The sequence below is a fragment of the Rhinoderma darwinii genome, chromosome 4 (assembly GCF_050947455.1).
Source record: "Rhinoderma darwinii isolate aRhiDar2 chromosome 4, aRhiDar2.hap1, whole genome shotgun sequence".
In the NCBI taxonomy this organism is placed as follows: domain Eukaryota; kingdom Metazoa; phylum Chordata; class Amphibia; order Anura; family Rhinodermatidae; genus Rhinoderma; species Rhinoderma darwinii.
The window spans coordinates 14,823,827-14,968,005 of record NC_134690.1 but is presented as its reverse complement, the minus strand read 5'-3'; the positions used below and the strand labels follow the sequence as shown (position 1 = coordinate 14,968,005).

Sequence of the window (144,179 nt, the reverse complement as noted above, 5' to 3'; positions counted from 1 at the left end):
GGCTACGCGTTTCAACGCCGGACCGGCGTCTTCATCAGGCCAGGAGGTGTGTCTCAACTTCCTGTCTATACAGGTCTATGGAGTGGGGAGGGTGAGCAGGAAGAAGGAGCAGAGAGACAGACACGCTGCATACAAGTCTATGGAGAGGGGAGGGGGAGCAGGAGAAGGGAACAGAGAGACAGTGAGTTAGCAACAAACATGCTGCATACAAGTCTATGTAGAAGGGAGGGGCAGCAGGAGGAGGGAGCAGAAACAGAGAGAAGGACACATACATGCTGCTGGTAAGATTTCTATGTCACCCCTAGTTCCGGATTCTCAGCTACACTGTTTATTATGGATGTATAATTTCCTCCATGCACATGCAGCTTCTATACACACAAATGTATAAATAGAAAACACAAAGGAGAGCAGCACTGAGGCTGGGTTCACACGACCTATTTTCAGGCGTAAACGAGGCGTATTATGCCTCGTTTTACGCCTGAAAATAGGGCTACAATACGTCGGCAAACATCTGCCCATTCAATTGAATGGGTTTGCCGACGTACTGTGCAGACGACCTGTAATTTACGCGTCGTCGTTTGACAGCTGTCAAACGACGACGCGTAAATTGACTGCCTCGGCAAAGAAGTGCAGGGCACTTCTTTGCAACGTAATTTGAGCCGTTCTTCATTGAACTCAATGAAGAGCAGCTCAAGATTTACGAGCGTCACAGACGCCTCGTATATTACGAGGAGCATTTACGTGTGAAACGAGGCAGCTGTTTTCTCTTGAAAACAGTCTGTCTTTTCACACGTAAATGCCTGCTATCGTGTGCACATACCCTAACAGGCTCATAGCCTGAATAATACTTCCTAGGGTGCAAGCCTTAGGACCACGATCTCCGGTCCCACATATGTGGAAAGCATGCTTGAGAAAGGCCCATGCTGGGGCTGAAACGTTGCACTGATAATGGGTGAATAAAATGCTATTTTTCACTTGAAACCTCTTGCTGCGGAGTGCTGCCTTCCTTTGCTTTCTATACATATATATACATACATGATAGAAGTGCAGTGTATAGAGGACAATAGCTCAGAGAAAATTGAGTATTAGGCCTGATTCACACGAACGTGTTAAACGTCCGTGGGACGGCCGTTAAAACAACGGTCGTCCCACGGACCTATGTAATTCAATGGGGCCGTTCACACAGCCGTTGTTTCAACGGACTGTGTGAAGGGTCCGCGCGAAAATAGGACATGTCCGTTCTTTTCACGCATCACGCATCCCTCCATAGACTCTCAACTATGGGGGATGCGTGACATCGCGTCCCGCAGCGCTGAGCACGGATGCACCTCGCACGTGAAAAACTGCAGTTTTTCACGTCCGAGATGCACAGCGTTCGTGTGAATCAGGCCTTAAAGATAGAGCCTGCACAGGGTAAAACTGCTAAATAATGCTACATACAACTCATAATGGCTAATGAGTTATTCCTCTTGTACACGCCTATGACAACTTATTCTGAAAAGTCACTTGAAAAGTTAGATATGCTTTAAGAAATTTGACGATAGTGCTAATATCTGACTCGAACACTCTCTGGTATTTAGAGGGAGATAAACCCCCTCATTTTCTCACATTCAACTTAGGTGCCTAGGATATATAACCTTGGTAATAATTATGAAGTCCTTAAACAAGAATTATTTTCATGAGGCGTATTCAAGCTTCCGATATTATTTGCGCCATCACCAGTCATTAGAGCGCCATCACAAGAACTCACAGTTATAGTTGGGACTATCAGGTCCCCACACAATTACTGTCATATGCTTTCATAAGATATATTCAGACTGCCGCTCCAGCATGAAGATTATTGGTGCAACTTCTCAAGTGTTTATGGTTTTCGAGTCGCTAGGGAGTTACAGGTATATACTTTCGTAAGATACATTAAAACTTCCGTACCACCTAGAAGATCACCATTGGGTCCTCTCATGTTATTGAAATGCCATCATCTATGGTCACCGATGTAATTGTGGCGTTCAAGTCACTGAACAATTACATATATATACTTTCATGGAGTATATTAACCCCTTAGTGACCGGCCTATTTTAGGGAAGGATTTCTACAAGATTTCGGAGTGTATTTGTGGGAATTTTTATCCCATTCATCCAGAAAAACATTTGTAAGGTCAGGTGAGTGGCCACTTAGATGCTGCAGTTGCTATTGAAGGGGTTAAATGGCCAGAATCAGAGTTAGCTCCGATCTCTGCGTTACAGCAGAGTGTCAGCTGTAGTATACAGCTGACACCCGCTTGTGTTGGCACGAGCTGAGCTACCGATCATGCACCATCACCGCGCCGTAGAAACCTGATTTAAACAATAGGTCGTTTTCTTCGTGACACATTCTCTTTAAAGGAATTATCCGGTGATATGAAATTGATGGCCTGACCTAACGATAGATAGATTTGATCGGCCGATCAGCTGTTTAAAGGGACACTGCCCAAGCACTGATTCCCTTTTATTGTTTACATAGTTCCACGCTGAACAACGCCACATTCGTAGCGTCTGTGCATAAAAAATAACACAAGATACGCAACAGTAATTGCGCAGCAACTTTCGCGGCAGATATTTATACCGTGTATGTGTTGATGATTTTGTTTCCACCCATAGAAATATATGGTGTAATATTCCGCAGCAGATTTTTCCAGAAAATTACGCCACATGTGACTGCCAACTTTTTCTAATTCATGATCACAAATCCTTAATTTAATGCGTTAACTGATACTGATTCTTTTGGAACGCATGGGAAAAGATCATTTATGGCGACCGTGGGTGAAAATGTTGATTATGATCAACAAAAAATGATTAGACATTTCTCTCTAGTGATAAAGATTATCGCTATGAGTGTAACGGGTATCGCTAGTGAAGCGGTCAGCGGATTTTACGCTGAGGATCTGGTACAGACAGGATAGGGACAGAGTAAAATGTAGAAATATATTCCAGAAAAGAACAAATACCGCGGCACTCACCGGCCTTGTAGAAAATAGATCTTCTTTATTAAACGATCAAAGTCCACAGGACGAAGAAAGAAATTTGCTTGCGACCGTTTTGCATAATCCCGCGCTTTGTCAAGGCCTTGTGTCAATCCCCCCCTTATATGGAAAACATTTGAACTTTATTGACACAACAATTACTTTGTAGCATACTTTGTAAAATGTATCAAAAATTAAAGGGGTAAAGTGATTACAGTAATAGCGGTGAGGGGCGAATATATATCGGACCATAAGGCACTTTGTGTATCATCTACTTTAAAAATGCAGTTAGATCAATGCGATCATTCAGACCAAGTGGTCCTAGACTCTTTTTGGAGTAACACCTTAAGCCTATCAGGAGTCGGTTGTTTTACTTGAAGATTACCTGCAAATCGCATGCAACGAGGATTATTATCATGCTTTTCATGCATTTTCGTATCAATTTTGAGCAACCATCACCCGTTGCGCACATGTTCTCCGAAACATTTATACGTTGGTCAAATGGTTTTCCCAATGTAAAAACTACCACAGACATAAACCACGAATTGTGTCCTGGAACATGCACAGCCCCCTAAATTAAGGTACCTAGTCTGGTTCAGAGAATCACACAAAATGCACCGACCCCAACAAAAGTTGCCTCTCGGAAAGTATACCTGCAACCAATGTGTTAATAAAAGTTCATGTTATCCCTCCCTGGGGTTATCAGAAGTCATACAGGGACAGCAGGATCACAGATCCTCCTGCTCTCTTTGCATGCGGCCAACACATCCCCCCGCTGGCCGTGACTTTACTTTTCACACAGACTGAAGTGGGAGCTGCAAATATATGCAGCTCCCGCTTCAACCTGCTGTAGCTCGTCACGATTTTTTACATTTAAAACAAGACCAAGATCGCAGCTCTGGCCGTGATCTAGCCAGAACCTTTAGTAGCAAGGTCGTATCAGATACATGCTTAGCTATCGATTGTGGGTCGTATGAGATACGTCATTGGCAGATAAAAGGTTAAAAGACGTTATAGCACAGAGCTAAAAAATTGGGAGTGAATTGACATTTCTATAATTGATCATTTCAGGTCTGATAAACCTGCATAACTCTCATATACCGGGCAAATAGTTATATTTATATTGATCAGTAAAGAAGTGTGAATTCCAGAATGACCTTTTGTAAAGAATGGCGCAAATAAATAACAAACATTTAAAGACTAAAATTCTGAGAAGGTCATTTTGACTGGGCTTATAATGTAATGGAACTAAACCTTTTATTTCACGTTTCTGTAGTGAACTTTGTTTTTATTTTGTGAGGTTTACTGGGTGAAATCAAATTTCGTTTTTGGCCGTATATATAAAAAAAAAATACTGTTATCATCCATTTATATTGATAAGCGAGATGGGAAACGCTACAACTAGAGAAGGCTGAACGTAATCATGTGAAATGTATTATTTCTACTCCATTTTCTTTAGCAATGACCTTCACGTGGAAGAGGAATAAAGATTAGAACTTCGAGAAGTTGGGTGAGGATATTAAATGAACAAAATCGTACTACTTCCTTTTGGTGTAAAATAAAAAATCTATAAAATTAGGGGTTGTGTTATTAAAGGTTCAAGCAGGAAACATTAAGTTATCTAAAAAATTAGACGAAAACCTCCAATACCAATTATAATAACAAAATATTCATTTTTGAATGTTGATCCAGTCTGATCGCCACTTGGGATCAGAAAGGAAATTTTTAGACTTCCCATCTAGAACTGGGAGAAACAAAGTTACAACATTTAGCCCTCCACCTTCCCCTCATCCTCACCCTCTACCGTTCCCTGGTTGAACTTTTTTTTTTTTTTCGGTACTATGTAAATATAAGGTAAATATTGGTCGCAACACCGGTTGCACATCCAAAGATCACTGTGTCATGCCATGTATATTGCAGTAATGTAAGTGAATGAATTCGCTTTGCGACCCGCAAGTTACCGCCACCGCACCACCACAGTCACAAGAACTCCAACGGTCTCGGCAATTTGCAGGTCGCAAAGTGACCAGATTGATTTTTATTACCTGCGATCCAGTCAAGGCAACACAGAAATCTTTGGCTGCACAACCTGTGTCTCGACCAAAGTCGCCGTGAAGCCCCAGCCTAAAACGATAAATATTTGATTTCACCATCCTTTTTTATCTTACATCCGTCTGCAACTCTTCCATCCTTCCAATTTGTTTCAGAAATTTATGCGGAACTTGCAGAAATTCTTGCACCTGCAGAAATAACCCCATTCAGATGAATGGAACAGATTTGCATTCACAGAAATTTCTGCAACAAATATGTTACAGGGCTAAGGGACTGGTCCCTGTGCCTGCAGCCCCTTATCTTACGTGCTTTCTTTAATGGCACTTGCGCGTTCCTGCACACAGTGCCATCGGCAGGATAAGGATGTCAGACTGAAATAATCAGTTTGCTGTCACCACAAAAATATCTCTAAATACAGCTCTCGTGCTTAACGCTGTGTTCCGCATGCAGAAGCCGCTGCTTCTTCATTCGGGTTGTTACTAGGGAACCCCATGACATCAGTGATGATGTCATAGGGATTCCCTGAGCAAAGGGGGTTTGGAGGGATGCATAAAAGATGCAGCCGTCGTCTTCTCTGCTTGTCTGAGTACACAGATCACTAGAAAGTGATCTAATGGGCTGTTACCATTAAAAGACTGTTATCAGTGATCTGTATACGGGGACAGCAGGGAGCACACAGATAATCTGTACCCCTATATAAAAATAAAATGAAATCATGAATACATTAATATAGTAAAATGTAAAAAAAATTATGAAAAACAAATAAGAAATAAAACAACCCCCCCCCCCCCCTCAAAAAAAGTGCACACTTCTCCAAACCCAACATTCATTAATTTTAGACATTCTGCGTGACACAAATGCGTTCTACATAGGCGTCAGATGGTCAGACATTAATACCTTTCTGTCAGGTAGAATGTGCGTTACGCCAAACAAAATAATTACCCCCGGCCGACAATTTTAGTCTTTTCTACCTCGGCCCTATTTTATTTTACACCTTTACTAAAAAATGTCTGTACTTGGATGATTATCCCAATGTCCAGAGGCTGCGTCTAAAGCCAAGGGAGGGAGATACTGTACATTGAAAGAGCATCTGTCACCACTTTTTTTTACTTTCCTCACGGTAGTGATAGAGATGCTTTTAAAGGGGGTCCATCACCAGAAAGTCCATATTAAACTAGTAACAGGGTATTGTAGAGGAGACTAACCTGTTTCTAGCGTTTATTTTCATTTTCTGCTTACTGTCTCCTTTGTAGAGAAATCCATTTTATTAAGTTTATGCTAATTTAGGTGCAATGAGGACGTCACCATTGCCCCTAAATGATCCTACGCTGCTCCCCAGTACATCACCCCTCCCTCCCTTCTTACATTGATTGACAGGGGCCAGGCAGCGTAATCGGCTAATTCATGCCTTGCCCCGTACTGTCTGTAACGCGCGCCCGTCCCCGCTCTTTACTCGGCGCACTGAGTGCTGAAGTACGTGGTGTGTAAAAATCTCCTATTCTTTGTTTTATCACTCACGACAGAGATCCACACCGCCGCAGGTAGTGACATCAGCACCAGAATTGTGTATTCGAAGCTTCATTAAAAGGATTTCCATGGTTGCTGCAGGCAAGCCTAAGATCACCATGCACAATGCCAAGCGGCTGCAGAAGTGGTGTAAAGCACGTCGTCACAGGACACTGGAGCATTATGTTCTCTGGAGTAATGAATCGCAGCTCACTATCTGGCAATCTGATGGGGAAATCTGGGTTTGCTGGATGCCAGGAGAACGCTACCTACCGGAATACATAGTGACTACTGTAACATTTGGTGGCGAAGTGGTAATGGTATGGGGCTGTTTTTTAGTGATTGGCCCCTTATTTCCAGAGAAGAGTAATGTTAATGCTACAGCATACAGAGACATTACACAATTGTAGCTTCCAACTTCGTTGTACCAGTTTGGGGTTCGACTCTTTCCAGTTCCGACATGACTTCGCCCCAGTGCACACAGCGAGATCCATAAAGAAGTAATTTTTTTAATTATATCCTTATGTAAAGGATTTGCCAGACACAGCTTCTGTGTCGACGCCCGTGGGCAATCAGTCTGCACCTGCTCCTATGTCTGTGAGACTGACTCCATCTTCCACCACTCAGGATGGCAGGCTTAGGAGTGGGAGAGCCTATCACAGCCTGGCCAGACGGAGCTAGCTCCCGCCCACTGTCTATTTATACCTGCCTTTCCTGTTCCTCCTTTGCCTGTGATTCTTCTATGCTTGTTTCCTGGCTTGCTGCTGCTGCTTGTACTACTCATCCTCTGCTTGTTATTGACCCTGGCTTTCTGACCACTCTCCTGCTCTGTGTTTTGTACTTCGTTCTCTCCCGGTTTGACTCGGCTCGTTCACTACTCTTGTTGCTCACGGTGTCTCCGTGGGCAGCTGCCCCGTTTCCCTAGCTTCTGTGTACCCTTGTCTGTTTTGCACTTACTGAGCATAGGGACCGTCGCCCAGTTGTACCCCGTCGCTTAGGACGGGTCGTTGCAAGTAGGCAGGGACTGAGTGGCTGGTAGATTAGGGTTCACCTATCTGTCTCCCTACCCTGTCATTACACCTTATTTTCTTTTTACTTTTTTTGGTTCCACTATGTAACTTTCACTGAAGACTAACATTTACCGAAATATTCCCAGAATAAACAGTCATTACCTATCCACAGCTAGGATGAGGGTCCCGAACCCCCTTACTGCAAGAACGCAGTGAGAAGTTTTAGGGAAGCGGCGGACGAGCATGTGTGGTCACTCACCGTCACAGCTTCTATCACTTATTACATTTACCATGTGGGGAAGGGGTTTATCGGGAGACCTTCATACAGATTCTTTCTGCTCAGTCTACTTTTTGTTTGTGAAATTCTGCATTTTACTGTAGTTCCATTTCTCTGTATCTCGGTGAGTTTTTTATGTTTTTTCTTTTAATATATGTCCTTTCTTATGCTTTGATTAGGTGTATAATTGTATGTACTATACTGATCCTCCTTGAATAGCTGAGTTCCAGCACAAACCCCATAATAAATTCCCTTTCTTCCGCCCTTTTTTTTGTGTTTTATGTCACTGTTTTGTATATAATATAATTTTTTTATTACATACATTGTATTACTATTTATTATTTTGACTTATTTGTATTTATCATGATTACATTATAGACTTTCCATTATATTTATTGATTTGCCACATGATTATTTGTACATTGTCACTTATGGTTTTTCATGTGTGATTATAGTTTTATTTGTATTATTATTTTTTTCAACTGGTTGTTTTTTTTGCACATTGCTTCTATTAATTTTGTGCATTTCTCTACATTTATAAATAATTTTATTCGATTTATTTATTTATAGCATGCACATGTCACTTTAAATTTGGAATGCACTAGATTTATTAAAATGAATAGATGGATTATTATACTGTTATTAGGTATTGAGTCGCGCGGCATACTAAAATATGTGTCCGTGGATGTTTAAGGTATATTGCACTGTTGATGCATAATTTTTTTCAATAGCTATTAGGTGTAATTGCATTATTGTAAAATCACCATCTTTGTTTTAGACTTCAATAAGTTGTAAGGGTTGTTGTATTAGGCATATTTGGGGAGGTAAGTGTTAAGTGTTTTTACCTGATGCATCGCTTGATGTGCCCATCTGTTGCGGTGCCGGGATGGGGGGGTATTTCTACTTCCGCTCTCCATGATGGCACACTGCGCATGTCCAAGACTCCCATGACACGTCGGAAGCTCTGACGTGCGTAACGGGTCTAAGGCTTTCCCCACGTCCTCTATGCGCTGCATGCACCGGAAATGAAGCGGCGTCATTTCAAATAAATGATAGCACACCGCTTAAGAAGGAGGACGGATATCGTGTGCCAACTTGAGTCCAAATCGTAAGTCAATGTGGTTTTAATGTAACCGTCTATATTGTAATTGTAATCCATAAAGATGAATGCTCTCTTTTTTTTTTTTTTTTACTGCGATAGTGTGTCACTCCATTTTTTTCTTTGGTATGGATATTGCAATTTGTTAACCCCTTAATAATGCACTATGGTGCTGTCACGTTGGGTACGTGGACCCACTGGGCCGTACCGCCTTGACGGTATGGCAGCTGGCCAACAGGATGCAGGTCACAGTCTATAGTTCGTATAGTGTACCTGCGGCAGCTTGGACATTAGCAATGACAGGCTCGGCTGGGACTAGACAGCAGGCAGACGTCAGGCGTAGCAGGACAGACGTGGTATATAGCACAGCACGACTTCAGCTCAGCACGGCACTTAACCAGGATAGCACGGGTTGCAGGATACAGGTACAGGAACGGGGAACACTGGGAACTGGGAAACACTAGGGGACCATTTGCTTAGACAAACTTTGGGTACGACAACAATGTTCAGGCATGTGAGGAAGGGGCTGAGCCCTTCTTATAGTCCAGGGTACTCTTGGGCTAATTTTTACATTAACTTCAGGTGCGCGCGCTGGCCCTTTAAGAGGGGGGAACGAGCGTACGTGCGCAGCCGAGGTAAGCGGAGATGATCGCTGGCATCTCCTGAGGAGGAGACTGGGGCCAGCGCTCGCAGACCCATGGCTTTGGCCGTTAGGAGGTGAGTGAGCCTGACAGCCCGCGGCCATGGGCATGACAGGTGCTGTCTCCATCTATGAAAATTTTTTGGGTTGCTTGTAATGATCAGCGGTAAAACACTCATCAAAAAGGAGGACGTTGTAAAATCGGACAGAATAAGGCCTCATTCAGGCGGCAGTAATGCAGCCACATTCTAGGATGTATTACAGCCAGAAGTTCCAAATTGACCGTGGGTCTAATGACTAAAACTTACAGTATAGAAGTATAGATTTCTAGGATGCTGTTAGTTCAGGTCTTTGGACCTGGGGTCAGGTCGGAACTTGCGACTGTAATACAGATGCCAATTAGTAATGGAGAAGACAGCCGGACACCAAATGGTAGACCAGATGTCACAGGTCAAGCACCCGTGGTTTCAAGTTGGCAAACTGGAGAAGGGTCAAAGACCCTGTTACTCACGCTACCAGGGAGGAACAAGGCAAAGACTAATAACAAGACAAGAGTGGTAATCAAGGGATGCCAAGGGACACAGAAGAGCAATTTTGAATTGGCTGCTAAAAAAATCTTTTAATTGCTCGAAACTAAAGAAAATAAAGCAAATCTCTAGTCATTCTCATGTGCAGGACCTTTGTGAAGCTTTCTTTTCAAAACTCAGCTGCTGGTCCTGCACATCTTTCCTTCCTAATTCAGTAACAGGAAGCTGTTATCTGCCATCTAACATCCATAGTGGAGCTGCAGTCCGGTCACGGTCACTTCATCTACAAGTTTGCCAGCTCATATTACACTTCCCCTCTCACACTGCGGAGGCGAAACTCTGTGCTTGAATTCGTGCCTTTGCTGCTGGGATCACAGGACTTTATGAGATAGAATTTTGTTGTCTCTAGACAGAAAATTGAAAGAAATCTTAAAGTCCTTCAGATTGTAAGTTTGTTTGGGCAGAGCTTTTGCTATTCTATATCTCCTCTATGCCGATATTAAGGCTGTTATCACTCAATAAAGAAACACTTTGCGAGTCAATAAGAATAACTCCCTGCGAAAACAAGCCCCCGGAGGCACGGTATACCGAATGTCACCGGATACTCAAATGTATGTGACGTTTCTCCATTCCAAAATACAATGTGCATTCTGCAGGTTGATCTTGTATCTTGGTTTAAATTTGTAATTATCTGTGAACAATCTTTACATAAAATAATGTGATTTTGTGAAGTTCTTCTGCGTTACTCTGTGTTTACCGCTATGTTGTCTATCGTTATAGTGACTGTTCAGTTCACCCCGTCATTGTTCCTCAGGAGTATCCGGTCTACTTATTGTACAGTGTTGTGAAGTGTGTCTTATCATCATCCTAGACAATGGTAAATGTAATCTTCTATAAAAGACATAAAATGAAGACAAATACGCAGAAAATAACACCAGGAAATCAATGATTAACGAAGTGCAGTCAATTCATATTCTCCGTCCTCGACTGAGTCATTGAACATATTTTTCTCATTCTGTATCTTAACAAAGGGAAATGATAGGTGCTGTCTCTTTTGGTAGATGTTTTCTTCTGTCTTGAGACCTAAATTGCGGATCAATACTCAATACTATCATCCTGCTCTAAAGCTTCTGTTTTTCTGGAAATATGAGAGAATGAAATTCTAATTCTTATGTACTGCAATGTTTTTGAGAAGCTTTAACACCATGAACCGTAGTTATTAAGGAGTAATCGCTCCGTCTTATCAAACGGCAACTGAAGCAGCTTGTATCCAACGTGACATTTTCCATTTTAGTGTTAAGACATAGGTTATTATATTCTTATACTCCAGCATGCATAAACCTCTCATAGTCTATATAACGATCTTTCCAGTAACTTCTGTAGAGATATGACTTCCGGCCCCGTCACTAATGTAACTTCTGTAGAGATATGACTTCCGGCCCCGTCACTAATGTAACTTCTGTAGAGATATGACTTCCGGCCCCGTCACTAATGTAACTTCTGTAGAGATATGACTTCCGGCCCCGTCACTAATGTAACTTCTGTAGAGATATGACTTCCGGCCTCGTCACTAATGTAACTTCTGTAGAGATATGACTTCCGGCCCCGTCACTAATGTAACTTCTGTAGAGATATGACTTCCGGCCCCGTCACTAATGTAACTTCTGTAGAGATATGACTTCCGGCCCCGTCACTAGTGTAACTTCTGTAGAGATATGACTTCCGGCCCCGTCACTAATGTAACTTCTATAGAGATATGACTTCCGGCCCCGTCACTAATGTAACTTCTGTAGAGATATGACTTCCGGCCCCGTCAATAATGTAACTTCTGTAGAGGTATGACTTCTGGCCCCGTCAATAATGTAACTTCTGTAGAGATATGACTTCCGGCCCCGTCAATAATGTTACTTCTGTAGAGATATGACTTCCGGCCCCGTTACTAATGTAACTTCTGTAGAGATATGACTTCCGGCCCCGTCACTAATGTAACTTCTGTAGAGGTATGACTTCCGGCCCCGTCACTAATGTAACTTCTGTAGAGGTATGACTTCCGGCCCCGTCACTAATGTAACTTCTGTAGAGATATGACTTCCGGCCCCGTCACTAATGTAACTTCTGTAGAGATATGACTTCCGGCCCTGTCACTAATGTAACTTCTGTAGAGATATGACTTCCGGCCCCGTCACTAATGTAACTTCTGTAGAGATATGACTTCCGGCCCCGTCACTAATGTAACTTCTGTAGAGATATAACTTCCGGCCCCGTCACTAATGTAACTTCTGTAGAGATATGACTTCCGGCCCCGTCACTAATGTAACTTCTGTAGAGATATAACTTCCGGCCCCGTCACTAATGTAACTTCTGTAGAGATATGACTTCCGGCCCCGTCACTAATGTAACTTCTGTAGAGATATGACTTCCGGCCCCGTCACTAATGTAACTTCTGTAGAGATATAACTTCCGGCCCCGTTACTAATGTAACTTCTATAGAGATATGACTTCCGGCCCTGTCACTAATGTAACTTCTGTAGAGATATGACTTCCGGCCCCGTCACTAATGTAACTTCTGTAGAGATATGACTTCCGGCCCCGTCACTAATGTAACTTCTGTAGAGATATAACTTCCGGCCCCGTCACTAATGTAACTTCTGTAGAGATATGACTTCCGGCCCCGTCACTAATGTAACTTCTGTAGAGATATGACTTCCAGCCCCGTCACTAATGTAACTTCTGTAGAGATATGACTTCCAGCCCCGTCAATAATGTAACTTCTGTAGAGATATGACTTCCGGCCCCGTCAATAATGTAACTTCTGTAGAGATATGACTTCTGGCCCCGTCACTAATGTAACTTCTGTAGAGATATGACTTCCGGCCCCGTCACTAATGTAACTTCTGTAGAGATATGACTTCCGGCCCCGTCACTAATATAACTTCTGTAGAGATATGACTTCCGGAGAGGTCGCCGTGAAGTGGCGGGTGGGCTTATACAGTTTGATCAAAATGTTTACAAAGAACCTCATGTTCATGTTTCTAAATTATGCCTAGCGGCTCAGATCAACGTATATACTGTGGATTGTGCGGTCCATGTCTAGTTTCTCACAATGCTAACTTCTGTAGAGATATAACTTCCGGCCCTGTCACTAATGTAACTTCTGTAGCGATATGACTTCCGGCCCCAACACTAATTTAACTTCTGTAGAGATATGACTTCCGGCCCCGTCACTAATGTAACTTCTGTAGAGATATGACTTCCAGCTGACGTCATTCAGCATCAGGATGTAACTTCTGCAGAGATATGACTTCCGGCCACGTCACTAGTGTAACTTCTGTAGAGATATGACTTCCGGCCTCGTCACTAATGTAACTTCTATAGAGATATGACTTCCGGCCCCATCACTAGTGTAACTTCTATAGAGATATGACTTCCGGCCCCGTCACTAGTGTAACTTCTGTAGAGATATGACTTCCGGCCCCGTCACTAATGTAACTTCTGTAGAGATATGACTTCCAGCCCCTTCACTACTGTAACTTCTGTAGAGCTATGACTTCCGGCTCCGTCACTAATGTAACTTCTGTAGAGATATGACTTCCGGCCCCGTCACTAATGTAACTTCTGTAGAAATATGACTTCCGGCCCCGTCACTAATGTAACTTCTGTAGAGATATAACTTCCGGCCCGTCACTAATGTAACTTCTGTAGCGATATGACTTCCGGCCCCGTCACTAATGTAACTTCTGTAGAGATATGACTTCCGGCCCCATCAGTAATGTAACTTCTGTAGAGATATGACTTCCGGCCCCGTCACTAATGTAACTTCTGTAGAAATATAACATCCGGCCCCGTCACTAATGTAACTTCTGTAGCGATATGACTTCCGGCCCCATCAGTAATGTAACTTCTGTAGCGATATGACTTCCGGCCTCGTCACTAGTGTAACTTCTGTAGAGATATGACTTCCGGCTGTTAAGGATCTGCCAGGCACAGCTTCTGTATCTACTCCCATAGGTAATAAGTCTGCACCTGCTTCTATGTCTGTGAGACTGACTCCATCTTCCACCACTCAGGATGGCAGGCTTAGGAGTGGGAAAGCCTATCACAGCCTGGCCAGATGGAGCTAGCTTCCGCCCTCTGTCTATTTATACCTGCCTTTCCCGTTCCTCCTTGCTTATGATTCTTCTCGTTTGGTTTCCTGGCCCTGCTGCAGCTTCTTGAACTATTTGACCCTGCTTCATATTGACCCTGGCTTACTGACTACTCTCCTGCTCTGCGTTTGGTACCTCGTACACTCCTGGTTTGACTCGGCTTGTTCACTACTCTCCTGCTCTGCGTTTGGTACCTTGTACAATCCTGGTTTGACTCGGCTCGTTCACCACTCTTGTTGCTCACGGTGTTGCCGTGGGCAACTGCCCCTTTTCCCTTGCTTCTGTGTACCCTTGTCTGTTTGTCTGTCGTGCACTTATTGAGCGTAGGGACCATCGCCCAGTTGTACCCCGTCGCCTAGGGCGGGTCGTTGCAAGTAGGCAGGGACTGAGTGGCGGGTAGATTAGGGCTCACTTGTCTGTTTCCTTACCCCCATCACTACATAATCACAAGCCATATACCTAGTCTACCCTGGCCCCTCACACTACTATGGACCCCCTTGAGACCCTGGCTCAGCAAATGCAGGGTCTCTCCTTACAGGTCCAGGCCCTGGCTCAGAGGGTCAACCAGCCTGATGCTACCATGGTAGTGCCCCTCACCTCACCTCTTGAACCCCACCTCAAGTTGCCTGACCGGTTCTCAGGGGACCGGAAGACTTTTCTCTCCTTTCGGGAGAGTTGTAGGCTCTATTTTCGCTTAAAGCCCCACTCCTCAGGTTCTGAGAGCCAGCGGGTGGGTATAATTATGTCCCGGCTCCAGGAAGGGCCCCAAGAATGGGCATTCTCCTTGGCTCCTGACGCCCCTGAACTTTCCTCCGTTGATCTTTTCTTTTATGCTCTCGGACTCATTTATGACGAGACTGACAGGACTGCCTTTGCCGAGAGTCAGCTGGTGACCTTACGTCAGGGTAAGAGACCTGTTGAGGAGTATTGCTCTGACTTTAGGAAGTGGTGCGTAGCTTCTCGGTGGAATGACCCTGCCTTAAGGTGCCAGTTTAGGTTGGGTCTGTCGAACGCCCTGAAAGACCTGCTAGATAGCTATCCCTCTTCTGACTCCCTAGACCAGGTTATGGCTTTAGCGGTAGGACTTGACCGACGTCTCAGGGAACGACAACGTGAACTTTTTTGTGTTTTCTCCTCTGACTCCCCCATGATGCATCCCGAGGTTCCGTTGCTTCGTTCTTCCACGGAAGACTCGGAGGTACCTATGCAACTCGGGGCCTCTGTGTCCCCCCAACAACGTAGAGAGTTCCGCAGGAAGAATGGTCTCTGCTTCTATTGTGGGGATGACAAGCATCAAGTGAACACCTGTCCCAGGCGTAAGAATAAGCAGCCGGAAAACTTCCGCGCCTAAGTGATCATCGGGGAGGTCACTTGGGCGCACAGGTATTTCCCGTAAATATGAAACGTCATAAAATCTTGCTTCCCTTTCAGGTCTCTTTTGGTGGTAGGTCTGCTACCGGCAGTGCCTTCGTGGATTCAGGGTCGTCTGCTAATATCATGTCTGTGGAATTTGCTATGTCTCTAGCTATGCCTTTGATTGATTTGCCTAAACCTGTCCCGGTAGTGGGTATCGACTCCACTCCTCTTGCTAATGGTTATTTTACACAGCATACCCCTGTTTTTGAACTCCTTCTTGGCTCCATGCATTTGGAGCAGTGCTCTGTACTGTTGATGCAGGGATTATCGTCTGATTTGGTTTTAGGCCTTCCCTGGTTGCAGTTGCATAATCCCACGTTTGACTGGAATACTGGGGATCTTACCAAATGGGGTAATGAATGCTTGACGTCATGTTTTTCTGTTAATTCTATTTCTCCCCCTGAGGAGGTGAACACGCTACCTGAGTTTGTTCAGGACTTCGCTGATGTTTTCTCTAAGGAGGCCTCCGAAGTGTTACCTCCTCATAGAGAATATGATTACGCTATCGATTTGGTACCAGGAGCTAAGCTCCCTAAGGGTAGGATATTTAATCTCTCTTGTCCCGAACATGAAGCCATGAGAGAGTATATCCAGGAATGCCTGGCCAAGGGTTACATTCGCCCCTCTACTTCTCCGGTAGGTGCTGGCTTCTTCTTCGTAGGGAAGAAGGATGGTGGTCTTAGGCCATGCATTGACTACCGTAACTTGAATAAGGTCACTGTAAGGAACCAGTATCCCCTTCCTTTGATTCCTGATCTCTTTAATCAGGTTCAGGGGGCCCAATGGTTCTCTAAGTTTGATCTACGGGGGGCGTATAACCTTATCCGCATCAAAGAGGGGGATGAGTGGAAGACTGCGTTTAACAGGCCCGAAGGTCATTTCGAATACCTCGTCATGCCCTTTGGGTTGTGTAATGCTCCCGCGGTCTTCCAGAATTTCATAAATGAGATTTTAAGAGATTACCTGGGGGTATTTCTTGTAGTGTACCTTGATGACATTCTTGTGTTTTCCAAGTACTGGTCCTCCCATATTGAGCATGTCAGGAAGGTGCTCCAGGTCCTTCGGGAAAACAAACTGTTTGCGAAGACCGAAAAATGTGTGTTTGGGGTGAAGGAGATACCATTTTTGGGTCAAATCCTCACTCCTCATGAATTCCGCATGGACCCCGCCAAGGTCCAGGCTGTGGCGGAATGGGTCCAACCTGCCTCCCTGAAGGCGTTACAGTGCTTCTTGGGGTTCGCTAATTATTACAGGAGATTTATTGCTAACTTCTCGGTCATCGCTAAGCCTCTTACGGATCTCACTCGCAAGGGTGCTGATCTCCTCCGCTGGCCTCCTGAGGCTGTCCACCCCCAGGTAATCTCTTAAAATCTCATTTATGAAATTCTGGAAGACAGCGGGAGCATTACACAATCCAAAGGGCATGACGAGGTATTCGAAATGACCTTCGGGCGTGTTAAACGCAGACTTCCACTCATCCCCCTCTTTGATGCGGATAAGGTTATACGCCCCCCGTAGATCAAACTTAGAGAACCATTGGGCCCCCTGAACCTGATTAAAGAGATCAGGAATCAAAGGAAGGGGATACTGGTTCCTTACAGTGACCTTATTCAAGTTACGGTAGTCAATGCTTGGCCTAAGACCACCATCCTTCTTCCCTACGAAGAAGAAGCCAGCACCTACCAGAGAAGTATAGGGGCGAATGTAACCCTTGGCCAGGCATTCCTGGATATACTCTCTCATGGCTTCACGTTCGGGACAAGAGAGATTAAATATCCTACCCTTAGGGAGCTTAGCTCCTGGTACCAAATCGATAGCGCAATCGTATTCTCTATGAGGAGGTAACACTTCGGAGGCCTCCTTAGAGAAAACATCAGCGAAGTCCTGAACAAACTCAGGTAGTGTGTTCACCTCCCCAGGGGGAGAAATAGAATTAACAGAAAAACATGACGTCAAGCATTCATTACCCCATTTGGTAAGATCCCCAGTATTCCAGTCAAACGTGGGATTATGCAACTGCAACCAGGGAAGGCCTAAAACCAAATCGGACGATAATCCCTGCATCAACAGTACAGAGCACTGCTCCAAATGCATGGAGCCAACAAAGAGTTCAAAAACAGGGGTATGCTGAGTAAAATAACCATTAGCAAGAAGAGTGGAGTCGATACCCACTACCGGGACAGGTTTAGGCAAATCAATCAAAGGCATAGCTAGAGAAATAGCAAATTCCACAGACATGATATTAGCAGACGACCCTGAATGCACGAAGGCACTGCCGGTAGCAGACCTACCACCAAAAGAGACCTGAAAGGGAAGCAAGATTTTATTATGTTTCATATTTACGGGAAATACCTGTGCGCCCAAGTGACCTCCCCGATGATCACTTAGGCGCGGAAGTTTTCCGGCTGCTTATTCTTACGCCTAGGACAGGTGTTCACTTGATGCTTGTCATCCCCACAATAGAAGCAGAGACCATTCTTCCTGCGGAACTCTCTACGTTGTTGGGGGGACACGGAGGCCCCGAGTTGCATAGGTACCTCCGAGTCTTCCGTGGAAGAACGAAGCAACGGAACCTCAGGATGCATCATGGGGGAGTCAGAGGAGAAAACACAAAAACGTTCACGTTGTCGTTCCCTGAGACGTCGGTCAAGTCGTACAGATAAAGCCATAACCTGGTCTAGGGTGTCATTAGAGGGATAGCTAACTAGCAGGTCTTTCAGGGCGTTCGACAGACCCAACCTAAACTGGCACCTTAAGGCAGGTTCATTCCACCGAGAAGCTACGCACCACTTCCTAAAGTCAGAGCAATACTCCTCAACTGGTCTCTTACCCTGACGTAAGGTCACCAGCTGACTCTCGGCAAAGGCAGTCCTGTCAGTCTCGTCATAGATGAGTCCGAGAGCAGAAAAGAAAAGATCAATGGAGGAAAGTTCAGGGGCGTCAGGAGCCAAGGAGAAGGCCCATTCTTGGGGCCCTTCCTGGAGCCGGGACATAATTATACCCACCCGCTGACTCTCAGAACCTGAGGAGTGGGGCTTTAAGCGAAAATAGAGCTTACAACTCTCCCGAAAGGAGAGAAAAGTCTTCCGGTCCCCTGAGAACCGGTCAGGCAACTTGAGATGGGGTTCAAGAGGTGAGGTGAGGGGCACTACCATGGTAGCGTCAGACTGGTTGACCCTCTGAGCCAGGGCCTGGACCTGTAAGGAGAGACCCTGCATTTGCTGAGCCAGGGTCTCAAGGGGGTTCATAGTAGTGTGAGGGACCAGGGTAAACTAGGTATAAGGGCTTGTGATTATGTAGTGATGGGGGTAAGGAAACAGACAAGTGAGCCCTAATCTACCCGCCACTCAGTCCCTGCCTACTTGCAACGACCCGCCCTAGGCGACGGGGTACAACTTGGCGACGGTCCCTACGCTCAATAAGTGCACGACAGACAAACAGACAAGGGTACACAGAAGCAAGGGAAAAGGGGCAGTTGCCCACGGCAACACCGTGAGCAACAAGAGTGGTGAACGAGCCGGGACAAACCAGGAGTGTACGAAGTACCAAACGCAGAGCAGGAGAGTAGTGAACAAGCCGAGTCAAACCAGGAGTGTACGAGGTACCAAATGCAAAGCAGGAGAGTAGTCAGTAAGCCAGGCTCAATATGTAGGGCGGGTCGTTGCAAGTAGGCAGGGACTGAGTGGAGGGTAGATTAGGGCTCACTTGTCCGTTTCCTTACCCCCATCATTACACCGGCCCTGTCACTGATGTAACTTCTGTAGAGATATGACTTCCGGCCCCCGTCACTAATGTAACTTCTGTAGAGATATGACTTCCGGCCCCGTCACTAATGTAACTTCTGTAGAGATATGACTTCCGGCCCTGTCACTAATGTAACTTCTGTAGAGATATGACTTCCGGCCCCATCAATAATGTAACTTCTGTAGAGATATGACTTCCGGCCCGTCACTAATGTAACTTCTGTAGAGATATGACTTCCGGCCCCGTTACTAGTGTAACTTCTGTAGAGATAGGACTTCCGGTCCCGTCACTAATGTAACTTCTGTAGAGATATGACTTCCGGCCCCATCAATAATGTAAATTCTGTAGAGATATGACTTCCAGCCCCGTCACTGATGTAACTTCTGTAGAGATATGACATCCGGCCCCGTCAATAATGTAACTTCTGTAGAGATATGACTTCCGGCCCCGTCACTAATGTAACTTCTGTAGAGATATGACTTCCGGCCCCGTCACTAATGTAAATTCTGTAGAGATATGACTTCCGGCCCCGTCACTAATGTAACTTCTGTAGAGAAATTACTTCCCTTCCCGGCACTGATGTAATTTCTGTAGAGATATGACTTCCGGCCTTAGGGGTTTATCACCTGTGCAGTCGCAATGGGCACATCAGCTGTTATTACGGAAGGGTGGAGAGACAAAGAAAAAAATATATGAACGGCATAAAACTTTACCATTCACTGTCATCCGTTATAGAATAAACCAGGAAATTATCCTCGCCAGCTGCCCCCAATTAGTCCACCAGTCCCAGTGCTACACAGCCCATACTGATCTCCAATAGAACAGGGAGACCATTTGCTTGGGGCCAGCAAGTTTTAGGGAAAACCAGCCACTAGGTTGCCCGGCAAGGCACAAGTTCAGAACTTGTAGAGTGACCCCACGCTGTCCCTTTGATTTTTTAATTTTATGAAATGATATGCTTAGATACAGTGCTCGAGCAGTCAGTACCACACATGATAGGATTAGATCCATGGCTCAGCAGACAGTATCACACATGATAGGCTTAGATACAGCACCCCAGGAGACCGTATCACACATGATAGGCTTAGATACAGGGCCCCAGCAGACAGTATCTGCCATATTATACACACCAAGTCACCGCTCCTGAGTCGAGTCCTCTTCACCTCCGGGTGCAGCACTGGTCATGACGTCATTCAGCATCAGGACGATAACTGCACCGTGCATACAATGCCCTGATGCTGACCCAGACCCGCTCCCGGAGGTGAAGAGTACCCAACACAGAAGTGGGGATTAAATATATGGAGTGGTGGCGGTGGCAAGTGCGTAGCCTGGGACATGCGGGGCCTGGGGCATGGGCCCTGCTTGCCCCTCCAAAAGGATGGCCCTGAAACAGGGTACTCCAGCCGTAGATGGTGATGGGGAGACAGTTTTCTGCCTTTTGGAGGAGAGCTAATATATATATTTGTGCAACACTTTTCCCCAAAAATTAAATAATAATTATAAATAATAATTTCCTGTCTTATGGTCGCATTCACATACCAAAAATATGAGCATGTTACACATCATCGCTGTGGACACAAAATTGCGGTTGCCCCAAGGGGAGAATTGATCACATCCTTATGGCCAGCAGGGCTGAATACTATGGAAATCCTTTGGTTTATCAAGTAAACTTTTGGTTGGCCAGTCTACGCTTTGAAGATTTTTATCGCCATCATCCGTTTTTGAGATGGAAAAGGAACACTAAATGTAGAATATACACAAAAGGAAAACTCTTTTAGGCCCTGTACACACGGAGTAATTCTCAGGCAGAAAAATTCTGCCTCAAAATACCTTCAGGAATTTTGAGGCAGATTTTGAACTGCCTGCACTTTCTTGCCGCGTTTTTCGGCCACGGCCATTGAGCGAAAAACTCTGTCTCTGCCTCCCATTGATTTCAATGAGAGGTCAGAGACTGAACCGCAGCAAGAAAGAGCACGTCACCTCCGCCTCCGATTGAACTTAATGGGAGGCGGTTTCAGGGCGTTTTTTGGCACTGATGCGGTTTCTGTGTCAAAATCGGAGCCAAAAAACTCAGTGCGGACAGGGCCTTAAACTCCTCCTTTGCTTTGAATATATCCTGCGGCATATTGCAATAACAACTGTGAAAAATATATAAAGAACACTAAATGTGGTCCAGAAGATCAGCCATTTCCCCTTGCACCTCCTAAACCTTAGATCAGACCTGTCTGTAAGGCAACTAGCTGCCGCAGGAGCTCTCCCCCACTCCACTTTCTGTAATTGGAAACTAGGCACACTAAGCCCCACCCCTTGGTAAAGTCCTGCACTTTCAGCTGTCTGTATGCTGAAAACGAAAGGGATCAGGGGAAAATTTGCGTTTTCTATGAGGCGGTTTGTTTCTGGAACTGCGAAAATCCTAGACACTGAAAAACACGACAAGTTTTTCTTCTGGTATTAATTTCTAGACATAGTGTTCCTTCAACTTTATAAGCTTTCTCAAGGCAGACCTACAGATGGCTAAATGCACTCGGCTTGTAGGTTGATGGTGCCAAGAGATGATGATGTCAGTGCAGGGGGTTAATATAAACCGCCCCCCCCCCATGTTGTTAATCCCATTCATTCAGTATCTCCGCAAGCATGAGTTTATAAAGATGTGATACTGTCACTGGTTTGTGAGTATTTCATGTTCGTATGTTATGACTGATGTCAAGTACTTGTTTTTTCCTTTTCAATTTTTGGCTTCATCAGACCTGAAATGCAAATGATAAACTTGCAGCTGGTATCACGTCAGTGTAAGCAACGGTGATCAGTGTACGTCACCAAACACCCATCATTACCCCGCACCACAGGCAAACACCAGATATAGCGACAAAATCATATCACCGAACAAATAAGTATAAACATGTGTATTACCGAGGAATGAGTGTCATCAGCAGGGCGGCTGTAGAAGTATACACCTATTAGCCATTACTAGGTGATCCTATATAGAACTGATATTCGTAATAGTCCTGATGGCGTCTCTTTTGCGATACCAATATTTGTGAAAAATACTGAGAGAACCCTATGAAGACCTTGACGGGAAAGTCCTCATCATTTTACAGGTTAAATCTTCATATGTGGAGTAATTGTGCAGACACTTTGCTTACATCACATCCTATACTTTATTTAATTTCAAAGCTGACTTCGAAATTCTGTTGACTGGGACTTGGAATCTGTCAACACTATGCTGACAGACACACCCCTGACATGTTTTTCTGACAACCTATAATGCACTGTGGTGCCGAACACTAAGGCTACACAGCTGTCACCTGCAGCCTCTTTGGCAGTACCACGAAGGTGTACACCACAAAAACCCACAGGGTGGGGTCTCGAAGTGCGCGGTGTGTGAAAATCGCCTATCATCTGTTGTATCCCTCCTTACAGAGTTCCAAACTGCCTCTGGAAGGGACGTCAGCACCAGAACTGTGCGTCTGTAGGGTGGCTACCTGTATTGATGGCATGGCTGACAACCAAGGTACAGCCATAATCATCTTCATGTTGTGCGAACACCCCCTGAAATTGCGCAATTAATTGTTTTCAATGTTCTCTATCTCTGGTGTTCAGTTCCAAATTGTTCACCTCCAGCTGCGCCCCAGAGCAAACACAGAGTTCGTTTTTGGTTGTGTCTCATCCAATGTATGTTTGTCCATCACAGATGCCGATAGGCTACATATATATATATATCGGAAGGTTGGATTAGGTGCACTTCCGCCAGTATGGTGCCTGCTGCCACACTCAAAGGATGCCCCCCGGTGTTCATCAACCTCACGGTGACTATGCCACTGAGGGCACAGTCCATAATACATTCCTCTCCACCCTTTAGGCCATGAGTGGGTTCAAACATAATGGTAGTCGGTTATGTGTCCCTACTCTAATTGGTAGGTTAACCTTCCGGTGTGGAAAATAAAGGTGCCCCAAACCACCGCCCCTGTTGTGCCCATAAAAGTCTGGCGCGGCCTGGGAGCCTCTCTCCTGCTGACATCTCTGTTGCGACTGTCGTAAGGGTTGGGTGAAGAGGGGATCTGTTATGACCCGGGCCGAATAACTGGTCCCCAGCTCCCTAATAAATATCATGTCCATTTCTCGTGGATTGTTCATCTACGAGAAATTACGTGTTCTCCTATTTTTTTTTTTCAAACCTCTTTTTATTAATGTTTAAACCTACAGGTAATGAGGCTGACATTACATGAAAGTCATAAAATACAAAAAATAGAAGGCAGATGTTAACACCAGCTCACATTTGCAGCAAAAAAAGAACTTAGTTCAGCAGTTCCCAAAATTACTACAATCTCCTGTCATGACATCTCATGACCAAAGATCTGTATCTTCATCCACGTCCTGTACCCCACTGGAATGGGTTAATTGTTGGCGGCAGGGGGGCAAATACAAGGTGCCTCCAGCTGCCCTCTCACTTTGAGTTTGGTGTCAAACAGTCCAGTTGACATGGTGATCACCTATGACCCCGTGTCCACAAGACAGTCTATGGCATGGGTCTCAAACTCGGCCGGGTAAGTGGGCCGCATATAGAAAAAATGTGAACTGGTCGGGCCGCATTACATTCAAATTTGATACAATACAAAATTATTGTTAATCAATTAGTTATTTGAACTACTATAACACTATATTACTATAATAATACCGCTAGATTTCTCCACGTGCTTATTTCAAAAATCCAGCTTTCCAGTTTAAGTGTCGCTAAATGCAGTCCGGGGGCTCAGTTAGCACACATGTCGAGATTGGGCAGCCCCTTTTTAGATAGTGCCACAGTGCCCTCGGTGGATGCTGCCACAGCAGTGCCCTCGGTGGATGCTGCCACAGCAGTGCCCCGTGTAGATGCTGCCACAGAAGTGCCCCGTGTAGATGCCGCCAAAGCAGTGCCCCGTGTAGATGCCGCCACAGCAGTGCCCCCTGTAGATGCCGCCACAGCAGTGCCCCCTGTAGATGCCGCCACAGTAGTGCCCCCTGTAGATGCTGCCACAGCAGTGCCCCCTGTAGATGCCGTCACAGCAGTGCCCCCTGTAGATGCCCGGGACTCCGCTCTGGGGAAGACCCTGACACACTGTCCATATATGGGCAGCAATGTCAGGGAATTCCACAGAGTCCCGGAGCAGAGCCTGTACTGGCGCTCTGCCCTGGACTCCGCTCTGGGGAAGAGTATAACATTTTCTTCTCTGACTTCTATGGCTTGGGCACCATCCCAAATGAGTGCCTAAAGGTATTGAAAAATATAATCGGTGCACATTCGCTGTAACACGCCTATACCTTTTTGGGTTTCCCTCTCCACAGTATTTAGTGCCAAGTCAGCCTGGTGCACTTCCAGTACTTGACACAGTCGGGCCACAGTGCTAATCTTTTCTGATCGAGTAACTGAGGGGCATCATTTTCCCATCGAACTGGGGTACACTTGCTAAGCAGCCCCCATTGGAATAATTGTGGGCCACTTTTTGTCCCATATTCCAAACACTGCTGTTTAGGACGTCTTCGTCAACCTGTGACATGTTATCTGAATCCTGCCGACTACGCCAATTATGTAGCGCCAATACGAAGACTATGGTTGTATGGTTTCACAACAATTTTATTTCTTAACATTGAGGTGCCAACTTAACATGGTCCGTAACCAAGGACCTCGAACACTGCGGAAGTCTCCCCGAGAACAAGGTGTGCCAATGAGTGTGCATAGAGATGGTCACATCATTGGCTTCCACTTTGCTGCTGTGGGTCACTGAGGAGCTACGCTCTACCTTACGGCCTACCCCGGGGACCAAATGGCTGGACCAGGCTGCACCACCCATCTAAAAGGGGCCGTCCCATTTTCACTAACTGCCCCTTTGTGGGTTCTCACGTGGCAGCTATTCTGTATGTCTTTTAGACCACAGCCAAAAGACAGTACAGAGAGTAGGAATGTTTCAAAGCCACAATGAACCTTGCCCTTTGTTTTAGCAACCACAATTGTTAGATATATTAGTGTACCTTCTCTTTAAGGACCGTACAGTAGCAATTGAAAGGTAAATATATTTTAACTTTACAACTTGTCAGAGAGTATATAGTAAAAATCAATAAAATGATATTCCAACTTAATTTCTCTGGGGTGATAAGAGTAAAGGAGGATCTCAATATGATTAACCATATGTCACTGTAAATTAGGGACATGGGTGGTCTCAGTTCCATCAAGAGGTCACATACATTTGAACATAATTTCTGGTAATTTACCTTTGTCCTGAATGGTGTTATATCACTGTAATATAGAAACTATATCACACACTAACATCCCGGACCAAACAAATCCATTGGTCAGGTCACCAATGCTGAAACGGGCACGATCCCGCTCAACTTCAGTCTCTTCTCATTGCTCCACCGCCAAGAGGCTGATGGCCAAGCGATGGGCGAAGCTAAATGAGATATCATTCTGTAGCCTGAGTTTTGCAATTACTGTAACTACCACGGGGAGCTCTGTACTGACTACTGGGTGGGAGCAAAACCCCAGGTGGCATGTAGGACCAGGCTTGGACATCCTTGGTTGCAGTGATGACCTGGCCCTACAGCGTGTTCCTAACTTTCGCAGCTGGCTACGAGACCTGGCAAAAGATTTGTCTAGGCCTGTAAAGACTGTCGATAAAAGCTATTAAGATTTCTATATATTATGCGCGGTGTGAGAATATACGGTACTTACATGAACCGAGCGTGTAACGAGCGGCTTTATCTCCGTCCCATTTGTGGCTAGGGCATTAAACATGAGTCATGCCTGGTCACTGCCACACGCTATGAGTGCCATAATAAATGTATGTCCAGGAAGTCATTAACAAGGAGAAGGAAATTGGTTTAAGCAAATACGGGACACGTTGCTGTTTATGGCAGTCGCAGGTTCCATGAGATCAAGTCTCGGCGCTGCACTTAATTAAACCTGGAAAAACACATTAAAATGAATTCCATATGGTCTTATGTCAACAATGATAGAAAAGTAGTGCCGAAAATAAACGAAAATGCGAGGAAATGAACAAAAGCTAGTAAAAGAAAGATGGAGGCATGACGTTTTATATCACATACAGGTCTGTATAACATCAGTATAACAGGACTTCATGTTCCATGGTTTAACCAAAGGAAAACGGAGAGAAGGTGGAGGGGAACATTTTATCAATTTGTTTCCCCCTATTGATCCAGAGGAAGAGACATGAGTCAATCTGTCATAAAGGAACTTTCCCTCCTGATCCCAAGTGGCGATCACACCGGATCAACATTTAACCCCCTAATGGCCGGGCCTGAAAAGGCCTTAATGATCAGCTACATTTTTTAGTTTTTACCATAACTTTTTTATTTTTTCATTGACGTGGCGGTATGAGGTCTTTTTTTATGTGGGAGAAATTGTCTTATTTTTTTTCATAGTTTGGAGGAAGAAAAAAAAATATTTGTACGGCGTGAAAATTCTCGGCATTGTTTTTCTTGTTAATTTTTTATCCTGTTCATGTTTCACGCTAAATAACCCATTAGATTAATTCTTCAGGTTATTACGGTCGTTTAGATACTTAATATGTGTAGGTTTTTGTTTTTTATTTAGTGTACGGACAATAAAATATATTTTATGCAAAATAATGATTTTTTTTTTTTTTTTTTTAAATCCCATTAAGGGATAACTTTAGTTATAACTTTATTTTTTACTCCAGTATGCTAATACATTACACTGTGTCACTATGACGTCACATAGTGGTCCTTTGTAGGTCCCCAGGGCTGACTGCAGAGGGATTCAGGGTCTTTGCTCACGTCACCGGGTTTCCGATGAAGAGATCAAAGCGTGGAGTTCCCTTTGATCATGCCCCGGTCTTGGATCGTGGCGATCAAAGGGTTAAACAGCTGGGGTCGGAATGTTTTCCGACCCCAGCTGTATTCAGCAGGCTGCTCTAAGATCAGGAGCTGTTAATTACAGCTCCTGCTTAGAGGATGAGCGCTGATCAGCCTCTTCTACAGCGATGCCAAAAGACGTCGCTGTAGACTAAGGACATGCACCGCCTGCCGTCATAAGAGTTAAACAATAATTTTATAGATTTACATTTATCTTTTTTGTTCTAAGAAATCTCTCAAGCCTTTCTTGAAGCCATCACTATAACACCTCATGCAGACTTCCGTCAGCCGGTGTATGGCCGCTAATGACGGATCCGTGAAACACGGATCACGCACGGATGGCTTTCGTGTGCTGTCCGTTGTTTCACGGACCAAATCAATGAAAAGACCAAGACTGTTCCGTCAAAAATGGGCAGGAGTAGGACCGGTCCTATTTTTGACGGAACGGCCACACTGTTCCGTTAAAACAACAGAAGCGTGATTGAACCCAATGAAAATGAGTGTCAGGGTGCTAGCAGTTCAAAAAACGGAAAATCCGTAGCATAATACAGTAGCAGGACAAATGTCATCCGCACGCTGCGTAAATACGGAGCGGAAAAAATGCTCAGAAATTGACCTGCGGTGCGGTATTCATTTCGCAGCATGTCAATTGTATTTGTGTAATCGCTGTTTATTTGTTGCGGATTTTCCCCATGGAATTCAATACGGAGGTAAAAGCCGCAACAAACAGCAGATCAATATACGCACTCCAAAACGCATTGGTACTAAGGGCTAGGTCAAGATCAAGGGCCGACCTCCCATATATAATCAGATAGGCAACTCTATTTGAATATTGAAACCACAGAGAAAAAAGAGCTTATAGCCAAAAAATTATGTTTAAACATTGAAATTTTATTATTTAACATATACATAAATACATTTATATAAAAAAGGACAAGACTCTAGAAAAAAGTTTCAGGGAGCAAACATCGAGGGTATCAATATGCAAAAAATTGGTTTGGCTATATTATCCATTAACACAGAATCTTTCAAAAGTAGAAAAATACCTCTTGTGGGGCAAGATCACATTACAAATAGCCCATATAAACAGAGTTATTGTATAGGAATCTAGATACCGAGTATTGCATCAGGATCAACTACCAAAAATGTGTTACTGAAAGAGGTGTTGGATAAGGCTTACCCATATAAAGTAGCAGTAATGGTACGATGTGTGCTCCAGCACAAAAGCACCAACGCGCGTTTCGCTATGGTATTGCTTCCTCAGGGGGAGATGTGTAACTGTGTCCTGTGTCAAGGGGCCCTTTTATATTGTGTAGCGCAACAAGAAATCGAAAGAGGTGTTGGATAAGGCTTACCCATATAAAGTAGCAGTAATGGTACGATGTGTGCTCCAGCACAAAAGCCCCAACGCGCGTTTCGCTACGGTATTGCTTCCTCAGGGGGAGATGTGTAACTGTGTCCTGTGTCAAGGGGCCCTTTTATATTGTGTAGCGCAACAAGAAATCGAAAGAGGTGTTGGATAAGGCTTACCCATATAAAGTAGCAGTAATGGTACGATGTGTGCTCCAGCACAAAAAACCCCAACGCGCGTTTCGCTATGGTATTTCTTCCTCAGGGGGAGATGTGTAACTGTGTCCTGTGTCAAGGGGCCCTTTTATATTGTGTAGCGCAACAAGAAATCGCCGATGATTATCGGCGCATGTCCAGGACCACAGCCGGAAGCGAGGGCTGCCCCACTTCCGCCTCCACATGCTGGAGCGCACATTCGGATACCCGACGCGTCGCGGGATTTCCGAGCATGCGCAGTGCATCTAGAGAGATGGAGCGGGGACAGCATCGCGAATCAGGCTGGATCCGGGCATGCGCACTCATCGCAATAACAGGATCAGTGTAAGTGGAGTGATGTAAAATGTATTGTATCATATGTGTTTGTCAATAGCCCTTCCCTATCCTTTATTACAGACAGTAAAGACATGTCGTCATGTGTTACATTATGAGTTAAAACTTCAACGAGGAAAATATAAAATGGTGATTAAGTGACAGTATAAAACACAGGGATAGTGTATTATTAGCAAGCATAGTGAGATGACAGGTATATGAATAACTATACTCAGAATATTAAGTGCTGCATTAACGGGCTGATCACTAAAGTTAATGATAATTTATAACATATCGAAAACCGAAAGCAAATATAAAAACAAGTGCATGAAAAATAATAATAAATTAAGACAATAGCACGTACTATTGATAAAAAAGTGATCGTATTATATAATGAATTAATATAGTCTATGGCAGAACAAAATAAGTCCAGCGTAAGTCAGTGCATCGGTCCAACAATCAGTGTTGAGTATTGACAAGTATACATGTATTACACCGAATCCATAAAAAATATATATATAAAAAAAAATAAAAAAAAAATATATATAACAGATGATATATATGACAATGACAGTTCAAGTTAATGTCACACAGAGTTATAATTGACAGGAGACCATTATACAGGGTTTGAGATGTATACCAGCCGCACAAAGTAGATTTAAAACTAAATAGAGGCAGGGACTATAGAAATGGGGCGAAGCTCAGGTTTTCATTAAGGCCATGGGGTTTCATGGATCCGATCATTACGAACCATTTACATTCCCTTTGTGACAGAATTTTCTTCACGTTGCCCCCTCTGATGCCACAGTGTATTTTGTCAATGCCGCGTATCGACAGAGTTTTGGGGTTGCAATCATGGTACTTTTTAAATGTGCCTAGGTAAAGTTTTTAGACTCAACAGATCATCGATTTCAGCTGCTTTCGCAATATCCCGTACATGCTCTCTAGTCCGGGTTCTTAGTTCCCTGGATGTGAGTCCAATGTAGATTTTCTGACAGCCGCATGTGGCGTAATACACCACATGTGTACTGCTGCACGAGATATATTCCCTGATCTCAAATTGTTTGTGTCCATCAGCTGACACAAATGTTACTGCAAGCCCTGCAGTCGCCGCAGGGATAGCAACCCTTTTTAGGTCCACGGGAACCAAATAGGCAAATCTGACGCGGAATATAGTGACTTGTGACCAAGAAGTCCCTCAAATTCCTAGCCCTCTTTGCCGTCATCATTGGCCTTTCTGGTAAGGTCCGGGCTAGTGCTGGCTCGGATCTTAAGATTGGCCAGTGTTTATCCAGTATTGCCCTCATCTAACTCCATTGTCTGTTGTATGTGGAGATAAATCTAATTTGGGGATCACTGGGTTGGTAACATTTGGATCTCAAGAGCTCATTTCGTGGTGTTTTCCTTGCTCTCCCGTATCCTGTTTTAATCACTCTATTGCTGTACCCTCTTTCCCTAAATCTAATTTTTAGATCATTAGATTGGTTTTCAAACAGGGTATTGGATGAGCAAATCCGCCTAATCCTAAGAAATTGTCCAACCGGGATGGCCCTAATGGTGGATGGAGTGTGGGCCAACGGTTAAATATGAAAAAGAGGTATTTCGACAATTGCGCGACAGACAGATCTATTTGAAATTATCTTCAAGCCCTTCAAGCCCAACAAACAGCAGATGTTGCTACTTTTGCGGCGGAAAAGCTGCGATTTCACGGCAAAAATCACAACTTAGGAAAAAAAATCTTATACTTACCCAGAATTCTGTGCATTGTCATCCAGGCCGGCCTCCTGGGATGACGTTTCATCCCATGTGACCGTTGCAGCCAATCACAGGCTGCAGCGGTCACATGGGATGAAATGTCATCCCAGGATGCTGGGCTGGAGGATGGGATAGGAAAGCGTTGCCATGACTACGTAAGTATGAATCTTTTTTTTTTTTAGTGCAGGATTCCTGCCTCGGACATACCAGCCGAAAAACTGTACCACAATTTGGTGCATTTTTTTCGTCCGGAATCCCCTGTGGCGACCAGGCTGGATACGCTGTGTGCTTTTACGCAGCGTATCCGCCCTGTGTGTACATACCCTTACTGCTGTGACCGGCTCCTGAGGTCGGCTATTCCATAGATTCACTGCCCTTACAGTAAGAAGACTTGTCGCCTCTGGAGATAGAATCTTTTTTGTTCTCTAGACAGATGGAGCGCCCCCTGGTCTTTTGAGGGGATTTTACAAATAAAAAAATAAAAAAGATTTTAAAAATAAAAAAGTTATGGCTTTTGTGTGGTGGAAAAGACTACAATGGAAAAATGACTGTGGCGGGAAGGGGTTAAAGGGGTTTTCTGGTTTCATATAAATACATTTTAATCCTTTTCCAACTTTCTAATTGATCTTTTAACGTGCTTTGCCTCCGTTTTCAGGATCTCTGCTTGGGGTCAGTGAATGAAACTAATTCATTGTTTCCATTCAGGACCTGAAAACTTTTCCCAGTCATGTCCCGCTCACACAGGCACAAAGCCTGAAACAGAGTTGAGAGCCCCAAGGTACAAAACAACGGATAGGGGCCAATATGGGGCGGAGTCATAAATAAAGGGCGATCGGCTGTCCAATCAGATTCCAGCTCTCGTTTGGAAAAAAAAACAAAGCACATACCTGATAGGGCAACTTCTTCACCGGCCTTTGTGGCCGCAGATAAATGATCAATGTTCGGGATTTTTGCTCCGCAGATTTTCTCTGATGTAAAGGATCGATGAAGATTCAGATCTATTTCTCTCAGTGTCTATCAACCGGCACGTTAAATATGGATCGTCGTTCTTATATCCGGGGAGAAGATGATGGGAGTCATAAATCCACATTTATCGAGTGCTCTCTTATGTATTTATCAGACAGACCCTTTAACCCCTTAAGGACTCATTTTATTTTTTCTTCCTTTTTTTTTTTATCACCGCGAGTCGTAACTTTTACATTTTTCCGTTAGTGTAGTCGTCCGAGGGTTCGTTATTTGTAGGACTGGTTTTACTTTTAATAGCGCTATTGCGGGGTACATATAACATATTGAATGCTTTTTTAGATTTGGTTTTATGACGTTCTCCGTGCGGTATAAATAACTTTAGGTTTGTTATAATGACGGCAAAACCAAATTTATATAGTTTTTATATGTTTTACTATTTTAGACAATAAAAACATTTAAAAAACAACAAATATTTGTTTTTGTGTCGCCACATTCCAAGACCCATAACTTTTTTCTTGCAGCTTAGAACTTATAGAGTCTCTGTCACCAGTTTGTAACTTTCCTGTCTCCTACCGAATCTAAAAAAAAAAAAGTTTATTATTGACCAAGTTATGAAGATTTTTCAATTTATATTGTTTTCTAAATGCCCGGCTGAACGTACATGGCCTCCAGTCGCTGCAGATTCGGATAAACTTCTCGGCACGGCTGGAGGCCATGTATGTTCAGTCTTCCGTCGCTCTGGTGAAGGACTTGCGGGATGAAAATTACGCTATATTGTAATAGCTCTGACATTTACGGAGGCGGCGACACCACTTTTGTTAACTTTCAATTTTGTTTATATTGCTTTTGGGGAAAATATGAATGGGGGGGGGTTTGAACCTATAATATTTTTTAGTTTTTTTTTTATATATGAAAAAAACTTTAACTGTTTTTACTAGTATTGGATGGCTTACACTATATACTAATTTATTGCAGAATATCGTGATTCTGACAGGCTCCAAGGTGTACAAAAATGGCAGAACTGAGGACCTTCATTAGGCCCCCCAGGCTGCCATGACAACCATTGGCACACCACGATCGGGGGGCTTACGGCATGTCGGAGGGGGCCGCCCCCTCATTCTAATGGCTTAGATGCCGTGGCCGCTATTAACATCTAAGGGGTTAAACGAGCGGGATCCCTCTCGTTGCACTGAAGTTTTAGCTGTAAGATACAGCCAACACACTCGTTCTATGGAGTGGGCTTAGCTTGTGAGCCCACTCCATACTCCCCCACCTGACCAAGTCGGGAAGGGGTTAAAGGAGTATTAACATCTCGGATATTTATGGCATACCCACAGGATATTCCATAAATGTCTGATAGGTGCTCCTGGCACTGCTGGACATCTTCCGATTTTGAAGGGAAGTAAACATGATGTGCCTTTGATCTGCTGAACTTAGTTTCGTTGGCCGACCACTGCGTCTGTGGTCCTCAACGTTGCCCCTTTCTTTGTGCTTCTTCAATAGAGCTTGAATAGCACATCTTGAACCCCAGTCTGCTTTAAAAATCTTTGCCTGGCAGAGACCTTGCTGATGCAGTATAACTACCTTGTGTCTTGTTGCTGGGCTCAGTCTTGCCATGGTGGATATGTGACATGAAACGTTCTTCCACAACCTCACCTTTGTAGCAGAGTTTGGCTGTTCCTCACCTAGTTTTGAGCCTCCTACACAGCTGTTTCTGTCACAGTTAATGATGGGGTTTCATACAACATATGAAAATGATGATCATTATCACCTGTATGGTATAATTGGTTAAAGGAGTTTTCCCCGTTCTGACAACTGATGACCAATCCACCAGATAGGTATTTCCGGCTCCAACTACTGCATACCGTTCCAAACATCCGATGCACGGAGGCAGCCGGAGTGGCGGATCGGTGCGTGGTCCGGGTGTCGGACACGCACCGATCATATACTGATGTCCTATCCTGTGGATAGGTCATCAGTTGTTGGAAAGTGGAAAACCCCTTTAATCATACACCTAACTATAAACCTACAAAATCCATGACTTTGTGCAAGTGTATCTAGAAGAATTGATGCTGTTTTGAAGACAAACGGTCTTCTATTGACTTAATTTACATTTCTCTTCTATACATTCATTTTGAATTTTGTTATTTGATAAAAACTATTAACACTTCGATTTTTGAACGTATTCTTACTCTGCAGCGTTTTTCCACAACTGCCTAACTTTTCACAGTACTGTATATTCTAGACGAGAACGATCATAAAGATGTGAACATGTGCAAATAAGCAAGAATTATAATGTAAAAGGTGAAAATACATTCACAGGAATATTGAATATGATATAAAATAAAGAATAAGAGTAATAATAAAGACGTTATTCTCCATATGATTATGACGGTAACTATACAACAACTAATCCTGATAAACCCAGGACCAACACCAAGTAAATTACCAATATCCAGAACATAAAAAAATAATAGAATAATAATAGTCACAACGTTCAATCCAATAATAAAGATTGTATATTAGACACCCACAGCGATAAGAGTCAATATCTCCATTACGGTCGGGAGTCTTTAATACGGCATCACATCCAGTTATCCTCCCGACCAACGATTCGTCCCAGGGATGCAACGAACACATGACTTAATGTATGTTTGATGCCTTTGCTATCTATGACCTCCCACCACCAGTAAACAATAAGAGACCACAACTTGAAATTGGTGTAAAGGCCACAGCAGCCATTTATTAAATACACAACTTTTATGCTATAAAATAGCATAACCATAAAACATCATAAACACTCCATAATAAACATCCTGCTCTATTTCCAACATTCTCCAGATAAAGGATCCTTGAAGGCACTTCAGGCATTATATTTAACTCCATCCTTTCCTTGTCAGGTCTGGAACTTATTGCCCTACAGCCGTGCTGCACCTGACCCGAGGGCACCAACCATCTCCAAGACCTCCCTTCCTGGGGACCCTGCCCATCAGGAATGTATGAAAAACCAGCTGGGTAACCATTCCCCAGCCCCTACAATACTACCCAGGGTTAAATGCCCTGAGTTCTTTACCAACAATCTTCTATGTTGTTCTCCTTCTTCCCATTACGTGCCTTCAAAGACCCCTCCTCCTACCGCCACGACATTCATGTGTGACCCCTTACACATGAACGTCCCTCCACAACCGCAGGGCTTTCTCCAAGCCGTCTTTAATGCCCAGGGTTCACATGTCCAACCCTACTTCATTCAATTGGACCCCGTCCGCTCGAAGAAAGCCGACCTCAGCCCCTTCAAACTCTCTATGACGCACCACCACACCACCATTGTGAGCCACAAGTTTTCCCACAACTTTATTAACCTTAGCCCTGGCCCGATTCAAACTCTGCACCGAACGCGCCTGCCGCCAAACCATGCGAGCAACGATATCCGACCAAATGATGATCAAGCCCGGAAATGATGACCATAAACGCAAAAGATCCAATTTGACATCCCGCATCAGATCCCTAGACGACCTTATTCCCAAATCATTTCCTCCAAGGTGCACGACCAAAATATCAGGAGCCCTATCTAACCCTGCATAAAACTGGAGTTCAGGCAACAAACTGCACCAAAGCATGCCCCTCAAACCCAACCATGAACCTCGGACTGGTCCAAGCCCAATCGTCGTCCAGCCGGACGAACATCAGCCCGGACACCTCCAAAGTGCACGTATGAGTGCCCCATTATCCAGACCAAGCAGGGGCCCGCACCTACAACAAAACAGAATAGTAAGGTAAGCAAATCAATCCCCCACTAACAACATAACTCACCCCCACCGCCCTAAAGCAAATGAGACCAAACATAAATCCTATATCTGTCTCACTCCCACCTACCTATCTTCTTGACCATAGCCGGGGATAAACCCCACCTAGCAGCTTCAGTAGCCGCGCCAATTCTAAACGAGTGAGAGCTATACCCCGATCCTGCCCGGCCAAACAGGATACATTTTTTTGAAAACCTGCACGAACTGATATTTCGACAAAGACATACCATCTGCATGAACCAACAAGGATGCCGGCCCCTCAGGCCTCACCGCAACAAACTCATGAAAACAGCGAACCGGGCATACCCTCGACCGTGGTAACGCATACAAGCGCACCAAAAAACCTTTCCCCACTTGATCTGTCTTTGATCTACGAAGCAAGCATGACAAGCAGGAACCATCTCATTCAACGTCCGCGTACAATAAGCCCCCAGCCACACGCTTACTTGCCGCCACCAACTCCGATATCCTGAAAGCCCCAAAGAAAGCTAAAGAGAAGGCCAGCGAAAATAAATGTACTTTAAAGCCTGACACACAAACAGTCTTTAAATGCTCACAAATAGCTTCCAAAAGACCAAAAATACCGAACCCCTCCTGAAACCCTTCATTGCTTACCTAACCAAAAAAGACTTAGCCACGTCCTCCTCCCCTCTGAGTTTAAAACAAAACGCTAGCGAAGACAAACGCCGAGCGACTCCTGATGCAGTCTCCGCCCCCGTCGCCAGCGGACGAAACCTGTCCCACTGTTGACGAGAAAGGGAATCAGCCATTGAATTAAGCACCCCTGGAACATGAACTGCCACAAAATGCGAATTCAAAACCAATCCCCTCAAAACCAAATGTCTCAATAATCGCACGACTGGCGGGGAATTTGCCAACTGCGCATTAACGGACTGAACCACTCCCAAGTTGTCACATACAAAACACACTCTCCGGTCCATCATACAATCCCCCCAAAGCTCCTCAGCGACCACAATCGGGAACAATTCCAGCAGGGCCAAATTACGGACGAAACCACATTCACGTCATGCACTTGGCCAAACCCCCGCACACCACTGCCCCTGGAAATATGCCCCAAATCCACAAGCACCTGATGCATCTGTAAAGAGCTCTAAATCCACACTAGACACCATCTGATACATGAGAACAGACCGCCCATTGTAGCTTTGTAAATACTCCTCCCATACCAACAAATCCGCTTTTCATTTACCAGGCAACCTAATGAAATGATGGGGAAAATGAACCCCTGCGGTAGCACTTGCCAATCGCCTGCAAAACACCCGACCGATGGGCATAATACTAAATGCGAAATTCAAACGTCCCAACAACTATTTCAAGTCCCGCAACTGAATCTTCTTTCTGCGCAACACACTCGCCACCAACTCTCGCAATTCCAGCAATTTATCCCCAGGTAAACGACATTCCATTTTGTCCGAATCAATAATTATCCCCAGAAATTTGATGACCGTCGTAGGTCCCTCAGTTTTCTCGGGCGCCAACGGTACCCCAAAGTCAATCGCAACCCTTTCCATAGTATGCAGCAACCCTGCACACACATACGTAGCCGGCGGACCGATAAACAAGAAATCGTCTAAATAATGCAGCGCCGATGGCACTTGCACCTCACGCCGAACCCCCCACTCCAAAAACGTGCTAAACATTTCAAAATAAGCGCAGGAAATGGAGCAGCCGATCGGCAGGCAACAATCTACGAAATACACATCCTGCCAACAACAACCTAACAAACAAAAACTGTCCGGGTGCATCGGCAATAAATGAAACGCGGCCTAAATGTCAGTTTTCGCTAACAGTGAGCCCTTCCCATACTTGCGAACCCAAACGACCGCCGTATCAAAGAAAGTGTAACTAACTGCGCAAAGGTTAGGATCTATGCCATCGTTCACCGACTCCCCTTCCGGATAAGATAAGTGATGAATAAGGCAGAATTTGTTAACCTCCTTTTTTGGAACCAAACCCAAAGGGGAAACCCGCAACCCAGGAACGGGGGGCGAGGAAAATGGGCCAGCCATGCGGTCCAAAGCCACCTCTTTCATTAATTTATCGGTAACCAATTCAGGCCGCGCCAAGGCAGACGACAAATTTCGGACAACCCCATCCCGTACCGCAGACGTACAAGAAATCCTAAAACCCTCAAAAAAAAACAGAAACAATAATTCTGCCACTTTTCTATTTGGATACTCCCTTAAAAACTGAAGCATCCTTTCCACTTTCACCGGCGTCGCCCCTCTTCTGCTCAGCATCTCCCTGCCTGCCCTTATGCTTCCTGAAGCATCTGGACAAACCATGGGCGCCTCCGCAACCGGAGCACTCGTGCTTGTACCTACAATCTGATCCGAATTTACAATGCCCCTCGTTAAACTGCCAGTAACATCCTATTCCCGCGGAGGCTGAGCGACCCGTTGCTGACCCCTGCCCGCCGGCTGCATCTCGAAAGGGCTGATGCCCCTGTTTTGGAGCAGACATCAATCGCATCCACAGACTAATGTCCTTGTGATCCCATCTCAAGGAAGGGTGCACCGACTTCCGCAGACGAAATTGTTAGTCATACCCCCCACGGAATCCATGTAGAAAAACGAGCAATTCTCCGGCGCCTTTTCGCCCACCACACTAGCCAAAATAGCGAAGGCCTGCAGCCAATTGGCAAACGTCCGAGGAATCAAGCGATAATGACGCCGCTCCTCTTGCTCCTTTTTACTCTCATCCGGTTTCCACCGGTCCAGGATGGCTGACATCCTGGCCAATGCAGTTCTAGGCCCAGTCGACACCGGCCTGCCCAACATACTGCTACCCGCTTCTGGCGTGGCATAAAGGGAAATACAGCCCTGGCTCCTATGCACCTCTGCAGGGCTGTCCTCCGATTCGTCCTCCTCCCGTTCAGACGGGCAAGATGGCTGCCGCCCCCACCTTTCAGGAAGGGGCGCGATGTCCCCGCCACACGCCTCCCTGCTGCAGCAGGAGACGAACAGATCCTCCTTGACGAGCCCGCCCGCCGCTTCCTGTGGGCCGGGCATGAAGTCCCCGTCTCTGTCTGATGAGCTCCTCCGGCGCCCGGAACATCGGCGCCTGAGAGGGTCGTCACATCCGGTCCCGCCGTCACTTCCGGCCTTGTCGTTGATGACGGGAGGGAAGATGGCCGCGGCCCCCCCCCCTCCTGCCACCTCCAATCCCGCCCGCCTGCCGGGATTCCTCCCAGACCTCCTAGGTCCTGAGCATGGCGCCGGCTCAGGACCCGGAGGAGGGTCCCTGGTGGGGCTCCCACGGCGCCGATGTGACTGAGGCGTTACCTTCCAAGAGCCATAACTTTTTTTATTTTTCCGTCAATGGAGCAGTGTGAATGCTTATTTTTGGCTCAAGGAGTTGTACGTAGTTTCTATTCGCATCATTTTAAGTACCATATTATGTACTGGGAAACCGAAAAACAATATTTGTGGGGTGGAATTGGAAAAAAGCTGCAATTCCTGCATTTATTTTAGAATTTTGTTTTTACCGTGGGGTAAAAACGACAACTTAACTTTATTCTGTTGGTCAAAATGATTACGGAAACCAAATTTATATAGTTTTTTTTATGTAATTACTACTTTTAGGCTCCATGCACACGACCGTGCCCGTAATTACGACCCATAATTACGGGCACTGACGGCCACCCGTATTTACGGGCCGTGCTCTCATTATAAAGTATGAGAGCACGGTCAGTAAAATAAAAAAATAGGAAATTTTTTTCTGAAAGTTTCTACGGCACAGGCACCTTCCCGTAAATATACGGGAAGGTGTCCATCGGCCATAGAAACGTATGGGCCTGTAATTACGGGCGATTTTACGGTCGTGTGCATGGGGCCTTACAGAGAAAAAACTATTTGTTTAAAAAAATTGTTTTTTTTCACCACATTTTGAGAGCCATAACTTTTTTTTTTCTTAGTCGATTAAGCGGTGGGAGGTATTATTTTTAGCGGGATGAGCTGTAGTTTTTATTAGCACCAATTTTTGGTACATATGATTTTTTGATTACGGTTTATAAAATTTCTAGCGCTAAGGTAACCAAAAACAGAGATTCTGGTGTTTTAATTGTTTTTTTCTAATGGCATTCACCGTGTGAGTTAATGTTATATTGTAATAGCTCAGACTTTTACGAACGCGGCAATACCAGTTTTGTTGATTTTTTTTTTTACATTAGAGTAAAAATGGGAAAAGTTTTTGTTTTGTTGTTTTTTAACTTTTAAGTGGTGATCAATTTTGATTGCTGATCGATAGTTTTATCATGTGATTTGCTCACCAGAATGGTTTGTTGAGTAGATGACTTTGCTCCCAGATAACCCGGTCTGATCAATTATTTGCTATAACCTCTTACCTGGAATGTCATGGAAAGGTCCCTCACCTAATTTTCGAATCTGTAGTCCCTGGAGCAGATACCACGCATTCTCGAAAAGTGCCCTACTGGGATGTCTTTCTTCACCTGACAATGGTGGCAATATGTTGCATGTAACAAAGTATTGGTGGAAGTCAACTTTCTAAAAACATCCGATACCAAGAAGTCAATTCTGTCTTCAATCTAGATGTCCAAAAATTCTGCCCAAATATCACTGTATTTCCATATGAGTTTAAGTGACTCCAGTAACTTTTCTAGAGTGGCTGTTCAGCCCTGCCAGATGAACAAAATATCATCTATGTATCTCGACCATGTGTCATGCATCGTACCCGTGTAGCGTCCATGGCTGCGGACCGTCGGGATTACTCACACCCCGACGCCCGCAGCCATGGATCTGTGAGCGCTAGCCAGTATCTCCTCCCCAGGAGACGCCGGCGCTCGCTTCCGCTCCGGTCAGCTGTGTCCCGTGGATTATAAGAAGGGTCCTGCCCCATTGCTCATTGCCTGAGCATTGTTGTGTTTTCCTATGTTAGTCTTACAAATGGTCCCTTAGTGTTATCCTGCTCCCGTTGTTCCTGTGCCCTGCTACCTGTTCCCTGTATCCCGTGTTATTTGTTCCTGTGCCTTAAACCTGTTGGAGTCGTGTTGTGCCACCGGTTCCGTCTGCTGTGTTGCACCACGTCTGGTGTCTGCTGCCAAGGTCCCATCTAGCCGTTGCTACTGTCTGAACCACTGCAGGTACCCTTGTGCTTTGACTATTTATATATTGACTTGGTACTCTGTTGGCCATCTGCTATCCCGCTACAGCGACATGGCTCAGTGGGTCCACAAGCCCACAGATCGTGACAGTCCCCATGTATTTTGGATCACCTTTCTCTTCTCTCCCACAGCCGAAGGAACAGATAAGCCTGTGAAGGAACAGAAGTCGCCCCCATCGCTGTCCCCTGGACTTGTAGGAAAAAACGGTCCTTAAAAGACAGTAAAGACATAGTGAAATCAATCAAATTCCCATCTAAGCTAGTCATCTCCAAAAAATATCTCAATGTGCGTGACCCAGACAGACAGACTTATACAGGGACTTCACGTCACAAGTAACCAATATCATATCATTGTCCAAATGTACTCCACTAAGTCATCTTAAGACATCGGTAGAGCCTTTAAATAAAGATGGTACGGTCGCAATACATTTTTGTAGATAAAAATCAATACATCTACAAACATTCTTACACAGACCACCAATCCCCGACACGATCGGCCTATCGGGGGACATTTTTGGGAACGGAGAGCCCGAGGCGGGGTTCTCTCTCATATGGAAATTGCTCTGCACACAAATACATCAGCAATCCTTTCCCTTCAACCGATGACAAGGAATTTTAAAGGGTGTATCACATTACAAGCAACACAGAGGCAGTAATATATTTTGTATCTTGCCCGTGCGGTTTGATATTCATAGGGATGACAACGAGAGAACTGAAGGTCAGAATCTTGGAGCATGTACAGGAACTTAGGGGGGCAGGTAAGGAAATAAATATTGAGAAAAAAACCTCAAACCAATTCCTAAACACATTCGAGAATGTCATGGATGCAATCCTAAAGAGGGATAGATAGAGTAGAGCGGGAATCAGGGGGAATGTGAAATTTTTTCTGAAAAAAAGCAACTGAATGTTCATACCACAAACTGCTTCTTTACGTGGAGTCCGCAAACTTTAAGTCCTAATTCGACTTTGCCAATATGCCTTTTCACGACGCTGCAATGGAATAAATACACAGAGCAGGGAGCCGTTAAATCTCCCTGCTCTCAGCTAGCAGAGGTAGATGAGAGCTGGGGGCGTCCCTGCTCGTACAGGTGAGATCCATATCAGTATCCTACTCACCCGTTTAAGCCTCTGGCATGACCTAGCAGATGCCTGTGCGTTTTACACGGACAGCCATAATGCACTGCAATACAGAAGTATTGCAGTGTATTGTAAATGTGATCGGATAATCGCATAGTGAAGTCCCCTAGTGGGACTAGTAAAAAAAAGTTAAAAAAAAGTTTCATAAAAAGTGAAAAAAAAAAAGTGAAAAAAAAATTCTAAAACACACTTTTTCCCCTTACAAAATGCTTTATTATTAAAAAACAAAATAAAGTAAAAAAAGTTACACATATTTGGTATCGCCGCGTCCATAACGACCCCAACTATAAACTGATTACATTATTTAAGCCGCACGGTGAATGTCGTAAAAAAAAAATAATTAGAAAAAAAAACATGCAAAAATTGATGTTTTCTTTGAATCCAGCCTTAAAAAAAATGAGATAAAACGTCATCAAAAAGTCGCATCTACTCCAAAATGGTACCGATAAAAACTACAAGTCGTCCAGCAAAAAAAAAAAAAGCCCTCATACAGATGCATCCGCAAAAACATAAAAAAAGTTCTGGCTCTTCAAATATGACACAAAAACAAAACAATTTTGAAAAAAAGTGTTTTTACTGTGTAAAAGTAGTAAAACCTAAGAAATCTATATAAATTTGGTATCGTTGCAATCGTAACAACCCGCTGAATAAAGTTATTGTGTTATTTATACCACACGGTAAATGGTGTAGATTTAGGATGCAAAAAAGAGTAGCAAAATTTCAGGTTTTTTTCTATTCCCCCACAAAAAAATTAATAAAAGTTAATCAATTAATTATGTCCCCCAAAATGGTGCTATTAAAAAATACAACTTGTCCCGCAAGAAACAAGACCTTATACAGCTATGTCGACGCAAAAATAAAAAGTTATAGCTCTTGGAATGCGACTATGGAAAAACGTAAAAAATTGCTCGGCCATTAAGGGCTCATTAGTGTTTTTATATGTTGTGTCTTATTGTTAGCTTTTATTCTTATGGTCTATAGTTTGTCCTTTGTGTTCTTTGAATCCCTGGGACGAATCATTGGTCGGGAGAATAACTGGATGTGACGCCGTAAGAAAGACTCTGGGCCGGAATGGAGATATTGACTCTTATCGCTGTGGGTGTCTAATATACAATCTTTATTATTGGATTGAACGCTGTGACTATTATTATTCCATTACTTTTTTGTGTTCTGGATATTGGTAATTTACTTGGTGTTGGTCCCGGGTTTATCAGGATTAGTTGTTGCATAGTTACCGTCATAATCATATGGAGAATAACGTCCTTATTATTACTCTTATCCTTTATTTTATAGCATATCCAATATTCCGTCAATATTCCCCATAATGAATTGTTATTTTTTTCATTTATATGTGCTATCAATTCTATTGAATCCTGAGGATTTTTGTGTGTGTACGGCTCTTTTTATGTGTATGGGGGAGGGGTAATAATTATTTTGTAAATCAATTTTACTATGTCACTTTTTTGTGCATTACATCTATTATATCAGATATATTATATCAATGATTTTTCTCTGTCGGTAATGGTTTTTTAATTAATAGAACACTTTTAGATTTATATTTAATTTTTGTATGTATATTTTTGCCTTATCTAGAGACTTCTTTGTATATTATATGCTTATTACTGTGTACTTGTTCATTATTAGGACTTCACACACAGGGTTACTGTAATGACAGGGGTAGGGAAACGGACAAGTGAGCCCTAATCTACCCGCCACTCTGTCCCTGCCTACTTGCAACGACCCGCCTTAGGCGACGGGGTACAACTGGGCGGCGGTCCCTACGCTCAGTAAGTGCACGAGACAAAAAGACAAGGGAACACAAAGCAAAGGGAATGGGGCAGTTGCCCACGGCAACACCGTGAGCAACAAGAGTGGTGAACGAGCCGAGTCAAACCAGGAGTGCACGAGGTACCAAACGCAGAGCAGGAGAGTAGTCAGAAAGCCAGGGTCAGTATGGAGCAGGATCAAATAGATAGAAGCTGTAGCTGGGCCAGGAAACCACACGAGAAGAATCACAAGCAAAGGAGGAACAGGAAAGGCAGGTATAAATAGACAGGAGGGCGGGAGCTAGCTCCGTCTGGCCAGGCTGTGATAGGCTCTCCCACTCCTAAGCCTGCCATCCTGAGTGGTGGAAGATGGAGTCAGTCTCACAGACATAGACTCAGGTGCAGACTGATTACCTATGGGAGTATACACAGAAGTTGTGCCTGGTAGATCCTTTACAGGTACCGTATCTATTTGGACATAATATATAAAATATTTCGTTCTTCTGCTGGAATGTCCGCTGCGGAAAACTGCACGTAAAGTTTCATACTTACTCTAAGTCATGGCGACGCGTCCCTCTGCCGTCCAGCAGCACGGCCGCCAAGGATGACGATACATCCCATGTGACTGCTGCAGTCTGAGATTGGCTGCAGCGATCACATGGGATGAAACGTCACCCCAGGAGGCCGGCCTGGTCGAAGAAGCACAGAATTCTGGGTAAGTACAAGATTTTATCATCACTTTTTTACTGGTTCACTTTTCACTTTATATCACTTATTTGCTGGCTGGTAAGGGAAAGGGACATGAGGAAAGTGTGTGGTCTCATAATATTGAAATAATATATAACTTTTATTAGTTTGCTGTTAAAATGAACAAAATAATAAAAAAAAATTAAAAAAGTGTAGCTGGGTATGTGAGAGTAACCCCGAGGCTCGCACTCCCCAATGGAGAAATGTATACTCTGTGGGAAATGATAGTAATGGTGATACTGAGGTGAGTTTTCCGTTATTTGCAGTGTATGGGATAAACCATCTAAACCCTATTTGTTCTGCCATTTTGATGATCATTGTATTTTTGATATTAAATCTAATAAAGATTATAGATTTATTTTTTTGGGGGATATATTCCCTGCATTTGTTCTTCATTGGTCTGCGGTATCTTTTGGAAGATATCCGTATGAGATTTGATCTTACCGTGTATTAAGGGTAATGTATAACATGTAGGTTATAAAGCCTAGCAAGGCCTAATAGCTTCACATATATGGCAGAATTATTAGGCCCCCGGCAGCCCTGGTAACCCATGGGCATCCCGTGATCACGTTGCGGGGATACCGATGAGCTTACAGAAGGAGTCCCCTACATCTTTTTTTTTTTTTTTAAATCAAGTAATTTTTTATTTTCAGCAAAAACACAACATTTGCCATACAGCATCGCAACACAAATAAAACTCCCCCCTCCCCCCAAAGTATGCATGCTCATGAATACAGAATAACAGCACAGACATCGGTATCAAATATACAATATACCATCTATAAATCTATGACATATTCAAAAAAGAATTAACAAAATCCCCCTAAGACCGACCATATTCCTCTAATCAGCGTATATTATCCACCCATCTATCGCGGGCTAGACTGCAACTCAGCCACAACCCCCGACGATGAACTCAGGCCCCTGCTTTCCACCCAAGGAGACCATATTTTATCAAAGGTAAGCTTAACATTTCTAGCGGTGTAAATATGTTTTTCCATGCGTGTTAACCACGTGACTGTTACAGAATTCCGATAGCGTAGGCGGTCTGTCATCCAGCCAATGTCGTGCAAGAAGCTTCCCAGCCACATACAGCATACGAGCAACGGCCAGGTTAACATGCTCAGAAATAGAAATATCCTCCGCATACTCCAGGACACAGACAAACGGAGTGAAATCTACCGATACCTGATATACAGAAGAGACAGTGTCCACCACCTCCGACCAGAACTGTCGCAGCCGCACACATTGCCACATCATGTGTATCAGCGTGCCAGGTTCCCCACCACACCTAGGACAGTCGGGGGGAGTCCCTGACCACAATTTTAGTCAGAAATTCCGTCTTTCTGTACACCCGATGTATCAGATATATATGAGAAATACGATGTGCCTCATTCATAGAAAATTTAGGTATCCGCGACCCCCTACCTCTTTTAAACCACTGCCTCTAAGGGGACTTAAAGGAACAGTGTCATCACAAATTTTTTTTTCATATGTTAAAGATGTTAGTGCTTTATTAAAAACGTTTATATTTATTTGTGTGTTTGTTTTACTTTTTCTTATTTTTACACTTTTTCTTCCCTATGGGGGCTGCCATTTTTTGTTCCATTTCTGTATGTGTCGATTAACGACACATACAGACATGGAATACGGCAGCCACAGTCCCATAGGGACTGCGAACGGCTCCCGTCCCATCCACTTCTGTGTACGCCGTCTGTGTGGGAACTGCGCATGCGCCGCTCCCACACAGTCCAATTTGAAATTGGCGCCGTCCGGCGCCATTTTCCTGTGGACCGGAAGTCGCGGCCGGACAGTAAGATTACTACTTCCGGTCGCGGCTTCCGGACTTGTGCACTTGGACCAGCGGCAGCAGACGGAGCGGACGGGCCGGAGGGAGCCGCGGCGGCAGGAGCAGGTAAGAGATTTCAATGTATGTTTGTGTTTGTGTACGTTTACTACTGTATGTAAACCTACTACACTGTGTGTTAGCTCAAAAAATGGCGACACACAGTGTAGGAGGATAGACTGTTCAAACCCCTCGTTTATCCCGGCACTAGCCAGGATAAAGGAGGGGGGGATGCTGAGAGCTCACTAGAGCGAGGGCTTTTTACCCAATTTTGCAATGCTGCAATTTTGGGAATAGCTCCATCTAGTGACCAGCAATGGGAAATATTATAAATTAGAATCTAATTTATAATATTTCCTGACTCGTGAAAAAAATAAAAAAAATTTGAACAATGTTTAATCACCTACACACTAAATGTTTAATTTAAAAAAAAAACATGTTTTTCTGGCAACACATTCCCTTTAATCTATCTATACGAACATAAGTATTGGGACAACTCCAGATTCCACCTACAGGAGGTTTTATGACGTCCCATTCTAAATCCATAGCCATTAATATGGAGTTGGTTCCCCCTTTGCAGTAAAACATCTCCCACTCTTCTGGGGGTTTCTACAAGACTTTGGGGTGTCAGTGGGAATTTTTGCCCATTCATCCAGAAGAACTTTTGTGAGGTCAGACAGTGATGTTGGAGGAGGGGGCCTGGTTCATCATCTCCGTTCTAGTTTATACCAAAGGTGTTGGATGGGGTTGAGGTCAGGACTCTGTGCGGCCGGTCAAGTTCTTCTACACCAAACTCCCCCAACCAACCAGCCAACTGTGTCTTTATGGCCCTTGTGCACTGGGGCGAAGTCACGAAGAACAGAAAAGGGCCGAACCCCAAACTGTTCCCACAAAGTTGGAAGGTGCAATTGTGTAAGTATCTTGTTATGCTGAAGAATTAGGATTTCCCTTTGCCGGAAATAAGGGGCCTATCATCTCCTGTCACTAAAGACCAAGATTTTAGCATTGAGACCCTTAATGTGGTAAGTCTGTTTCTATTCGGTATTGTATCTGCATTTGTAACCATTTACTGTTACGAGTGTCAAAACTATGCACATCTCCATTATCTTCTGTAAGAATGCAAGAGACCAGTTTTTAATGTAGAATGAGCTTTTAAGAGCAAGCTATGAGCTTTCATACATACATATTTATTTTTTACCATCCATTCACACCCTAGCACTACACTGACACTCATTTATCGCACACCTTTGAGCACTTAGTCCGCCACTCCCCTCAAGACTAGTGGGAGGGGCTATCACTACTTAATGCACACTCCTTCTGCAGCATTCTTTGACCCGTCTGCGTCCTGATGGGAACGGGTTTTCACCCACCCACCTACCTAGTGAGTATGGCCTTTTTTGTGGTTTTGATGATCTTTATGTCCCATTTTTTCTGTTCAAGCTATGAGCAGACACTGAATAAGCAGGGAATGTTGGGAGACTTCAGCCATAAAGACTGTAAAAATGTGAGCGCAGCTCTGGAGCAAAATACAGGACGTAACTCAGGATCAGTACAGGATAAGTAATGTAATGTATGTACACAGTGATTGCACCAGCAGAATAGTGACTGCAGCTCTGGAGTATAATACAGGATGTAACTCCGGATCAGTACAGGATTAGTAATGTAATGTATGTACACAGTGACACCACCAGCAGAATAGTGAGTGCAGCTCTGGAGTATAATACAGGATGTAACTCAGGATCAGTACAGGATAAGTAATGTAATATATGTACACAGTGACTCCACCAGCAGAATAGTGACTGCAGCTCTGGAGTATAATACAGGATATAACTCAGGATCAGTACAGGATAAGTAATGTAATGTATGTACACAGTGACTCCACCAGCAGAATAGTGAGTGCAGCTCTGGAGTATAATACAGGATGTAACTCAGGATCAGTACAGGATAAGGGTATGTTCACACGTAGTCAACAAAAACGTCTGAAAATCCAGAGCTGTTTTCAAGGGAAAACAGACCCTGCTTTTCAGACGTTTTTTTACCAACTCGCATTTTTCGCGGCGTTTTCACACCGTTTGAGGCGTTTTTTACGTCCGTTTTTGGAGCTGTTTTCATTGGAGTCTATGAGAAAACAGCTCCAAAAACGTCCAAAGAAGTGTCCTGCACTTCTTTTTACGAGGCGTAATTTTACGCGTCATAATTGCCGTACGACGCGTAAAATTACGCGTCGTGCGGACAATACAGCGTTATACCCATAGAAAGTAATGGGCAGATGTTTGACGACGTATTTCCAGACGTAAAACGAGGCAAAATATGCCTCGTATACGTCTGAAATTTGGCCGTGTGAACATACCCTAAGTAATGTAATGTATGTACACAGTGACTCCACCAGCAGAATAGTGAGTTCAGCTCTGGAGTATAATACAGGATGTACCTCAGGATCAGTACAGGATAAGTAATGTAACGTATGTACACAGTGACTCCACCAGCAGAATAGTGAGTGCAGCTCTGGAGTATAATACAGGCTGTAATTCAGGATCAGTAGAGGATAAGTAATGTAATGTATGTACACAGTGACTCCACCAGAAGAATAGTGAGTGCAGCTCTGGAATGTAATACAGGATGTAACTCAGGATCAGTACAGGATAAGTAATGTAATGTATGTACACAGTGACTCCACCAGCAGAATAGTGAGTTCAGCTCTGGAGTATAATACAGGATGTACCTCAGGATCAGTTCAGGATAAGTAATATAATGTATGTAAACAGTGACTCCACCGGCAGAATAGTGAGTTCAGCTCTGGAGTGTAATACAGGATGTAACTCAGGATTAGTGCAGGATAAGTAATGTAATGTATGTACACAGTGACTCCACCAGCAGAATAGTGAGTGCAGCTCTGGAGTATAATACAGGATGTAACTCAGGATCAGTACAGGATAAGTAATGTAAGGTACACAGTGACTCCACCAGCAGAATAGTGAATGCAGCTCTGGAGTATACGACAGGATGTAACTCAGGATAAGTACAGGATAAGTCTCACTGCCAACCTAACCTTTACTGATGAGGAGCTATTACTCCGAAACAGTGCTGTCTCGTTTGGTGGATAGTCTTGTTTTAAGGCTCTATAAAGGGTTGAACATTAACTTCCGGGGTAGCTGCCTATAGGGAGCACTAGAGAGGCAGTTTTCTTTCTTCTGGAGGAGCTACTTTGCATGCTTATGGTCTACGCTACAAAACAAGAGCTGGATTATCAGAATTTCAGGTTTATCAAATTTGATTAAAATCGGATTACAGCAATTTCACTGTGAGTCCCTCTATGTCTTTGCTTTTCTGTGTGTCCAGGCAATGCGGTGGGTAACCTGCAGGTCTCTGTCAGGAGGATGTGCGCAGGCAGATAAGCGCCGTGACCATGCCGTCGTGCTGGGATTTTCTACCATATTTCATTTTCCTATCAATTTCTTTTCCTGTGCAGTCCTTGGCTGCTTTAATCTCCCACTTTAAGTTCATCACTGTAAATAGGGCACTGGAGTATTCTGGTAATTAAGGTAATTCCCTCCTCTTGCTGGGTTTGAGTAAGAGCCGCATCTCTGCAGTCTGTGCATTGGTCTAATGTATGCTCCAAGCGTAATCCATCATTAAGCCAATAGGAGGGTCTGAACACTCTGCTGCCTTCTCCGCTCCGCTAATATGTCTCATAAACAGTTCAATGTTCCTGAACGGGTGATTGAGAAATGTACAATCATTCAAGGAAAATTAGATTTTTGATTTTTTTTTTATTCCATTTTCCAAGAATAAGAGAACTTGATGAAAAACAAGAAAAAAAAAATTATATATTTTTTTCTTCTTCATTCGAAAGCACATTTACCGACAAGAAAATAGAAAGAATACTAGTTATTGGAGGGACCTGATCATCAGAGGCTTTGATAAAGATAGACTAGAAAATGAACCACATTTCTTTCAGAATTCAGAAAGGAAAAAATATTCAAAAACATTCAGCTGAAACTTTCTTTTTTAAAAGATAAAAGTGGGTGGATAGGGGTATTTCCGTCCTGTGTATGTATATGACCAGGGTGGACTTCGGGCTTCTCATGAGGTTCCTCACACCAACCCGAAATCTAAACAATGCATTGAGACGGTCCTGAACTATTGCCACACATCTATGATCCTTTCTGCCAGAGCGGTCACCAGTGCGGATCTCTACCTGCAGAGCCCGGCACAGGACGATAGAGCAACATATAATAGGGATTGTTCCACGACAACCCTCTATTTACTATAAATACTAAATAAAGAGAAAAAACACACGGCGCCACATAGTGCAATTATCCAATGGTCATGGGAAACAACAAAGGTAAGGCGATGTGCACTCACCTGGACGAGTTATGCTGACCAGGCACAACGCTGTTGAACAGTATAGAGAGATCTCCAGCAACCACGATACTGAGAGGATCCGTGAGTAGAAGACACACCCAGGGTGTGTACAGCCAGGTGCGAGGTGTAGCTGCTGCCAAGGTCCAAAACCGGTGAACGTGAATTCACCGTTGGTGATAAGATAGGAGATAGGAAAAAAAGGACCAATAAAGGCGCTGCTAAACCAATGTAGGTATTTATTGAAATGTAGATGATAGGCTACGCGTTTCGACGCAGAAATTGCGTCTTCATCAGGCCATGGTTGATATTTTATTACCTACTTATATATATATATATATATATATATATATATATATGATGTTTCTTTTATGTGTTCATGGCCTGATGAAGACGCAATTTCTGCGTCGAAACGCGTAGCCTATCATCTACATTTCAATAAATACCTACATTGGTTTAGCAGCGCCTTTATTGGTCCTTTTTTTCCTATCTCCTATCTTATTTACTATAAAGAAGTTGTCCAGCTTAGAAATCCCATTTCCATTTAGTGAATTTTGGGGTAATAGAGGGGGCAGGGTTCCTCTATCAGGATCCTCATCTCTTGGTCAGAGTGGAGAGCGGTTACATAGAACGTCTCTCTCTTTGGAGGACCTGTCCTGTATTACACAGACATCACATTGATATGAATGGACACTGTGTAATGCTTCATTTCACCTGTGGTGGCGCTGCAGGGAAACTGAACACTTACTGAAAGATTTCCCCACAGATTACAGCTGATCGCTGGGGGTCCCATGAGGAGGACACTTTGTGATCTGTTTATTGCCAGGGGACCCTTCTAACAAGTAGGGATTGTCCAAAGCGGAAAACGTCTTTAATGACCTACCAATTAGACAGGTCTTAGAAGTATGAAAAGTGGGGGTCTAGACTATGGAACTCCCATTGTTACCGAAATGAGTGGGACTGTTGGAAACAGCAGAGCACTAACATACATCGTCAACTTTCTGACCGGGGACTCTCGTTATCGGTAAGGGTGGGGGTCACAGAGGTCTGACTGGTCATAAAGTGTGTCAATGTCTGTAGGCATGTAACTTCCTCCTAGCGGAGAACTTGGAGGAGAAAAGTTATGCCAAATTTGCCATTACAGGCCAAAATAACCATGGTGGTGGTGGTGTGGTCACAGGTGAAGTTTGGGAGAGGAAAAAAAATCCTTTTGACTATTCCAGTTCAGTGTGTGACCGGTCTAGCCAGATAGATACTCTACCAAGTACTCATGATCCACAAAAAGTCCCCAAAAAATCCCTATGTGTATCATACAAGTGACAAATAAAACATCATACAAGTGACCAAATCAGCGTCATACACTTCTCTCCATTCATTTACACAACACATAGTAATCTTACTAGATCACTATGTGCAGCCAGATACACACACACTAACGTTACTCAAGTGTCCTGACAGTGAATATACATTACCTCTTTCCAGGACGTGATGTCTATTCAGAATCCTGACATTTCGGTAACGTTTGTGTGAGATTTACAGCAAGGCAAGCGTAATCTCGTTTTAAATGGCCGTCTACAGCGTAATCTCGCGAGATTACGCTTGCCTTGCTGTAAATCTCACACAAACGTTACCGAAGTGTCAGAATTCTGAATAGACATCGCGTCCTGGCTGGTAGTGATGTCTATTCACTGTCAGGACACTTGAGTAACGTTAGTGTGTGTGTATGTGGCTGCACATAGTGATCTAGTAAGATTACTATGTGCTGTGTAAATGAATGTGGAGAAGTGTATGACGCCGATTGGTCACTGATTGGTCAGCGTCATACACTCCTCTGTACAACGCCCACTTGGTCAAAAAGACCAGTTGTCCATTAAGAAACTCATTAGCATAAAGCTAAAATAGGTCATAACTCCGTCAAAAATGATTGTTTTTCAAAAAAACAAAAAACACTGCTGTGATCTACATTACGGCGCCGATCACATTATGTAGAAGATAGGCCACTTATAATCTGGTGACAATTCTTCTTTAAATGCTCTTCCTGCGAAATGATCCACCAGAAATTTCACAGGGAACGGTATTTGTTCCAATTATACCCTCGGATCCTTCATACACCATTCATATATTTTCCCCAAGCACAATGTAACATAAACTGGTATCAACGCGTCCATAAGAGTCCAAACTAATACAATATAACATTATTTAACCCACATGGTGAACGGCGTAAAATATTAAAACCGCCAGAAACGCTGTTTTTTTGGTCACTTCATCTCCCACAAAAAATGGAAAAGTGATCAAAAGGTCTCATGTACCCCAAAATGGTACTAATAGAAACTACAGCTCGCCCCGCAAAAAATAAACCCTGACACCGCTCAATCGATAGAAAAAATAACCAAAACGTTATGGCGCCCAGAACGTGGTGTCCAAACACAAATTTCATTTTTAACCATCAGTTTTTTCCTTGTAAAAGTAGCAAAACACAAAAAAATTCAGTATCGCTGTAATCGTAGACCCACAGAATAAAGTTAACCTGACGTTTTTACTGCACGGTGAACACCGTAAAAACGAAACCCCCCAAAAGATTGAGGAATCGCTGTGTTTTTCCTATTTCACCCCACAAAGAATTTTTTTTTTCAGTTTCCCACTACATTATATAATACAATAAATGGTGCCACGAAAATCTACAATTCATCCCCGAAAAAAACAAGCCCTTTTATGGCAATATCAAACGGAAAAATAAAATAAATAATTATGGCTTTCGGAAGTTGGGAAGGAAAAAACCCGGTCACGGTCTTCATGCTTTTATGGCAAAAAAAAAGTGATTTGGAATCACCTCCGAGAGCATTGTACGCAGGCGGAAGCCGCTCACGTCAATAACACAGAACGGTATCTATACACGGAGCCCCCGGGAGGTCACACGATAAGGGACAAGGAGCGGAATACGGAGGTTAACGTGACAAAGACTTTATGGAAATTTACGGTCACGGTCTCAGACTCTCTCTCTCCGCTGACCCCTTCCATGGATCTCTTCTGTGTAGACAACTTTGTTTTTTTTGCATGCTTAATTCTCGTCTGATTTTTGGAAAATTTTTGATTTACTTCGAAAGGAAACCACATCATGAAAATCATAATTTCTACATTATTTGTATATTATAGGTATATTTACAGAGAGAGATTGTAAAATCAATCAAATAATTATTTCAGTATTGGATATAGTTCTAGAAATCTTATTCGCCCAAAAAATATTTGAGGATCACATAGGGCACATTTTGATGCATTTTTTTAAAAAATCTTTTTGAATCCTGAAGTGACAAAAATTTGCTTTTAAACTAAACACAGGAATACAAAAGAGAATATATACACTATATGGCCAAAAGTATGTGGACACCCCTCTGAATTATTGAGTTGTGTCAGACGGCGTAGAACAAAGCACTGGACTCTGCAGCAGCGTATTCTCTGGAGTGATGAATCGCGACTCACTATCTGGTAGTCTGATGGAGGAATCTGGCTTTGGCTGATGCCAAAGGAACGCTACCTACTGGTGAAATGCATAGTAACATTTGGTGGAGGAGGGGTAATGGTCTGAGGCTGTTTTTCAGGGTTTGGACCCCTTTATTTCAAGTGAAAACTAATGTTAACACTGCAGTATACAAAAACATTTTACACAATGGTAGCTACCTACTTTGTGATAATAGTTTGGGGTCGGTCCTTTCCTTTTCTAATATGACTGTGCCCCTGCGCACACAGAGAGTTTCATAAAGACATGGGGTGAGACGTTTGGTGTGGAGGAACCCGACTGGCTGGAAAGAGCCCCGACGCCAAACCTCATACAAAATGATTGGTATGAATTGGAACGGAGATTGCGAGCCAGACCTTCTCCCCAACATTAACGCTTGACCTCACAAATTTTAACAAAACAACGACGATCGCCAACTTACTGTTTCCGGGACAGTCTTGCTTTTATTTTCGGAGCCGGAGTTCCCTCCAGTGATCAGCGTGCGATACAACATGCTGGAGATCTCTAGTGATCTGCTTGAAGACCCGTCTGATGTCACATAATCCAATTGGACCTCCTTCATAAGCCTCTTTTAGAGCATCAACAGCAGCCATGGTATTCGGTCTCACACTGACTCCAGCACGCTTGTTCCAGTACATGTGATTGACTATTGGCTTGCCTGACCTTAGCTAGTGACTCCGTTTCTGAACCATTGCTTGTGACCCTGACCTTGGCTTCGTATCACTATTCGCTTCGGATCTCGATTTGACAGCACATCCTCTTACAATCTTCTGCCTGTCTCCAATTAGTCACATTAAGTGGAGTTGCACACGACCGAGTTAGGGCCGTGAAAACCGGTCCGAGCGTCGGCCGCATTTCCCGGCCCAACCGCGGTACAGGTGAACGGGACTCCTGGCATTATAGACATTTTATGATGCTAGGAGTCTCTGCCTCCCCATGGAACTGCTGTCCTGTACTGTATAATTTTGTTCAGTACAAAACAACAGTTCCGTCGGGAGGCAGAGACTTCTAGCATCATAAAATGTCTACGATGCCCGGAGTCCTGTTCACCTGTGCTGCGATCGGGCCGGGAAATGCGGCCGACACTCAGACCGTTTTTCACGGCTCAAACTCTGTCGTGTGCAAGAGGAGTAAAGTGACAGTTAGATGGTCACAACCCATGGCAGCGAAGTCCACGCCACCTTGCAGTGGTCCATGGTGAAAACCGGAAGGCCTGTCGACTGCGCCTCCATTGTTAGAGCAGGCCTGCGGCTGTATATTAGAGCCGTTGCCCGCTCCTGATCGCACGTGAATGCTCATACTGATGTGGCAACAGCCTGCTGAGGATAAGATTTCTCGTCCCGCTTCGTCAAGTAGTTGAAGGAAAGAGTTCTCGTTTTTGCTATAAAAACTTCACCGTTTGAATCTGCCCAAAGAACATTCTGCACACAAAAAATTGCAGGTTTATATAAGCTTAAGTAAAAACACGTATTGAGCGGTCTGCTCAAAGATTCCCAAAATGATTTGTCTCGGTGCATTGTTAAAACACTATATTTTTATTTTACCTTTATAAATATTTTATAGCTGTTTTTAGAGAAGGAATTTGCCTCATTAGCATTCAGGCTGCGTATTCCTACCTTAGTGTACGAGTGTCTTCCCCTTGTGGACTGATCTGAGCAAAAATGGGTGCGAATATGGGACTGAAAGACATGGCGACAGGAGAGGGCAGGACCAATTTGTATGTACCTGTATCCATGTTCAGTGACCAGGTGACCACATAAAATAGCCCATGGATAACTATTGTTGCAGCTTCCTGTCCCCAATTAGAGTAGAAAGAGCAGCTCTGGAGTACAAAATGCATATATATTATTTATCTGGCGAAATTTTTTTTGTTTTGTGGGACATATACGGATTTTGTATTTTTGAGTCCCTGGAACCCATCAGAAGGCAGCTCAATGAAACCACACAAGCTTGGGAAGCCATGTAGTGAGGACTGGGTTTAATCTTGAAGAACCTGGGAATTTTTATTTACTTCTTAGAGAAAAAAAAATGAAGGCCATCGGTCTATCACGAACAGTGTTGTGCGTTTATTTGCATATAAATAAGATATTTGACAGGGATCTCTAAAAAAATGAAACCGCTCCTGATGCAAGAGGACGTCCAGGACTAAAGGGTCCTTATAGAATGGAGCAGCTCCAGCTTCAGGTTTCTGTAGTCGAGAATAGTAACAAAATAAAAATCTTTTTGGAGAAGCTACTGCTGTTCCGCCACGCTGAAACCTAACATTTTGGTTGGTGATGACAAACTCCTGTTATACTCGGCTCACTGGCAGAGTTCCTTGGCTCTGACTTGTTTGAGTGATTTCATAAAGGTGTCAGGGAGGTCGGTTCTTTGTTCCCAAGGAACCTCATACCAAGTTTGAGTCAAGTTTCTTCACCATGTAGGGCCCCTCTAGTTCATATCCAATTTTTCTGTAGTAGTTTCTTGTGCCGACACCTAGAGGAGAACAAACCACATATTAGCAACTCCATAAGTTCCTAATTATTATGTCTAGAACCAGTGATAAATAAGAATGAAATATCCAGTGTAAAATAAATCCTGTTTTGTTGCATTACAACCTGAAATTAAAATGGATTTTATATTTGATTTTATGCAGTGGACTCAGGGTTGAGTTAAAATTTTTTTCCAAACTTTGAACATCCAACGGAGCACCATTAAATCCATTATAACAAAAAAATGGAAACAATATACCGAATCTACCAAACTTGGATTGTTTCCTGACCACGTCTTTGCTTCACGCTATAAACTGCTGCTGCTTATCGGTGTACCAAACCTGGACTGTTACTTGATTATTCTTGCTATTATCAACCTCCTGCCATATTGTTTCAGCCATTGGACTCCGAGTCTGATACCGAACTTGAAATTTAACTAAGCTGAATGCAGCTTTGAACATAAATGAAGAATGAAAAGTACAATGTAACTTAAGATCAGTATGTCAAAGGGGTAAGAAAAATGTCAACTTTTTTACAAAAACAGCAACGTTCTAGTCCATGTGACTGGTATTGTGGAATTTAGAGCAGATCGGTCATCTGAATATACTGCCCTATGCACTCCCACCATAATTGTTGTGCTGTTTCGACTAAAAGCACAGCGGACCTGTCCCCATAATATACGGTCCTTACATAGGGTAGCATATTCAGGTGACAGATCTGCTCAGCTGCAATACCATACACAACCTAGACTGGCACCACTTTAAAGGGGTATTCCCATCTTAAACATTTATTTATATTCTAGGATATCTACAATATGGCAAATCATTCATTTAGGAATACAACAGAACTATTTACTACAGTGCAGAGCGTAGAATAGGCGTAAGTTATAACCTCCCGGTATCTGGTTCATGTTCCCTAATATTCAAAACTACATACAAAGAATCAACGTTTTCTATGAATCCTACAAATTACAACCTTGGACCTTCACTAGATGAGAATAAGACACTGAATATACAGAAACAGATATAATGTAGGCAGTTCCCACAAATCTCATGTATAATACAGCCCGTTTTTCATGCTACCACTTTGTGCCCATCCAAGGGTAATATAATGGCAGCAACAGATTTAAAGTCACCTTGAATTTCCATTACATCTTGAATTACGTACCTGAAACAAATGAATACTTTACAGAAAATTATGATGTGCAACTTGTATTTCACTTCTTTGCATCGGGAGCTCATACCCTGGACAAGATGATTTTCGAAACTCAAAGTGTTACGGACGGAAATTAAGTGGGGACACGGAGGATAATAGAGTTCCAGGAAAAAAAAAGCTCCTTTTTATTTGGAAGATCATCGCTATCTAAAGATGTGGCAGGGGCTTTGTACCTAATGCCGATTCTTTACGAATTCTGATTAACATAGTCTTCGTTGCTCAGTATGGTCAGCCAGGCGTGTCATCAGCAATAATATATAAATTGCTGAAATTATTAACTTTTTCAGCACTTTTGTGTTTTTCCTTTTTTATAGTTTAGTCATGCTAGAAGCTGCAGCTACTTTTCTCTGCATTTGGGAGGGTCAGCTTGCTTGTCTGCCGGTGTCTAACCCTGAACAAGCTGTACTGTAACATGTACAGGACCTCTTCAATGCACAGACTGTCACGGGCATCCTCTTTGATAAAAGGCATGAGAAGAAACAAGATTTATTACCTATCTTAAGAAGCACTGCTTGAGGAAAGCAGGATATAGCACCTGCAGGGCCAGTACCAGGCACTTTACTCATACGACATAAGTGAAATGGGAGCAGGAATTAGTCAGTACACGGAGGAGGAGTAATGAATTTTGTAACGTTCTTGGAAATTAACGGGGTATACACAACTATTACAAGCAGGCCTACAAAAGAAAATGGTGCAACTGGCAGACAAAAGAAGAGGGTGTTAGGTAGGTCTTGTGGGCACGGTTTAAATCTTTTCTTTTCTTGGAATATGCCTTTAATTGTATCCTGTTATTTTTGTAATGTTGTCCAACTGCTGATAACCTTATGAATGACGCTTCTCCCGTCCCCTCTTTAGTTTGGGTCTTCAGGTTTCTTGAGGGTGTGTCCATGATTGAATTCTCCTTTTTGATGGTCATCCTCTTCTTCTGTTCTTTACCTTCTTCCAAGGAGCTGGGTCTTCCCAGAATACTTGTCATAATCATAAGAATATATTTTTGTACGTAACCTTCACATTACCGGGACTTTATCCTAAGCACAACTGTCTCTAAACTACGAAAAAACTAAAAGCATCGGCCAAGTCAAACACTCAGATTCTACTTCAGATTTGGATTTTACTCCCTGCAATAAATTGTAAGAGGTCCATACGTAACTGGGTCATACGATGGTGATGATTTCGGTAGATAATGTCAGGGACATTGCTGTGTATATAGCCGGAGGCGCACTGTGCTCAGCCTGCGAAAATGGGAATGTGTGTCACACCTGCTGGGAAAGCCTCACGACACTAATGAGACCCGAAGTAAACATGTTTCATCCCTCATGCCGCAGCGACTGACGTGGAGTCCTCAATTTCTCCATTTATGGCTTCATCCTTCTCCGCGTCCTCTGGATTTGGAGTCTACAATTGGCTCTTTAAATCACTAAGTGTGAAATGACTTATTAAGATGTAATCAGCACAGGAACCTCTCAGCTTACATCCTGCTGTTGTGTACATACAGATATTGCTGGTTCACAGATGTACAAAAAGTTTCCGAACTGTGGTTAAGCAAACCGCTTTGTAGATTGTTTCAAACCCTGCCTATACCTGTGCCCAGGCTCTGGTCATGCTCGCCCTAGTATATGGCAGTAGCGGCTCATGTGACCTGACCAACAAAGCTGATCGGGTCTTTGTATAGGATGAGTTATATGGACCAATATATTTGAAAAAGACGAATATAGTAAAATGCGTCTACTGTAGGTTACGGGACACGAAAATTTGTCAAGACTCCCAGGAGAAGACCTCACATCGCCGAATTTACAGTTTTGATGGAACAATCCTTTGACAGGCAATTTAGAACATTTCAATATAAATATATAATTGGAAGAATAAATCATTTTTTTTTCCAGTTTGTCTAGTGGTCTAAGAGTTACAGACCCTTAAATTGAATTCATATTTTCGTTGAGACATGCCAGTCAGTAGAAAATAAAAATCCTTCAAAATATCTTGAGATGAAATCAAGACGATCAATGATGCGGGGAACTGAGGCTTTGTCTAGACACCGTTGACAATCATACGGCATACATTAAAGATAGATGAATGCTAGCCAAAGGGACCTTCAGGTCAACGAAACGTGAGTTTTATTTTTAAATTGAAGTTGGGACTATTGATGAAAAAATTAGGTAGATGAAGACCGTCAAGACGTAGTTGGTTTTTAGCAGTCTGGGCAGGTGGCATTTAAATCGGATCAGTAAACAGGCAGAGATCAAGAAAAAGAGGTAGTTAGATACAGAAATAACGCTTGTGGTGTCGAGAATCCAAAATGACTTTATTGCTCATAAACTGTAGTATTTTCCGGAGATAAAATATAGACAGGGAGACAACAATGATGCCTCATGACCATTCAAATGCATGGGCAATGTCTAGTGGAAGTGAGGTGATCAGTGTTGGACTTGATTCCACCAGAGGAAATGATTCTGAGGGCCACCCTCCATCTTTGGAGAACATGTAGATACATAGGGGACATATCACCAAGTTCTAATATGTTATTTGTGAAGCAACCCATACGAAATAGAACCTAGAGGAAAGTGATGGTCTCCAAAGTCAGCTCCAAATGAGGTTGTCTTCTGTTGGACCTTTTGTTGCCCATTATTGAGTCAGAGCCAGAGAACACGAGAGGCCATTCCAGTACTTTGTCTGGTCAGTCAAGAGATGAGACTAATAGAAGGAGCCCTGACATGGCCGGAGTCTCTAGCAGCCAAGGTAGTTTAGGTTTTCATGACTTGATATACCAAAATCCACCTAATGTAATCCCTTGAACATCTTACTGAATCCTCAGAGATAAACCTACACAAGTGGAGAGCTGATTCATTTCTTCTGAATAACCTTTTGGCAACATTAGACATACAGTTATGTTGGATGTGCGCCATCACCATACGTGGCAAGTGCCGGCTGTTTAAAACAGCTGACAAGTGCCTGCAATGGCTGTGATCAGAGATCACTTCGATCCTGGCCGCTTAACCCCTTAAATGTGGAGGTCAATAGTGACTGTGGCATCTGAGTGGTTAGACAGGGAAATTGATGCCTCTGTGTCGTCACCCCGCACAACGAAATCGCAAGGTGTGGATAGGTTGCCAGGGAGGACAGAGGCCAATTGAAGACCTCCGGGTCTTCCATCGGTGCCCTAGTATTAGCCTTGCCAGAATTCAAAGACCTCCCTTAAAAAATTAAACATAATTGGTATTGCCGTGTCCGTAAAAGTCTGAACTACCAAAATATCACAATATTTAACCCGCCGGCTAAACGCTGTAGGACATTTTTTTTTATATGCAGACATTGCTGTTTTTTGGTCACCCTGCTTTACAAAAAATGTGAATAAAAAGTTATCAAAGTCATATGTACCCCAAAATAGTTCAAAGAAAAACTACAAACCCCTACTACGGCCATCACACCGCAAAAATAAAAAAAGTAACGGCTCTCAGACTATGGCGACACCAAACTATTTTTTTTAACAAATAGTTTTTTCTTTGTACAAGTAGTAAAATATATATATAAAAAACAACTGTATAAATTTGGTATCACGGTAATTGTACTGACCAGCAGAATAAAGTTAATGTGTTGTTTTTACCGCATGGTGGACGCCTTGAAAACGAAACCCATAAAAACAATAGAGGAATCACTGTTTTTTTTCCCATTATACCACACAAAGAAGTTTTTTCCAGTTTCCCATTACATTATATGGTACAATAAATGAAATTAAAATAACATTAAAAACTACAACTTGTCCAACATATAACAAGCCCTCACAGGACGGTCGGTGGAAGAATAAAAAAATTATGGCTCTTGGAATGTGATGATGGAAAAACAAAAAATAAATAAATTGTCTGTATCTCCAATGGGTGAACGTTAGGAAAAATAACAAAAATAAGCTGCTACATCGGCCACATCGAGGGCTCAATCATATGGGCATTGCCTTTACAATTTTTTTACAAAAAGATGTGAAAGAATGAAATCATCAATGGGTCCCATTAATTACATCAGATTGTCAATCTCCTTTTTAACCCCTAGTTCCACAAAAAATTTTTGGGAAATTGTGAACTTTACCTTATGATTATGCCCATTTGGGGGGGGGGGGGGGGTTTAGGCTCTGTTACCATTTGCTGACTTCTGTTAATTAAGGAAGCCATGATGCTCTCCGACACATACCATCGGTACTCGACTGGCCTCGTTGACTTACCATGGGGTCCGCTGGGTTCCGGTGGTCTCCATAATTTTTTAGCGCTATTCTTATTGTTAAACAAATGGGAACAGAGCCTTATCTGGTACATGAAGTCCTTCCTTATACTGCAGCCATCTGTTTATAAAGTGTTTACATGTAAAGTTTTTTTTTATGCTCCAATATAAAAAGTTGCAAAAATAAACAAAGTGCCGATGTAGTTCTGTGTCCAAGCAGAAAACCAAAGATAGCCTCGCTACGTCAGTATATAATTATACCTTGAGCTTCAACAATACCATCTCTGTATTTAAGAAAGTTTCTTCAGCATTTCCGTGACTTGTAGGTGATTGTATAAAGTATTATTATTATGTTAAATTATACCACAGTGTTCTTCCGTCTTTGTTTGGTTTATTTTTCGTCTTGCAGGAATGTGTTTGTCCCCTTCTAAAAATACACATTTACATAAAGCTGGTAACAAAGTTCAAGGCAATTAAACCCTTCTATAAAATGGCCCACGTCACCGGAGGCAATACAGCGAAAAACAATTGTTCTGGTTCGGAGATGGACAAACAAGACCAAACACTCCCTGAAGTTTAATTTCTATAGATGTATCGCGAGATCACCAGACAACATCTCAACAAATCATATCCATTAAAATCCAGAAAAAATACATTATTCAGTGTCAAGAGAATTTGTAGTTAAAGTCATACCTTTTAATAAACGACTACGAAAGCTGAACATTCGAGACAGTATGAAAAAAACATGATGGGTGTTGAGTTCCTATAACATCAGTCTGGACCTGCCCCTATAACAGCAGTCTGGTAACGTAGTCTGGAGCACCCCCAATAACAGCGGTCTGGCTCTGTAGTTCGGAGCTCCCCCTATAACAAAAGCAGTCTGGAGCGCCCCTTATAAAAGGAGTCTGGCTGAGACATCTGGAGCTCTCCTTAGAACAGCGGTCTGCCTCTGTAGTCCGGAGCTCTCCATATAACAGCAGTCTCACTGTTTAGTCTGGAGCGCCCCCTATAACAGCAGTCTGGAGCGCCCCCTATAACAGCAGTCTGGCTGAGCAGTCTGGAGCTCTCCCTGTAACAGCAGCATGGCTCTGTAGTCGTGGCAGTCTGGCTGTGTAGTGTGGAGGGCCCTCTATAACAGCAGTGTGGCTGTGTAGTGTAAAGCCCCCCTATAACGCAGTCTGGCTGAGTGACAACTTCTATGGACATTCTAATATGGCCCGCCATGGCCTTCTGTAGAAGTGGTACAGCAGCACGACACCCTCAAGGTCTCAAATCACAGAGAACCTCACATGGAGCAAATAAAAAATGCTTAGGCCAAGGTGAATTTGCCCTATTAGGAGGGGAACACAGAGGAGGTTTCCTCACTTGCACCCTCACTATTAGCCAGACTGGAGAGCCTTGGCAAGGACGCTTCCAACTTGGTGGAATCAGAATGACCATTTTACATAATCGTGTATTCTCTTTGACTGGTCAGCATGTAACACCACATTCCTCCTGTAGTGGTCACTGTAGGAGAAATAGGACGCCTGCAGTTTCCACAGGTGATTACAGCGGATCATCATTGGTTTTGGTTTCCTTTGGATTAGGGTTGTTCAGTTGAGTAAACTCCAATTAGTAGCCAAATAACTTTTTTTTAACTTTAGCGTTGATGAACGGCTTAGACATAATTAACAGAATATCCCCCCCAGTGATCAGGTCCTGCCGTCCACTCTGTCTGGTCCCATTAGTTATTCTGCGGGTTACATGATACCAGCAGAGATTCCCCAGTAACTTCACTGCAATTTATATTCATTTTCCGAATTCGATTAGGATGTAGAAGAGACATTTATTAAATTTTTTGCATTGCGTGTTTAACTAACCCAGATGAAGAGGATTATAGTAAAACCGACGGTGATAAACTGTCTACTGTATAGAGACGTGAAGAGAAAATAAAGACGGATATGGTCGGTATGAGGAGGACAAAAGAGGAGGATCAGACAATGGAGAGCAAAAGAGAAAAGATCAGACAATGGAGAGCCAAAAAGAGTAGGATTAGACAATGGAGAGAAGGATCAGACAATGGAGAGCAAATGAGGGAAGGATCAGACAATAGAGAGCAAAAGAAAGAAGGATCAGACAATGGAGAGCAAAAGAAAGAAGGATCAGACAATGGAGAGCAAAAGAGAGAAGGATCAGACAATGGAGAGCAAAAGAGAGAAGGATCAGACAATGGAGAGCAAAAGAGAGAAGGATCAGACAATGGAGAGCAAAAGAGAGAAGGATCAGACAATGGAGTGCAAAAGAGACAAGGATCAGACAATGGAGAGCAAAAGAGAGAAGGATCAGACAATGGAGAGCAAAAGAGAGAAGGATCAGACAATGGAGTGCAAAAGAGACAAGGATCAGACAATGGAGAGCAAAAGGGAGTAGGATCAGACAATGAAGAGCAATAGAGAGAAGGATGCGAAAATGAAGAGCAATAGAGAGAAGGATCCGACAATGGAGAGCAAAAGAGAGACGGATGAGACAATGGAGAGCAAAAGAGAGAGGGATCAGACAATGGAGAGCAAAAGAGACGGATCAGACAATGGAGAGCAAGAGAGAAGGATTAGACAACGGAGAGCAAAAGAAAGAAGGATCAGACAATGGAGAGCTAAAGAAAGAAGGATCAGACAATGGAGAGCAAAAGAGAGAAGGATTAGACAACGGGGAGCAAAAGAGAGACGGATCAGATAATGGAGAGCAATAGAGCGACGGATCAGACAATGGAGAGCAACAGAGAGAAGGATCAGACAATGGAGAGCAAAAGAGAGAAGGATCCGACAATGGAGAGCAAAAGAGAGACGGATCAGACAACAGAGAGCAAAAGAGAGACGGATCAGACAATGGGGAGCAACAGAAAGAAGGATCAGACAATGGAGAGCAACAGAAAGAAGGATCAGACAATGGAGAGAAAGAGCGAAGGATCAGACAATGGAGAGCAAATGAGGGAAGGATCAGACAATGGAGAGCAATAGGGAAGTGTCAGACAATGGAGAGCAACAGAGAAGGGTCAGAAAATGGAGAGCAAAAGAGAGAAGGATCAGACAATGGAGAGCAAAAGAGAGAAGGAACCGACAGTGGAGAGCAAAAGAGAGAAGGATCAGACAATGGAGAGCAAAAGGGAGAAGGATCAGACAATGGAGAGCAATAGAGAGAAGGATCCGACAATGAAGAGCAATAGAGAGAAGGATCCGACAATGGAGAGCAATAGAGAGAAGGATCCGTCAATGAAGAGCAATAGAGAGAAGGATCCGACAATAGAGAGAAGGATCAGACAATGGAGAGCAAAAGAGAGGAGGGTCAGACAATGGAGAGCAAAAGAGAGGAGGGTCAGACAATAGAGACGCAAAGAGAAAATATAAACGGATATGGCCAGTTTGAGGAGGGCATACAATGGAGATCAGTGGTAAGTAGAATCCGACAACGGCATCCAGGGTCTGGGGAGGATCAGACAATGCGGGGCAATAGGAGGAGGATCAGACAATGGAGAGCAAAAGAGAGGAGGATCAGACAATGGAGGGCTAATGAAAAAAGGATCAGAAAATAGAGGGCAGAAGAGAGCAGGATGAGATAATGGGGGCAGAGGAAGATCGGAAACGAAGGGGGCAGATGAGTGTTTAATCAGTCAATGAGCAGGGGAGAGGAGGACTAGACAATGAAGGGGAGAGGAAGACAAGATAATGAGGGGCAGATGAGATGAGAATCAGACAATGGGGAGGACAAATGAGAGGAGGACCAGACAATGAGGGGCAAATGAGAGGAGAACCGGACAAAACAGAGCAGTAGTGCAGAGAATAAGACAGTGCAAACTGGCAGACCGTCATGAAGGACAAACATCAGGGAAAAAATTAGAACGAGATAATAGAGATAGGGTGGGATGAGGAAAAAACACACTTCTATTCTTAAGTGTTTACACTTTGTCCTCTGAGATAAATAAAAATGATCACGGTAGAAGGACATAAGCCATAAATTGGACAGACCCCCCACCCCGACAATTATCTGCGAGTGTCTACGTCACTGGCCTCCTCCAGGACACACACAGAGGCTCCGCAAGGTATAAAGATGACAGTCGCCGGCCCACAGGAGAATGATACTGGACGACTTGTACAACTCTTATCATCGCTAATCTAGTGGACATGTCTTCTGCTTCCGACGCGTGGGCTTCACATGACAGGATTTTAAAAGTCAAGACCGTCTGAGACAGACAGTGTGGGAGTTCCAGGATATGCAGTTTGCACATTTACAGCGGAAGATTAGGAAAGTGAATTTGCTCTTGTGTTTTAATGTAGACATAGAGATTTAATTATTACAGAAAATCTAGAACCGCGGGATGAATGGACCGAGCAGTAGAAGAAGCATTAACCGTGAGTCACAGGAGGAGAATGGAAATGAATAAACACTTTACTTAATAGTTGAAATATGAACTTTATAGTATTGACCCACTGTAATAAAAATAGTAAGAACTGAGCAGCTACAAAGAAAAAGAAAAGACACCCCCTCCCTCATCACATACACCAAAAATTGTATATTATTGAACATAGGGATCAGTATTATGGTAGTTATATTCTTGTATATAGGGGTCAGTATTATAGTAGTTATATTCTTGTATATAGGAGGCAGTATTATTGTAGTTATATTCTTGTATATAGGAGGCAGTATTATAGTAGTTATATTCCTGTATATAGGGGCAGTATTATAGTAGTTATATTCTTGTATATAGGGGCAGTATTATAGTAGTTATATTCTTGTACATAGGGGCAGTATTATAGTAGTTATATTCTTGTATATAGGGGTCAGTATTATAGTAGTTATATTCTTGTATATAGGGGTCAGTATTATAGTAGTTATATTCTTGTATATAGGGGCAGTATTATAGTAGTTATATTCTTGTATATAGGGGTCAGTATTATAGTAGTTATATTCTTGTATATAGGAGCAGTATTATAGTAGTTATATTCTTGCATATAGGGGGCAGTAGTATAGTAGTTATATTCTTGTATATAGGGGTCAGTATTATGGTAGTTATATTCTTGTATATAGGGGGCAGTATTATAGTAGTTATATTCTTGTATATATGGGCAGTATTATAGTAGTTCTATTCTTGTATGTAGGGGCAGTATTATAGTAGTTATATTCTTGTATATAGGAGAAGTATTATAGTAGTTATATACTAGTATATAGGGGCAGTATTATAGTAGTTATATTCTTGTATATAGGGAGCAGTATTATAGTAGTTATATTCTTGTATATAGGGGCAGTATTATAGTAGTTATATTCTTGTATATAGGGGGCAGTATTATAGTAGTTATATTCTTGTATATAGGAACAGTATTATAATAGTTATATTCTTGTATACAGGAGCAGTATTATAGTAGTTATATTCTTGTATATAGGAGCAGTATTATAGTAGTTATATTCTTGTATATAGGGGGCAGTATTATCGTAGTTATATTCTTGTATATAGGGGCGGTATTATAGTAGTTATATTCTTGTATATTAGGGGCAGTATTATAGTAGTTATATTCTTGTATATAGGGAGCAGTATTATAGTAGTTATATTCTTGTATATAGGAGCAGTATTATAGTAGTTATATTCTTGTATATAGGAGCAGTATTATAGTAGTTATATTCTTGTATATAGGAGCAGTATTATAGTAGTTATATTCTTGTATATAGGAGCAGTATTATAGTAGTTATATTCTTGTATATAAGGGCAGTATTATAGTAGTTATATTCTTGTATATAGGGGCAGTATTATAGTAGTTCTATTCTTGTATATATGGGGCAGTATTATAGTCGTTATATTCTTGTATATAGGGGCAGTATTATAGTAATTATATTCTTGTATATAGGAGGCAGTATTATAGTAGTTATATTCTTGTATATAGGAGAAGTATTATAGTAGTTAAATTCTTGTATATATAGGGGGCAGTATTATAGTAGTTATATTCTTGTATACAAGGGGCAGTATTATAGTAGTTATATTCTTGTATACAAGGGGCAGTATTATAGTAGTTATATTCTTGTATATAGGGGCAGTATTATAGTATTTATATTCTTGTATATAGCAGTATTATAGTAGTTCTATTCTTGTATATAGGAGGCAGTGTTATAGTAGTTCTATTCTTGTATATAGGGGCTGTATTATAGTAGTTATATTCTTGTACATAGGGGGCAGTATTATAGTATTTATATTCTTGTATATAGGAGGCAGTATTATAGTAGTTATATTCTTGTATATAGGGAGCAGTATTATAGTAGTTATATTCTTGTATATAGGAGCAGTATTATAGTAGTTATATTCTTGTATATAGGGGCAGTACTATAGTAGTTATATTCTTGTATATAGGGGACAGTATTATTGTAGTTATATTCTAGTATATAGGGGCAGTATTAAAGTAGTTATATTCCTGTATATAGGGGGCAGTATTATAGTAGTTATAATCTTGTATATAGGAGCAGTATTATAGTAGTTATATTCTTGTATATAGAGGGCAGTATTATAGTAGTTATATTCTTGTATATAGGAGCAGTATTATAGTAGTTATATTCTTGTATATAGGTGCAGTATTATAGTAGTTATATTCTTGTATATAGGGGGCAGTATTATAGCAGTTATATTCTTGTATATAGGGGGCAGTATTATAGTAGTGATAGTCTTGTATATAAGGTGCACTATTATAGTAATTGTCAGTACTTTGTGTGGTGTACTTTGGTGCTGGGCATCGTGTCTGATCTAATAGTATGGGCCTCACCCATAAGCTACTAGCCAGGATGGTGCACTTCACGTAACCATGTGACTGACACGTTATAATAGCCCCTTGTGCAATTGTAATACTCAGCAGCCTATTTCCTCCTGAATAGTAGGTGTGTAAATAGCGGTCCATCAGCATTTTGCCCCTGTGCGATCTCCCTCATATAACATTGTGGTTTATCTGCATCCTGCTGGGAACTGATATTACAGCCTGTATGTCCATTTTCTTTCACCAGTCACACCAATCACCTATAGCCATTTCAGGTAAATGCCTTAAAGGGAATGGATCACCTATATTTTTTTCCCTAATTAAAACTAGACCGTACAATATAAATCTTTTATTTATAAACTGTTTTTCCTTTTTGTCTGTAGATTTCTTTATTCTATTTTTTGTACATGATTATGGAGGCAGCCATCTTGCCTGCGCTTCTTTTAACAGCATTTAGAGATATAGTTCACAGGGACCACATGGACCATAGGAACCTGAGAACAAGAGTTGACCTATTGACTTCTATGGTGAGATTTCTAGGTATGGTCTGTGATCTGTGCACACGCTTAATAAAAAACGTCTGAAAACACGAAACTGTTTCAGAGAAAACCGCCTCGATTTTCAGGCGTTTTTGAAGCAGAAAATGAAGCTTCTTTTAATTTGGAGCTTCTTTTTACTACTTCTTTTTACGGAGCGTTTTTTATGCTCAGTTTTTTTTAAAACAGCAGCGTAAAAAGATGACCCGTATGTACTAAATGCTTTTTCCCATTGATTTCAATGGGCAGATGTTTGTAGGCATTCAGCTTCCGTTTTTTCAGGTGTTTTTCGAGGCGTAAACGCCCCAAAATACGCCTGAAAACACTTAGTGTGAACATACCCTAATTGTGCAGGAAGGGGTAGGGGAGGTGTGTTATGCTGTTTTTTTTTGCAGGCAGAAAATTATGCCTCAAAATTCAGTTTGAAATTTTGAGGCAGATTTTGATCTGCCTGCACACCGTTTGCCGCTTTTTTCACTCGCGCCCATTGAGCGCCACGGGCAAAAACACAGCGAAATACGCTTTCCTGACTCCCATTGATGTCAATGGGAGGTCAGAGATGTAACCGCCCGAAGATAGGGCATGTAGTTTCTTCTTCCCGCGAGAGTTTTTTAATGCTCGCGGGAAAAAACAACACCTCTACCTCTCATTGAAATCAATGGGAGGCATTTTCGGATATTTTTTGGCGCGTGCTCCGACGCGGTTTCCGAGTCAAAAAACGTGTAAAAAAACTCAGTGTCAACAGGGCCTTAATCATCTATTGTCAATTGTGGATCCTGTGTTATCTATATATAGGTGTTAGCTGTCTGTGTAATCCTGCCTGTGATGATAATGAGATGACTGCTAGGAAGTGATCGCTACAGAACAGGAAGGGTCAGTCTATTATGAATGGTGGATCCTGTGTTATCTAGATATAGGTGTTAACTGTCAGTGTAATCCTGCCTGTAAAGATGATAAAATGCATGCTGAGAAGTGATCTCTAAAAACAGGAAAGATCAGTCCAGGGGTGCAACTAGGAAAGACTGGGCCCTGTAGCAAACTTTTGACTGCCCCCCCATCCCCTGGGTGCCGCATACAGCCCCTCTTGTAGATAGTGCCCCCCCTGTAAATTGTGCCATACAGCCCCCCCGTAGATAGTGCCATACAGCCCCCCTAGAGATAGTGTCACACCCCCTTGAAGATAGTGCCACCCTTCCTCCCCTGTAGATAGTGCTCCACTCCCCTTGTATAAAGTGCCCCCCCAACTCCCCATGTAGATCATGCCATACAGCCTCTCTTTAGATAGTGCCCCCCACCTTCCCCGTGTAGACAGTGCTTAACAACCCCCCCTGAAGATAGTGCCCCCACCTCCCCCTTGTAGATAGTGCCATACGACCCCCCCTTTGTAGTTAGCACCTCCTACCTCCCCCTTGTAGATCGTGCCACAGTCCTCCTGTACATAGTGCCCCCACCTCCCCATTGTAGATAGTGCCCCACACCTTCCCCTTGTAGAGAGTGCTATACAAACCCCCCTGTAGATAGTGCCCCCACCTTCGCCTTGTAGATCGTGCCATAGAACCCCCTCGTAGATGGTGCCATACAGCCAGCCCTGTAGATAGTGGCCCCACCTCCCCCTTGTAGATAGTCCCCCTCTGCAGATAGTGCCATACAGCCCCCACCCTGTAGATCGTGCCCCTGTAGATACTATTGAATGCTGCATCGCTACCGCTGTAGCAGTCATAGCGGCAGCACAGGTCATGGGGGGGGGCGCGTGCCAGCAGGCGGCACGGAATCCCTCATGCCGCGGGCCTTGTAGCAGCCACAGGGTCAGTCTATTATAAAGGGTGGATCCTGTATTATCTATAAAGAGGTGTTACCTCTCCGTGTAAACCTGCCTGTGATGATAATGAGATGACTACTAAGAAGTGATCTCTATAGAACAGGAAGGGGCGGGCAGTCTATTGTGTCGCTTCATTGTCAAAGTGAAAACAAGATCAAGATTTTAAGGAATACTTTTTTAATATAAATAATGACATAAAACCCCCTCCAAAAAAACAACTACATTTCTCTTAAAATAGGTTTAACATAAATACTCTATTTAAACAATATGTCATTTTCTGATGACAAATTTCCTTTAAATGGAAATACTAAAAGAAACTACAGTTCCTGAATGTGTCTATCCATGTGGCAAGCACAATGCAGATCTACAAGTCTGCATGTTAAATTCCCCAAGAGAATAAATCAACATTTACATTATATACTAAAAATACACAGAACATTCACCTGAAATAACGGCTATTTTGAAGGATCCATGCTCTTCTTTTGCTATACGTTCTGCCTCCTCCATCAACAGCATCCCAAAACCCTGTGTACAGAGGAATAGGTACAAATTACAATGCAGCAATGTCTGCCATAGGGGGCAGTATTTTAGTAGTTATATTCTTGTATATAGGGGGCAGTATTATAGTAGTTATATTCTTGTATATAGGGGGCAGTATTATAGTAGTTATATTCTTGTATATAGGGGGCAGTATTATAGTAGTTATATTCTTGTATACAGGGGGCAGTATTATAGTAGTTATATTCTTGTATATAGGGGACAGTATTATAGTGGTTATATTCTTGTATATAGGAGCAGTATTATAGTAGTTATATTCTTGTATACAGGGGGCAGTATTATAGTAGTTATATTCTTGTATATAGGGGCAGTATTATAGTAGTTATATTCTTGTATATAGGGGGCAGTATTATAGTAGTTGTATTCTTGTATATAGGGGGCAGTATTTTAGTAGTTATATTCTTGTATATAGGGGACAGTATTATAGTAGTTATATTCTTGTATATAGGGAGAAGTATTATACTAGTTATATTCTTGTATATAGGGGCAGTATTATAGTAGTTATATTCTTGTATATAGGGGCAGTATTATAGTAGTTATATTCTTATATATAGGGGCAGTATTATAGTAGTTATATTCTTGTATATAGGGAGCAGTATTATAGTAGTTATATTCTTGTATATAGGGAGCAGTATTATAGTAGTTATATTCTTGTACATAGGAGGCAGTATTATAGTAGTTATATTCTTGTATATAGTAGCAGTATTATAGTAGTTATATTCTTGTATATAGGGGCAGTATTATAGTAGTTATATTCTTGTATATAGGGAGCAGTATTATAGTAGTTATATTCTTGTATATAGTAGCAGTATTATAGTAGTTATATTCTTGTATATAGGGAGCAGTATTATAGTAGATATATTCTTGTATATAGGGGCAGTATTATAGTAGTTATATTCTTGTATATAGTAGCAGTATTATAGTAGTTATATTCTTGTATATAGGGGCAGTGTTATAGTAGTTATATTCTTGTATATAGGGAGCAGTATTATAGTAGTTATATTCTTGTATATAGGAGCAGTATTATAGTAGTTATATTCTTGTATATAGGGGCAGTATTATAGTAGTTATACTCTTGTATATAGGAGGCAGTGTTATAGTAGTTATATTCTTGTACATAGGGAGCAGTATTAGGGCGGGTTCACACATGGCGGAATTTCACTTAAATTCCGCTGCGGACACTCCGCAGCGTTAATCCGCAGCGGAGCCGTTTCTCCATTGACTTTCACTTTAATTTAGCAGTGTTCGTTTACACGATGCGTACAATTCCGCTGCGGAGCATAGGCTGCGGAGCGGAATTTGGTGTCCGCAGCATGCTCTGTCTGTTGCGGAGCAGTGGCGGACTGGTTGCGGACTCATGGCGGAATTTCTCCATTGACTTCAATGGAGAGTCAAAATTCCGCAATGAAGTCCGCAGATCTTATGTGTGCTGCGGAGCGTATTGTTTTTACTACCATGACATTTCTTCATTCTGGCTGGACCTATGTATTTCTAGGTCTACAGCCAGACTGAGGAAGTCAATGGGGCTCCCGTAATGACGGGAGCGTTGCTAGGAGACGTCTGTAAATAGTCACTGTCCAGGGTGCTGAAAGAGTTACGCGATCGGCAGTAACTGTTTCTGCACCCGGGACAGTGACTACCGATCTCAATATACATGTATCTGTAAAAAAAAATATAAGTTCATACTTACCGAGAACTCCCTGCGTCTGTCTCCAGTCCGGCCTCCCAGGATGACGTTTCAGTGTAAGTGACGGCTGCAGCCAATCACAGGCCAAGCACAGGCTGCAGCGGTCACATGGACTGGAGCGTCATCCAGGGAGGTCGGGCCGGATGCCGAAAGAGGGACGCGTCACCAAGACAACGGCCGGTAAGTATGAATTTCTTTGACTTTCACTAGGGAAAGTGCTGTCCCTTCTCTCTATCCTGCACTGAATAGGGAGAAGAGAAGCACTTTTCCTGCAGTCCGCAGCGGCCAGTCCGCATCAATTTTCTGCACATTTTGTGCAGATCCGCTGCAGAATCTGCAACGCAGATTCTGTGCGGCATTGATGCGGACAGTTGCGGAGGAATTCCGCCATGTGTGGTCATGCCCTTATAGTAGTTATATTCTTGTACATAGGGGGCAGTATTATAGTAGTTATATTCTTGTATATAGGAGCAGTATTATAGTAGTTATATTCCTGTATATAGGAGCAGTATTATAGTAGTTATATTCTTGTATATAGGGGTAGTATTATAGTAGTTATATTCTTGTATATAGGGGGGAAGTATTATAGTAGTTATATTCTTGTATATAGGGAGCAGTATTATAGTAGTTATATTCTTGTATATAGGGGCAGTATTATAGTAGTTATATTCTTGTATATAGGGGGCAGTATTATAGTAGTTATATTCTTGTATATAGGGGGCAGTATTATAGTAGTTATATTCTTGTTTATATCTGCAGTATTATAGTGGTTATATTCTTGTATATAGGGGACAGTATTATAGTAGTTATATTCTTGTATATAGGAGCAGTATTATAGTAGTTATATTCTTGTATATAGGGGACAGTATTATAGTAGTTATATTCTTGTATATAGGGGGCAGTATTATAGTAGTTATATTCTTGTATATAGGAGCAGTATTATAGTAGTTATATTCTTGTATATAGGGGGCAGTATTATAGTAGTTATATTCTTGTATATAGGGAGCAGTATTATAGTAGTTACATTCTTGTATATAGGGGGCAGTATTATAGTAGTTATATTCTTATATATAGGAGGAGTATTATAGTAGTTATATTCTTGTATATAGGGGCAGTATTATAGTAGTTATATTCTTGTATATAGGGGCAGTATTATAGTATTTATATTCTTGTATTTAGGGGCAGTATTATAGTAGTTATATTCTTGTACATAGGGGCAGTATTATAGTAGTTATATTCTTGTATATAGGGGCAGTATTATAGTAGTTATAGTCTTGTATATAGGGGGCAGTATTATAGTAGTTATATTCTTGTATATAGGAGCAGTATTATAGTAGTTATATTCTTGTATATAGGGGACAGTATTATAGTAGTTATATTCTTGTATATAGGAGCAGTATTATAGTAGTTATATTCTTGTATATAGGGGACAGTATTATAGTAGTTATATTCTTGTATATAGGAGCAGTATTATAGTATTTATATTCTTGTATATAGGAGCAGTATTATAGTGGTTATATTCTTGTATATAGGGGACAGTATTATAGTAGTTATATTCTTGTATATAGGAGCAGTATTATAGTAGTTATATTCTTGTATATAGGGGACAGTATTATAGTAGTTATATTCTTGTATATAGGGGGCAGTATTATAGTAGTTATATTCTTGTATATAGGAGCAGTATTATAGTAGTTATATTCTTGTATATAGGGGGCAGTATTATAGTAGTTATATTCTTGTATATAGGGGCAGTATTTTAGTAGTTATATTCTTGTATATAGGGGACAGTATTATAGTAGTTATATTCTTGTATATAGGAGACAGTATTATAGTAGTTATATTCTTGTATATATGGGCAGTATTATAGTAGTTATATTCTTGTATATAGGGGGCAGTATTATAGTAGTTATATTCTTGTATATAGGGGGCAGTATTATAGTAGTTATATTCTTGTATATAGGGGGCAGTATTATAGTAGTTATATTCTTGTATATAGGAGGCAGTATTATAGTAGTTATATTCTTGTATATATGGGCAGTATTATAGTAGTTATATTCTTGTATATAGGAGGCAGTATTATAGTAGTTATATTCTTGTATATAGGGGCAGTATTATAGTAGTTATATTCTTGTATATAGGGGCAGTATTATAGTAGTTATATTCTTGTATATAGGAGCAGTATTATAGTAGTTATATTCTTGTATATAGGGAGCAGTATTATAGTAGTTACATTCTTGTATATAGGGGGCAGTATTATAGTAGTTATATTCTTATATATAGGAGGAGTATTATAGTAGTTATATTCTTGTATATAGGGGCAGTATTATAGTAGTTCTATTCTTGTATATAGGGGACAGTATTATAGTAGTTATATTCTTGTATATAGGGGGCAGTATTATAGTAGCTATATTCTTGTATATAGGAGGCAGTATTATAGTAGTTATATTCTTGTATATAGGGGACAGTATTATAGTAGTTATATTCTTGTATATATGGGCAGTATTATAGTAGTTATATTCTTGTATATAGGGGACAGTATCATAGTAGTTATATTCTTGTATATAGGGGGCAGTATTATAGTAGCTATATTCTTGTATATAGGAGGCAGTATTATAGTAGTTCTATTCTTGTATATATGGGTAGTATTTTAGTAGTTCTATTCTTGTATATAGGGGCAGTATTATAGTAGTTCTATTCTTGTATTTAGGGGGCAGTATTATAGTAGTTATATTCTTGTATTTAGGGGGCAGTATTATAGTAGTTATATTCTTGTATATAGGAGAAGTATTATAGTAGTTATATTCTTGTATATAGGAGCAGTATTATAGTAGTTATATTCTTGTATATAGGGGCAGTATTATCGTAGTTATATTCTTATATATAGGAGCAGAATTATAGTAGTTATATTCTTGTATATAGATGGTAGTAGTTATATTATAGTAGTAATTATAGTAGTTATATTCTTGTATATGGGGCCGTATTATAGTATATTCTTGTATATAGGGGCAGTATTATAGTAGTTATATTCTTGTATATAGGGGCAGTATTATAGTAGTTATATTCTTGTATAAAGGAGCAGTATTATAGTAGTTATATTCTTGTATATAGATGGTAGTATTAAAGTAGTTATATTCTTGTATATAGATGGTAGCATTATAGTAGTTATATTCTTGTATATAGGGGCAGTATTCTAGTAGTTATATTCTTGTATATAGGAGCAGTATTATAGTAATTATATTCTTGCATATAGGAGCAGTATTTTAGTAGTTATATTCTTATATATAGGGGCAGTATTATAGTAATTATATTCTTGTATATAGAGGGCAGTGTTATAGTAGTTATATTCTTGTATATAGGGGCAGTATTATAGTAGTTATATTCTTGTATATAGGGGCAGTATTATAGTAGTTATATTCTTGTATATAGGGGCAGTATTATAGTAGTTATATTCTTGTATATAGGAGCAGTATTATAGTAGTTATATTCTTGTATATAGGGACAGTATTATAGTCGTTATATTCTTGTACATAGGGAGCAGTATTATAGTAATTATATTCTTGTATATAGGGGGCAGTATTATAGTAGTTATATTCTTGTATATAGGGGCAGTATTATAGTAGTTATATTCTTGCATATAGGAGCAGTATTATAGTAGTTATATTCTTGTATATAGGGGCAGTATTATATTCGTTATATTCTTGTATATAGGGGGTAGTATTATAGTAGTTATATTCTTGTATATAGGAGCAGTATTATAGTAGTTATATTCTTGTATATAGGAGCAGTATTATAGTAGTTATATTCTTGTATATAGGAGCAGTATTATAGTAGTTATATTCTTGTATATAGGAGGCAGTATTATAGTAGTTATATTCTTGTATATAGGAGGCAGTATTATAGTAGTTATATTCTTGCATATAGGGGCAGTATTATAGTAGTTATATTCTTGTATATAGGGGCAGTATTATAGTAGTTATATTCTTGTATATAGGGGGCAGAATTATAGTAGTTATATTCTTGTATATAGGAGCAGTATTATAGTAGTTATATTCTGGTATATAGGAGCAGTATTATAGTAGTTATATTCTTGTATATAGGGGTAGTATTATAGTAGTTATATTCTTGTATAGAGGGTGCAATATTATAGTAGTTATATTCTTGTATATAGGAGCAGTATTATAGTATATTCTTGTATATAGGAGCAGTATTATAGTAGTTCTATTCTTGTATATAGGAGCAGTGTTATAGTAGTTATATTCTTGTATATAGGGGCAGTATTATAGTAGTTATATTCTTGTATATAGGGGCAGTATTATAGTAGTTATATTCTTGCATATAGGAGCAGTATTATATTCGTTATATTCTTGTATATAGGGGCAGTATTATATTCGTTATATTCTTGTATATAGGGGGTAGTATAATAGTAGTTATATTCTTGTATATAGGAGCAGTATTATAGTAGTTATATTCCTGTATATAGGGGACAGTATTATAGTAGTTATATTCTTGTATATAGGGGCAGTATTATAGTAGTTATATTCTTGTATATAGGGGCAGTATTATAGTAGTTATATTCTTGTATATAGGGGCAGTATTATCGTAGTTATATTCTTGTATATAGGGGGCAGTATTATAGTAGATATATTCTTGTATATAGGGGGCAGTATTATAGTAGTTATATTCTTGTATATAGGGGCAGTATTATAGTAGTTATATTCTTGTATATAGGGGCAGTATTATAGTAGTTATATTCTTGTATATAGAGGACAGTATTATAGTAGTTATATTCCTGTATATAGGAGCAGTATTATAGTAGTTATATTCCTGTATATAGGAGCAGTATTATAGTAGTTATATTCTTGTATATAGGAGCAGTATTTTAGTAGTTATATTCTTATATATAGTGGGCAGTATTATAGTAGTTATATTCTTGTATATAGGGGCAGTATTATAGTAGTTATATTCTTATATATAGGGAAGTATTATAGTAGTTATATTCTTATATATAGGAGCAGTATTATAGTAGTTATATTCTTGTATATAGGGAGCAGTATTATAGTAGTTATATTCTTGTATATAGGGGGCAGTATTATAGTACTTATATTCTTGTATATAGGGGGCAGTATTATAGTAGTTATATTCTTGTATATAGAGGGCAGTATTATACTAGTTATATTCTTGTATATAGGGACAGTATTATAGTAGTTATATTCTTGTACATAGGGAGCAGTATTATAGTAGTTATATTCTTGTACATAGGAGCAGTGTTATAGTAGTTATATTCTTGTATATAGGGGGCAGTATTATAGTAGTTATATTCTTGCATATAGGAGCAGTATTATATTAGTTATATTCTTGTATATAGGGGCAGTATTATATTCGTTATATTCTTGTATATAGGGGGTAGTATTATAGTAGTTATATTCTTGTATATAGGAGCAGTATTATAGTAGTTATATTCTTGTGTATAGGGGACAGTATTATAGTAGTCATTATCTTGTATATAGGGGCAGTATTATAGTAGTTATATTCTTGTATACAGGGGCAGTATTATAGTAGTTATATTCTTGTATACAGGGGCAGTATTATAGTAGTTATATTCTTGTATATAGGGGCAGTATTATAGTAGTTATATTCTTGTATATAGGAGCAGTATTCTAGTAGTTACATTCTTGTATATAGGGGCAGTATTAAAGTAGTTATATTCTTGTATATAGGGGGCAGTATTATAGTAGTTATATTCTTGTATATAGGGGCAGTATTATAGTAGTTATATTCTTGTACAGAGAGGCAGTATTATAGTAGTTATATTCTCGTACCTAGGAGGCAGTATTATACTAGTTATATTCTTGTATATAGAGGCAGTATTCTAGTAATTGTATTCTTGTATATAGGAGCAGTATTATAGTAGTTATATTCTTGTACATAGGAGCAGTATTATAGTAGTTATATTCTTGTACATAGGGGCAGTATTATAGTAGTTATATTCTTGTATATAGGGGCAGTATTATAGTAGTTATATTCTTGTATATAGGAGCAGTATTATAGTAGTTATATTCTTGTACATAGGGGGCAGTATTATAGTAGTTATATTCTTGTATATAGGGGGCAGTATTATAGTAGTTATATTCTTGTATATAGGGGGCAGTATTATAGTAGTTATATTCTTGTACATAGGAGCAGCATTATAGTAGTTATATTCTTGTATATAGGAGCAGCATTATAGTAGTTATATTCTTGTATATAGGGGGCAGTATTATAGTAGTTATATTCTTGTATATAGGGGGCAGTATATAGTAGTTATATTCTTGTGTATAGGAGCAGTATCATAGTAGTTATATTCTTGTATATAGGGGGCAGTATTATAGTAGTTATATTCTTGTATATAGGGGCAGTATTATAGTAGTTATATTCTTGTATATAGGGGGCAGTATTATAGTAGTTATATTCTTGTACATAGGGAGCAGTATTATAGTAGTTATATTCTTGTATATAGGGCAGTATTATAGTAGTTATATTCTTGTATATAGGAGGCAGTATTATAGTAGTTATATTCTTGTATATAGGTGGCAGTATTATAGTAGTTATATTCTTGTATATAGGAGGCAATATTATAGTAGTTATATTCTTGTATATAGGTGGCAGTATTATAGTAGTTATATTCTTGTATATAGGGGCAGTATTATAGTAGTTATATTCTTGTATATAGGAGCAGTATTATAGTAGTTATATTCTTGTATATAGGGCCGTATTATAGTAGTTATATTCTTGTATATAGGAGGCAGTATTATAGTAGTTATATTTGTATACATAGGGGGCAGTATTGAAGTATATTGTTGTAATAGTAATAAAGGAGAAGCCTGCTCCACCAGTACATGACGTCAGCTTGGCAGGATGCACAGGTCCTACATCATTACCTGATGCTGAAACTTTGATGGGTCGCGATTGCTGACAGGGACCACACTCCCGTACACATGAAGTTCCCGCACTATGGATACACCTCCCTTTAACTCAGGCCTGAAGGACTCTGAGGAACACTTTCGCAAACGCAGCAATCCAATGAGAATGTCTTGTTCTGGATCCTCATATGACAGGAACGTCTCCCAGCCCCCATTGGCCACATAATCTCTGCGAATTAGTTCCACCTAAAACAAAAAAAACAAACTCAAAAACTAGAAGAAAAAAAAGTAACACTGCATTAATCAAGATAAATGTGTTAATGATTTCCCTTGGACTTTGTAAAAAAAAATTATATAAAAAAAAACTAAGAGACAAGTCCATCAAGTTCGACTTTTCATCCTACAGTGTTACATAGTTACATAGTTACATAGTTAGTACGGCTGAAAGAAGACACATGTCCATCAAGTTCAACCAAGGGAAGGGAAAAGGGAAGGAAAAATTTCTACACATAGGAGCTAATATTTTTTTGTTCTAGGAAATTATCTAACCCTTTTTTAAAGCCATCTACTGTCCCTGCTGTGACGGCTCCTGCGGTGACTATTCCATAGATTCACAGTTCTCACTGTAAAGAAGCCTTGTCGCCTCTGCAGGTTGAACCTTTTTTTCTCCAGACGGAGGGAGTGCCCCCTTGTTTATTGAGGGGGTTTTACAAGGAACAGGATTTCACCATATTTTTTGTATGTGCCATTAATATATTTATATAAGTTAATCATGTCCCCCCTTAGTCGTCTTTTTTCAAGGCTAAATAGGTTTAATTCTTTCAATCTTTCCTCATAACTTAAATTCTCCATGCCCCAAATTAGCTTCGTTGCTCTTCTTTGTATTTTTTCCAACTCCAGGGCATCCTTTCTATGAACTGGAGCCCAGAACTGAACTGCATATTCTAGATGAGGCCTCACTAATGCTTTGTAAAGTGGTAATATTACATCCCTGTCCCGCGAGTCCATGCCTCTTTTAATACACGACAATATCCTGCTGGCCTTTGAAGCAGCTGATTGACATTGTGCTGTTATTGAGTTTATGATTTACAAGTACACCCAGATCCTTCTCAACAAGTGACTCCCCCAGTGTAGCGCCCCCTAGGACATATGATGCTGCAGATTATTACACCCAGATCCTTCTCAACAAGTGAATCCGCCAGTGTAGCGCCCCCTAGGACATATGATGCTGCAGATTATTACACCCAGATCCTTCTCTACAAGTGACTCCCCCAGTGTAGCGCCCCCTAGGACATATGATGCATGCAGGTTGTTGGTACCCAGATGCATAACTTTACATTTATCTACATTAAACTTCATCTGCCAAGTGGACGCCCAAACACTTAGTTTGTTTAAATCTGCCTGCAATTCATGAACATCTTCCATAGTCTGAACTATATTACATAGCTTGGTGTCATCTGCAAAAATAGAAATAGTGCTATTAATCCCATCCTCTATATCATTAATAAATAAGTTGAATAATAGTGGTCCCAGCACTGAACCCTGGGGTACACCACTTATAACTGGGGACCATTCAGAGTAGGAATCATTGACCACAACTCTCTGGATACGGTCCTTGAGCCAATTCTCAATCCAATTACAAACTATATTTTCTAAACCTATAGTCCTTAATTTACCCATTAGGCGTCTATGGGGGACAGTGTCAAATGCCTTAGCAAAGTCCAAAAACACTAAATCCACAGCGGCCCCTCTGTCTAGACTTCTGCTCACCTCTTCATAAAAACAGATCAGGTTGGTTTGACAACTTCTGTCCTTAGTAAAACCGTGCTGGCTGTCACTTATAATGCTATTTATTGTCACATAATCCTGTATATAGTCCCTCAATAGCCCCTCAAACATTTTCCCCACGATGGATGTTAAGCTTACTGGTCTATAATTACCCGGGGAAGACCTAGAGCCCTTTTTGAAAATAGGAACCACATTTGCCCTGCGCCAGTCCCTTGGCACTATACCAGTCACTAGAGAATCTCTGAATATTATGAAAAGGGGGACAGAAATAACTGAACTAAGCTCTTTAAGAATTCTAGGGTGTAACCCATCTGGTCCCGGAGCCTTGTGCACATTTTATTTAATTTAGCTTGGACCATCTCTACATTCATCCAATTCAGTATATCAACTGATATATTAACAGCACTGGCACCGGCTACATCAGCTGCTCTTTCTTCTGTTGTATATACAGAGCGGAAGAACCCATTTAGTAACTCTGCCTTCCCTTGATCCCCTGTGATCAACTCCCCATTACCATTATCTAGGGGTCCTACATTTTCAGACCTTGGCTTTTTAGCATTTATATACTTGAAGAATTTTTTGGGATTTGATTTACTATCCTTGGCCACCTGCCTTTCATTTTGTATTTTTGCTAATTTTATTACATTTTTACAGATTTTATTAAGCTCTTTATATTTTACAAAGGCTGCAGGAATAAATTTTGCACTATAATAACTCAAAGTAGATTTGAAAATCTCCCATTTATCATTTGTCCCATTATTTGACATTAGTTCTTCCCAGTCTATGTCCTGAATTGCCGCCCTCATCCTGGGGAAATTGGCTTTCTTAAAATTAAATGTTTTTGCCCTCCCAGCCTGCGTTTGTTTTTTACAGTATAGGTAAAATGTAACTATATTGTGATCACTGTTACCGAGGTTTTCACGAACATTGACATTCCCAACAAGATCTGCATTATTAGAAATGACCAGATCCTACAGAGCTTCACCTCTAGTCGGGTCTTCCACAAACTGGCCCATAAAATTTTCCTGCAACAGGTTGAGGAAATGTCTCCCCTTTGCAGTTGAAGCCGAACCATGACACCAATTAATATCCCGGAAATTAAAATCTCCCTTTATCACTACAGTACCCGCCTGTGCAGCCCGCTCCATCTGTTTATATAGCTGAACTTCCATCTCCTCAGTTATATTGGGGGGTCTATAGATTACACCAAAAGTAATTTTTTCAGTGTTTACCTCCCTTTCTAGTTCCACCCACAAGGTTTCAACCTCCTCACAGTCTTCACCCACTATTGTCTCTTTCACACTCGCCTTCATATCACTTCTCACATACAGACATACACCACCGCCTTTCCTATTTGTCCTGTCTTTCCGAAAAAGTGTAAAACCCTGTAGATTTACAGCCCAGTCATGTGAAGAGTCCAGCCATGTTTCAGCAACACCAACTATATCTATATTTTCTTCCAGTATCAAGGCCTCCAGCTCCCCCATTTTGCTTGCTAGACTTCTGGCATTTGTGAACATACTCTTTAACTTGCCTGTCAGTTTTTCACTTTTATTATCAGAAATGTGATTTGACATTAATCGGGCCTTTTTATTTACACTGATGTTTTGTAACGAAAGGATCTCCTTATCTTGTAGTCTAGTCCTCTCCCCACATTCTGTTTCTCCCCCCACCAATATAGTCTGACCCCTCTCTAACCTGGCTACCCCTTTTTTTTCTACATTGACCTCCCTCCTCAGCCCTAGTTTAAATACTCCGCCACCCCAGCTAGAATTCTCTCCCCCAGCACAGCGGACCCCCTTCCATTTAGATGCAAATCATCTGCAGAATACAGTTTGTACCCCAATGAAAAGTCAGCCCAGTGCTCTAGGAACCCAAATCCTTCTCCTCTACACCAAGACTTCAGCCATGCATTTAACTCCCTGAGCTCCCGCTGTCTTTCCTGTGATGCGCATGGCACAGGCAGTATTCCTGAGAATACTACTTTGGAGGTCCTTCCCTTCAGCTTGTAGCCTAGTTCTTTAAAATTATTCTTAAGGCTCCTCCACCTACCATTTATTCTGTCGTTGGTACCGACATGGACCACGACAGCTGGATCATCACCAGCCCCTCCCAGCAATTTGTCCACCCGTTCCACCACATGCCGAACCCTGGCACCAGGGAGACAGCAAACCATTCGGTTGAGGTGGTCTTGGCGACAAATTATTCTATCCGTCTTCCTGATTATAGAATCCCCTACGACTATCAATTGTCTTGGCTTACCTGCATTACCATCCCGCCGACTACTAGCTGGGCTGTTCTCCCGGCTGTTAGGGAGATCAGTATCCACTAGGGCTGCCATTTCTGAGACTGACACCCTCGCATCATCACCCAACTTGGCAATTTTGCCTGGAATGTCAGAAACCGGATCGGCCTTCCTTTTCTTTGACCCCTTTCTACTGCCCCTAACTACATTAACCCAGCTACTTGCCTGATCCTGCTCACCCATGTCTTCACCCCCCAGTTGTAACCCACTAACTGCATGCTCTGTGAGCAGCAAGCTCAGCTCAAGATAGTCTATCCTCCTCAGTGTTGCATTCTGCTCCTCCAGATCTCTAATGCAAGCTTCCAGGTGACCAACATGCTCACATCTGCCACAGAGGTATTCACCCTGGAACTCCGGCTCCAGTCGTGCATACATATGGCAAACTGTGCACTGAAGAAAACCTCCAATCTTGCTATCCATTATCCAAGTTACAATAAAAACAGCGAACAGGTGTTAATCAAAAAGAAAAAGAAGTAGAAGAGCACTTACTGGGACTTTAACTCCTCTTTTCAACTCCGGTTTTTGGAACTCCACTTGATCTACAAACCACTTGTTGTTTCAAGCCACAGAGCAGGCTCTACAGAGTACTGAGGCCTGATTTATAGCACCTGGTACCAGCTAACCCCTCCCCCTTACTCAGCTACTCAGGAGGACGTTACATTACGGAACTTTACCCGACAGCAATATGTCAATCAGTGTATATCAGACAGTACTGGGGTCCTCCAAGAGAGGAAATCCAGGCTGAGTCACTTTCATGAAACCAAATAGGACCCCATTGATCCCCACACCATGGTCAGTATGGATCACAGTGTTTCTATAACAAAATTGCAGTTCCTGAAATCTCCACCGTTAGACAAGAACATCTGGACGTACATGTGGGAATGGGTTAAATGTTCTAGGTGGAAATATGGCTTACTACAATGTCTAAGGCAGGTCTCACAGCTTTTCTCACTGTAAGAATACAATCAAATTTCCATATCAAAGCAATTAAAAATGGCAACAAATTTTTTTTTTTAAATCCCGACACAGCTTTGTATAATTCACTTTCATGAGATTCAGCATTACTTCTAATAAGAAAATTCAGAAATATTAAGGGTAAAACTCCCAGGACAACAACATTTAGAAAATTGACTGTGGTAGCGATTCCCAATACAAGGAGTAAGGGGCCATAGGACGGAGAAATTATAATAATGTCATTTCAATTTCTCGAATGTCAACAAAACATTTAAGAAAGAGCGGAGGGAAGACTCGTTGAGCTCGCATACTCTGTGACAGGTGACGCGTTTCCCAGAGGAGCTGTGATATTAGCTGCCATAGCGAGCGTCCTCGGATTCCCGAATGTGCCGTGTAAATTAGCGTAAAAAAAAAAATCATTGACAATTTTATTGCTTGTTGTGCTGTATAACATCAAATGTGAATTCCAAGAGGGGGATGGCGGTCTATGTGGAGGGGTCATGTAGTTTATAATGAGTTAGCTATGTGCATTCACTTGTTTGGGAAGGGTGACTGTACCGGGTGATATTACTAGTGGGTTTGATCGGGTGCTCAAGGTTTTTAATTCTAGACATAAATTAATTATAGGGGTTTCGGGGGCATACATTTTTTCATTTTAGAAGAAAAAGTAAAATAAAAAAGGTAAGCTGGTCAAGTCGGTACCCAGTTGCAAATTCAACTCAACTTGTCACTGTCCATATGACAATACATTGAGCCAAGGATGGCACGAACCATTTACCCATGGATATGCCACCAGTGTTCTACCAGCAGGGCACTGATTGCCATGACCCCGACTGATCGCTTGAACAAAGTGGCAACGGCACTAGGAAAGTACAATGCGACTTAGTCTCCAGTTGGTCAGCAACGGTTTTTCCCGACAGCCGCAGGGACAGCCCATAATAGTAAAAAATTCTGAGCGGAGCCGACAGGAGACAAAAACAGCATGGATCTTTCCAAGCACTGCTGCCACTTCAGTCTGACGATCAACGTGGTCATAGAAGTTGGACCCCTGCAGATTAGACAGGTTTCTCATGGGTAGCAGCCTAAGGGAAGTGAGAAAAGGTGGCTCTGAGTGTCATTTTTAAGGCTGCCATATATATTAGATGTATATTGGCCTCTCGATTTCCACATGACCGGCCGACCAAGTAATGTGTATGGCGGCGTCCTGACTCTCCCCCGATGGCAGAAGTCGGGGGAGAAAAGGGTCGGGCACGTTGAATTTCAACAATCCAGATCCTTTAGTTTGTTATTAGATAAGTTGCTGCCAGGCGAGTCTGCGGCTTTCTACCGGATAAGACATGTACACAGCTGTGCATGGAAGAGTCGGGAGGAATAACCGTACGACCAACAGCTCTCAAATATGTATGGCCAGCCTTAGGCGCCCATTATGGGGATGGGTCTCACCTTCCTATAAAATCGTGATGGAGGAAGACCAGAACTCTCCTAAGTGGAAGCCTAGCTGTAGCTAGGAGTTTAGAGATCATGAAGACAGCACTGTTAACTTGGGAAAGATCAAAACCCAAGACTCAAGGCAACAGTAGCCACCATGCTGTCCATGAATGCTGAAAGAAGGACGTAGGTGGCCAGAATGCTGGTTCAGCTTCTTAGTTTGGGAGACTTTGTGGACATAGATATTTCTGATATCATCATAGGTTGCAATTTTACTAAAGTTCATGGCACGACCACTATGGAGGAAGAACACGCACCTGATACGGTCTGACTTTATGGTGAAGTTCTTGGATTCCCACTTCTCTTGTCCTGACGTCACGACACTATTGATGACAGACAGAGATTAACGTAGGTCATTTAGGTGGCACAGCCACAGAATCTAGTGGTTATACAGTATGTATATAAGCAATTTTTTTCTGGCCAATTCTCTCTGTACCTCGAGATGTAAGACATTAGATATCGGTGGTCAGATCCAGCCAATTCTCATTAGGCATCATAAATTATTGTTCGTATAATATGTTCTACCAACCATTGGCTGAAAAAGATCGAAATTGGCCACTATTATGTGTGATAATGTCGAATTACCGTTGTATCTATGGCCAGTTTAGAAGACCAAGCCGTTGTCTCATCAATGACCACCTTGTGATCTGAGTAAAGATCTGTATGACTGACGAACTAACTAACTAACTAACCCCGTTATAACCAATGAGCCCTACTAGATCATGAATCAGCCCGGTGATAAATATAGATATCAGTATGTTGAATGGGATGTCCGGTCTCAGTAAGGGCCTCCATGAATCTGGCCGACTACTACTAGCTTCTTCTTCCTTGTTTCATCCCACATAAGGATGAAAGTATCTGGCCTCATTACAAAGTAATCTTAAGACAAAATGAACATATATCTTACCTCTGTACCAAGATCTTTCATCCTGGCTAACGCCAACTCTCGCAGGTTACCATGTTCCACCCCAGAACTTACCAATGGCATAGGAATATCTCTGAAAACCAAGAGAAGGAAAAGAAAGTCGATTATTAATGTGCCGACTGTCCTTCATCTTGATGATTCGTATATGAGAAATATTTGTACATTCGTTGTTAATATCGGAGTCTAGCATTACACACGGTGGATGTAGTCGTATAGTGGGCTGGGCCATTATGGAGGATGACTCCTATCAATTTAATGGTGATATCACCAAGGCTCAAGTCAATAAAGACTATCTTCATTATCTCCATTTTTGACTCCTACAACCTGGAGAGCTGCTATTTTGTAATAAAAGGCGACATAATAAGAGGCGCTCCAGATGGCGACATAAATGGTGGATAATGCGGTCAAAAAAAATATCATTGGCTCATAATATTTAGGCAGCAAAAGGCTTTTCTTCCACTTTTTTGGAAGGTGAGGACCAAAAAAAGCGATTCTGATCAACCCCTGAGCCCACTCCATACTTCCCCTTCCCTGATATGACCTAACAGCACGTCATAGCCGGGAAGGGCTTAAAGAGGACCTGTCACCTCACTTGACATGTCGGATTTAGTAAATACGTGTATTCTCCATAAAATAAGAATTCTCAATCATCTTTTGTTAGAATTCTGCATTGCACCGTCCCTCTGTTATTCCTCCTTCAAATTTATGAATAAATTGACAACTTGGTGTTACCAGTTGGGTGTGTGTCGCTGCACACAATGACACTGTCCAATCAGTGTAGACAGTCTCAGGATGTGTAGGGACACGCCACTTCGACAAGGGGAATGGTAACACCCAGTTGTCGATTTATTAACACATTTCTAGGAGGAATAACAGAGGAACGGCACAATACAAGAAAATATGTTGCAGAATTGTTATTTAACGTCAAATACAAGTATTAAGTTAACAGGCATGTCAGGAGAGGCGAACGGTCCTTTTTAATTGATTAAAATAGAACTTCTACAGTCATGCAGTCTGTGCCCTGATGGTTGGGGGCCGCACAGAACAGCATTGTGGGCCACATGTGGCTCCTGGGCCGCAGACTGTGCACCCCTGCTTTTTGGTAATTGGGTTGGTGCTAGTGGAAGGGCAACAACCGGTGGAGGGGATAGTTCTTAGGAGTTCGGGCTCATTCAGACGAGCGTTTATGTAGTCCGTTAAAACAACGGCCGTCACGCGGACTCATGTACTTCAAAGGGGCCATTCACACGACCGTTGTTTCAACGGAGCGCATGAAGGGTCCGTGAAAAAATAGGACATGTCCTATTTTTTTGCGCTTCACGCATCCCTCCATATACTCTAGTCTACGGGAGATGTGTGATAATGCGACCCACCGGGTGCACCGCGGACGTGAAAAACGGCAGTTTTTCACATCCGAGGTTGGCTACCTTGGTCTGAATGTAGCCTTAGTGTTTCTTTTTTTATTTGTTTAACCCGTCATTTTTTTTTACCCATTAGGCTGCCCGATCGCTCGGGAAAGTCACCCTAAAACTGTGCCGTGTCGGCTTAAGCACCAGGACCGCCCCTTAAGTAGGAACGTATATTATTTGGGTTGCCAAGACTTTTGTAATCATTTTACATTGGGGCGCCAAGACTTTTGCTTAGACCTTTACATTCCATTTAGTTACAGAAAATACTTTTCTGTGGCCATGTTGCTATAATAGAAACATGCAAACAAGCCCAGTTTCCACGGATGCCGAGAACAAACGTAACCTACGACCGACCCAAAATCCGGGGAATCTCAGAAAATGAGAGGGACGATGCCATTAGAGCACGGGCTGCATCACCGAAGCCCCTTTGTCTCTCTTTCAAGTTGCGGAACTACTTGAGGAAGACACTCGTGGCGTAAGGAAACAATCTCTAAATGAGCAGCGAGGTTTTTGAACATCTGGACGGCACAATAGGATCTGAGAGTAACTAATGGAGTGGAGAGCGCAGCTTCGACATGAGGAGAGATGGAGCTAATTACACTTCTCTCAAAAGGAAAGTGATCTCTTACTGAGGGACATTGTGAGCGGGCGGATATTAAAGGTCACCCCAAGTTTATGATAATGCTTTACCGTCCTACATTATGGCTGCCTTCTCCGAGAATTCTGGGATATTACGTAATTGATCATGGATTCTTGGATATAATGTACTGGAGTAAATCGCAAAACGTGGAGGGAACGTCACCTCTCAAAACCTAAACATGGAGGAGTGACGGCAATTATCCCCAAACATCAACTCCAGGAAGAGGGGTCCAGGAAGTGGAGATATGTGGAGATATTTGGGGAGGGTCCAAGAAGCTAAGATAAGTGAAGCTGTTTAATGGGGTCCAGTAAGCGGAGATATATTTGGAGTTATTTGTGAGTTGGAGGAAGCGGAGATACGTGGAGTTGTTTGGTGGGGGTTCAGGTAGTTGAGATATGTGGAGTTGTTTGATGGGTTCCAGGTAGTTGAGATATGTGGAGCTGTTTGGTGGGTTCCAGGTAGTTGAGATATGTGGAGCTGTTTGGTGGGTTCCAGATAGTTGAGATATGTGGAGCTGTTTGATGGGGTCCAGGTAGCTGAGATATGTGGAGTTGTTTGATGGGTTCCAGGTAGTTGAGATATGTGGAGTTGTTTGATAGGGGCCAAGTAGCGGAGATATGTGGAGCTGTTTGATGGGTTCCAGGTAGTTGAGATATGTGGAGCTGTTTGATGGGGTCCTGGTAGCCGAGATATGTGGAGTTGTTTGATAGGGGCCAAGTAGCGGAGATATGTGGAGCTGTTTGATGGGTTCCAGGTAGTTGAGATATGTGGAGCTGTTTGATGGGGTCCTGGTAGCTGAGATATGTGGAGTTGTTTGATAGGGGCCAGGTAGCTGAGATATGTGGAGTTGTTTGGTGGGAGACCAGGAACCAGAGATATGCAAATGTGTTTGTGAGTTGCCGGAAGCTTAGATGTGTGAAGTTGTTTGGTGGGATACAAGTTGCTGACATATGTGAAGTTGTTAGGGTGGTGAGTTTAGTAAGTGGAGATATGTGGGGTTCTCAATCAATCTGGTGCCTTCATTTTTTTTTTGTCATCCAAGGAAAGGAAATGGTGACTGCCAGTTCTACGGCATGGAGATCCTGCCAAACAGCAACCTATATCACAGCTTCCTGGACACATGCGAGTGTGGCATTGGGAGGGGGGGGGGGGTAATTTGTACCTCTATTTCTCAAAACATAAATTATAATAAGGAAATATAAATATATACATCGTGATGAATTATTATTATTTTTTTTTTTTATTGTACTGCATGCAATTTGTCAGATCTGATGAAGTGCATTGTGGGAGATGCAGAATTTACACCATTCCCTGTACAGTGCTGACCTGCCCAATGATAGAAAAAAGAGAAGCTTTGCCCCTTGTGTGGTTGCGGCACAGCCATATTGTGGCTTCAGCAGGGGAATGACATTTTTCGTACATCAGAACGCTCCTACAAAGAGCGACTCCCGCATTGGAGGACTTGCATGGCCCATGTAGTACATGGTTGTCCATCAATTTAAATAGTCGAAAATATTTCCCTGCAATGGAAATATCAGCAACTGGACCCATAGCAATGCCAAGGCGACTGCATTCTGAAAGTAGATTGTCCAGTTGACCGAAATGCGTAGCTTAAATTCAGCGCTGTTTTAGTGTGTTTGCCCGAGGAGGATGTGTCCACAGGCCAAAACCAATAATGCATCATGTCAAAATTCACGTCAACGTGTCAGTGGTATCCGGGCAACATATTAAAAAGGAGAAAATCCAGCCCGTGTATCACATGTCAACTAAATGGAAGCTCGCGTCCTGTCATGACCCAAACATAAACCACTCGTGGTTCTAGGCAGGTGAGTCACATTTCATTCTAGGAAACACTTTTTGGCCCTTAGGATACAGAAACATGGAATTGAAACGTTGTAACTTTCCAGATACCGGTGGCCAGTTATTACCTGGCGCACGCTGCAGTGATTCAGGTCACGCGAAGAAAATTGGATTACGGTATATCGAGAAAAATACATTTTAATAGTAAGGAAGGCAAGTGAAATTCAATATGGGTTGGAATTTTAAAAAAGATCTCGAAATGTAGAGGTCGTCTCCGAGAGGATGACTAGAAGTGTCCTCTGACCGACTCCCAGATTGCTGGTCATAACACAAGGGCCGATCAGGGAAAAAAAAAATCTTAACCGGCTGATCTTCATAAGATATATCCTTCTGTACCAGAGACATATTGGCACCACAATTCGAGAGGTCGGTTCCATACTCTACTTGTTGTGAACTTACTAATGAGAGAAGCGATTATGGGATAAAGTTTTGTAAGATTTCCATCCGATCCACTTGACACCTCAGGTTGCTGCTTTAACGTGTATTCACAAATTCTTGGTCTACGTAAAAACAAGCCTGCAACTCCGTTCCCTGAAACTTCCAGTAGATCGATACGGCTGATGAAGACAGGTCGTAGAATGAGGAGGCAACACTGCTCATTTCTGCAGGAAAACACCGCATCAGAATTTTTTGGGTTGGAGCTTCACAATTCTCTTCCAGCTATTTCAAGGTCAAATAAAATTTTAGTAAATACTTGTATGCCCCACGAAATAAAATTTCTAGAACATCTTTTCTTAGAACTCTACATTGTGCCGTGCCGCTGTTATTCCTCCTGAAATGTATGAATAAATTGACAACTGGGCGTTACCATTCTCCTTGTCAAAGGGGCGTGTCCCTAAGCAGTTTCACTCTGACAGCACTGATTGGACAGTGTCAGTCTGTGTAGGGTTACACCCCCAACTGGTAACACCCAGTTGTCAATTTATTCATAAGCTTCTAGGAGCAATAACAGGGGAACGGCACCAGGCAGAGTCCTAAGAAAAGATGCTCCAGAATTGTTATATTATGGGGAATACAAGTATTTACAAAAAGAGACATGTCAGGAAACATGACAGGTCTTCTTTAATTCAATCTCGGTGCTAATGGCAAATAAATTAAATTGATTTAAAAAATCCCCCAGCTGTACTTGGTCGAGCAAAAAAGTTGCATTGAACCGGCATAGGCGCCGTCAACCAACTTGCCTTAGAGCAGAGGGCTCCAAAATTTTGTCTAACAAACACGATCCCTATAGGGACCCTATTCTGTGCTCTCGTCCAATCACAATGCGACGGAAAACCATATCATAGTTTGCACTGATGAGTTCTAATACAGCTGACGGACGGCGTCGGCACGCTGGGGTACAGTGCTTCAGGCTGTATCAGTGCTAAAGATGTGTAAGTTGTAAATGTACAGGTACAATTTGGACATCTCAGCCCAAACACATTCGATGAAAGTTGTTCAAACCTGCTGATTTCAGCGGGACCAGCCGACTATCCTACGTGCTTGGGGGCATCCCAATTCTCTCCAGATAGCAATCGGGTATGTTGAATTTCAGCATGCCAATCAACTATTCCCACGGGTGATAAGCTGCCATCAGCCCCCTTAGGCTTAATCCCCTTTCTTCATAGACAGCAATGGTTGAGTCGGGAGGAATAGGTTTCGGCCGAACGAGTGCTCGTCTTGCATCAATCTAAAGTGTGTGGTCATCCTAAGGCCTTATTCGCACGACAGTGAAAAAAAGTCCATTAAAAACAGTTTTTCATGGCCATTTTGCATCAGTTTGTCTCCAAATTTTCATCCATTTCCAGTCCGTCTGTCTGTTTTTAATGGTCGTTTGACATCCATTTTACATCAGTTTTTCATGGCCGTTAAAAAAACTGATGAATTTCATTGGTCAGGTTTTGTTTTTTTGTCCCAGGCCCCTGAAAACACCCAAAGGTCACATGTTCACCTAGGCACTATTTACAGAGCCCCCCCCCCGCATATGGTGCCACACACCTCCCTGTATATGGTGCCACACACCTCCCTGTATATGGTGCCACACAGCCGCCCTGTATATGATGCCACACAACTCCCTGTATATGCCACACAACTCTCTGTATATGATGCCACACAGCCTCCCTGTATATGATGTCACACACCTCACTGTATATGATGCCACACAGCTTCCCTGTAGATCGTGCCACACAGCTTCCCTGTAGATCATGCAACACACCTCACTGTATATGATGCCACACAGACCTCCTGTAGTTGATGCCACACAGACCCCCTGTATATGTGACACAGACCCCCCATATATGATGCCACACAGCCCACTGTAGATTATACCACAGCCCCCCTGTATAAGCGACACAGACCCCCTGTAGTTGCTGCCACTCACCTCCCTGTATATGATGCCAGACAGCCTCCTTGTAGATCATGCAGCACAGACCCCCTGTAATTGATGCCACACACCTCCCTGTATATATGATTGCCTATATACTCAATACAACAATGCCATAAATACTCACCGTGGCAGCGCCGTCTCTCGTCTTCTTCAGGTGTGGTCACTCGTCTGCACGGGATCTGGCAAGACAGCGCGACAGCGCAATGATGTCATCGAGGCGCATTCAAACCGGTGAAGACGAGTGACCAAACCTGAAGAGGTCAGCGCTGCAACAGTGAGTATGCCAACGATAGCCAGCAAGGGAACTAGTAGGAATAGTATCCACATGTAACAGATCCGTTTTTAACGGTTGTTACATGTATTGACAGCCGTTAAAAACGGATCCATTGACTTCTATGGGGGCCGTCAGGCCGTTAAAACGGCCACAAAAAAGGATATATCCTATTTTTTGACGGCCATTATTAATGGGCCGTTAAAAAAACGGCCGTGTCAATGCACCCATAGAATATCATTGTTCTGAAAACGGCCATGTGAAGGCCGTTAAAAGGACGGCCTTCACACGGCCGTTTTTCACTGTTGTGTGAATAAGGCCTTACAATGATCCAAGTAGAGTTCCTTGGTTAGGTCTAAGGCTGTTGATACAATTTGGCAAATTGACAAATCCAAATATCTCCCAGCTCGGGGGTTGATGTACCGACTCGGTGGAAGAGGCCTATTCCCTTTTGCTGCTGCGAGAAGCGACAACCCCTCTGGGCACCACTAAACAGCTTGCTGTGAAGATCCTGAGAATTTTACATTTATAGGTACAATAGTAAAACAGAATTGACGGCACATACGACAAAAGCTAAAACTGCTCCAATGTTACTAACAAATAGACAGGCTGTTAACTCCGAAACGCAGAGTTTATGATGCCTTCAAGGCGTTCTTCAGATCTCTTCATAAACACAGTCCTAAGAGCGGGTGTCTCCAGCCTCTTCTCTTTTTTGGCTGTGCAGCCATTTGTCGGTGAGTCGAGCACCGTTAACTCATTGATCTTCTCTCCCGGGATTTTGCGACAAATCGCACGTTGGATGCAGCAAATAAATCCTACTAAAGCAGCGGATCGTCCGTATTTCACATGAAAGAACTTCTGTCGATAAAATGAATGTAAAACGAGCTCCGAGACATTGAAGGATTAAAGGAGGGCGGCAAAATCCGGTGAACGGTCATGGTTCTGGAACGGAAACACCTCAGGGTCTCCCAACTTAGCACCCCCATGACTGGCGCGTCATTTGTATCAGGACTCTCCACTATGAACTTATTCCAATTGAGAATAAAATGAGGATCATCGGCATCTACCTCATGGGGGGGTTGTCTTGCCTACTTCTGGATCAACTCTGAAGGAAAACAGACAGCTCTAGATGAACTTGTGTCTGTCAAAGGTACGAACTGATGTTACGCTGCCCTACTAAAGTACATAGAAGAGACGGGACCCCATAGCAAAGATTACCATGGACCACCATTATGGTGCTGGATTTTGCCACCAAGGACAGAAGGGCCGAGCGTTGGTCTCCTCTCCATGCCGTCTATGACCCTTGGGCTAATTCCTCATCCCGTAGTTAGATTTCAAAATTCAACCTTTCCAAACTTATGGTTTTCGATCGGATAGGCGATGACAGAGGTGCCCGGCAGTCTTATATACCCCCCTGTAGATAACAACATTTGGTCACCTAGTGGTGGCAAGAGGTACGAAGTACCTTTCATGATCCTATACCTACAAATGACGATCAAACCGATATAACGCCGTGTGGGATAATCTGGTAAAACTTCTATTTGTAGCCCTGGACAAAAAAAATTTCAATCCATCCTGCAAAAAATAAGATGTAGTCTAAAGTTAAAGAAACCTCAAGATATGAACTACCACCCCAGCGGGCGATGCATTCTGCAGCTCTACAGCTACCAGGGGGTTAATCTTGATGCAATAACTGGGCACAGATAGAGAAATAGATTTTCTCATTCCCGTCAGACCTCTTCCAGAATCCTCGCAGTTAAACGTTAGAGAAAGAAGAGCGAGAAAATAAAAAGGGAAAAGTAATTAATTCACCCGCGTGCGGCCATTTTCTTCTGCGCCGAGTCTATTACGGAGCACCAATGTATTTATTTAATAGTTTCATCGTTATTACCTCTCAGAAATCCAATAGCCTCTTTTATTCTGCTCGTGGTTCACAGCGAGGTCGTACATTTTCTTGTCAAATCCCAGCAGTATGTTCAAGTGACAGGGACAACAATGGTATTTTCTTGTAGGCTGCGCACGAGCCGAATGTCTCAATGGCCCAGTAGCCACTTTTCTTTTCAATGAGCTCACGGGAAACCCAAAGTTTTATTATGTCCCAGTGGGAGAACATGGAGACAATGGACATTTAACTATTTCATAGCAGGAAAATAGAGCAGTGATGTTTACACGGTAGCGAGGAAGACGAAGATGTGGATTTTACAGCTAGCGATGTGATTAACCCTTTTCTGAGATGGACAGGGCTTTCGAATGGTGTATGAATACACACATACGAGACATATATATATATATATAAAACTACTATAATACTGCTCCTATATACAAGAATATAACTACTATAATACTGCCCCTATATACAAGAATATAACTACTATAATACTGTCTCTATATACAAGAATATAACTACTATAATACTGCCCCCTATGTACAAGAATATAACTACTATAATACTGCCCCCTATGTACAAGAATATAACTACTATAATACTGCCCCCTATATACAAGAATATAACTACTATAATACTGCCCCTATATACAAGAATATAACTAATATAATACTGCCTCCTATATACAAGAATATAACTACTATAATACTGCCTCTATATACAAGAATATAACTACTATAATACTACCCTCTATACAAGAATATAACTACTATAATACTGCCACTATATACAAGAATATATATACTATAATACTGCCTCCTATATACAAGAATATAACTACTATAATACTGCCCCTATATACAAGAATATAACTACTATAATACTGCCTCTATATGCAAGAATATAACTACTATAATACTGCCTCCTATATACAAGAATATAACTACTATAATACTGCCCCTATATACAAGAATATAACTACTATAATACTGCTCCTATATACAAGAATATAACTATTATAATACTGCTCCCTATATACAAGAATATAACTACTATAATACTGCTCCTATATACAAGAATATAACAACTATAATACTGCTCCTATATACAAGAATATAACTACTATAATACTGCCCCCTATATACAAGAATATAACTACTATAATACTGCCCCCTATATACAAGAATATAACTACTATAATACTGCTCCTATATACAAGAATATAACTATTATAATACTGCTCCCTATATACAAGAATATAACTACTATAATACTGCCCCCTATATACAAGAATATAACAACTATAATACTGCTCATATATACAAGAATATAACTACTATAATACTACCTCCTATATACAAGAATATAACTACTATAATACTGTCCCTATGTACAAGAATATAACTACTATAATACTGCTCCCTATATACAAGAATATAACTACTATAATACTGCTCCTATATACAAGAATATAACTATTATAATACTGCTCCCTATATACAAGAATATAACTACTATAATACTGCCCCCTATATACAAGAATATAGCAACTATAATATTGCTCATATATACAAGAATATAACTACTATAATACTACCTCCTATATACAAGAATATAACTACTATAATACTGTCCCTATGTACAAGAATATAACTACTATAATACTGCTCCTATATACAAGAATATAACTACTATAATACTGCTCCCTATATACAAGAATATAACTACAATAATACTGCCCCTATATACAAGAATATAACTACTATAATACTGCCTCCTATATACAAGAATATAACTACTATAATACTGCTCCTATATACAAGAATATAACTACTATAATACTGCTCCCTATATACAAGAATATAACTACTATAATACTGCCCCTATATACAAGAATATCACTACTATAATACTGCACCCTATATACAAGAATATAACTACTAAAATACTGCTCCTATATACAAGAATATAACTACTATAATACAGCCCCCTATATACAAGAATATAACTACTATAATACTGCTCCTATATACAAGAATATAACTACTATAATACTGCCCCCTATATACAAGAATATAACGACTATAATACTGCCCCCTATATACAAGAATAGAACTACTATAATACTGCCCCCTATATACAAGAATAGAACTACTATAATACTGCCCCCTATATACAAGAATAGAACTACTATAATACTGCCCCTATATACAAGAATATAACTACTATAATACTTCCCCTATATACAGGAATATAACTACTATAATACTGCCCCCTATATACAAGAATATAACTACTATAATACTGCCTCCTATATACAAGAATATAACTACTATAATACTGCTCCCTATATACAAGAATATAACTACTATAATACTGCTCCCTATATACAAGAATATAACTACTATAATACTGCTCCCTATATACAAGAATATAACTACTATAATACTGCTCCCTATATACAAGAATATAACTACTATAATACTGCCCCTATATACAAGAATATAACTACTATAATACTTCCTCCTATATACAAGAATATAACTACTATAAGACTGCCCCCTATATACAAGAATATAACTACTATAATACTGCCCCTATATACAAGAATATAACTGCTATAATACTGCCCCTATATACAAGAATATAACTACTATAATACTGCTCCTATATACAAGAATATAACTACTATAATACTGCCTCCTATATACAAGAATATAACTACTATAATACTGCCCCTATATACAAGAATATAACTACTATAATACTGCCCCCTATGTAAAAAGATAAGCACTGCTCTAAAACAAGATCCCTTAGAACACGACATGCTATTTATGGTCTATTTACTTGGTCTCACCTCTGTACTCTGTAAACTCGGGTCCATGGTGGAACGAGAGCCAAAATCCTGGCAACCAAGTCTACCAATGTACTTGGCGAGTAACTTCTGTATCGTCCAGTTTTCCAGAGTTCATACAAGCCGGTGCCACGGATAACTAGTGTTGGGTAGAGCTTCATTCCATCGGGTCTGAAAGCGGGGTTTTCAAAAAATTCCTGCAAATCAAAAGCTGATTGATGAGAGCAGTGCACCAAAGAGAAGCAATTATGACATACAAGAGTGGAGATCGTTGATATAGGGGATGCTTGGTATGTGACTCTTCTCAGAAAATACCTGGGACTCGAGTAAATAACAACTACATATTGGAAACAGTCAACAAGCAGATTGTTTTCCTGCATAAGTTGACTGTACACGGCCTGGTGTATAGCCAACACAACCAGGAATGAAAATTACCAGAACTGGCTCTGTTGGACACTACACAAGCAGGGGATGCTGCAAGATTTCAGCTATGAAGGCTTTGTTAATACATTACTGATTGTGTACTGATCCTGACTAGTCTGTACTGCACTCGAGAGCTGCACTCAATATTCTGCTAAGTAATAAGTCACGTAATACATGTATATAGTGACTCCACCAGCAGAATAATGAGTGCAGCTCTGGAGTATAATACATAATATAACTTAGGTTCAGTACAGGATAAGTAATGTATGTACACAGTCAGTGCAGCTCTGGAGTATAATATAGGATGTAACTCAGGATCAGTACAGGATAAGTAATGTAATGTATGTACACAGTGACTCCACCAGCAGAATAGTGAGTGCAGCTCTGGAGTATAATACAGGATATAACTCAGGATCAGTATAGGATAAGTAATGTATGTACACAGTGACTCCACCAGCAGAATAGTGAGTGCAGCTCTGGAGTATAATACAGGATGTAACTCAGGATGAGTACAGGATAAGTAATGTAATATATGTACACAGTGACTCCACCAGCAGAATAGTGAGTGCAGCTCTGGAGTATAATACAGGATGTAACTCAGTATCAGTACAGGATAAGTAATGTAATGTATGTACACAGTGACTCCACCAGTAGAATAGTGAGTGCAGCTCTGGAGTATAATACAGGATATAACTCAGGATCTGTACAGGATAAGTAATGTGATGTATGTACACAGTGACTCCACCAGCAGAATAGTGAGTACAGCTCTGGAGTATAATACAGGATGTAACTCAGTATCAGTACAGGATAAGTAATGTAATGTATGTACACAGTGACTCCACCGGCAGAATAGTGAGTACAGCTCTGGAGTATAATACAGTATGTAACTCAGGATCAGTACAGGATAAGTAATGTAATGTATGTACACAGTGACTCCACCAGCAGAATAGTGAGTGCAGCTCTGGAGTATAATACAGGATGTAACTCAGGATCAGTACAGGATAAGTAATGTAATGTATGTACACAGTGACTCCACCAGCAGAATAGTGAGTGCAGCTCTGGAGTATAATACAGGATGTAACTCAGGATCAGTACAGGATAAGTAATGTAATGTATGTACACAGTGACTCCACCAGCAGAATAGTGAGTGCAGCTCTGGAGTATAATACAGGATGTAACTCAGGATCAGTACAGGATAAGTAATGTAATGTATGTACACAGTGACTCCACCAGCAGAATAGTGAGTGCAGCTCTGGAGTATAATACAGGATGTAACTCAGTATCAGTACAGGATAAGTAATGTAATGTATGTACACAGTGACTCAACTTTTTAATGTACAATAATTCCATTTGTAAACTGGAAAATGACGGACATATTCTTTAAGGGTTTCCTCCCCCAGTAATTCTGATGCACAATCATGTTGTTGAAGGGCTAAAATTTATCAATTGCACGGCGCTCATACATAAAATATATCACGCCATCAAATCCTAAACTCTGGTTGACATGCAAAAATAAAGAGAAGATTTATCACATGCGCCCCATAATGCGGTTGCCAGGTTTACAGCTTCCTAAACATAAATTATAAGGGAAGTGATAGTCGGACTCGGCTTGTGATGTTCAGATTTACCAATAGGGAGTAGGAGTGAGATCACAGCAATAGAGACAAGCGGCTGGGGATTAGTTCCTATATCTACAATGTTACAAGCCGATTATATGACAGCCGCTGCTGCGTCATTACCGACTGCTCGAAATACAAACAGTATTTGATCTTGAAAACGAACAAATTTATTTAGCGGAGAGAAAAATCAAAAAGCAGAAAGAATGATAAGGAAAAATCTTCAGTGAGACGTTAAACACGTATTCAAGCCATAAATGCCACTTAAGAAATTAAGGTACTAAGGCAGCGAAACGCGCCAGATCGCGCCTCCTCCTAGTCTACACTACAGTTTAGTCAGAGATAAAAATTCTAGTTCTGCTTCATATTTTTCATCATAGGGGGCAGTAATACAGCCGTTAAAGTGCCAGATCTCCACCATTATTCCATGGCTTCTGATCAAAATCATACAAAAGGAACCAGGGTAATCCCAGAATTTTTAAATTACTACTGCATGTCTTAAACAAAATTTTCCCATGAAGTCCATTAAGGAATTCCATCTGTCAGTCTCTAACCTGTTCTTTTTCTCGCTGCATCTATCAATATATATTACACTGCGGGCGTTGCAGAGCAGCAGTCTAAATCAGACTTAGTTGAAACAGTTTTTCTACTTGAGTCAATGGGGATAATCCTGTGTCACTCATACAGGCACCAGAACTTCCTGTATTATGTCATTACATGGACTGTTCCATGCAAGCTCTCCATAATGGGTACACAACCTCCATTTCGTAAATGGTCATGCCGAGCCTCCCACTCTGGGTAATCGGGCAACTAGACAGCAGTTTTCCTAAGTGGTCTTACCCACTAAGGGCCATTACTACGTGTGACCATGGTGTGATGGTCTTCTGATGGAATACTATATTTGCTTTACACTAGACATAATGGGACCTATTTATCTAGACTTCCACTTTTGACTTACAGTATCTGCCCAAAGAACATTTTTCTAAAAAAGTCTAGGGGGTGATCCAGATGTTTTTTGGCAAATGTGAGATGAGCATTGATGTTCCTCTTGGAGAGCAGTGATTTCTTCCTTGCATCTCTCCCATGAATACCATAATTGCCAATCTCTTTCATATTGTGGAGTCAAGAGCATGGACCTTTGCGGAGGCTTCTTAAGTTCTTCTAGATGTTCTTCAGGGAGGAGTCATCATTTACCCCTTGGGGCAGTTCTGATTGGATGAGACAACAAGATGGTAGCCAAGAGTTCCTTTTTGAATGACCATTCGATAAGTTAAAAGGAGAATTTCTAATTTCCACCTTAGACAATTATGGCAGATCGATGTGGGTCCCAACTCTGGAAGCCGCAACCATGTCGAGAACGAAGGTCTCCAGACCCTCGTCCTGCTGGTAAAGTGGCTATGGGGTGGCGGTAGTTCTCGACATAGGTGTTGGTCCCAGATATGAGAACTGCATTTATCAGGCACAGAATCTAAATTCACTATGTGTACATTTTTAGAGTGTGGGAGGAAACCCGAATACCGTGGGGAAACTTCATGAAGATGTTAACTTTGGACGGATATGAACCCACGACTCCAGTGCTACTAACCACTAGGCCTCTCTGCTGCCCAACAGGAGCACAGTGGATCAGTATGTACAATGGACATAAAAAAATTTGTAATGAAATAAGGAAATAAAAAAGGGAAGCTATGAGAACCAGTATAACCAGTAGAATAAGTCAGTCAGCCATTTGACGGGAAGATTAACTACTGCACGTTCCACCCAGGAAAACAATTTAAAAAAATGACTATGTGTTGCAGTATATCAATGGCGCTGCCTGTCTCATCCAGACACAATGAGAGCTGTCAGTCCTGCGCCGGCACTTTAAGTCGGGTCAGAACAGAACGTTACAGTCCAGAGGTTTGCTGAATTTTTATTATTTTTTGCGTTTTACAGCAGGAAATCATTTCTAAATCTCAGTGTGTGGGAGTCCATCAAGTGGCAGAGGACAAGTAATATCCAGCAAATATTCTTCTCCATATCTACTACAGCTTATATTAAGTATGATAGGTCTATATAATAAAAACAAAGAGACCCCAGGGTTTTCCATTAAAGACTAAATCCACCCAAAATACATCTTTTGACACTTCATAAATACATTGGTGGGGTCAATAAGCTCAGACCTCTACTGATAATCCCAAAACACAAAGAAGTTTTCCTTACTGGAAATTTCTTAATGGTGTCAATGGGACCCACATACCCAGCTCAACTGCTCCACCTACCCAGCCATAGTCCATAGGGGGCAGTATCATAGTAGTTCTATTCTTGTATATAGGAGGCAGAATTATAGTAGTTATATTCTTGTATATAGGAGGCAGTATTATAGTAGTTATATTCTTGTATATGGAGGCAGTATTATAGTAGTTATATTCTTGTATATAGGGGGTAGTATTATAGTAGTTATATTCTTGTATATAGGAGTATTATAGTAGTTATATTCTTGTATATAGGAGGCAGTATTATAGTAGTTATATTCTTGTATATAGGAGCAGTATTATAGTAGTCATATTCCTATATATAGGAGCAGTATTATAGTAGTTATATTCTTGTATATAGGAGCAGTATTATAGTAGTTATATTCCTGTATATAGGGAGCAGTATTATAGTAGTTATATTCTTGTATATAGGAGCAGTATTATAGTAGTTATATTCTTGTATATAGGAGCAGTATTATAGTAGTTATATTCTTGTATATAGGGGGCAGTATTATAGTAGTTATATTCTTGTATATAGGAGTATTATAGTAGTTATATTCTTGTATATAGGAGCAGTATTATAGTAGTTATATTCTTGTATATAGGGGGCAGTATTATAGTAGTTATATTCTTGTATATAGGGACAGTATTATAGTAGTTATATTCTTGTATATAGGGGGCAGTATTATAGTAGTTATATTCTTGTATATAGGGGGCAGTATTATAGTAGTTATATTCTTGTATATAGGAGGCAGTATTATAGTAGTTATATTCTTGTATATAGGGGGCAGTATTATAGTAGTTATATTCTTGTATATAGGGTCAGTATTATAGTAGTTATAGTCTTATATATAGGGACAGTATTATAGTAGTTATAGTCTTGTATATAGGGGCAGTATTATAGTAGTTATATTCTTGTATATAGGGGCAGTATTAGAGTAGTTATATTCTTCTATATAGGAGCAGTATTATAGTCGTTATATTCTTGTATATAGGAGCAGTATTATAGTAGTTACATTCTTGTATATAGGGGGCAGTATTATAGTAGTTATATTCTTGTATATAGGAGCAGTATTATAGTAGTTATATTCTTGTATATAGGAGGCAGTATTATAGTAGTAATATTCTTATATATAGGGGCAGTATTATAGTAGTTATATTCTTGTATATAGGGGGCAGTATTATAGTAGTTATATTCTTGTATATAGGTGCAGTATTATAGTAGTTATATTCTTGTATATTAGGGGGCAGTATTATAGTAGTTATATTCTTGTATATAGGAGCAGTATTATAGTAGTTATATTCTTGTATATAGGAGCAGTATTATAGTAGTTATATTCTTCTACATAGGAGCAGTATTATAGTAGTTATATTCTTGTATATAGGGGGCAGTATCAGTAGTTCTATTCTTGTATATAGGAGGCAGAATTATAGTAGTTATATTCTTGTATATAGGAGCAGTATTATAGTAGTTATATTCTTGTATATAGGGGGCAGTATTATAGTAGTTATATTCTTGTATATAGGGACAGTATTATAGTAGTTATATTCTTGTATATAGGAGCAGTATTATAGTAGTTATATTCTTGTATATAGGGGGCAGTATTATAGTAGTTATATTCTTGTATATAGGGGCAGTATTATAGTAGTTAAATTCTTGTATATAGGAGCAGTATTATAGTAGTTATATTCTTGTATATAGGGGGCAGTATTATAGTAGTTATATTCTTGTATATAGGGGCAGTATTATAGTAGTTATATTCTTGTATATAGGAGACAGTATTATAGTAGTTATATTCTTGTATATACGGACAGTATTATAATAGTTATATTCTTATATATAGGGGCAGTATTATAGTAGTTATATTCTTATATATAGGGACAGTATTATAGTAGTTATATTCCTGTATATAGGAGGCAGTATTATAGTATTTATATTCTTGTATATAGGGGGCAGTATTGTAGTAGTTATATTCTTGTATATAGGGGGCAGTATTATAGTAGTTATATTCTTGTATATAGGGGCAGTATTATAGTAGTTATATTCTTGTATATAGGGGGCAGTATTATAGTAGTTATATTCTTGTATATAGGGGGCAGCATTTGTAGTAGTTATATCCTGGTCTATGTAGCTGAATTATCTGGGCCATTACGCTAGCCTTTTTGGTGATTTAGGTGTTCTGTTTGTCCAAATCAGCAGTGGACAGAATAGTATTACAAGGATGCTCATGAATAAAGCTTTATGACATAAGAGACGTGGATTGCCTGTCATGCATAAACAGCAGCCTACATTCTATAGGTGACCTATTGTCTTCTGACACTAGAGAATAAGAAATAAGCAATATGACAATCCATAGGTTACGGCGAGATTAGAGAAGAGTTAAGCAGAGTGGTGCTGTCACAGCAAAAGCCTGGCTCATGATCTGACCACGGACCGGAGCAGGGACATTGCTGACTTTGCTGGGAAATGATGAGAGTCAATAAAAGTCGTCCTATCAGGGATTCCCCCTCTTGTAAAGAGCATCCTGATATTGACTTCTGTGTTTACGGCTCACGGCCCCTGTGATTAATGAGCGCTCTTCTCCCCTCCTGTCTGTTAAGGTGCAGGTGTCACCTCATCCTTCTTGTGAGGCGACAAAACAGAGGCAGAGATATGGCGCTGGGGGAATGAGGTGTCAGGTCCACACAGAGCCCCATTAATCGTGTCTGATGGAGCCGGTGATTTATTACAACTATTAAGTTAATTATCTTATCTGTGGCACCAAGACCCTTTCCGGCCATTCACCATACAAGTCTTGATCACTGCAGAAGTTGGGACGGAGCGGAGGCGGCTGACTCACTCGAATTACAGGAAGGAGAAGGCATTGAGGCCGGCTAAGGCCGGAACAGTTATAAATCTTGTTTACCGGACAAACTGTAGGGAAAACCGACAACCCTGTATACTGGACTGATATAAGATGGTCTAATAGATTCATAAAGCAATAATAATGGCGTGAGAGGTTTTTCATAGTAATAATACAGTTCTATAATATATGGTCTAAAATTGTAACAACTTTTTATACGCAAAATGTCAAAATTACTATATATTCATGCATGTTATACATATGGGGCATAACAGGGTATGTAACTCCTCTTCCGGGCCACTGCTTCAAACTGGATGGAGTGGGCGTACAGACGAGTGACGTCATCAGCTGTGCCTGCCCACTCTATTCACTCAGACTGTGCTGAGGTCTATTACAATGGTGAATATAGTCTCTGGCCCCATGCACACGACCGTGCCCATAATCACAGTCCGCAATTACGGGCACGGACGGTTGCGGACAGCCACCAGCATTTGTGGGCCGTGCCCCCAAATAAAGCATGGGAGCAGAGTCCGTAAAAAGTGCAAAATAGGACCTGTCCTATCTGTTGCGGAGCCTTTATACGAACGGATACCTTCCCGTAAATATACAGGAAAATGTCCGACGGCCATAGAAACGAATGGGTCGTAATTACGGAATATACGGTCATGTGCATGGAGCCTTAGGCTCTGTTTACATCTGGGTAAGAGGCTACGTTCGTAGGTTCTTACAAATTTGAGGGGAAAACTACGGACATCTTCGGTGGAATCCGATCTTGTAAGTCAATGGAGTCCATTGGGCGCCGTCGTTATCCGTCATATGATGGATCCGGCAGAGGGTTGTCGTTTCCGTCTGGAACAGAAGCCACCAACGCAAATGTGCACATAGCCGTAGACTACCTATCCCCCCATATTGTCACTGGACGGGAGAGGTAGTCTGAAATTCACAGCAACATCTGTCAACATGAATTCCACTGGGATCACGATCTTGTTGGAAAAAGGAGGCACCGGAAAGTTTGCGGACCCAAACGAAGCATTTCCTTGTTGTGCGCTCCCTTCATTTAAATCGAAAATAACTTTTTTCTCTTTTGGATGTATTGTCTAAATTTAAAGGGATGTACTTTAGGGCACTTGGAAGGAATAGATAAGGGAATACAGCTCCGGGACCCCTACTATTGGGACACCAGCAGGGAAAATAGTGGTAGCGCCTTCCCTAAAGGTTATCCTCGATAACTGCAGTCACTAAGTAGGGTTGAATGCATTGGTTGACTGACACGATGCCACCACATATAGATATCAACACAAATTCTGATTACTTACTATGAATTGCTCAATATCTCGCTCCAGCCCCACGTTAGGCAGATCTGGCATCATGTGAGAAACCACTTTAAATCCGGCATCCTTAGCCATGTGAAAGGACTCGCACACCGCCTTCACCGTGTGACCTCTGAAAGAGAAGTAGTCGTAAGACCAGGAAAAATAAACAAAAACATCTGAAGTACTGAAAAGGGTCAGCAGAACTTCCGTCACTTTAAGGAATCCGTCTAATGCAGAAAACCCCTTTCTATATGTCGTAATAGGGCATATTGAAATAATAAACGGGGGTCACCAGTTCTGAACCCCCTTTTATAAGACCAGAGCGGAGAGAGAGACGATATCATGAAGCATCTCCGGAAAACCGTCCAGATATTACATGGACCACTAATCTACATTAATTGGAATGGCCACTGTGTAATACTACATTTCCCCTGCAGTGGATCCCACATTGTCTGACGAGACAACCCCTTTAACCTAAAAAAAAAAACGGCACTCAGAACAATGTCCACTTTTTTATTTCGGATGAAAGCCGGGTCTAGCTTGTTAAACTACCAAACATGCGTAATCGTCAGGAGAAGTTTCCATCGGGGGCTGCAGGGAAATGTAGTATTACAGGCGGCCATTAAAGTGATACATGGACAGCTCATGTCCACTAGAGAATGACACTCACAGTGGGGGTCACAAGCAGAGAGCCCCCCTCTATGAAGTCCATATGCCCCATCAGTTGCTGTGAGACAACCCTTTTAGACACCCTCAACAGCGTGGGACCTAAACTGCAGTGCAAGGGGCCGTGGTGCCGTTTCCGGTTGGGCGTCCGAGCAGTCAGAACCATCGTAAAGTGACGGCATCTTATACAACCATTTTTATGAGATGACAAAAAAAAAAAGCGGAACATTTCCACCTAAAATCAAAAGGCCACCCTTGAGCTATGCTCTTCCTTTAAAGTGACACTTTGGTTTTAGCTAAAAATGTAAAGTTTGCTGGGGAAGGTAGAGTTGACTTAATTGGTGCCCTCGGTTTAGCTTGTTGTGCCGCTGATCCGCCGATTCCTTGGCCCAATCTTCTGTCATCACTGATTGCCGCAGCGCTTCTCAGAATGCTTTGGTAGTCCAAGACATTCTCTCCCGCTATCCGACTGAGCAGTGCGAGTCAATCGGACAGCATGGGAGTGTGTCGTAGTGTGAGAAGAACTGTGGCCATCTTGGATGACAGAAAAGGGGGCCCGGGAATAAGCGGCACAAAAAGCTAATCAGGGCACCAGGTAAGAAGACTCTGCATTACCGAGCAAACACTACATTTTTAGCTAAAACTGGAGGGTCAATTTAAATCCTTTGAAACGACTGCACATAATGTTTCAAGTTTTATTTCTTCCTTCAGTGTATTTCAAAAGTGACCTCAGGAAGTCACGGGTATTACAGCTATAGAGGTGGTCTCCAGTTCTTTCCAGATTGCTGATCGATGTCTGGTATAAAAAAAAAAAAAAAACAACAGACACTTCCTATTACACACATTACCAGAACAAGCTCTTTGCAGTCACTGGGAGATTTCAGCTCTGGAGCCTGCAGAATTGTGAATGCAGCTCTGGAGTATAACACAGGCTGTAACTCAGTATCAGTCCAAACGTGAGGAAATGATGTCCAGAGATGAACATTCAACTTTTAGCTGCACGACAATTTTCAGTTCAGGGGCGAATCATGGTAAAAATCACAAAGACGATTTCAACTATTCTCTATGGAGAAAATAAATTGCAATCAACTTCGACTACTGTAAAATGTCCAGGAATTTTGTGATATTTGCAAAGTCACTCGCAATTTTTTTGCCCCAAGCGACCAAGTAACCTCGGCATCACCACTTTACTAGCGGGTGGGGTAGTTCAGGAAGGGGGTCGGCAGGACGTCCATACATGTATGCAAAAGAGCCTGTCCCCTCATGGGTGATCAGCTAGGAGGGATTGCAGGAATCGGTCACCAACCCCTTTAAGCGCGTCTCCTGACGGCCATAAGAACTCAAGGGGTTATTTTGTTGTTGCTATTGTATCCACTAAGTTATCCAATAGTTGCCCTTAAACAGTAATTGACAACCTTTTTAGCATGAAGAACCTCTGAAATTATTATTTTTTTCCATGGTGAAACCCTACAACAAACATTGAGAACTGTTGCTGACTTCCAGGAAACCCTTAAAGGAGTTGTCCAGGCTGAGGACTGTTTTTTATACCGATGACCTATCCACAGGATAGGTCATCAGTATATGATCGGTGGGGTCTGACACCTGGACCCCACACCGTTCAGCTGTTCCGGCTGTCTCCGGGCATCGGAAGCAATACAGGGCCGTGCCCGGAAGGAGAAGGGTCCAACTACAGTATAGCTGCAGTGCTGGGCTAACTTGAATAGGAGCAGAGCTGCACTACTGCAGCACGGCCGCTATACCTTCTGCTTCTGGCACCAACCCTGCATAACATCCAGTGCCCGGAGGCATCCGGAACTGCTGATCTGTGCGAAGTCCGGGTGCCGGACCCCATCGATCATATATTGATGACCTATCCTGTGGATAGGTCATCAGTAAAAAAAAAACTAAAGAGATCAAAAAAATCTGCGATAAATTCCTCTGGTATTCCTCCTGGAAATGTGTGAATAATTTAACCAATTGGTGTTACCGTTCCCCTGGTCAATAAACTTTGTCCTAAATGCTGTAAAATGGTCCAATCAGAGATGACATTGTCAGGGACACGCTCCATTAGCAAGGGGAATGTTAACGCTCAGTGGTCACTTTATTCATACATTTCCAGGAGGAATAACAGAAGAACGGAATAATACAGAGTTCTAAGACAGTTAATGGGGAATAAACGATTTACTTAAATAGACATAACAGGAAAGCGGACTGGTCCTCTTTTAGCCCTGCCACTTTCCCAAAACTATAGATCACAAGGCTAAAGCACTGGAGAAGGGAAAAAGGGGAAGGCTAAATGATTAAAAAGACTAAAACATATAAATATCAAGAAAGGGAAGAGAACTTTAGTGCCCCCTTTAAGGCCTCCAAGTTCCCGAATCACCTGAATAGCTACAGAAATTAAAGAGAAAATATTACGAGGCCGTTCTTATTTTATCGAGGCCAATAAATTTTTTGTTTGGCAACGAAATGTTGAAAGAAAGGAAATATAGAGGAAACAAATGAGAAAACAATGGAGGAGTGATAGATGACATTACAGTCCCCACCCCCACCCTCCGCGTATTGTTCAGCCATAATCAGTGGAGCAACAAAAGAATAATAATGTCACCACATCCGACAAGTCGATTATATGCGGATGTCACTCCCGCTACCGCCGAGGGGAGAAATAGACTATCCCCTATCTATCTCATATCTATCTATCTATCTATCTCATATCTATCTATCTATCTATCTAATATCTATCTATCTATCTCTCTCATATCTATCTATCTATCTATCTATCTATCTACCCCATATCTATCTATCTATCTATCTATCCTTCTATCTATCCTTCTATCTATCTATCTATCTCATATCTATCTATCTATCTATCTCATATCTATCTATCTATCTATCTCATATCTATCTATCTATCTATCTCATATCTATCTCATATCTATCTCTCTCATATCTATCTATCTCATATCTATCTCATATCTATCTCATATCTATCTATCTATCTATCTCATATCTATCTCATATCTATCTCATATCTATCTCATATCTATCTCATATCTATCTATCTATCTATCTCATATCTATCTATCTATCTATCTATCTATCTATCTATCTATCTATCTATCTATCTCATATCTATCTATCTATCTATCTATCTATCTCATATCTATCTATCTATCTCATATCTATCTATCTATCTATCTCATATCTATCTCATATCTATCTCATATCTATCTATCTATCTATCTATCTCATATCTATCTCATATCTATCTCATATCTATCTCATATCTATCTCATATCTATCTCATATCTATCTCATATCTATCTCATATCTATCTATCTATCTATCTATCTCATATCTATCTATCTATCTATCTATCTATCTATCTCATATCTATCTATCTATCTATCTCATATCTATCTATCTATCTCATATCTATCTATCTATCTCATATCTATCTATCTCATATCTATCTATCTCATATCTATCTATCTCATATCTATCTCTCTCATATCTATCTCTCTCATATCTATCTCTCTCATATCTATCTCTCTCATATCTATCTCTCTCATATCTATCTCTCTCATATCTATCTCTCTCATATCTATCTCTCTCATATCTATCTCTCTCATATCTATCTCTCTCATATCCATCCATCCATCTCATATCTATCTATCTATCTATCTCATATCTATCTATCTATCTCATATCTATCTATCTATCTATCTATCTATCTATCTATCTCATATCTATCTATCTATCTATCTATCTATCTATCTCATATCCATCTATCTATCTATCTATCTATCTCATATCCATCTATCTATCTCATATCCATCTCTCTATCTATCTATCCATCCATCTATCCATCCATCCATCTATCCACCTACCTACCTACCTACCTACCTACAGTGGATATAAAAAGTCTACACACCCGTTAAAATGGCAGGTTTTGCTTTTTTCATGTCGAAAAATCAGTAAAAGATAAATAATTTCAGAACTTTTTCCACCTTTAATGTGACCCATAATCTGTACAATTCCATTGAAAAACAAACTGAAATCATTTAGAGGGGAATAATAAAAAAAAAAAACTACAATAATGTGGTTGCATAAGTGTGAACACCCTCTTATAATTGGGGATGTGGTTGTGTTCAAAATTAGCCAATCACAGTTAAACTCATGTTAAATAGTAGTCAGTACTCAGCGGCCATTATTTACAGTGATTCTGAGTAACCCCATATAAAGTTCAGCTGTTCTATTAGGATTTTCCTGACAATTTCTTTGTTGCATGTGATAGCAAAAGCCATGGTCCGTAAAGAGCTTACAACACATCAAAGGGATCTGATTGTTAAAAGGCATCAGTCATTAGAAGGGTACCAAAGAATTTCCAAGGTATTAGATATACCATGTAACACAGTGAAAACGGTCATCAAGAAGTGGATTACATTTGGCACAACGGTGACATTACCAAGAACTGGACGTCCCTCAAAACTTGATGAAAAGACAAGACGAAAATTGGTTCGGGAGGCTACCAAGTGGCCTAAAGCAATATTAAAGGAGCTGCAGAACTTTTTGGCAGGTACTGGTTGTGTAGTGCATGTGACAACTATCTCCCGTATTCTTCATATGTCTAGGCTGTGGGGTAGGGTGGCAAGACGGAAGCCTTTTCTAACAAAGAAAAACATCCAAGCCTGGCTAGTCTGCCAAAAGCATATGGGAAAACGTGGTATGGTCTGATGAGACCAAGGTTGAACTTTTTGGCCATAATTCCAAAAGGTATATTTGGTGCAAAGCCAACAGTGCACATCACCAAAAGAACACCATGCCCGCAGTGAAGCATGGCGGAGGCAGCATTATGGAGCACGGTGGAGGCAGCATTATGGAGCACGGTGTAGGCAGCATTATGGAGCACGGTGGAGGCAGCATTATGGAGCACGGTGGGGGCAGCATTATGGAGCACGGTGGGGGCAGCATTATGGAGCACGGTGGAGGCAGCATTATGGAGCACGGTGGAGGCAGCATTATGGAGCACGGTGGAGGCAGCATTATGGAGCACGGTGGGGGCAGCATTATGGAGCACGGTGGGGGCAGCATTATGGAGCACGGTGGGGGCAGCATTATGGAGCACGGTGGGGGCAGCATTATGGAGCACGGTGGAGGCAGCATTATGGAGCACGGTGGGGGCAGCATTATGGAGCACGGTGGGGGCAGCATTATGGAGCACGGCGGAGGCAGCATTATGGAGCACGGCGGAGGCAGCATTATGGAGCACGGCGGAGGCAGCATTATGGAGCACGGTGGAGGCAGCATTATGGAGCACGGCGGAGGCAGCATTATGGAGCACGGCGGAGGCAGCATTATGGAGCACGGCGGAGGCAGCATTATGGAGCACGGCGGAGGCAGCATTATGGAGCACGGTGGAGGCAGCATTATGGAGCACGGTGGAGGCAGCATTATGGAACACGGTGGAGGCAGCATTATGGAGCATGGCGGAGGAAGCATTATGGAGCACGGTGGAGGCAGCATTATGGAGCACGGTGGAGGCAGCATTATGGAGCACGGTGGAGGAAGCATTATGGTCAAGGTGGAGGGAATTATGAACAGTTCCAAATATTAGTCAATATTGGCACAAAACCAGCCTCTGCTAAAAAGCTGAAGATGAAGACCTTTCAGCACAACCACGACCCAAAGCAACAAAAGAGTGGCATCATCAGAAGATGATCAAAGTTTTAGAATGGCCCAGCCAGAGCCCAGACCTGAATCCCATTGAAAATCTGTGGGGTGACCTGTAGAGGCTGTACACAGGAGATGCCCTCACAATCTGGCAGATTTGGAGCTTTTGCAAGGAAGAGTGGGCAACAATTGCCAAGTCAAGATGTGCCACGCTGATAGACTTCTACCCAGCAAAACTGAATGCGGTCATAAAGTAAAAGGGTAATTCAACAAAGTATGAGTTTATGGGTGTGCAGATTTATGCAACCACCTTATTTTTGTTCTTTATTTTTCCACCATAAAAGATTTCATTTGTTTTTCAATGGAATTGTACAGATTATGAATCACATTAACAGTGGAAAAAGTTCTGAAATGATTAATCTTGGACTAATTTTGTAGCATGACAAAAAAAAACTGGCATTTTAACAGGGGCGTGTAGACTTTTTAGATCCACTATATCAATCTATCTTATCTATCTCATATCTATCTAACCTCTGTCCCAGTCTCAAATCTCTGGCAGACAAACAGATTTTCCGCTAGTCGACTTCGCTATTGCTTCCGGCAAAACGACAGTTCCGAGGCACAACAGAGACAAACGGAAACCACGGGCACCGGATCCGTCACCATTGAAATCAATGGTAATCTAAACGGACACCTCTGATTTCCGTTCGTGTCAGTTCAGGGTCCTGTTCTGACGGAAAGCTCAGACGGAACGTCAGAACGGGACCCCAACGCAGATGTGAATGAAGCCTTACAGGAAAAAAAGATACAAAATCACAATAAATGAATACAATGAACAATTTTGCAGGGTAAATAAGGCACTTTCGGTGGAGCAGACTAAAAGGCCACGGCACTGCAAAGAGCTTCTAGGTAGGGGGATGTTCGAGGCTAGTCGAATATCCTTGTAGGAATCAGAGCTTTGGAATTCAATCCATTGAACCCATGTTAGGCAGAATTTGTTAGGTGACTCAGTGAGAGAAGTTGTTAAATCTTCCATGTGCATAAGGACATTGACCTTAGAAATCTAGAGGGACAAGGAGGGAGGGGAAGTATTTTTCCACTTTAGTGAGATGCAGTGACGAGCCGCCATCATTGAACGTTTATATATCTTGATAGGAATGCCGAAGTGATGGAGGAAGAAGAAGCCGGATCCAAGGTAATGCCGATGCCCGTAACCTCGCGGATCACCCTCTTGACTCCTGCCCAGTATGGGATTAAAAGATTACAGGACCATTGGTACCATGTGGATGAGGGTACCATTCTCCGCAAGGCATCTCCAAAAAAGGGAAGATACTGTAGGGAAGATAATGTTTAAGCGTTCTGGGACTCTATACCAACGAGACAACAGTTTAGAACTGGCTTCCTGATAGCGAGAGCTGAAAGATGTCTTATGAGCCAATGTAAGGATACGTGTTTGTTGTGCAGGGGAAAGAGAGACGTTCAAGTCTGATTCCCAGTGCGATAGATCTTTAGGGGAGGTAAGTCGGGAGGAATTTGAAGTAGGGTATAAATTACAGACAAGGTGTGACGAGTCAGACCGGACCCTATGCACAATTCCTCTAGAGGCGCCCCAGCGTTTCGATAAACAGAAGGGGGCGAGATGGAGGTACAAATGTGTCTAAGCTGAAGGGATCTCCAATGCCCTAAGGGTTTAGGGTCAGGTATCTGAAACAGATCAGAAGGAGGGAGCCAGTCTGAACCACTTAAGTGAGATGCTCTAAACTTACCTGCAATAGTCAACGTTCGGAAAATTGGATCTTCTAGGCCTGGTGGGAAGAGTGGGTTACCCAAAATGGAATACATGGAAGAATGAACAGGGAGTAGGGAACATTTCCTACTGAGGGAGTTGAGCAACATAGTAGAGTAGGGCCAATGGTAGCGTGTTGACGATGAGTTTTTAATTGATCATGTTCTATTCAGGGGATGGGAGAGGGACATTGGTGAAACTTTGTTCCAGAACCACCCAAGGTTTGATGGACGCATGTCTGCACCAGTCGACTATCCGCGAAAGTTGTGAGGCAATGTAGTAAGATCGAACGTCTGGGAGGGCTAGGCCACCGGCCCCCTTGGGTCTACATAGAAGTGTGTGTTTAATTCTGGATGGTTAACCTGCCCAAACAAAATGATATTTGGAAGGAGTTGACCGATTTATAAAATTAAATTGGTATGGCAATCAGAAGGGCCTGGAACAGGTACCAGAACCTCAGCAAGATATTAATTTTGACAATGGTACAACGTCCCATCCAAGTGAATTTACCCATTCGACCATTTAGCGCAGTTAGCCTGGTTATCAGCAATGAGGGAGGGGGGGGGGTTTCATTTGAAAAAATTCTTCAAATGAACTGGGAACTTAACCCCGAGGTATTTGAGGGCGACCGTGTTCCATTTAATGCTGAATGAATGCTCTAAGGTAAGTAGTAGGGGGGAGGGAGGGTGATGTTCATGGCTTCAGATTTAGAGAACTTAAATTTTAAAATTAGAAAATTTGGAGAACAACTGGAATTCTTGCATTAGTTTCGGGAGGAATATGGATGGATTTGTCAGGAAAAACAGAAGGACGTCTGCATATACCGCAACTTCATCTACCTTCATGGCCTATTGATGCCCGTAATATCAGGGTTTGCTCAGATACGTCGGAGAAACGGTTCTAAATTTAAACTAAAAATGAAGGGAGATAATGGGCAGCCCTGTCTGGTCCCATTGTGAATTGTAAACTCATCAGAAAAGATGCCGTTCACACGGACATTAGCAGAAAGGCAAGAATACAAGGACATTATCCAGCGCATCATGTGGGACTCGAAGCAGAGTCGAAGAAGAGTTTCTTCCATATAAGTCCAGTTAACTCGGTCAAGAGCTTTTTCGGCATTGGTGGATAAAAGCATGGGTGGTATGTTAGATATCTAAGCTTTGTGAATGAGATTTATGGTCTTCGTAGTTTTGTCGCGTGCCTCTCTACACGTCATAAAGCCAGCCTGGTCCGTGTGAACGACATCCCCTAACAACGGTGCCAGGCGCTCAGAAAGAATCTTTGCAAAGAGCTTTATGTCTGCGTTGAGGTAGGATATCGGTCTGTAGCTTGCACATTGGGAAGGGTCTTTACCAGGTTTGGGAATTACTGCTATGTGCGCTCTTAGGGAGTCAGGAGGGATGGTCGAGGAGGAGGACAATGAGTTTAAGGAAGTAAGAAGGTGTGTCGAAGATTTTTTTATAGTATAGGAGCGTGAAGCGATCAGGACCGAGAGCTTTGCCCATCTGAAAGTGTTTAAGAGCATAGGACAATTCTTGCGCAAAGATCGGGGGCTTCTAGGGCAGTTACTGTATCTTCTGAAAATGTGGGAAAACCAGAGTCTGCAACATAGTCTCTAGAGAATGTGGACGGGTTATTAGAGTCAGTATTCTATAAAGTGGCATAGAAGTCACGAAAAGCTGCGGCTATGTCTAACGGAAGGTGGGAACGTGGGCGGGAGGTGGGTGGATATAGATGGCATATAAGTATGCGCTTTCTGAATACGCAAGGATCTAGCGAGGGATTTACTACATTTATTTCCATATTCGTAGAAATGGCATTTGCATTTTGGGAGGGTAGCTTTGGCCTTGGACATCAGAAGGTTCTAAGGTCTTCCCGTTTTTGGAAAAGGTATATTTTACGATCTGGGTCGCGGGAACGTTTATGTGAACTTTCTCGATTCTTTATCTCAGATAGTAATGGAGGAATTCCGTTTCCATTAAGGTCGGTGAGTGAAGAGAAAGGACGATCGTGACAAGCGCACGATCAGAAAAGGTAATCGTATGAATGTCAGCTGACTTGAGGGAATGGAGAGCTTGTTGCTTAATAAAAATTACAAAAAAAGAAATAGAGTCTGGAGTAAGTGGTGTGTGCCGAAGAACAATAGAATGAGAAGTCTCTGTCTGACAGGCGAAGTAAAAGCTAAGTGTCTATGAAATAGTGATCATGAAGGGCCCGTTTGTTACGACGAAGCTGAGAAATCGAGAGCGCAGAGGCTTTGGTCGAAACGTCTAGGGCAGGTTCCAGTGCTAAGTTAAATTCTCCACCAAGGACTATGGTACAATCCCCAAACTCCTCAAGAGCTTCCAAAAAAACAACAAGAGCCGTACTTTGGAAAATATTAGGTAGGTATAGCGAGGCAAAGGTATAGACTTTGGAGGGAATAGAACCCTTGAGTAAAAGCATCCGCCCTTCACCATCACTGCGACAATCGAGGAATTCCCAGGGAAGGGATGGGGAGATGAGGAGGCTCGTCCCCCTGGATTTCGGATCAGGAGTGTAACCATGGTATGCACGCGGAAACCATAAATTGGATCATTTGAAAGGTTTCTGTTCGCATAAATGGGTTTCGTGAAGAAAAGAGACATGAAGATATCTACATTTTCAGGGCTGTAAAGGCCGTTGATGTTAAGCGACCCCACTACCTGATCTGTTTGTACGTGATGTGAAATATGTCGGAAAAAAAAAGGGGGGGGGGCTAACAAAGGAAAGGAGAAAAAAAAAAAAGACGGTTAGGCGGAAGGTAGAGTAGAAATAGGGAAGAGTATTGTAGAAGCCCAAAGGCCGACTCCTCAGAGAAAAGTCCTGAGCCCAAAGACCGAGCACAAATAAATAAATTATAATCTTCCGCCACCAACACAAGACGGGCAGCGGCAGAGGTACAAATGCTTACAAACTGTGGCGATGGAACCATAAACTAAAGAAAATAGTGAGTAGTAATTGCTTCTCAAGAACAGATGGGAAGAATATGTGTTTTCCCCGTAAGATAAAGGATCGATAGCCAACCGTAATGTGAACATTAGAAAAACCTTCACTTATTGCGAACATTAACCACGTCCGTCAAATATAGAACCAAATCACCTGTTCCACCACCCAACTGTATCCCCGAGGCCGCAGAATGGGACAGGGAGGGGAGTATGGAAGGTGATAGAAAGAAAGCGAGATCTATGGGAAGGGGAAGGAAAGGATTACGGGAGGAGGAGGATGACCACTAAGTACATACTCAATATTGTTCCAATAGCGAGTACGATGTTCCAAAACATACCCCCGGGGAGCCGCACACAGGATCCCACAACAACAGCCTGCACATTCAGGATTTCGAAGCTAAAAACGTAGATTCTGGAAGTCCCCCCTGGTTGAGCAAATATGAACAAGGCATAAGAAACATAATATGAAACCGTGGAGGATAGAAGAGCCACATATAAATTCAGACATATCCGATAGAGCGTCTATTAGCTACATTTCTACGGTACTAGGAAAGTAGGATGAGGAGAATTTAGAAGGGTGCCAACCTGGCAACGACCATATATGAACGTATTTAGGATTCTAGACAGGACTGTAATTGTTTCATATTGGAAATCTATTGACAGCGTTGTGGGGAAGGAACAGTGAAGGGGAGGGTAGGGGGTAAGGGAAGAGAGGGAGAAGGAAGAGGGAAAAGGAAGAGAGGAGGGTGGGCAGCAAAGGCATTACCAGTTTGAAAGCAAATGTCAGTGACCATAGTGTTTCACCAGGAGGCACCCAAGGGAGGCCACTTAAGGAGGTTGTGTACGCATGACGATGGATGAAGTCAAAGAGTGGATCCTCAGGGCCCCAACCGGAACCACAGTCAGGCATAGGGTAGAAGGCATATAGTACAAGATCTAGGAAAACAGTAGAAGTACTAGTGCATTAAGACATATTAACAATTTTGTCTAAGAAAACCCTCTGGGTCTAGAACGGTGAACCAAAGTACACGTGTAGGTAATTAGGGTACAAGACAATATAGTGTGCAGTCCAATAGATAGCAAAATATGAACATCTGGAGATTACGTATACTATTGATATAACAAAAATTATAGGGCTAAAGAAATCCTGACAGTGAGAACCTGGCGAAGAACAGGCAGATGTTGCACTAGCATGCTCCCAGTTGTCCATCTGGCCCAATGATGCAGGGTGTCCCAGGTGAGATAGAGATAGAGTAGAATCAAGGGAGAAGCGTTCATGGTCGGGTACAACCTGACTGAACCGGCACGGTTTAGAGGAATCAACTTAAGTTGTGAATGGGAAGAGCTGTGTAGAGTAGAAAAAAATCTACGCCTCATGAGGGATCCTCAGGGAGAGGTCCAGAAGCGGCAGACGTTGATACGACAAGATAGGCAGTTTGATTGGGGGGGGGGGTGTCTGGAGCCACATAATCGCCTCGATGGTTGCGGGTCAGCTCTTTCAAGTGTTAACCAGTCAGGAACCGGGAAGGGACCAATTTTCATGAAGCGAAACAGATCTTCGAGGTCCGTATGATAAAGTAGTAGAAAAGTGTCTGAATTTTTTTTGATGAGAACATGGAACAGATGACCCCCATCTATTAGATAGCCCCGGTGGTTTTCATTTTCTCTAGGAGATGGTGTAGAAGGTATCTCCTATATAGCGTTCTGGAAGAGACATCAGGATACACTTTGACCATGCCTCCTTCAACAGTATGTCCAAGCTCCTCGCACAATCACGTCTTCGTCGGTATAATAGTGGAGACGACATGATACATCCCTTGGATTAGAGGAGTCGATCGTGCCCGAGCGAGATACCCTGTGGACTCTGTCCATCAGGAAGGTGGCATCTGGAGTTCTGTAAGAAGAGTGTTAAAGATAACGGAGACCCTCATAGGGAGATAATCTTGCGGACCAAAAGGTCATCCATCTGGATCTGTTCATGGCGGCTTCTCTCAAGAGAGATAATTTTGGTATCAATGGCGGCCACATTTTTCTCTGTGACTCGTGTTCTGCTATCCAGTCATTCAACTTCGGAATGTATGTCAGACTGGGCTTGCGGATGAGATACCTCAATTCTAGAAACAAGTGAGATCCTGTCTGGTTAGAAGAGCCTGAATTAATTCACGCAGGAGGTGCAGATCCGTGTGGAGGCCTGATTGACCTGGCTGTTCCTCCGTCATGGGAGGTAACTCCAAACTGGTGCGCATCGTCTCAGAGGGAAGTGCTTTAGAGGAGGAGGCTTCTTGACTTACCTCGGTAAGTGAATGCCAGGACGAGGGACAGTCGGTAGCTTCTCGTGGTGGAGAGGACCGAGACATCCGTTCGGAGCTAACCTCAGATAGAGGAGGAGAGTGCGGCGGCGCCATGTCCACCATGTCGGACGATGCCAATGAGGAGCACGAGGTTGTAAGGAACCGGTCTATGCTCTGGCTCCAATCGGAGGACCTGGAAATTGCGCGGGAAGGTGTAGAAGAGGGTCCCCCTACATTTTCCGGGCATCGCCAATAGTATTTTCACTGTCTAAGCTCCTCCAAGACGTGCGTTCACGGCGCCACAGCTAAGATACACACCTGTTGGGTGTTTCTTACGTTTTTCTTCAAGCAATGGCTTTTTTCTGACCGCTCTTCCATCTAGTCCCACTATGTCTATTGTGAGACTTAAAGGGGTCCTATATACAGAAACTTCCATCTCCTGTGTGGAATGTACATCTTATAGTGATCCTATATACAGATACTACATCTCCTCTGTATATAGGATCACTATAAGACGTACACTACACAGAGGAGATGTAGTATCTGTATATCGGATCACTATAAGATACACACTACACAGAGGAGACCGGGGCTGCCATGGTGGAGGTGGTGGATGGTTACCATGGGTGGAGGTGCTGCGGTAACTATTCACCACGGCATCTAAGGGGTTATACTGCTGGCATTGGAGTTATTTCTAATGTAGACCAATAATTAAAATGGGGTATCGGTTGTATAATAAATCCGGTACCACCTCTGTGTCGTAATAGTTCAGAAGTTTGCAGGATAAACCCGCTCACCGTACTACTGCTACTACGGCGCAGCCCAGGAAAGGATTAATGTAGACTGCAAAATTTCTTCATTTGGGATTTTAGATGCATTGGAGCAATTAAAAAAAAATTATTCCAAAAGTATAAAGCCCTTAAAGACTTGAACTATATTCATTCTTTATGAAGTCTGAAAGGATCTGCACTTATAACATAGGTGCCCTCTTAACAATAATTTGCATGAACTTCATCGACCAACGAAGAAAATGGCCCTTCTCGTCTTCAATATTGTTGAGTGGTGCTCAACATTTAAGAGAGATATAGAAACCGATGAGGGGGGAGCCGACAATGGAGCCCCATTTATTACATGGATTTCTCCTTTGACCAGAGGAATAATGACGATCTAATGAAAGGCTTTCTCCAGTAATTGACGGCCCTTCATGATAACTAATAGACCGGATAATTCACTTTCCTTGGAGAGGAGTAATTGTTTCTTAAGTACTCAGGATAAACTTTTATGATTCCTCTATTCTGTTCACAAAGACCCTCAGGAAGTTGAAGTAGTTAAACTCCGCGACATTCCCGCGTTATCCAGAAGGACGATCTTGTGTGATAAAGAGAAGCCGCTCCGTACATTTATCTATTATACATAGAGGGGATATTACCAGATTGAGAGACGATACTTTATGTAATATGGGTCAAATTAAAGTGCCCAAGACGTGGCCACAAGGTAGACGGGGAGCGGGGGGTGGGGGGTCTTCAAAGCAAATATGAAGGAAGCTGGAACGTTCTAGAAACATGAGTGATTGAAAGATAGCTAGAAAAATAGATTGATCGTCAGTTCGGAAAATTTCTGCTCTGTTAGATCTGACCTGGTCATCTGTAATTATTATTATTATCTGCTAGATCTGCTCCGGTCACCTGTAAGTGTTATTATCATCTGGATCTGCCCTGGTCATCTGTAAGTGTTATTATTATCTGCTAGATCTGCCCCGGTCACCTGTAAGTATTATTATCTGCTAGATCTGCCCCGGTCACCTGTAAGTGTTATTATCTGCTAGATCTTCTGCGGTCACCTATAAGTGTTATTATCTGCTTGATCTGCCCAGGTGACCTGTAAGTGACATTATTATCTGCTAGATCTACCCAGGTTACCAGTAAGTATTATTATCTGCTAGATCTGCCCGGGTCACCTGTAAGTGTTATTATCTGCTAGAACTGCTCCCATCATCTGTAAGTGTTATTATTATCTGCTAGATCTGCTCCCATCATCTGTAAGTGGTGTTATTATATGCTAGATCTGCTCCATTCTCCTGTAAATGTTATTAATATCTGCTAGGTCTTCCTCAGTCACCAGTAAGTGTTATCATCTGCTAGGTCTGCCCCGGTCACCTGTGAGTATTATTATCTGCTAGATCTGCCACGGTCACCTGTAAGTGTTCTTATTATCTGCTAGATCTGCTCCATTCTCCTGTAAGTGTTATTAATATCTGCCAGGTCTTCCTCAGTCACCAGTAAGTGTTATCATCTGCTAGGTCTGCCCCGGTCACCTGTAAGTGTTATTATTATTTGCAACCTTCTAATATTTCTTTATATTGTGTTTCAACTCTCAAGATCTCTGCTAGCTGTCAGTCAATGGTAAATTCTTGCTAACGTCCAAACTGGGGGTTTGTTCCAATTGTATCCAGTCTAGCCAATCCTTTTTTAACTAACTATGCGAATACATTTTTCCTGCTGTGACACATCGTAACAAACTATTAGGGCTGGAGAGAAATGTGTTCTGCTGATGTGTCTATCATACAGAGAATTGTCTAGACTGGATATAATTGCAGCTGTAAGACATAATAGCTCAGGATGGGTTTTCAGCCTCTGAATGTAAACAAGAGTATTCTCATTCACTGAAAGCAAGTAGTGGTCTTAAAAGTTTGACAAATTCATATAAAAAGTACATTAGAAAGTTGCAGAAGCTTTCTTTAAACAATTATTTTTTTTATATAAAAGACTGTACACGTACTGCAGAAAAAGTCTGAATTTCTGCCTTCCCCCGCGTTCGCGGTTTGTCGTGACGGAAGCCGGGACTGTTGTCAGCTATGCTGATGCTAGTGACAAGGACAGTCACTAATGTAATAGAGGTCAAGAAAGTCAAGATTACAGTTAAAAGACTTATTGATCGCGCTGATCTAGCACCTTGGCCGGACGGTTATCTCCCATCTCCTCTCGCCCACTCTCTCAGTCGCACTTTTGCCGACTTGGGAGTAATTTATTCTAAAACTTCATATTAGCGAACTCTCAGCACCAGAAAAAGAAGTTTCCTGAGAGATTTTATAGAGTCAGGAGGAGGTGGGCGAGCTGCGGTACATCGAAGTCTCTGCTGGATGAACAAATTATCAGACGAGACCCTCGGTTCTCAATCTGTGGTACGTGAAGCTCAGGGGGTTCATGCCGTGTCTCTTTGGTGCACTCGCAAAGTCCTCATGATATTCTATGATCAAAGTCTTCGCAACACCTGTGACTGCAAATATACAGCAGACAAGAAAATGGTGACAGCACACGGCCAACACCAATGTAAACTAAGCCACTAAATATAAATATTCATTACTGCTAAATCTTCTTACAATCGGGAGGTTCTGCCTCCATTTTTTGATCTTGCACTCCTCCCATTCTGCCCTGGGTGATTTTAATTCGTTTAATGCTGGTTCCTACCATACCCAGACATATATGCAGGGTTAGTCCCAGTTCTGGGTGTATGTGCAGCGTAGGTTCCCACCTCACAGAGGTCGCCTTGTCGTGGCAGGTGGGCTAACACTTTTTGATCAAAATGTGCACTAAGAACCTCCCTATTGTAAGTAGATTTAGCAGTAATGCATATTTATTTAGATTTAGCAGTTTAGGTGACATTAGTGTTCGCAGTGTGCTGTCACTATTTTTTTGTTTGCTGTATACCAATGCCAATATTACCAATGATACCCCTATACAAAGGACAAATAATATTACCATAACACGACCACATATTACCACCACAGAGTGAATAATACCCCCATACTGTTACTGAATAATACCTCCACACCATAACCACATAGTGACTGAATAATACCACCATACTGTTACTGAATAATACCACCACACCATAACCACATAGTGACTGAATAATACCCCCATACTGTTACTGAATAATACCTCCACACCATAACCACATAGTGACTGAATAATACCACCATACTGTTACTGAATAATACCACCACACCATAACCACATAGTGACTGAATAATACCCCCATACTGTTACTGAATAATACCTCCACAACATAACCATATAGTGACTGAATAATACTCCCATACTGTTACTGAATAATACCACCACACCATAACCACATAGTGACTGAATAATACCCCCATACTGTTACTGAATAATACCTCCACACCATAACCACATAGTGACTGAATAATACCACCATACTGTTACTGAATAATACCACCACACCATAACCACATAGTGACTGAATAATACCCCCATACTGTTACTGAATAACACCACCACACCATAACCACATAGTGACTGAATAATACCCCCATACTGTTACTGAATAATACCTCCACACCATAACCACATAGTGACTGAACAATATCCCTATACTGTTACTGAATAATACCACCACACCATAACCACATAGTGACTGAATAATACCCCCATACTGTTACTGAATAATACCCCCACACCATAACAACATAGTGAACGAATAATACCCCCATACTGTTACTGAATAATACCTCCACACCATAACCACATAGTGAATGAATAATACCCCCATACTGTTACTGAATAATACCCCCACACCATAACCACATAGTGACTCTATAATACCACCACACCATAACCACATAGTGACTGAATAATACCCCCATACTGTTACTGAATAATACTACCACACCATAACCACATAGTGACTGAATAATACCCCCATACTGTTACTGAATAATACCACCACACCATAACCACATAGTGACTGAATAATACCACCACACCATAACCACATAGTGACTGAATAATACCACCACACCATAACCACATAGTGACTGAATAATACCGCCACACCATAACCACATAGTGACTGAATAATACCCCCATACTGTTACTGAATAATACCTCCACACCATAACCACATAGTGACTGAATAATACCCCCATACTGTTACTGAATAATACCTCCACAACATAACCACATAGTGACTGAATAATACCACCATACTGTTACTGAATAATACCTCCACACCATAACCACATAGTGACTGAATAATACCCCCATACTGTTACTGAATAATACTACCACACCATAACCACATAGTGACTGAATAATACCCCCATACTGTTACTGAATAATACCACCACACCATAACCACATAGTGACTGAATAATACCCCCATACTGTTACTGAATAATACCGCCACACCATAACCACATAGTGACTGAATAATACCCTCATACAGTTACTGAATAATACCTCCACACCATAACCACATAGTGACTGAATAATACTACCACACCATAACCACAGTGACTGAATAATACCCCCATACTGTTACTGAATAATATCACCACATCATAACCACATAGTGACTGAATAATACCCCATACTGTTACTGAATAATACCCCCATACTGTTACTGAATAATACCGCCACACCATAACCACATAGTGACTGAATAATACACCCATACAGTTACTGAATAATACCCCCACACCATAACCACATAGTGACTGAATAATACCCCCATACAGTTACTGAATAATACCGCCACACCATAAACACATAGTGACTGAATAATACCCCCATACTGTTACTGAATAATACCTCCACACCATAACCACATAGTGACTGAATAATACCCCCATACTGTTACTGAATAATACTGCCACACCATAACCACATAGTGACTGAATAATACCACCATACTGTTACTGAATAATACCACCACACCATAACCACATAGTGACTGAATAATACCACCATACTGTTACTGAATAATACCACCACACCATAACCACATAGTGACTGAATAATACCCCCACACTGTTACTGAATAATAGCCCCACACCATAACCACATAGTGACTGAATAATACCCCCATACAGTTACTGAATAATACCGCCACACCATAAACACATAGTGACTGAATAATACCCCCATACTGTTACTGAATAATACTGCCACACCATAACCACATAGTGACTGAATAATACCACCATACTGTTACTGAATAATACCACCACACCATAACCACATAGTGACTGAATAATACCACCATACTGTTACTGAATAATACCGCCACACCATAACCACATAGTGACTGAATAATACCCCCTTACTGTTACTGAATAATACCTCCACACCATAACCACATAGTGACTGAATAATACCTCCATACTGTTACTAATAATACCTCCACACCATAACCACATAGTGACTGAATAATACCCCCACACTGTTACTGAATAATAGCCCCACACCATAACCACATAGTGACTGAATAATACCCCCATACAGTTACTGAATAATACCGCCACACCATAAACACATAGTGACTGAATAATACCCCCATACTGTTACTGAATAATACTGCCACACCATAACCACATAGTGACTGAATAATACCACCATACTGTTACTGAATAATACCACCACACCATAACCACATAGTGACTGAATAATACCACCATACTGTTACTGAATAATACCGCCACACCATAACCACATAGTGACTGAATAATACCCCCTTACTGTTACTGAATAATACCTCCACACCATAACCACATAGTGACTGAATAATACCTCCATACTGTTACTAATAATACCTCCACACCATAACCACATAGTGACTGACTAATACCCCCATACTGTTACTGAATAATACCTCCACACCATAACCACATAGTGACTGAATAATACCACCATACTGTTACTGAATAATACCTCCACACCATAACAACATAGTGACTGAATAATACCCCCATACTGTTACTGAATAATACTGCCACACCATAACCACATAGTGACTGAATAATACCACCATACTGTTACTGAATAATAGCCCCACACCATAACCATATAGTGACTGAATAATACCCCCATACAGTTACTGAATAATACCGCCACACCATAACCATATAGTGACTGAATAATACCCCCATACAGTTACAGAATAATACCGCCACACATGACCACATAGTGACTGAATAATACCTCCATACTGTTACTGAATAATACCACCACACCATAACCACATAGTGACTGAATACCACCATACTGTTACTGAATAATACCCCCATACCATAACCACATAGTGACTGAATAATACCACCATACTGTTACTGAATAATACTGCCACACCATAACCACATAGTGACTGAATAATACCACCATACTGTTACTGAATAATACCCTCACACCATAACCACATAGTGACTGAATAATACCCCCATACTGTTACTGAATAATACCTCCACACCATAACCACATAGTGACTGAATAATACCACCATACTGTTACTGAATAATACCCTCACACCATAACCACATAGTGACTGAATAATACCTCCATACAGTTACTGAATAATACCGCCACACCATAACCACATAGTGACTGAATAATACCACCATACTGTTACTGAATAATACCGCCACACCATAACCACATAGTGACTGAATAATACCCCCATACTGTTACTGAATAATACCTCCACACCATAACCACATAGTGACTGAATAATACCCCCATACTGTTACTGAATAATACCCCCACACCATAACCACATAGTGACTGAATAATACCACCATACCGTTACTGAATAATACTGCCACACCATAACCACATAGTGACTGAATAATACCCCCATACTGTTACTGAATAATACCACCACACCATAACCACAGTGACTGAATAATACCCCCATACTGTTACTGAATAATACCACCACACCATAACCACAGTGACTGAATAATACCCTCATACAGTTACTGAATAATACCGCCACACCATAACCACATAGTGACTAATACCCCATACTGTTACTGAATAATACCCCCACACCATAACCACATAGTGACTGAATAATACCCCCATACTGTTACTGAATAATACCTCCACACCATAACCACATAGTGACTGAATAATACCACCATACAGTTACTGAATAATACTGCCACACCATAACCACATAGTGACTGAATAATACCCCCATACTGTTACTGAATAATACCTCCACACCATAACCACATAGTGACTGAATAAGACCCCCATACTGTGACTGAATAATACCACCACACCATAACCACAGTGACTGAATAATACCCTCATACAGTTACTGAATAATACCGCCAGACCATAACCACATGGTGACTGAATAATACCACCATACTGTTACTGAATAATACCCCCATACTGTTACTGAATAATACATCCACACAATAACCACATAGTGACTGAATAATACCACCATACTGTTACTGAATAATACCGCCACACCATAACCACATAGTGACTGAATAATACCCACATACTGCTACTGAATAATACCACCATACTGTTACTGAATAATACCTCCACACCATAACCACATAGTGACTGAATAATACCACCATACAGTTACTGAATACTACCGCCACACCATAACCACATAGTGACTGAATAATACCCCCATACTGTTACTGAATAATACTACCACACCATAACCACATAGTGACTGAATAATACCCCCATACTGTTACTGAATAATACCACCACACCATAACCACATAGTGACTGAATAATACCACCACACCATAACCACATAGTGACTGAATAATACCACCACACCATAACCACATAGTGACTGAATAATACCGCCACACCATAACCACATAGTGACTGAATAATACCCCCATACTGTTACTGAATAATACCTCCACACCATAACCACATAGTGACTGAATAATACCCCCATACTGTTACTGAATAATACCTCCACAACATAACCACATAGTGACTGAATAATACCACCATACTGTTACTGAATAATACCTCCACACCATAACCACATAGTGACTGAATAATACCCCCATACTGTTACTGAATAATACTACCACACCATAACCACATAGTGACTGAATAATACCCCCATACTGTTACTGAATAATACCACCACACCATAACCACATAGTGACTGAATAATACCCCCATACTGTTACTGAATAAAACCGCCACACCATAACCACATAGTGACTGAATAATACCCCCATACTGTTACTGAATAATACCTCCACACCATAACCACATAGTGACTGAATAATACTACCACACCATAACCACAGTGACTGAATAATACCCCCATACTGTTACTGAATAATATCACCACATCATAACCACATAGTGACTGAATAATACCCCATACTGTTACTGAATAATACCCCCATACTGTTACTGAATAATACCGCCACACCATAACCACATAGTGACTGAATAATACACCCATACAGTTACTGAATAATACCCCCACACCATAACCACATAGTGACTGAATAATACCCCCATACAGTTACTGAATAATACCGCCACACCATAAACACATAGTGACTGAATAATACCCCCATACTGTTACTGAATAATACCTCCACACCATAACCACATAGTGACTGAATAATACCCCCATACTGTTACTGAATAATACTGCCACACCATAACCACATAGTGACTGAATAATACCACCATACTGTTACTGAATAATACCACCACACCATAACCACATAGTGACTGAATAATACCACCATACTGTTACTGAATAATACCACCACACCATAACCACATAGTGACTGAATAATACCCCCACACTGTTACTGAATAATAGCCCCACACCATAACCACATAGTGACTGAATAATACCCCCATACAGTTACTGAATAATACCGCCACACCATAAACACATAGTGACTGAATAATACCCCCATACTGTTACTGAATAATACTGCCACACCATAACCACATAGTGACTGAATAATACCACCATACTGTTACTGAATAATACCACCACACCATAACCACATAGTGACTGAATAATACCACCATACTGTTACTGAATAATACCGCCACACCATAACCACATAGTGACTGAATAATACCCCCTTACTGTTACTGAATAATACCTCCACACCATAACCACATAGTGACTGAATAATACCTCCATACTGTTACTAATAATACCTCCACACCATAACCACATAGTGACTGACTAATACCCCCATACTGTTACTGAATAATACCTCCACACCATAACCACATAGTGACTGAATAATACCACCATACTGTTACTGAATAATACCTCCACACCATAACAACATAGTGACTGAATAATACCCCCATACTGTTACTGAATAATACTGCCACACCATAACCACATAGTGACTGAATAATACCACCATACTGTTACTGAATAATAGCCCCACACCATAACCATATAGTGACTGAATAATACCCCCATACAGTTACTGAATAATACCGCCACACCATAACCATATAGTGACTGAATAATACCCCCATACAGTTACAGAATAATACCGCCACACCATGACCACATAGTGACTGAATAATACCTCCATACTGTTACTGAATAATACCACCACACCATAACCACATAGTGACTGAATACCACCATACTGTTACTGAATAATACCCCCATACCATAACCACATAGTGACTGAATAATACCACCATACTGTTACTGAATAATACTGCCACACCATAACCACATAGTGACTGAATAATACCACCATACTGTTACTGAATAATACCCTCACACCATAACCACATAGTGACTGAATAATACCCCCATACTGTTACTGAATAATACCTCCACACCATAACCACATAGTGACTGAATAATACCACCATACTGTTACTGAATAATACCCTCACACCATAACCACATAGTGACTGAATAATACCTCCATACAGTTACTGAATAATACCGCCACACCATAACCACATAGTGACTGAATAATACCACCATACTGTTACTGAATAATACCGCCACACCATAACCACATAGTGACTGAATAATACCCCCATACTGTTACTGAATAATACCTCCACACCATAACCACATAGTGACTGAATAATACCCCCATACTGTTACTGAATAATACCCCCACACCATAACCACATAGTGACTGAATAATACCACCATACCGTTACTGAATAATACTGCCACACCATAACCACATAGTGACTGAATAATACCCCCATACTGTTACTGAATAATACCACCACACCATAACCACAGTGACTGAATAATACCCCCATACTGTTACTGAATAATACCACCACACCATAACCACATAGTGACTAATACCCCATACTGTTACTGAATAATACCCCCACACCATAACCACATAGTGACTGAATAATACCCCCATACTGTTACTGAATAATACCTCCACACCATAACCACATAGTGACTGAATAATACCACCATACAGTTACTGAATAATACTGCCACACCATAACCACATAGTGACTGAATAATACCCCCATACTGTTACTGAATAATACCTCCACACCATAACCACATAGTGACTGAATAAGACCCCCATACTGTGACTGAATAATACCACCACACCATAACCACAGTGACTGAATAATACCCTCATACAGTTACTGAATAATACCGCCAGACCATAACCACATGGTGACTGAATAATACCACCATACTGTTACTGAATAATACCCCCATACTGTTACTGAATAATACATCCACACAATAACCACATAGTGACTGAATAATACCACCATACTGTTACTGAATAATACCGCCACACCATAACCACATAGTGACTGAATAATACCCACATACTGCTACTGAATAATACCACCATACTGTTACTGAATAATACCTCCACACCATAACCACATAGTGACTGAATAATACCACCATACTGTTACTGAATAATACCCCCACACCATAACCACATAGTGACTGAATAATACCTCCATACTGTTACTGAATAATACCTCCACACCATAACCACATAGTGACTGAATAATACCCCCATACTGTTACTGAATAATACTGCCACACCATAACCACATAGTGACTGACTAATACCCCCATACTGTTACTGAATAATACCCCCATACTACTACTGAATAATACCACCACACCATAACCACATAGTGACTGAATAATACCACCATACTGTTACTGAATAATACCGCCACACCATAGCCACATAGTGACTGAATAATACCCCCATAATTCTACTGAATAATACCTCCACACCATAACCACATAGTAACTGAATAATACCACCATACTGTTACTGAATAATACTGCCACACCATACCCACATAGTGACTGAATAATACCCAACCATAACCACAGTGACTGAATAATACCACCATACTGTTACTGAATAATACCGCCACACCATAACCACATAGTGACTGAATAATACCCCCATACTGTTACTGAATAATACCTCCACACCATAACCACATAGTGACTTAACAATACGCCCATACAACTACTTAATACCTCGATACTGAATAATACTGCCACACCATGATCTCATATTACCAACACATAGTGACTGAATAATACCAACACACAGTTACTACATAAAACACACTATGCAAATATTACCACCATACTAAGACATATTAGTGATTTCAGTACAGTTACATACAGTGACTCACAGGTGACATCTTCTCTGGCTGGTGTAATTCACAAATTTGCTGCACACAGATGGTAATAATGTCCCCTTAGTGCCCCACACAGTAATAGTACCCTCTTTAGTACCACACACAGCAATAGCACCCCTTCCAAATAGTAGTAGTGCCCCCTTTGTGCTCCCTACACTTGGAGGCCAGGTGCTAGCGACACCACTGGTGGGACCCCTTCCTCTGCAGGATCTCCTTGTGGCACCCCCTGCTATCGCAATCTCTACACTAATGTATGTGACTAAATATTAGTACAAATATTTACTAAGTTACTCAACTTTTATTGTACAGTCTTACTTAAAAAAAAAAAAATAATTACAATTAAAAGCAGAAAACACAATGACAATATATGTAATTCACTAAAATAGGCCGATCATTACAGATCACCTAGACACATGACTTACCGGTTAGTATCTCTGGCTACATCCTCAAATACACTCTGCACTCCAATCTCCAGCCTTGTGCAGCCATAAGACAACATGTCACTCAGATGCCGCTTCAGGCAGTAATCCGGCCTGGTCTCAATGGTAATCCCCACACATTTTGTGTTACTTCTTTCAGAATATCTGAGGAGGAATAAAGAAAGGACACAAGAAAATGAAATACATGAATGGCGAGTATACAGTAAAGATAAACCCTGTCAGGTAGACTCAAAGCCCCCTACTAACCCCCATGTCAACCACCAATAAAAAACATTGTTATCCCCTTTTCCTTAACCTGGCAGCCAGATAATTAGATTATTATTCAATAGGGATTCTAAAGGATAAGTATAATACTGCCCACTATGTACAAGAACATAACTACTATAATACTGCCCACTATGTACAAGAACGTAACTACTACAATACTGTCCCCTATATACAAGAATATAACTACTATAATACTGCCCCCTATATACAAGAATATAACTACTATAATACTGCCCCCTATGTACAATAATATAACTACTATAATACTGCCCCCTATATACAATAATATAACTACTATAATACTGCTCCCTATGTACAAGAATGGAACTACTATAATACTGCCTCTATATACAAGAATATAACTACTATAATACTGCCCCTATATACAAGAATATAACTACTATAATACTGCCCTCTATATACAAGAATATAAATACTATAATACTGCCCCTATATACAAGAATATAACTACTATAATACTGCTCCTATATACAAGAATATAACTACTGTAATACTGCCCCTGTATACAAGAATATAACTACTATAATACTGCCTCCTATATACAAGAATATATCTAGTATAATACTGCCCCCTATATACAAGAATATAACTACTATAAGGCTATGTTCACACAGAGTATTTTGGGGGAGGAATATCTGCCTCAAAATTCCGTTTGGAACTTTGAGGCAGATTTTCCTCTCCCTGCACGCCGATTTTCGCGCCGTTTTTCACCCGCGGCCATTGAGCGCCGCGGGCATAAAACAGAGCGAAATACGCTTTCTCTGCCTCCCATTGAAGTCAATGGGAGATCAGAGGCGGAAGCGCCCGAAGATAGGGCATGTCGCTTCTTTTTCCCGCAAGGCAGTTTTACTGCTCGCGGGAAAAAGACGCCGACGCCTCCCATTGAAATCAATGGGAGGCGTTCTCGGGCCGTTTTTGCCGAGTTTTGCGACGCGGTTTCCGCGTCAAAAAACTCGGCAAAATACTCAGTGTGAACATATCCTTATACTGCCTCTATATACAAGAATATAACTACTATAATACTGCCCCTATATACAAGAATATAACTACTATGATACTGCCCCTATATACAAGACTATAACTACTATAATACTGCCCCTATATACAAGAATATAACTACTATAATACTGCCATCCTATATACAATATAACTACTATAATACTGCTCCCTATGTACAATAATATAACTACTATAATATACAATAATATAACTACTATAATACTGCTCCTATATACAAGAATATAACTACTATAATACGGCTCCTATATACAAGAATATAACTACTATAATACTGCTCCCTATGTACAAGAATATAACTACTATAATACTATCCCCTATATACAAGAATATAACTACTATAATACTGCTCCTATATACAAGAGTATAACTACTATAATACTGCTCTCTATATACAAGAATATAACTACTATAATACTGCTCCCTATGTACAAGAATATAACTACTATAATACTATCCCCTATATACAAGAATATAACTACTATAATACTGCTCCCTATATACAAGAATATAACTACTATAATACTGCTCCCTATATACAAGAATATAACTACTATAATACTGCTCCCTATGTACAAGAATATAACTACTATAATATTTCCCCTATATACAAGAATATAACTACTATAATACTGCCCCTATATACAAGAATATAGTTACTATAATACTGCCTCCATATACAAGAATATAACTACTATAATACTGCCCCTATATACAAGAATATAACTACTATAATACTGCTCCCTATATACAAGAATATAACTACTATAATACTGCCCCCTATGTACAAGAATATAACTACTATAATACTGCCCCTATATACAAGAATATAACTACTATAATACTGCACCTATATACAAGAATATAACTACTATAATACTGCTCCTATATACAAGAATATAACTACTATAATACTGCCCCTATATACAAGAATATAACTACTATAATATTGCCCGCTATATACAAGAATATAACTACTATAATACTGCCCCTATATACAATAATATAACTACTATAATACTGCCCCTATATACAAGACTATAACTACTATAATACTGCACCTATATACAAGAATATAACTACTATAATACTGCCCCTATATACAAGAATATAACTACTATAATACTGCCCCCTATACACAAGAATATAACTACTATAATACTGCCCCCTATACACAAGAATATAACTACTATAATACTGCTCCCTATATACAAGAATATAACTACTATACTACTGCCCCTATATACAGGAATATAACTACTATAATACTGCCCCTATATACAGGAATATAACTACTATAATACTGCCCCTATATACAAGAATATAACTACTATAATACTGCCCTATATACAAGAATATAACTACTATAATACTGCCCCCTATATACAAGAATATAACTACTATAATACTGCCCCTATATACAAGAATATAACTACTATAATACTGCTCCTATATACAAGAATATAACTACTATAATACTGCTTCCTATATACAAGAATATAACTACTATAATACTGCCCTATATACAAGAATATAACTACTATAATACTGCCCCTATATACAAGAATATAACTACTATAATACTGCTCCCTATGTACAAGATACACATCACTGAGTAAAAACCCTCCTTGGTCAGATACCTTTGCAGCAGAGTTTTTCTTTCCTGCAGTGGTTACCATGTATTGATATTCTGTCTTTTCAGCTTTGCTGCTTTCAGTAATCACAGACATCGTGTAAATTTTCATTTGATCATTTACAAAAGACAGTAATGAAAATCCCCGCTATTCCCTTCATGTTGTCAGAAAGCAGTGCCCTGTGTCCCTTCATCTCACTTTCCTCCTCTTTTTACTTTAGTCATTTATGAAAAATATTGAGCAAATTAAAAACATTGAACATCTACAACATCCATATCGGACATAGAGGGTGGGTGAGTTTATGACATCTTTATTGTGCTGCTAGACGCCGAGATAAGGCAGTATAGTAACCCTATACACTACACATATGAGGCTCTGTATGCAGCTCTCCTGCCACTCCCTGGTCATTGGTGGAGGGCTGTATTCCATTACTTCCTGGAGACCGTAATCTATTAGATATATCTGTCCATGGTATCCCATTCATTGCAGCTGCCATAAAGCAACCACACTGCTGTATAATCGCGATGCTGTTCTGTGTAGCATGACTTGTATACATTCTCTTTTAAGCAACTTAAAGGGATCATTTAAGGCAAAAAACGTTACGGTGCTTCACCTAGTTCAGGCTCTTTCATTGTAGTTTTAACTAAAATCGTGGAAAAACAGCACTGGGTGAATGCACCCTAATAAAAAAAAAAAACGAAACAAGTGGAATCCCCGCCTGTCAGACATTTATGGCATAGATAGTATGGATATGCCATAAATGTTCAAGATGGAGCCCTTTGGAGCCAGTCTGACAATGTGTCCCACAGACCAGAAAAGGTTGTGCAGCCCTGGTCTATACAAAGAATCGAGGAAGGAAGTGTATGCCTCCAATATGGCCGCACACAGGGAAATATTTTAAATAAGATATTTTTTATTATTTTTCTTCTATGAACTGTAGTATAATTAATGAAACTAAAATGAAAATGGAGACATTTCCTTTAGCCGAGTCAGGCCCTGTTCACACCACGGTATAGACTTTCGTTATACTTTGGGAGGACTCTCGACATATACCGCCGACGGAAGGCTAAAACGTATGCCACTATATAGGCGATATATGTATACCGTGGGATACTTGAAGCACTGTTCCCGCGGAAGCTCCTGACCTTACCGTCCATATATGGACAGTGATGTCAGGCGCTCCAATGACAGAGTCCCTGGCCAGTGAATCTCAAGAGAACCCCCTGACGTCACTGTTCATATATGGACAGTGACGTTAGTAGCTGGAATCCCCGGACAGAAAGTTGGCAATAGTCTGGCCAGGGATTCCGCCCCTAGATAAGCCCCTGACGTCACTGTCCAAATATGGACAGTGATGTCGGGAGCTTCCTGACGTATATATTTAACGTATACCTGTGACGGATGCCATGCAGCCATTGCTTTGTATAGGAAGTGATTTCAGTCCCATACCAAATAGTTTTTTTTCTTTTTTCATAAGTGTCATGTGACCAGCTCACCATGAATAATACAGCTCTCCCTCCCCCTCTCTCAGCACGATGTCTCAGGCCCATGCACACGGCCGTGCCCGTAAATTACTGCCGGTTATTATGGGCACAGCTGGCCGCGGACAGCCACTCGCATTTTCGGCCCGTGCTCCCATACAAAGCATGCGAGCACGGCCCGTAAAAAGCAAAAGAACGGACATGTTCCATAATTTGCAGTACGCTTCTACGGCCCGGACAACTCCCCGCAAATATACGGGAAGGTGTCCATGGTTAATAGAAGAGAATGGGTCCGTAATTGAGGACAGTAAATACAGTCCACAACTACAGATGGTATTTACGGTCGTGTGATGGGGCCTCAGGCCCCATGCATACGACCGTAGAATTTGTCCGTAATTGCATTTGTAATTGCGGTCTACAATTACAAACCCATTCGCTTCTATGGACCGGGGAGTCCCTGTGACATCATTAATGACATCATGGGGTTCCCTGGCAACTGGTTTTGCAATAGGGAACACAGCGCTTAACATGAGAGATAAGTTCAGGAGTTTTTTTGTGACAGCGAACGGATTAGGCTTAGTTCACATCTGCGTCGGCGCTTTCCGTCAGGGGAACCCATGAACGGAATCCAAACTGGAATAAATGGAAACCATAGGTTTCCGTTTGCATCACCATTGATTTTAATGGTGACAGATCCGGTGAATATGGTTTCCGTTTGTCACCGTTGTGTATGGGTTCAGTCGGTTTGACTAAATTAATACCATAGCCGACTGCGCTATTCATTCCGTCCAACCATTTTCACCGGATCCGTCACCATTGAAATCAATGGTGATGCAAACAGAAACCTATAGTTTCCATTTGTTTCAGTTTGGATTCCGTTCATAGGTTCCCCTGATGGAAAGCTCAGACGTAACCCATGAACGTAGTCCCGACGCAGATGTGAACGAAGCCTTACTTCATTTTTCTTGTCACAGTACAGGATCGGGCTGTTTGAGTGATCCTTCCGATGGCGCTGCGTGTCTCTAACTTTCTGAAGCTGAGCAAATTTTTTTGGAGCAAGTAAAATATAAAAATGGAGTTCTTCTTTAAAATGTATTCTATATCGAAAGATCAAAAAAATATATGTAGATTGTACTATAAACATTTACCCCGGAGAACTGCCGACCTGTAAATGACATATAAAATAGTCCTAACATTTCTGCACGACTTGCGAAATCTCCGAGCGCCGTTACGACAGAACGCTCGGCTCCACGGTCGCTCGTGTGTGACAAATTAAAGTTTATCAAGCAGGGTCCAATTGTAAAATTTTATTTTCATCAATAACTAGTCCGGCAGCTTGAGCTCTTGGACAAATTGCTTGCTCTTAATAAAACTAATTATAAGGAGAAATGTTCTTAGATTTTGTTCAGACTCCCACACAAGAAGCCCATTTTCTGTCATTAGAAGAGGTCGATACTGCACTTTTCGATTTTTCCCCATCTAAAAGAAATAAGATCGTACACAATGTACATTTTGCTTGTGTAATTGACAAAGTTTAAAATAAATGGGAACCTCCCGACGGATCCGGACTAGATGAAAAACATTGGTTTAAAAATTCTGCACAGGAGTCACAATTTGGTGTCTCTCTTGTATCTCTAAAAGGACAAAAGACATGCGAGTGAGGCAAATGTGGATTTTATCTTGCATCTCGTTGAAGTATTTCTTCGTATTATTTATTTATAGCGCGAATACTTTCCAGAGAACTGTACATATTAAATAGAGACGAGTTTAAATACAGAACATAAAAAAAAACGCTAAAAACAAACATGTACAATAAACCCAAGCTCCATAAGGCCGGGTTCACACAGAGTTTTTTTTCAGGAGGAAAATCTGCCTCAATATTCCGTTTGGAATTTTGAGGCAGATTTTCGCTGTGTTTTTCACCCGCGGCCATTGAGCGCCGCGGGCTTAATGCAGCGAAATACGCTTTCTCTGCCTCCCATTGAGGTAAAGTTCTTGTTTCGACAAGGATCTTTGGAGTAGAAATCTATAAAATTCACAAAAGCTCCAAAGATATTTTAGAAAAATTGCTCCTTACGTCTTTCAGCTAATCTGCACTGAGTTCAGGGTTATGTGCAGTTACTAGAGTTCCTCCACTCCAAACACCTTACCCCATGCCTTTATGGATCTCGCGGTGTACACAATCATGCCAGAACAGGAAAGGACCAAACCCAATACGGTTACGACAAAGTTGTGAGCTACAGTTGTGTCTTTGTATACTATAGCCGTCACTGCCAATAAGGGGCCAAATCATAAAAAATTAGGATTCCCAGACTCCTCCATCAGACTGCCAGATAGTGAGCTGAGATTCCTCCGTGCTTTACACCACTCCAGTTACCACTTGGCATTGAGCATTGTATGCAGCGACCATGGAAACCAATTTCATGAAGCTCCTCCCACACAGTTCTGGTGCTGATGTCACTCCAGGAGCAGAGTAGTTCTTTGTATTGAGTGATACAATAGAGGATAGACTATTTTACCCGCCACGCCCTTCAGCAGTCTGTGGCCCTACTCTGAAATACATGGACTAGACGCTTCCACTTTACAATAACAGCACTTATAGGTAACAGAGTAGGAACGATCAGACAATAATAACACTTCGGCTGAGTTCACACGGGCGGATACGCTGCGTAAAACATGCAGCATATATGCCCTGTGGGCCGCAGGGAATTCCGGGCGAAAAAGGGCACCAAATTGTGGTGCAATTTATCTCCCGGAATTTCTGCTGCGGAAATCCTTCAATGAAGAAATAAAATAGATATACTCACCATGGCGACGCGCTCCTCCAACCCTCCTGCAACCCTGGGCTGAGGTTTCATCCCATGTGACAGCTGTGGTGCAGTTTTTCGCCCAGAATGTCCACTGTAGAAAACTGCAGCACTTTCCGGCTTGCTAGCAAGCCGGCCTCCTGGGATGACGCTTCATACCAGGAGACGACTGCAGCCTGTGATTGGCTGTAGCGGTGGTCACATGGGATGAAGAGTCATCCCAGGAGGCCGGCCCTCTGACGTCATCCAGGCCGACCTCCTGGGATGATGTCTCATCCCATGTGACCACCGCTACAGCCTGTGATTGGCTGCAGCAGTCACATGGGATGAAAGGTGATCACAGGAGGCCGCGCTGGAGGGAGGAATACAGACTCCTGAGTAAGTATAAGATTTTTTTTAGTTTTCCGGAGTTGCGGTTTTTGCGGCGGAATGGCTACGACCCTACCGTAAAAACCTCAACAACTGCTATTTGTTGCAGGATTTATCTCCCCACTGAATTCAATAGGGAAAACCCGCAACAAAATACAATTGACAAGCTGCGGAAAAAAAAACATTCCGCACCGCAGGTCTATTTATGAGCGTTTTTTCCACTCAGTATTTACGCAGCGTGTGGATGAGATTTGTTTTATCTTATTAACTTTGCTGCCACTGTATCTGCTGTGGATTTTCCCCAACGAATTCAGTTGCAGAAAAAAACACAGTATTTACGCAACGTGTGAACTGCCCCTCGAAGGGGTTTTCCTTTTTTTGAAAACCAATGACCTAGCCACTGGATAGGTCATCAATATATAATTACTACGTGTCCGACACCCAGACCCCGCACCGATCCGGCGCCGTACGATGTAGCCGGAAGCAGATGGCTCCGGTCAAAGAATAGCGGCCGAGCTGCAGTATTCAAGTGAATAGAAGCAGAGCTGCAGTTCCGCCGAACGGCCACTATGCAGTGGTCGGAGCCATCTGCTTCCGGCACCAACTACTGCATCTCATTCCAAACATTCGGTGCAAGGAGGAAGCCAGAGGTGCAGTTCGGTGCGGGGTCCGGATGTTGGACACGCACCGATCATACACTGATGACCTGTCCAGTGGATAGGTCATCACTTTTCAGAAAGTAGACAACCCCTGGTGACCGGGGCAGATCTAGCAAATAATAATAGAACTTACAGGTGACTGGGGCAGATCTAGCAAATAATAATAGCACTTACAGGTGACTGGGGCAGATCTAGCAAATAATACTAGCACTTACAGGTGACTGGGGCAGATCTAGCAGAAAATAATAGCACTTACAGGTGACCGGGACAGGTCTAGCAAATAATAGCACTTACAGGTGACTGGGACAGATCTAGCAAATAATAATAGCACTTACAGGTGACTGGGGCAGATCTAGCAAATAATAATAGCACTTACAGGTGACTGGGGCAGATCCAGCAGATATTTCTTATAGGCAACTGATTTCTAAATCCGCTGCATAAACATATAGTAATATTTCTTGCTGCAGTCACAGTTTCATGTATAAGAAGTAAGAAGTAAACTCCCAATTTCCTCCTACGGGTGGCTGTAGGCTGAAATATTATCAGGTTACAGGATTTGGAACTACGTTAAAATAAAACATGGAGCTCCAACCTTAAAAGATATAATAAAAGATTATTCTGCATAGAATTTAGAATAAACTTTAATGAAGAAAAACAAAATAATAGGTGCACTTTAAGGTTAGTAACACAGACTGTACAATGGCCCAGTCATGCATTCATCTGACCAAGTAAATCCATTGCCAAATAACTTTTTGAATCCTTACCTCTACAGCGTCCATTATGCTGCTCTATAGAACCCCCCACTAGGCTTTACTTCTACATCCAAGTATTAAAAGCATTCATCGACATGAAACATCACAGCGCTAAACACATTCAGACTATATTATTTTCTTGGAGACGTAAACCCAATATAAAAAGTAACAAATACATAATTCCCCTTTTAGTCTGGTCTTTGTCATTGGTGAGTCAGACGGGTTATGACAGAAGTTAATGCAGATTACAGAACTCCAACATAGGATAATCCCGTATTGTCCTTTATTCAAGATCATCTCGTATGTGACGAAGGGAAAGACAATTACAGAGATAAGAGAGAGCGACACCATCTCACAAACACACAAGTCTTCATCACATTGTTAACCCTTATGCCTAAAAAGTAAAATAAATATCTTAGTAAAATTAAGTAGTTATATTCCTGTATATAGGGAGCAGTATAATAGTAGTTATATTCCTGTATATAGGGGGCAGTATTATAGTAGTTATATTCTTGTATATAGGGGCAGTATTATAGTAGTTATATTCTTGTACATAGGGGGCAGAAATATAGTAGTTATATTCTTGTATATAGGAGCAGTATTATAGTAGTTATATTCTTGTATATAGGAGCAGTATTATAGTAGTTATATTCTTGTATATAGGAGCAGTATTATAGTAGTTATATTCCTGTATATAGGGGGCAGTATTATAGTAGTTATATTCTTGTATATAGGAGGCAGTATTATAGTAGTTATATTCTTGTATATAGGGGCAGTATTATAGTAGTTATATTCTTGTATATTGGAGCAGTTTTATAATAGTTATATTCTTGTATATAGGAGCAGTATTATAGTAGTTATATTCTTGTATATAGGAACAGTATTATAGTAGTTATATTTTTGTATATAGGGGCAGTATTATAGTAGTTATATTCTTGTATATAGGGGCAGTATTATAGTAGTTATATTCTTGTATATATGAGGCAGTATTATAATAGTTATATTCTTGTATATAGGGGCAGTATTATAGTAGTTATATTTTTGTATATAGGGGCAGTATTATAGTAGTTATATTCTTGTATATAGGGGGCAGTATTATAGTAGTTATATTCTTGTATATAGGGGCAGTATTATAGTAGTTATATTCTTGTATATAGGAGCAGTATTATAGTAGTTATATCCTTGTATATAGGGCAGTATTATAGTAGTTATATTCTTGTATATAGGAGCAGTATTATAGTAGTTATATTCTTGTATATAGGGGCAGTATTATAGTAGTTATATTCTTGTATGTAGGGGGCAGTATTATAGTAGTTATATTCTTGTATATAGGGGCAG

General features: G+C 41.5%; 1 protein-coding gene across 1 annotated transcript; it reads right to left on the bottom strand.

Annotated features, from left to right (window-relative positions):
* Positions 1-56,243: 56,243 nt before the first annotated feature.
* ELP3 (elongator acetyltransferase complex subunit 3) lies at positions 56,244-137,333 on the bottom strand. Its single transcript, XM_075863802.1, has 9 exons — positions 136,780-137,333; positions 133,817-133,978; positions 107,528-107,654; positions 99,102-99,295; positions 87,797-87,887; positions 87,147-87,212; positions 80,373-80,600; positions 71,654-71,735; positions 56,244-56,674 (listed from the first exon to the last, which is right to left on the bottom strand). Exons 2-9 carry the CDS (start codon positions 133,891-133,893, stop codon positions 56,586-56,588), a joined length of 954 nt encoding a protein of 317 aa, XP_075719917.1. The 5' UTR covers positions 133,894-133,978; positions 136,780-137,333; the 3' UTR covers positions 56,244-56,585.
* Positions 137,334-144,179: the final 6,846 nt, after the last annotated feature.

Coding starts and splice junctions, on each gene's coding strand:
- ELP3 (XM_075863802.1), bottom strand. CDS start 133,893: ATGTTGTCTTATGGCTGCACAAGGCTGGAGATTGGAGTGCAGAGTGTA. Junction 80,601..87,146: donor ATAAAGTCAGACCGTATCAG/GTGCGTGTTCTT, acceptor TTTTTGTTTTAG/GTGGAACTAATTCGCAGAGA. Junction 56,675..71,653: donor CAAAATAGCCGTTATTTCAG/GTGAATGTTCTG, acceptor GTTCTCCTCTAG/GTGTCGGCACAAGAAACTAC.